The 144,179-nt window shown below is 45.5% G+C and overlaps 2 protein-coding genes across 2 annotated transcripts; one reads left to right on the top strand and one right to left on the bottom strand.

Moving 5' to 3' along the window:
- Nucleotides 1-43,273: 43,273 nt before the first annotated feature.
- Nucleotides 43,274-112,370, bottom strand: mlycd (malonyl-CoA decarboxylase). The gene is made up of 5 exons (XM_072517914.1): nt 111,803-112,370; nt 66,394-66,506; nt 65,277-65,433; nt 56,021-56,173; nt 43,274-44,782 (listed from the first exon to the last, which is right to left on the bottom strand). The coding sequence occupies exons 1-5, from the start codon at nt 112,325-112,327 to the stop codon at nt 44,255-44,257; spliced, it is 1,476 nt and encodes a 491-aa protein (XP_072374015.1). The 5' UTR covers nt 112,328-112,370; the 3' UTR covers nt 43,274-44,254.
- A 2,366-nt stretch (nt 112,371-114,736) lies between these two features.
- On the top strand, nt 114,737-138,633 carry LOC140384792 (uncharacterized). Its single transcript, XM_072466782.1, has 6 exons — nt 114,737-114,907; nt 118,854-118,926; nt 128,331-128,417; nt 129,691-129,779; nt 135,180-135,368; nt 137,823-138,633. Exons 1-6 carry the CDS (start codon nt 114,737-114,739, stop codon nt 138,132-138,134), a joined length of 921 nt encoding a protein of 306 aa, XP_072322883.1. The 3' UTR covers nt 138,135-138,633.
- The last annotated feature ends 5,546 nt before the right edge of the window (nt 138,634-144,179 follow it).

The following is a 144,179-nucleotide window of genomic DNA, read 5'->3' as shown; positions in this document are numbered from 1 at the left end:
TATAGAAACATATAAGATTATGAAGGGAATAGACAGGATAAATGCGGGCAGGTTGTTTCCACTGGCGGGTGAAAGCAGAACTAGGGGGCATAGCCTCAAAATAAGGGGAAGTAGATTTAGGACTGAGTTTAGGAGAAACTTCTTCACCCAAAGGGTTGTGAATCTAGGAATTCCTTGCCCAGTGAAGCAGTAGAGACTCCTTCATTAAATGTTTTTAAGATAAAGATAGATAGTTTTTTGAAGAATAAAGGGATTAAGGGTTATGGTGTTCGGGCCGGAAAGTGGAGCTGAGTCCACAAAAGATCAGCCATGATCTCATTGAATGGTGGAGCAGGCTCGAGGGGCCAGATGGCCTACTCCTGCTCCCAGTTCTTATGTTCTTATACCACCCCTGAGTGTCCTGCCTGCTCATTGGTCATGTCCTGTTCTCTGTGTTCATTAGCTGCCTGTCTGTGCCTGTCTGTATATCATTATCTGTGCCTGTCTGCATATCATGACATCTGGTAGGCAAATATTATTTTCTTTGTATGCCTTATGGGATCTGCACTGGCAGGAATATTTTCCAGTCGTACATGCAGCAACTCTTTGCAGGCCAACCTTGCAAGTTCACTGTAGGTTACATCCTGGTTTCGGGTTGCACTACATGTGGTATTATCAGGTATTACGGTACCTGAGAGGCTGAAGTACCATTGGTTAAACCTAGGTGTTTACCATTGGCTTTAGAGTATAATAGCTCCACCCTGATAGGGGGGTATAAAAACCCGTGCCGTCCCAGCAGCCCTCATTCTGTACCTGTGCTGCTGGGGAATACTTCTAGCTTATTAAAGCCTTCAGTTGTACTATAACCTCGTTTTAGTAGTCATTGATCGTGCATCAATTTAATAAGCTAGATTTAAGTAGAAAGGATGGACCTCCGTATCAAGTCGGAGTGTCTGCAACTTGGCCCCCAGGCGGCGAACTCAGCGGCGATCTTTAAGCACTGGCTGGTGTGCTTTAAACTGTACCTCGAGACGGCTGAAGGCACACCATTGGGGGCGCAGAAACTGCACGTCCTGGGTGAGCCCGGAGATCTACACCCTCATCGAGGAAGCGGAAGACTTTGATGCAGCAATCGAACTTTTAAAAGGACACTATGTTCGCACAGTAAACCAAGTCTACGCTTGTCACCTGCTTGCAACAAGACGGCAACACCCCGGGGAATCGTTGTAGGAATTCTACCACGTGCTACTGGTGCTGGGCAGAAGCTGCGGCTGCCCGCAAGTTTCGGCGAGTGAGCACACGGAACTCCTAGTCCGGGACGCCTTTGTAGCAGGTATGAGTTCTTCGCAAATCCGCCAGCGCCTTTTAGAAAAAGACACCCTGGGTCTTAGAGAGTCATGGGCCCTTGCAGGGTCCCTGGACGTGGCCTCCAGGAACGCACGCGCCTACGTGCCCGACCGCGCGGCAGTCCCCTGGGCAGTGTGGAATCCCGCAGCGGCCGACCCAGAGACCTTCCCCGTTTCCCCGCAGGCCTCGCTGTAAGGCGGCCTGCCAACCCAGAGGGGCCCCGCTCTTACTTTTGCGGGCAGGCAAAGCACCCCAGCCAGCGCTGCCCGGCCTGCACATCCACCTGCAGGGGATGTGGCAAAAAGGGCCATTTTGTGGGGGTCTGCCAGGCCCGAGCGGTGGCCGCGGTCTCCAGCGGCGACTCCGGACCGCCACAGCAAACTTCTCCACGGGCCCCGTGCGGCCAGCGGTAGCCGCCACCCCCATATCCCAGGGCCACGTGCGGACCCGGGCGCCGCCATCTTGTTCCACGGATGCCACGCTGGAAGGATGGGCGCCGCCATTTTGTGCACCCCCGGCCACCATGTGCGACTGATGGGAGACGCCATCTTGGATGGGGCCCCAGGACCCCGACTCGGCCGACCACGCACTGCCTGAACAAAATCCTCAACTACTGCGATTGGCCTCGGTGACTCTGGACCAAACTTGACCTTGAACACTCTCAACAGCGAAGACGACTGTCTTCATCAACGGCCAGGAGTCGTCCTGCCTGATCGACTCTGGGAGCACGGAGAGCTTTATACACCCCGATACGGTAAGGTGCTGTTCCCTCCTTATCCACCCTGCTAATCAAAAAATCTCACTGGCCACCGGTTCTCACTCAGAGGAGATGAAGGGGTTCTGTTTAGCAAACCTCACAGTCCAAGGAAGGGAATTCAAAAATTTCCACCTCTATGTCCTTCCCCACCTCTGCGCGGCTACACTCCTGGGTCTAGACTTCCAGTGTAACCTGCAAAGTCTGACCTTCCAATTTGGCGGCCCTAGACCCCCCCTTACTGTCTGCGGCCTCGCGACCCTTAAGATCGACCCGCCTTCCCTGTTTGCGAACTTCACCCCGGATTCTCCCCACCAGTAGCAGACGCTACAGTGCCCAGGACCGGATCTTTATTAGGTCAGAGGTCCAAAGGCTGCTGAGGGAAGGAGTCATTGAAGCCAGTAACAGCCCCTGGAGAGCTCACGTAGTGGTAGTAAAGACCGGGGAGAAGCGTAGGATGGTCATCGACTACAGTCAGACCATCAACAGGTTTACGCAGCTGGACGCATACCCTCTCCCCCGCATATCCAACCTGGTACACAGGATCGCGCATTACAAGGTCTTCTCCACGGTGGACCTCAAGTCCGCATACCACCAGCTCCCCATCCGCACTAGTGACCGCAAATACACTGCCTTCAAGGCAGACGGTCGGCTCTACCACTTCTTAAGGGTTCCCTTTGGTGTCACTAAGGGGCTCTCAGTCTTTGAGCGAGAGATTGACCGAATGGTTGACCGATACGGTTTACGGGCAACATTCCCGTATCTCGATAATGTCACCACCTGCGGCCACGACCAGCAGGACCACGACACCAACCTCCGAAAATTTCTCCAGACCGCTAAAACCCTTAACCTAACATACAATAAGGATAAATGCGTGTTTAGCACCAACCGCCCAGCCATCCTCGGCTACGTAGTGCAAAATGGAGTTTATAGGCACCGATCCTGAATGCATGCGCCCCCATATGGAGACAAGGCCCGTCCCCTGATTCAATCCACAACTTTTCACCTGTCGATAGAGGCCCGCCAGGCCTTCAGCCGCATCAAAGCAGACATTGCAAAGACCACGATGCACGCCATTGACGAGTCCCTCCCCTTCCAGGTCGAGAACGATGCGTCCGACGTAGCTCTGGCGGCCACCCTCAACCAAGCGGGCAGATCCGTAGCCTTCTTCTCCCGTACCCTCCATGCTTCCGAAATCCGCCACTCCTCAGTCGAGAAGGAGGCCCAAGCCATTGTAGAAGCTGTGCGACATTGGAGGCATTACCTGGCCGGCAGGAGATTCACTCTCCTCACTGACCAACGGTCGGTTGCTTTCATGTTTGATAATGCACAGCAGGGCAAGATAAAAAACGACAAGATCTTGCGGTGGAGGATCGAACTCTCCACCTACAACTACGAGATCTTGTATCGTCCCGGGAAGTTAAACGAGCCTCCTGACGTCTGTCCCGCGGCACATGTGCCACCTCACAAGTGGACCGCCTCCGAGCCCTCCACAAGGGCCTCTGTCACCCAGGGGTCACTTGTTTTTTCCATTTTGGAAACCGCACTTCTACCGGCCAGAGAGGGTGCACCTGATTAAGGCTTCTCGTCCCTTTGAACGCCTCAGCATGGACTTCAAAGGCCCCCTCCCCTACACCGACCACAACACGTATTTCCTGAACATGATTGGTGAGTACTCCCAGTTCCCATTCGCCATCCCCTGCCCAGACATGACCACAACCACCATCATCAAGGCCCTCTTTGCACTGTTCGATTTCCCCGCTTACATACACAGCAATAGGGGGTCCTCCTTTATGAGCGACGAACTGCGTCAACTCTTGCTCAGCAAGGGCATCGTCTCGAGCAGGACGACCAGTTACAACCCCCGGGGTAACGGACAGGTAGAGAGGGAGAACGGAACGGTCTGGAAGACCGTTCCACTGGCCCTGCGGTCCAGGAATCTCCCAGTCTCCCGCTGGCAAGAAGTCCTCCCAGATGTCCTTCATTCCATCCGGTCACTACTTTATACAACCACCAATCAGAAACCTCACGAACGTCTCCTTGTCTTCCCCAGGAAGTCCTCCTCCGGGACCTCGCTCCCGACCTGGCTAGCAACACTCGGACCCATCCTGCTCCGAAACACGTGTGGGCGCACAAGTCGGACCCGTTGGTCGAGAGAGTCCATCTGCTACACGCTAACCCCCAGTACGCCTACGTAGTGTTCCCTGACGGCCGACAAGATATGGTCTCCCTACGGGACCTGGTGGCCGCCGGAACTCCACGTACATCCCAGCCACCAGTCCCACCCCCCCCCTCCACCGCAGCACCTTACAGGAGGATCAGTCCTCCTGCCTAGGCCCCCCCACCCACCGATGCCCCCCACAGGCGCCCACTTCCGAGGTCAGCCGTTTTCCCCACCAGCGCCGTCTAGGGGTGACGAAGCTGCCATGGAGATCGAAGCCATGCTCCCGGAGTCACAGACGCGCGAGCCCCCACCAGAGTCACCACCGAGGCTCCGATGATCATAGAGGATGACCAGGGCACCCGACTGACTGATTGCCTCATTTTAACTGTGATCTGTAAATAATAAAGCACTGAATGTACATATCTACTATACTTGTCAATAATCACTAAGCACTGTAAGGAGGTATTAAGGTACCTCCATAACTGATTATACCATGTTGTTACGTTTGTAGTTGCTGGCCACCACCCCCGCCAAACTTTTTTTTAACAGGGGGTGAATGTGGTATTATCAGGTATTACGGTACCTGAGAGGCTGAAGTACCATTGGTTAAACCTAGGTGTTTCCCATTGGCTATAGAGTATAATAGCTCCGCCCTGATAGGCGGGGTATAAGAACCCGTGCCGTGTCAGCAGCCCTCATTCTGTACCTGTGCTGCTGGGGAATACTTCTAGCTTATTAAAGCCTTCAGTTGTACTACAACCTCGTTTTAGTAGTCATTGATCGTGCATCACTACACAAGAGCATGTTGCACATCTTTGTCTCGTCCTTGACCGGGTCAGGCCATACAGCCAAAGTTTAACCCTATGAAATGCAGATTCAGGATCAACCAAGTTCCTCACGTGGGTCATTTACTCACTGCCAATGGTGTAAAGCCAGGTCCAGATAAGATAATGGGTATATGACAGATGGTGTGAGAAGTTTTCTTTTTAAGTTCATTCCGTGGTATAGTCAAGTCACTGGACCTCTTTGTTAACTCCTCCACCAGGATGTTGAATGGTGCTGGCAGGATTAGCACACAGCGATCTTCAACAGACACACGCAGCCCAACCAGTGCTACAATACTTTGATCCGTCCTTACATCAGCAGATGGCTCTCAGTATGGACTAGGTGCAGCCTGCATCCAGAATAACAGACCAATATTCTTTGTTTTAAGGGCCCTCACTGACACTGAGACTCGTTATGCAAAGGTTAAAAAGGAGCTCTTTACTTTCGCCTTCTCCTGTCTGAAATGTCAAGATTTCATACATGGTCATCCTGTTGAAACAACTCATCAGCCACTAATAACTATCTTTAAAAAGTGTCTTCATACTGCGTCTGCACAATTGCAGCGCACAATGCTAAAGCTGCAACGTTATAATCTCAGTATTATCTACAACCGCGGTAAAGAGCTGTACCTCGCTGATGCCCTCTCCAGAGCCTTCTTATTCACTGCAGGCCAGACAGAATGTAAAGAAGACATAGACAGCTTGACAACACAGGTGCTGTACTCTCATAGAATCCAGGATCTCAAAGATGCCTTAAAGGCAGACATCACATGCAAACAACTGCACAACATCATCATGAGGGGCCGATCAGAGTCCCAAAGGGAGTTTCCCCATGTGTTCTGCACATACTTTGCCATTAAACAACCACACAGGACGGACTGATACTGCTAGTTCTCTTCAGAGGTACTACACCCAACAACTTCACCAGGAGCACCCTGGATTGGAAGCCACCAGATACAGGGCCAAAGAATCATGGAAGCATGGAAAGGGAAGTCTCCAGATGTGCATCGTGCAATGCACTCAAAACTGCGTCAATCAAAAGAAGCACTGTATTTACATGAACTCCCGGACCGCCCATGGTCATTCACAGTAACTGAAATCTTAAAATAGAATGGGAAACAGCATTTAGTCTCAGTTGATTTGTGTTCTGGATGGTTTGAACCCAACTACGGGCCAAACATGACGAGTAACACAGTCGTCATCAAACTCAAGAGACATTTCACCATGCAAGACATCCCTCAGAGGATCATGACAGACAATGATCGCCAATTCGTCTCCACTGAATTTAGAAACTTTTCACATGGAACTTTGAGCATATCACAAACAGCCCCCTATGCCCACAGTCCAATGGCCTGGCGGAACGGGAGCTACGCTCAACTAAGCATCTTCGAGAGAAATGTGCCCGGAATTGTAAAGCTTTCTGTGCTCCTCAGCCTGCAAAGCCTGTGGCGTCAGGATCTCCCCTCGTCAGCACCATGACTCTTTTCCAGGTGCACCAGGACCGCAATTCCTACTGCGTAGGCCCTGCTGCAGCCCAAACAGGAAACCAGTGTCAATGATACCTCTGTGCAATGGCGACTGAAAAACAAATGCACTGTTATCGAAATGCCCACAGAATCGGACCTGGTCAAACGGTCAGGATTCAGATTTTGTCACAATTTTTACATCTCACTGATAGCACAGACAAATAGGAATTTTGTTGATGCCATTTCTTGAACGTGTGCAATTGACTTTACAATAAATTATTCTGTGGCTGTATAGCTTTACCGTTGATGTCCTATTTTTATTTGCTGCCATAAAATTTAGCTACTTTAAGCACATCCAATGTTCTGGAAGCTATATTCAAAATTTTTAAGCCACTTTTGAATCATGATTATAACAATATTGCTTTATTGTACTAAGCAACGATTAAGTTAGATGATATCAGACGTTCTATGGAATGTCTGCCCAGTTTTGGAAAGCTGTTATCAGATGTAATTTAAATATTTTAAATGGACGGGAGTCCACTTGCAATGTCTAGGTCAGTAAACAATAAGGACGGCACGGTAGCACGGTAGTTAGCACTGTTGCTTCACTGCGCCAGGGTCCCAGGTTCGATTTCTGGCTTAAGTCACTGTCTGAGAGGAGTCTGCACGTTCTCCCTGTGTCTGCGTGGGCTTCCTCCGGGAGCTCCAGATGCTCCGGTTTCCTCCCACAAGTCCTGAAAGACGTGCTGTTACGTAATTTGGAAATACTGAATTCTCCCTCCGTGTACCCGAACAGGCGCCGGAATATGGCGACTCGGGGCTTTTCACAGTAACTTCATTGCAGTGTTAATGTAAGCCTACTTGTGACAGTAAAGATTATTATTATTAGATTGCACGTGGCCATAACAAATTGGCGACTATACGCAGCCATGCCTGGTGGCCAAACAATTACGTCATGGCCTCAGGTGGTGCCCACTATGTACGCAGCTGCTGCTGTCACCTCCTCCAGGTTTCGGAACCAGCATCAACAGATGCCACAGCACTCCAGTCATCCAGCCTTCAACACAGGCCCCCTACACCAGTGGGCAGCCTCCTCCAGAAGCCGATCCAGCGAGCCTTGCACCCACTGACACTGATGGCGTGCCCCAGGTTGTACACACTGAGGACACCCAGTCTGAGAAAAACTAAACACAAACAACCAGCATAACCCCATGCTTAGGGCATGTGATCAAACCGAACACAAGGTTCCACAACTCTTGCCACCATCTCGTCTGCAACTGGCCTTCGAATCTCATCTTTACACAACACAAAGTGGGGTGGGGGGGGGGGGGGGCAGGAGTTGCGATGGGCTATGTCTTGTTCGCCTGTTCAATCTGCATGTTATAAAATGGTATCTACACAGTTTCTATTCACGCACACTGTTACATCTCAATACCACTGGCTGACCCAACTTTACCTGGGAAGAAGTAGACCAATTGGTCATGTGATGACGTGGCGATATAATGGTCGGGAGCGAGGGGGTTCTCTGCAGATAGGGTACAAGCATGGTGTAACTGCTTAGCTCGTAAGACTTGCATGTTGTCAGTGTTTGGGAACTCAGCATGTCTACGTAACCAACAACAAAGCTCTGTCCTGATGTGTTGCGTGTGATCTATCATTTGGTTAACTTTCATAGATAATAGAATGCTAACAATCACTTCAAGTCCTTGTGTTGAAAACAGCTAAAATTATTGAGTTTGCTTCATCTATTAACCGGCCGCATCTATTGTTATAATGCATGATGTGTACCTAACATGTACAGGAATGAGAGAATAGTTAAAGTACTGGCCTGTGCCAATGTCTTCAGCAACCTTTTTAAATCATTGTTTTGAAAAAAGTCTGTTGTGCTTTACTTCTCCTTCACTGTAAAATAAAACATTCATTACACACAAGTAGCTGTCTGGCTGGAATAATTGTACAACAATGAAAGGTCTGAGAAGACACTGACAAAATCCGAAACGTTAGGCGCGATTTTCCAGAAACCTTTCTGCCGCCAAGTTTCTCGCCGCTATCCAATGACACTTGGTCACTTTTTTGGGACCCAGGGAGTTTCTCACCAGTTTTTAAAAAAAAAAATTATTCTTAAAGGTTTTCGTAAAATATCAATAACAAAATGAGAAAGAAAAAAGAACCCAACAGGGTTAAGTACAAAACACAATCTAAAAAAAAGCAACCCCCCAAACCTCTCTCCCCCTGTACATAAATAATAAATTAACATTAACACCCCGACTTAACACAACAGGGGTGTATACACCCCCTCAGACCCTCCAGTGTAAATAACATAAACAAAAATAAAGTAAACCCCCCCCCCCGGAGCTGCTGCTGCCATTGACCAATGTCTATCGTTCGGCCAGAAAGTCTAAGAATGGTTGCCACCGCCTAAAGAGCCCTTGTACCGACTCTCTCAAGGCGAATTTCACCCTCTCCAATTAACCCTGCCATATCGCTGATCCAGGATTCCACGCTTGGCTGCCTCGCATCTTTCCACTGAAGGAGAATCCTTCGCCGGGCTACCAGCCCCCACCCCCCTATCTCTACTCCGCTCCAGGAACACCCTTCTCACCCTCGGAGTCCCTCGCGCCCACACAAACCCCATTATACTCCTGTTAACCCGCCTGAAAAAAGCCTTCGGAATAAACACGGGGAGGCACTGGAACAGGAACAAAAACCTTGGGAGCACCGTCATTTTGATTGACTGCACCCTACCCGCCAAGGACAGCGGCAATGCGTCCCACCTCTTGAACTCTTCCTCAATTTGCTCCACCAGCCTTGTAAAGTTAAACCTATGCAGGGCCCCCCAGCTCCTGGCCACCTGGACCCCCAAATATCTGAAGCTCCTCTCCGCCCTTTTGAGTAGGAGCTCGCCAATCCCCCTCTCCTGGTCCCCTAGCTGAACTACGAACAGCTCGCTCTTCCCCATATTGAGCTTGTACCCCGAAAAGTCCCCGAATTCCCTAAGGATCCTCATTATCTCTGGCATTCCTCCCACCGGGTCCGCCACATACAGCAGCAGGTCATCCGCATAAAGCGACACCCTATCCTCCTCCCCACCCCGCACCAACCCCCTCCAGTTCCTCGACTCTCTCAGTGCCATAGCCAGGGGTTCACTCACCAGTGCGAAGAGCAGGGGGGACAGGGGACACCCCTGTCTCGTCCCTCGGTGCAACCGAAAGTACTCGGACCTCCACCTATTTGATAACGTTCAAAACCCTCCGCACATTCGCGTTCAACTGCCTCCCCTTCACAAACCCCGTCTGGTCTTCATGGATGATCTGCGGCACACAATCCTCAATCCTCGTGGCTAAGACCTTCGCCAGCACCTTGGCATCTACATTTAGCAGGGAAATCGGTCTGTAAGACCCACATTGCAGGGGATCCTTGTCCCGCTTCAGGATCAAGGAGATCAGTGCCCGGGACATCGTCGGGGGTAAAGCCCCCCCCTCCCTTGCCTCATTAAAGGTCCTAACTAACAGCGGGCCCAACAGGTACATATATTTTTTATAGAACTCGACCGGGAAACCGTCCGGCCCCGGTGCCTTCCCCGCCTGCGTGCTTCCTATCCCTTTGATCAGCTCCTCCAGCCCAATCGGGGCCCCCAGTCCCGCCACCAGTCCCTCTTACAGCTTTGGAAACCTCAATTGGTCCAGGAAGCGGCCCATCCCTCCCTCCTCCTGTGGGGGCTCGGATCGGTACAGTTCCTCGTAGAAGTCGCTGAAGACCCCATTGATGCCAACCCCACTCCGCACCACACTCCCTCCCCTGTCCTTAACTCCCCCGATCTCCCTAGCTGCGTCCCGCTTCCGAAGCTGATGCGCCAGCATCGGGCTTGCCTTTTCCCCATACTCGTAGACCGCCCCCTGGGCCTTCCTTCACTGCACCTCTACCTTCCTGGTGGTCCCCAGGTCGAATTCGGCCTGGAGGCTGTGCCTCTTCCTCAACAATCCTTCCTCAGGCTCTTCCGCATACCTCCTGTCTACCCTCACCAACTCCCCCACCAGCCTCTCCCTCTACCCCCGCTTCCTCCGCTCCTTGTGGGCCCTAATGGAGATCAGCTCTCCCCTCACCACCACCTTTAGTGCCTCCCATATCATCCCCACTCAGACCTCCCCGTTGTCGTTGGCCTCCAAGTACCTCTCTATACTTCCTCGGACCCGCTCGCTCACCTCCTCGTCTGCCAACAGCCCCACCTCCAAGCGCCACAGCGGGCGCTGGTCCCTCTCCCCCCCCATCTCCAAGTCCACCCAACGCGGGGCGTGGTCCGAAATGGCTATTGCCGAATACTCGGTATTCTCTACTCTCGCTATCAGCGCCCTACTCAAAATGAAAAAGTCGATTCGAGAATAAGCCTTACGGACATGTGAGAAGAATGAAAATTCCCTAGCCCCTGGCCTTGCAAATCTCCAAGGGTCCACCACTCCCATTTGGTCCATAAATCCCCTCAGCACTCTAGCCGCCGCCGGCTTCCTACCCGTCCTAGACCTGGAGCGATCCAGTGCCGGATCCAGCACCGTGTTAAAGTCTCCCCCCCATTATCAGGCCCCCCACTTCCAAGTCTGGGATCCGACCCAACATACGCCGCATAAAACCCGCATCGTCCCAGTTCGGAGCATACACATTGACCAATACCACCCTCTCTCCCTGCAACTTACCACTTACCATTATGTACCTACCGCCATTATCTGCCACAATGCTCGACGCCTCGAATGACACCTTCTTTCCCACCAAGATCGCCACCCCTCGATTTTTGGCATCTAGCCCCGAGTGAAACACCTGACCTACCCACCCTTTCCTCAATCTTACCTGGTCTGCCACCTTCAGGTGTGTCTCCTGGAGCGTAACCACATCCGCCTTGAGCCCCTTCAGGTGCGCAAACACGCGGGCCCGCTTAACCGGGCCATTCAGTCCCCTTACATTCCAGGTTATCAGCCGGATCAGGGGGCTACCAGCCCCCCTCCCCCACCTCGGCCAGCCACATGCCCGCACCCCACACCCGGTCCGTTCCCCACAGCGGCATACCCCAGTCTCGACCCACCCCACTTGCTCCAGCTCCTCCTTGACCTTAGCAGCAGCAACTCGATTTCCACTGCCCCCCCCCCCCCCCGGCCGGCTAGGACCCATCCTAGCTGGTTTACTCCCCCCCCCATTGCACTTCCGCAAGTCAGCTGACTCTTGCTGACCCCGGCCTCTCCTGCCTCTCCTTCGACTCCTCCCATTGTGTGTTTTCTCACCAGTTCAACCCACACTTAGAGGGCACGATCCATGGCGCAGCGTGGCCATTGAAAGCCGGGAGACCACAGTTCCGGGGTCTATAACATCTCGCGACATTCAATGCAATCTCGCCCACAATAGGCGGGATCAGTTATCAGCAAGTCTGCATATTAGAGCGAGGCAGTAAGCCTTACTCTGATGTGCAGATTCCCAAGGTACCTGAGGCTTTGGGATTCAATCCTTTTGCCCTGGGTACCTCGGGCGAGTGTCGCTTGGTACTGGTCCTCACAAAGAGAGACCAGATGGAACGGCACTTGTGGGGGACTCCCAGGGGATCGGAGGCCCGCAGCTGCATTCCGTTTGGCCGGTTGGTAGCCTGGTACTGCTGGAGCCACCTGTGTACACTGACAGTGCCAGCCAGGCACCCTGGCACAGCCAGCCTGGCACCCTGTCAGTGCCACCTGGGTGCTAGCCTAGCCCTGCCAATGTGCCAGGTTGGCCCTGCCAAAGTCCCAAGCTGGCATTTTTTGTGTGTGTGCAATTGGGCCAGGGATGCCCACTGTGGGTATTGGGGAGGGGGGGTGGCTAGAGGATCCACCCATGTTCCGTTCGGGGGGGGAAGTTGGGAATTCTTTTCGGGGATATCAGGATGCCATTTTTAAATCTTGCTACAACGGGGAGTACAGGCGAGTGGAGCTCCCCATTCTAAAAAATGGGATTATGGGCCTTGGCTGCGTGTTCCCGTTAGGCCCCTTGCTCAAAGTGATTCACGTTGAATAGCCATCTGTTCCTCAGCGCTGCATATGCCGGGAAACACTCGGCTAAAGGCATTTGCTCGGGGACTTTGTTCCCTTTTGGGAATATCGCGCCCAGAATTACTTTTAGCACTGGGGAGCTGAACGCAGGGATCCGGCCACCATTTTGAAGGGCCACAATCTCTAAGTGAGCTTCTGGGATACCCCACACACCTCACCCACAGGAATTGTCATCCTCCACACACACACACATGGGCACTACCCCAGACCCCCCAAGTGAGGACATCCCATTATGGGGTCCAAGGGGGTATCCCCGCATCAGGGTACCCCAAGCCTCCTTACAGCACCTCCCTTCCAGCACCCCCACCCACCACCCTCCCAACCTCAGAGGCCCCTACTTACCTGCCCTGCATTCCTCCACCCTTCAACCCTTCCATCCATGACCCTCCCAGCCCCGACCCTTGGCAATGCCACCCTGATACTCGGGCACACTTGTACTGCCACCGTGACATGCAGGCAGTTCTCCTGATGGCTTGGCAGTGCCACCCAGACACCTTGGCAGTGCCACCTGGGCACCTTGGCAGTGTCAGGGTGGCGGTGCCAAGGTGCCAGCTGGTCAGTGCCAAGGTGTCTGCTTTCCAGGGGGAGTGTCGGGGAGCCTCCTTGCACTTAGGGTCTGTGATGGCCCAGGGACATCCCGGGTGCCGTTCCATCTGATCCACATTTGTGTGGACTAGTGCTGAACGCCGCCCATCTGCAGTCTCCCTGGGGAGGTCGGAGAATCGATGGAGGCCAGTGGACCCTGGCAGGTAGGTCATAGAATCATAGAATTCACAGTGCCGAAGGAGGCCATTCGGCCCATCGAGTCTGCACCGGCTCTTGGAAAGAGCACCCTACCCAAGCCCACACCTCCACCCTATCCCCGTAACCCAGTAGCCTCACCCAACACTGAGGGCAATTTTGGACACTAAGGGCAATTTATCATGGCCAATCCACCTAACCTGCACATCTTTGGATTGTGGGAGGAAACTGGAGCACCCGGAGGAAACCCACGCACACACGGGGAGAACGTGCAGACTCCGCACAGACAGTGACCTAAGCCGGGAATCGAACCTGGGACTCTGGAGCTGTGAAGCAATTGTGCTAACCACTGTGCTATCGTGCTGCCCTCGTAAGTAGGCCCTCGCGAGGTCCCTCGTGAGGTCGTAAGTAGGGTTTCAACCTACTTCCACAATCACCGTTTAGTCCCGCCCCTTTTGGGGGGAGTTCCGACTCTGACGTCTCGCGGGACTTGGGTGAATCCCATGAGGCGCGGAGGCTGTTGTGAGGTCCGCTGGAGGCCTCTCCCGGGATTCTCTGGCCACATTGTATCCTCGCTTGAGCGTAATGCGGCAAGAGAATCGCGCCTGTTAACGCTGTTCCTAACTTCACAGATCCTGCAATACCTGCTGAACATTTTCAGCATTTTGTCTTTTATTTCAATTTTCCAGCATCCCCCTAATTTTGCTTTTGCAGCCGTATTACAATGAACTCCAGTCCATATTAAGTCAACGCAGAATAATGGCTTTTACAGAATATCATTTCAGGATTACACATACTCATGCTGGCCAGTTATGCAGTCAGGTCTCATACAAATAAAATTAATTTGAAATATGAAGTGGTTGGAAACCTTTTCTTATTACAGTGATTTGACTTAAACTTCAAGATTGAGCACCACAAAATACAAATTAATCATATACCTGCAATGTACTCACAATAGCAAACAGTGGTTTGCAAACCATGGTAAATCAGCAAAATGTAATTACTTGGTGTGATGGATCTTTAATGATTGCATTCCAAGCCTATTGTTTTACTGAGCGAGTCAGCTGGAGGATGAAGTGAGAATTTTACTTACTGTGACATTTTCCACGAAGATATGTTCAATGGCCAGTTACCCCAATGGCAAATGGAGCCAGTTGTTTTGCAGAGTACATTAAGTTGGATTTATGGTGTTACCTCCCCCACACAGGGCAAAAAGAGTTTGAATTACATCACAATAGTAGTTTAGGTCATTCGGGATCCAACGCTAATACTCCCTCTTTATCTCTTAGACAGCTTCACTCAGCTCTTTACCTATCATATCTGGATGTGGCGGAAACTCTCTCCTGTTAAGAGTAACTTCTTTACACACTCGACAACTTTTTAATTCACAACTAGCCTCACTTCGCCCACCACAAGGCTTTTGCAAGTCCTCAAGGACTATTTTGTAAAGGAGCAAGGCACAAACATTGTCTTCGCTCCATTCAAGGACAAAAATGATTTACATCCAGAACTGCAGAGGAGAACTAGCACAAAAATATCCGTAGTCCACAGAAAGACAAGGAATGAGACTTATTAGAATGATGAGAGCCTGTGGGAGTTCAGCTTGCAAGAGACTGTTCGGATGCAAAGCCCATCATGTGTAATTCTGGCTTCTTTTATTGTCTCAAAGTAGTGCTATTAATCTTATTCTTTATTTCTTCAAGGAGTCTTATCACATTGTGACAGCCAAACAAACATTTTGGTCTGTCACATGGAAGGTGCCGCCTTGGAAGAAGAGGATATTGGGTCAGTAGCCATGATCATGAGGATACAAGAGGGGTAAAGTGTCATTCCTCCATGGAGGAAAGAAGAATAACGGCCCTTGCCAGAGAAGAATAGGAAGCCAGATATCAAGAGTCCAGGTAAAAAGGACAATGTTTTGGGTGCAACAATCTTTTATATGGGAAGGGGAGATTGTTCCATGTGTAAGAACAGCTGTCGTCTTCAGTGGCTGCTTCTGTGGGCGGTTTTGTTGCATAGACCAAAGATGCCTGCCTCCAGAGGCAGCCTCATGGCATAGACACATGAGTAAGGAAAGCCAGAGATGTCAATCAGCCATATCAAAATCCAATCATCCCCATTTTCATCTGAAACAAAAGATACAAAGCATCCTCCTTTTCCTAGTGAACAAATGACACATTTGCATACATGATCCTGTGGGACGGTAAGTTACCCAAGACCGTTTTTGAACTGCCACCTTTTTCGGAGGTGGGTCAAATTTTTTGAAACTGCTGAACTGATAGTTTGATCATAATTAGATTATTTGCAGGTTATTCACAATTTTCCCTTAAAGGTTACTTTTTAATCAATAAAAATGAATCATGTCTATCAATTGCTACCTACCTCCACATTGAAAGAAAAAAACAGACAATACAAAATGGGGAGGTAAATTATTAACATATCAGAAACGTGGCTACTATGTGGCTGATGGTTCGCCAATATATTCTCTTTTACTCAGTGCATATAAATCTAACTTGGAGAAAGAATCTGAAGATCCCACTGATATCTTTTAAGTGTTTCTCAATGTCCACCTTTGTCTATTCCGCAGTAGGAACAAGTAGAAACAGTTACTACCAATCACTAGTCACATAAACTTTTAACAGTTTCAAGGTTGACTTAAACACTTGGTGCACTTTTAATGACAGAGGTTTTGGGTTCATTGGTGATGTCATGCAGAAGCATAATTTTGACATTGATTACCAGATAATGGGGTTTCAAGTGTCACTCGTTTTCTTAAAAACAAAATCAAGATAGGATTTTTCTTTGCAATGTGCCTGCACCGAATGCATGAATTCACCTGTTCTCCTCACAGATATTCTGGAACTTGCTGAGAATTCCCAGCAATCTTTGTTTTTAGTTTGAGATTCAGTCTGCTACCTCAATCCCAACTGTAATAAGTATCTGAAAAAGCATGAAGACCATACTGACTCAGGTTGTGTGAGAGTGCCTATCGCCTTATACGTAGTGGTGTGTCTCAGATGGGGAATTGGCACTCTCTTCTTCTGCAAATTACTTTCCACCATGTAATGATGTTAAAATAAGATTGGAAATATTTCCCCAATGAGGCAATTTTCTTTTAAATAATATGTCAATTTTTCCCAAATGCTTATTAGTTCAAATCCATTTCAATCCAACACAAATTTGGGGGCAATTTTGACTTTCGGCAACAGAATAAGACAAGCGATATCAGTTTGACTGCCCGCTATACGTGTCATTGCTCCTGATTTTTATTTCCGTTGAGGTCAGTGTGTAACAGATGGCTGAATCAATAGCATTGTTTTCCACTTATCAGTCACAGTCAAAAGTGTCCCCATTGTCCCATTCTGCTACGAAAAGGCACCATATTTAGAGAAGTCTTTTGAGTTTAGCAGGGTTTCACTTTCAGCAGATGTGATTAGATTACTGAGTGACTTCCATCAGCCCCTTTCTGCACAATGTTATTTAGTCCATTATATTCCAAATGTGCTCACTGAGCAATTTCTGTAGGCTTGGTTTTCTGCACTGTTATTTATCGCTTCCAACCTCAAAAGCACCTCAGAAATATAGTTTTGCACCTATTTAACATATATTAAAAGCATCCGATATTTTGTTGTTGCATAGCCAGCAAGGCAAGACCTAGGTTTATGCTGGGCAGGTAGCATTCTGTTTAACCTTTCAGCCTCTCATGAGACAATATCTCATTAGACGCACATTCACTTCTCTCCTCACTCCCAGTGCATTTAATGATACATGTTTTACTGCAAGGAACTCCTGTGGCACCAGCAAGCACAGATTACCATCAGAAACCAAGTAGTACCAGAAAGTAAAAGTCTATTTATGTATAAATTTCAGTGATTCACATAGATTTTGAACATAAATTGATGAAAGGATTTGGCCCTTTTTGGGGGGAAAGAGAAGTATTAAACTAAGTGTGGCTTTATTGTTGTCGTTATTTTGCTCGTCTTTTGTTTGAAGGCTTACAAGACAATTGCCAATTGCTAAAATAATTCAAAATTCTATTAGCTTGCAAAAAAAGAAGGCAGCATTTGATTAAAAATTAAAGCAGGCATCAGCATGAATTAATGCAACATCCTCAATAAGGGGCTAAAGTATTCAATAGTGATGTTTATTTGATGTCTGTTCAATTGACCTTCTTGGGTAAAATGCAAATGAGGCAAGTATTCAGTGCTGCATGGCATTCAGAAATGATCCTAAGTAAACACAAAAGTCTCAGGTATTCAAATTTTCATTTTTGTGGCTGACAAAACAAAAAAAATTCAACAGCGCCACAGTTCTAGCTTTTGATTCAAATTTGGATGCTGTGAATGCAGTGAAGAAACAATGGGGTGGATTTTACAGGCAACCAATGAGCAATACAACAGGCGGCTGGCCTGTCAATTAGGGCATTGTGCCATCGTTGTGTCAGTGCTGCCCCTGCCACAATTAATGGTGAATTAAAGTCCTTTTTCCATCCCTGCTCTAACTTAGGCAGCGGGAGAGGCTAGCACCCAATGTATAGCCCGATAGGTTTAACCCTGCTAACTGCTGGTCAATGAAAGGGGGGGGTGGGGGGTGGGAGGGGGGGGGGGGGGAAGGGAGGTTTGGTGGTGCCTGCTTTCTGGGTCCCCTTTGCCAACCAGAGTACCCATCCCTCACATTTCTGCCTTCACATGTCCACCCTGTCATGTTCTTGTGCTATGGCCGTAGGAAAGATACACAATAGAACATCTAATTCATAGAATCATAAATTTAACAGTGCAAGGGGGGCCATTCAGCCCATTGAGTCTGCACCGGCCCTTGGAAAGAGCACCCTACTTAAGCCCACACCTCCACCCTATCCCCGTAACCCAGTAACCTCACCTAACATTTTGGCCACTAAGGGCAATTTAGCATGGCCAATCCATCTAACGTGCACATCTTTGGACTGTGGGAGGAAACCGGAGCACCCGGAGAAAACCCACGCAGACACGGGGAGAACGTGCAGTCTCCTCACAGACAGTGACCCAAGCCGGGAATCGAACCTGGGACCCTGGAGCTGTGAAGCAATTGTGCTAACCACTGTGCTACCATGCTGCCCAATGTACCGTGCTGCCCAAGTAGTCAATGGCTAAAAGGTATTCCTTTCCGTTCAGGTAAAAGAGATCCATGCCAACATTCTGCCACGGAGTTGTGATGATCTCACCCATCTGCATCGGCTCTTTCTTTGTTTGTGTTGAAACGTTTGATAGGTTTCGCTGTTATCGAGCATTACTTCAATATCGTGGTTTATACCTGACCAATAAACTGTATCCCTGGCTCTTCTCTTGCACTTTTCTCTTCCCAAATACCCTTCATGGATTTTGCTAAGTATCATCGACCTTAATGATTGTGGAATTACAATCCTTTGTTGTCGAAGCAAAAACCCATTACATCACTTAAATCAGCCCTTACATAACATTAGCTGGAGCAGGAACCTGTAGGCTAGCCCTCGTGGAGATATGTTTTCGCCTTTTGTAAGACTGTGTCTTTGGCCATTTCTTCCTTTATTAATCTTGATTTGTCATCAGATACCAGAAGAGACTCAGTGACAAGATTCACATGTACTTGAATACCCTCATCCAGCTGGTGTATCTCTTCTGTCTATGCCTGTGGCTCGAGAAAGTGTATCAGCTACAATGAGATGCTTGCCCAGTGTGTAGATCAGCTCGAAATCATATCGTTATAGCTTCATCATCATTCTCTGGATCCTTAGAGACATCTCATTCAGATTTTTTTTTAAACTATTGCGACCAGTGGTTTGTGGTCAGTTTCCACTACAGATGTTGGTAGACCATAAACATAGTCATGGAACTTGGGTAAGACCATTAATTAAACCTAGGCATTCCTTTTCAATTTGCACATACCTGCGTTCCATATCTGACAATGATCTGGATGCGTATGCTATTGGAAGCCAGTTTTTTCCGCAACTTCTTGTATTAAGACCGCTCCCAACTCACCCTTCGACGCATCTGTCAAAATTTTCATCTTTTTCGCTGGATCGACCCAACGAAAAAGTCGGAAATTTCGACAGACGCGTCGAAGGATGGGTTGGGTGCGGTCATTTTATTACAAGACTGGCGCTGTTGTCAATGCTACTTGTAATGCTTGCCATTCCTGTTCATGTCTGGTAGACCATTGGAATATTGCACCTTTCTTGATTGTTTCTCTGAGGTATGATGTTTTAGCTGCAAGAGCGGGAATAAATTTTCCAACAAAATTTATCATTCCTAACATTAATATAACTTTTTTACCATTGGGACGTGGCATCTTCAAGGGTGCCTTTAGTTTTCCTTGATCAGGCTGTCTGCCTTTTGCAGACAGCTTATCACCCAAGAAACTGGTACTGTGAACACCAATTTGACATTTGGTTTTGTTCAACTTTAAGCAATTCTTTTTAATGCTCTTCAGCACCCTGAAAAACTTTTTGTCATGTTCTACTCATGTTGATCCCCAGATGATTGTGTCATCAACATGAACATGGAATCCCTTCAACCATGTGCTCCATGGCACGATGGAAAATTTCTGATGCAGAAATTATGCCAAATGGCATCCTTAAGAACAAATGTCGTCCTAACGGTTGGAAGTACACGGCTTTGTGCTTTCTTTGTCTAATTTCAGCTGCCAGAAACCTTGTGAAGTGTCTAACTTACTGAAACATGTTGCTCCTGCCATCTCGCATGCTATTTCTTCCCTCTTCGGTATCGGATAATGTTCTCTTTTAATGTTGAGGTTCAGATCTTTGGGGTCCATACAGCTTTGTAGGTTGTTATTTCTCTTCTTGACACAAGCCATAGAGTTTACCCAGTCTGCAGGTTCTTCTATGTGTTTGATTATGCCTAAAGCTGTCATCCTTTCTAGCTCAGCCTTCAATTTGTCTTTCAATGGAGCTGGTACACGTCACGGTGCATGTATTACTGGTTTCACTAATCCTTTAACTGTATTTTATACGTGAAAGGTAAAGTGCCAAAGGCATAAAATATATCAGGAAATTCCTTCAGTATGAAATCTACCGATGCATGTTGTCTGGTTGCAGCACTGTCTGCACTGTAAACCTGCTGAACTAACTCAAGTGCCTCACACGCTTCCACTGCTAGGAGAGATTCATGTTCCACTTCTGCAAATGAAAATGGTACTGTGTGAACTCCGTTTTTCACATTTACATCAAGCTTGCATGATCCTAGCCTCGTAATTTCATTTCTGTTGTAGTCTTGGAGTAGTACTGCTTTGTTTAACAATTGCGATTTAATTCTCTGCTCTTTTAAATCTGACAAACTAATAAGGTTGGCCCTCACTCCTGTGTCGAGTTTGTAGTTAATTAATGTGTCATTAATCATTACTGGAACTGTCCATTTGTCCTCTGGAGTATTTGCATTTACTTCACTATTGCTGCAAACTGTGATGAAAGTGTTTGTCATTTTGCATATCATGGCCAGGATTCTCCAATCCCACGGGCAAGTTCTGACGCCGGCGTGAAAAGCGGCGTGAACCTATCCGGCGTCAACGGTACTCAATTGTCTGGTATGCTCCCCTTCCTAGGGGGCTAGGTCGATGCCGGAGTGGTCCCCGCAGCTCCAGCAGGCGCGGCACGGCCGGCGCGATTTCTTGCATGCGCGCTATGGCCGATGTGATTCCACGCATGTGCGTGGGTTCCCATCTCCGCACCGGCCCCCGGGCAATAGGGGGCCCGGCATGGAGGAACATAGGCCCCTCAAGGAAATGGCCCGCTTGCTGATTGGTAGGCCCACTTGCCCGGTGTCAGATCGCGGGTCAGGCCACCATGGAAGCCTCTCCCAGGGTCGGATCACCCCGCCCCATCTCCAGGATGGCCCCCGCAGACGTCATGCCATATGGGACCTCAGTAATCCACGCCGGCGGGACCCGGCCGAACTCAGCGGGCACTCGGCCCGTCGAGGCCCAGAGAATCGCCAGGGGGACCGTGACCGCTGCGGCGGGAATCCTGTGGGAGCCCGAGAATCGACGGGGGAGAATCGGCTAGCCGGCGTCGGAGCGGCGTCACACGATTCTCGCATTCCCCCCACCCCCACTCCCTCCGGTGATTCTCCGACCCAGCGTGGGATCGGAGAATCCCTGCCCTTGACTATTCTTGTCCTCACTAGAAATCAAAGAACGTGTCTCCAAGGCATACTTCATCAACGATGTTTTAAAAAAAATACATTTATCGTACCCAATTCATTTTTCCAATTATGGGGCAATTTAGTGTGGCCAGTCCACCTACTCTGCACATCTTTGGGTTGTGGGAGCCAAACCCACGCAAACACTGGGAGAATGTGCAAACTCCACACGGACAGTGACCCAGAGCCGGGATGGAACTTGGGACCTTGGCGCTGTGTGGCAGCAATGCTAAGCACTGTGCCATCGTGCTGCCCTTTCATCAACCATGTTGATTGATTTTGTTTGTTTCGCTTTTTTACTGGAAAAGCATTGCTCAGCAAAATGATTTTTGTTTTACATTTGGAGAATATCTTTCCAAACTCTGGACATTGACATGGCAAATATCCATTGCCGCAGTGCAGGCATGAATTGGACGATCCGGTCGGCCGCTTAAAATGTCCGCCTGCGCTGGGACCATGCTTTGTACTCAAGTACGTCACTACACTAATGGCGTCGGCTGCCTCTTCTATCTTCATGCCAAAATGTGTGAGATTCAAATCTGCTGTGCAGCTAGTTCGCTGGCAAGACAAAATAGCATCACCAAGCTGAAGCTAATTTTCATTTAACAGCCTCTCGCGTGCCTTGTCGTTACAAATCCCGAACACAATTTGATCGCATATCATCGACGACTGTAGGGCAGCAAAATTACATGGCTGCGTCTTCAATCACAAATCGATGAGAAAACTATCAAACGATTCACCTGCTTTCTGGGCGCGTGTGGGAAATATGTAGCGCTCAAACGTCTCATTTGCTTTTGGAGAGCAATGCCGATCCAATTGCTTTACAACTTCCTCGAAGTTCGTGCTATCCGCCTCGCTATCGAAAACTAATGTGTTCAAGATTTCTATTGCTTGGGGACCTGCTACAGTGAGCAGCAATGTAATACGCCTCTCGTCAGGCTGTGCCTGCAGACCAAGGGCTGCAACATAGAGTTTGAATTGCTGTTTGAATATACACCAATTCTCATCTAAATTACCAGTGACTCGAAGCTGGTGTGATGCCTTCAGATCTTCCATCCTGTACTTTGAAGTCTTACAGTGTGCTGAGTACTAGTTGCCAGTAGTTCACAAGGTGAGTAGAATTTGTTTTTCTTTTTGCACCTTCTTCTTCGGACTTATCTTTAATTGTTCGGATCTTCAAAGAATCTTTTTTTTCTTATTTGATCTTCAGTCCTGGTACCATGTCATGTTCTTGGCTATGGTCAGTAGGAATGATGCACAATAGAACATCTAGCTCTTGACTAGTTGAAGTATTTTATTATAAAACAAATGCGTGGTAAAGATAACTAGAAGAAATATATTACAAACTACTAATACTAATAAATTATCCTAAAGCTACTGCAAGTATGACTATCCACCAACACGACTAATTCCCAGCTCCTCGAGGTACAGAGTTACATGCTAGATTTACACTGCCACCTGTTGATCGGAGGTTGTATACATCATTATATACATGATTGCTTATTCATATCATCACACACCCTCCCACTCTGCCCAATTAAACATGACTTCCACATCCTGAATGCCAGGGCTGACCAACATGTCCCCTGCAACCTCATTTCCGGGGCTGTCCAACATGCCCTCAACAGCCCCATTGCCAAGGCCAGCCAAACCAGCGCCCAGTGAGAATGTGCGCTTACCCGGGTTTGGGGGAACACACATTTCCTCATCCTCCGGGGACTCCTGAGATACCAGCGGTGGCCACCAATTCTGGTGTGGCACAGAGTTGTTGGCCTCAGATTGGCTGGAGACAGTTGGAAGTCCCACCTCACACTTAAGGGCTGTCACCTAAAAATTAAAATGGAAGGAATGGAGTGAGCCAGAAATGCAGAGGTATAAGAGCCCCTGAAGTTTAAACTGGGGTGCTGGAGAGCCCATCATCAGCGTATAATCCAACCAATAGAATGATGGCACAAATTCATTAAGTTAGATCGTATATTAAGATCAACAGTACGTTTTGAGATTGACAAGCTAGAATTTCCATGGCAACAGGTCAGTCTTTCTTGGCCAAATGCTTTCGTAGAATAGGTAGGAATGAGGAGCTTAAGTGGAGTAGGACATTAACCCTTTGAGGACTGTAAATATCATCTCTGACGTTATTCATGAAGGCCCCGCCTTCTCAACCTTGCCCCTTGCCTGAGGTGTGGTGATTCTCAGGTTAAATCACCACCAGTCAGCTCTCCCCCTCAAAGGGGAAAATAGCCTTTTGCCATCTTGGACTATGGCGACTTTACCTTACCTTTAACAACAACTTACAATCATATCACAACCTCAGCAGAGCAAAATGTCCCAAGAGAGTTAACTATTATTATATACATTTCAATTTTTAAAGAATGTGCAACAGAGACAGCATGTTCTATGGAAGTCATTTTAACATCGACCAGGTGGAAAACTGACCAGATAGTTCGGAATGACAGCTTCTTTTTTTTCTCTCTGTTAAATTCAATGGAGAGTAAACATGGGAGGTGCAGACACATCTCTCAATCTGGTCTGGCACGATCCCTTCCTGGCTGGTTAGATTAAAATTGCTCCCTCTGAGTCTCTATGTGTTTACAGCATACAACTGTATGCACTTTAGGGAAAACTGGAGAAGCAGGTGTGAGATTAAAATCAATGACAAGGAGTTAAACAGAAATATGTGAGTGGGATGAGGACATTGTGTTTATTTGAGAGCATAAGATAAAAGATAAGTGCATACAAGACTGGGAGCCTCAGTAGACTGAATAATCCTAAAGCAAGTAGCTCTCAATCACCTCTCCTCCAAATATCCATTTAATTCTCCACATGATCTTCCTCCACTGCTTCATTAGATAACTCATTATACATGTTCATCATCCTCTACAGAAGGTAGTTAGATCTGTGCACCAACCAGATGATGGAAACTTGAACCCAAGTCCACAGGACCTAGAGATTGTGTCGATCTCAAACATTTTGTTCGATTAATCCTCAAGAGATTGAATATCTACATAATTACGTCTTAAACATTCTGATTTCTGCAGGGAATCTTTTAACCCTCAATGCTTATATGTCTTGATCGATTGCCTTTTGGAAACCATTTAATATCCACCCCATTATATTGCCTCTGCTCAGCTGAATCCCCACAAGTTTATCACTTACCAGAAACTGAACAGAACCAGCCATACAAATACTGTGGCTACAAGAGAAAGTCAGAGGCTGGGAATTTTGCGGTGAGCAACTCATCTCCTGACTCCCTGAACAAGGCCCACTATTTATGAGGCACCAGTGTTACGGAATATTTTCCATTTGCCTGGATGAGTGCAGCTCTAACAGTACTCAAGACGCTCGACACCATCCAGGACATGGCAGGCTGCTTTTTTTTTTAAAAGCATTTTATTGGAGGCATTTTCAAATATATGCATAACAAAGAAGAAACAACACAAAAAACAACCGCAGCAACAGCAAACAGCCTAAACATCCTTACACACCTTCTTCCACAGCCATCTTTCCCCACCCCACTCTGCCCCTCCCCCATTTTTAAACTTTTAACCCAACCGAGACTGAAAAAAGAAATCATCCTGGACACCATCATGTGGGCCCTATGTACCACTTTAAACTGGACGAGACTTAGTCTTGCACACGACGAGGACATATTAATCCTCCGCAAAACATCACTCCATTCTCCAGCCCCCAGCGCCCCACACAGCTCCTCTTCCCCATTTACGCCTAACCTCCTCCACCGGGTCGCTCTCTTGAACAGCTCCCCATATATATCTCCTATTTCGTCCTGAGACACAGTTTGTCCTGCAGCACCACGGTGGCAGCGTCGGAAAGAAAGGCACCTCCTTCCTCATAAAGTCCATCGCCTGCAGGTACCTGACCCCATTCCTCTTCGGCAGCTGGTATGTGCCCTCCAGCTCCTCCATCTGCAAACCTCCCCTCAACAAACAGATCGCGAAAGTATCCTGTCCCCACCTGCTGCCACCCCCGGAACCTCGCATCCAAACCCAGCCGGAACAAACATATGATTGTCGCAGATCGGCAGCCACAGGGACATGCCTTCCATTCTAAAATGCTGCTGGCACTGGTTCCACACCCTGAACACTTATACCACCTCCTGGCTCGTAGAGTATCTGACCGGCGAGAATGGAAGGGGCACCAACAATAGTGCCCCCAAACTGGTCCCTTTACACGAGGCTGCCTCCATCCGCCCGCACATTGACTGCTCCTCCACCACCCATTTCCTAACCATCGCAATGTTTGCTGCCCAATAATAGTTTTGCAAGTTTGTCAATGTGTTATGGGCCAGGGTTTAGAGAACCCCAAAGTGTATCATGGAGTTTACCTGACCCACAACTTTTAATAGATTGCGATATGGGGAGCACACGACCCACTCTGCAGGTGTGGTACAGCAGAAATGGAAAAGTATTTTTTAATGCAAAACAATGTTTCTTCTATGAACTCAAGTTAACCTTTTTGAAACATACAGTGAACATCTTAGCAACCATCAATTCACATACAACCCCCAAAGAATACAACACTAAGTAATCCTTAATAACTTCCCAAACAACATTCAAAAGACAGAAGAAACAAAAGCACATCAGGTTTACATTCACTACTGAAAACATTTATAATTCTGAATTCACCAAATGATCAAGAGATTGTCTTTTCATGGCAGAGAGATCAACAGTACACCTGCTCTGTCTGGCTTCAGCTTAAACACTGAAAACGAAACTAAAACACACCCTGCAGCAAACAGCCTAAAACGAAAGTAAAAAGCTGACAGGCAGCCCAGCTCCACCCACACTCTGACATCAGTAATAAACACCCATTTCTTAAAGGTACATTTCTTAAACACCCATTTCTTAAAGGTACTCTCACATGACACCTCCCCCCCAAGAAAAAAAAATATACCATCAACTTCAAGATGATTTCATTTTTTACCTTTTCACCATTCTGTAAGAAATGCACACAGTAAATATACTTTTTCGTTTCAAAAAACAACACACGCAAACAGATATAATAATATAGTCCATTTTTGTTCTTCCTCCAACTGAAATCCTTCTCGGTTGACAGTCTCTTTGATTAAGAAGGTCCTTGCACGATCTGTCCATTTCTCTACGCCTCGGCATTTCTCTTTAAAGTCAGATACTTTCAATCTGTTCACAGAGTCTCTTGTAATTCTCCAACACATGAGCATTGGTTATCACAGCTTTCAGGCAGTCAAATGCCTGTTAAAACTCCGCTGTCCATTGAAATTTTTGACGTTTCTTCATCAAGTCCATCAGTGGAGTAATCACGCTTCAAAACCGCTGTACAAATGTTTGCTCAAATCCACTCATGCCAAAAAAATCGTATTATTTCCCTTCATCTTGAGGGCATTGAAAACTCCTCTATAACTGTTGGTTTCACATCCCGTGTGACCATTCGACCCTGTTCGATTGTATGGCCAAGGAAAGTGACTTGGGCTTTTCCAAATTCACTTTTGGCTAGGTTTATCACCAAACCCGCCTCCTGAAGTTGGTCGAATAACTCCATCAGATGTTTAAATGTTCTTTCCATGTCTGTTTGCAAATTACCAGATCGTAGATGTATACTGCACAATTGGGTAATCCTGAAATGACTTTGTTAGTTAACCGTTGAAATGTAGCTGGGGCGTTTTCCATGCCAAATGGTATAACTTTGAATTGGTATATACCATCTGGAGTCACAAAAGCTTAAATCTCCTTCACCCTTTCGGATAAAGGTACCTGCAAGTAACCTTTAAATAAATCCAGTTTGGGATTTGTGGGCAGCACGGTAGCATTGTGGATAGCACAATTGCTTCACAGCTCCAGGGTCCCAGGTTCGATTCCGGCTTGGGTTACTGTCTGTGCGGAGTCTGCACATCCTCCCTGTGTGTGCGTGGGTTTCCTCCAGGTGCTCCGGTTTCCTCCCAAAGTCCAAAGATGTGCAGGTTAGGTGGATTGGCCATGATAAATTGCCCTTAGTGTCCAAAATTGCCCTTAGTGTTGGGTGGGGTTACTGGGTTATGGGGATAGGGTGGAGGTGTTGACCTTGGGTAGGGTGCTCTTTCCAAGAGCCAGTGCAGACTCGATGGGCCAAATGGCCTCCTTCTGCACTGTAAATTCTATGAATTCTATGAAATAAAAGCTGATTGTCCCACTTTCTCAAAGCAATCCTCCAAATGTGGGATAGGATAAGAATCCGTTCTTGTAACTGCATTAACCTTTCTATAGTCCACACACAACCGTTGGGTGCCATCTGGTTTTGGTACCATCACTATGGGTAAGCTCCATTCGCTGCAACCCATTTCAATTATGCCATTTTTAAGCATACTCTCAATCTCTTTGTTAACCTGTGCCAATTTTAAAGGGTTAAGTCTGTATCGATGTTGTTTGATCGGAACAGCCTTTCCCACATCCATATCATGTATAGCCATTTTAGTACTTCCCAATTTATCTCCACAAACTTGCCCATGTGATATCAATAACTCTTTCAGGTCAGTCTGTTTTTCCTCTGGAAGGTAACTCAACAATTTAACCCAATTTTTAAGAACATCCTTGTTTTCCAATTTAATTTGAGGTATGTCAAATTCACAGTCGTCTGGATTTGGTTCGTCACTTTGAGTTAGAATCATTAAGACCTCCTCCTTTTTCTCTCCTTCCCTTTCAAAGTACCTTTTAAGCATATTCACATGACACACTCTGGGAGTCTTCCTTCTATCTGGTGTTTTTACCACATAATTCACCTCACTTAATTTCCTTTCAATCTGATAAGGTCCACAAAACCTAGCTTTTAAAGGCTCACCTACCACTGGTAACAACATAAACCTTTATCTCCACTGGCAAAACTACAAACTTTGAATTTCTTGTCCGTGACCCATTTCATCCCATTTTGTGCAACTTTTAAATGTTGTCTAGCCAATTCACCTGCTCTATTTAATCGTTTCCTAAAATTTGACACGTAATCCAATAATGTAAGTTCTGATTTCTCACTCACCAATTTTTCCTTAATCAATTTAAGTGGCCCTTTTACCTCATGACCAAAAATTAGTTCAAAAGGACTGAATTTGGCTGACTCATTAGGTGCATTCCTAATTGCAAACAGTACGAATCGAATTCCTTTATCCCAATCCTCTGGATAATCGTGACAATAAGCCCTCAACATTGTCGTTAATGTCTGATGCCACCTTTCTAACACTTCCTGCGATTCTGGATGGTACGCAGTTGATATAAATTGTTTTATTCCTAAGCTATCCATAACTTCTTTCAATAACCTGCAGGTAAAATTTGATCCTTGATCCGATTGTATTTCTGTGGGTAGTCCATATCTGGTAAAGAATTTAAGTAATTAGCTGTAATATTATGTACTGGAATGGCCTCTGGAAACCTAGTAGACACATCCATTATAGTCAAAAGATATTGATTCCCACTTTTTGTTTTAGGAAGTGGTCCTACGCAATCAATTAGGACACTTGTAAAAGGTTCCTGATACACATGAGTAAACTTTACCCACACAAGTAAATTCTTTAAAGAGATCTGGCACCTTCTTATCAATCACCTCTTGGTCAGGCTGTACAATCTTTTGCATCTCCTTCGATTCACTTGGTCTTTCCTTTACCCTTTAACAAATGGGTATTAAGGGTGCTGGTTTTATCACTGCTTGAGATTTCCTTATCACTTGACATGTGTGACATGATTGACAAAATTTAACTACATCTTTATGTAGTTCCCGGCAATACTACTTGAAGAACTTCTGCCCACTTTTCATCCGCCTGCATATGTAAAGGTCTCCATTTTCTCATCAAGACATTACTTTTACAGTAATAACACACTGATATACACTCAGATTTCTCTTCCGTATATGCTTTCTGATACATCCTTTTCATTTCTATATCTTTCTGTTGTAACTCTGCCAATTTTCCTGAACTAAAAATATCCGCCTCATCCTCCACCTGTTCTTGTTCTTTTTCAACCAGCTGATCAAAAATCGTTTCTGATAATTGCACTTCAACTTCATCTTCACTCTTTGATTTCTCCTCTTGTCTTAACCTGTGACTTTGCGACCTTGTTAATAAACAATCCGGAAGAATCCCAGGATATTTGTCCTTCAACACTTCAGTTGTCTGATTTTCCACTTGCTTATCAACCACAGTATGCATCACTTCCATCTGCGATCCAGCAATATCCTTACCCAAGATAAACTATTCCTGGACAAGATAATTTCTCTATTACTCCTACTACCACTTCACCACTCTTTCCAACCTTACCTTATATAATGGAACACTACTCCTCTCACCCTGAATTCCACATATTACCACCTTTTCTGGCAACATTTGTCCCAAACTACATAACTCCTCATCTCTTACCATTAAAGATTGACTAGCTCCCTTATCGCTTAAAATTGTGACTTCTTTACCTGCTCCTCCTGATACACATGAGTAAACTTTAACCACACAAGTAAATTCTTTAAAAAGATCTGGCACCTTCTTATCAATCACCTCTTGATCAGGCTGTACAATCTTTTGCACCTCCTTCGCTTCACTTGGGCTTTCCTTTACCACTTTAACAAACCCCACTGTCTTATCCTGTTTTACCACATCAGTCTTCCCAGTGCTTTTCTTCAACCACCAACACTGTGACTTTACATGGCCTTGTTTATTACAGTGAAAACATTTGAAACTTTTCATTTATTTTCCACCGTCCTGGATTTCTTTTTTAATCTGAGGTACACTCTCCTTATTATCTCCCGTCAGATCACCTTTACTTTTACCACTTGAGTATTTCTCATGTCCCCAGTTTCTATCCCTCACAGGCTGAAACTGATGTCGGAAACCAAGCTTTGTTTTGTGAACTAATTCACAATCATCTGCCATTTCTGCTGCTAACCTCGCAGTTTTAACCCTCTGCTCTTCCACATGAGTTCTCACTACATCAGGAATTGAATTTTTAAACTCCTCCAAAAGTATAATTTCTCTGAGAGCTTCATACGATTGGTCTATTTTCAAAGCCTTTGTCCACCTATCACAATTACTCTGTTTCAGCCTTTCAAACTCCATGTATGTTTGACCAAATTCTTTCCTTAAATTTCTAAGCCTTTGTCTGCGGGCTTCAGAGTTCATATGCGGCTAAGATGGATTTTTTCACCTCCTCATACGTCTCAGATACCTCCTCCGGTAGTGATGCAAACATTTTACTAGCCCTACCTACCAGCTTTGTTTGAATCAGTAATACTCACATGTCCTGTGACCATTTCATTTGTTTAGCTACCTTCTCAAATGAAATGAAAACGGCTTCTACCTCCTTCTCGTCAAACCTTGGCAATGCTTGGACATATTTAATTAGATTCCCACCAAGCCTTCGACTATGATGCTCTTTCTCACTATCCTCATCACTATCCATCAACTGTACGTTTCCCTTTACGTCTGCCAATTTTAACTGACTGTCATGTTTCATGGCCATTTTCTGAAGTTCAAACTCTCTCTCTTTATCTTTTTCCCTGATCTGTATCTCCCTTTCGCTTTCTTTTTGTTCTGCAAGGGCTATTCTTTCTTTTCTCCGTTCTTCTCTCTCCTTTTCTTTTTCCTCTCTATCTCTTTCTCTTTCCGCTCTCTCTCTTTCTTTATCCTCTCTTTCGTATTCAAGCTGCTTTAATTCTTTCTCATGTTCCATTTGTTTAATTTATAACTGAAATTTTGCCATTTCCAATGAATCAAACTGTATCTCAGGAAACTTTGAATGCTTAGCCACTGCCATAATTACGTCATCTTTTCGCATTTTGTCAGGTAATGTTAACTGCAATGTTTTTTTGCCAAATCTAACAGTCTGCTTTTAGTCTCTGTCTGTAAGGTACTGTGGGTGACCCTCTCCACCCCCAAAATCTTCAGAGCCTCTGAAAGAGCCATTGTCCAGAACACACTCCCTACTTAACTGAAATACCACACCTGAAAAGAAACCACAATATGCTCACACCTCACCGTCTTTAAGTTCACAAAGCCAACCCAATAGATAGACTTTTATCCCCCTCGAGCCCCCAATTTGTTATGGACCAGGGTTTAGAGAACCCCAAAGTGTATCATGGAGTTCACCTGACCCACAACTTTTAATAGATTGTGGTATGGGGAGCACATGGCCCACTCTACGCGTATGGTACAACAGAAATGGAAAAGTATTTTTAAAAGCAAAACAATGTTTATTCTATGAACTTAAGTTAACCTTTTTGAAACATACAGTGAACACCTCAGCAACCATCAATTCAAATACAAACCCCAAAGAATACAACACTAAGTAATCCTTAATAACTTCCCAAGCAACATCCAGAAGACAGAAGAAACACCTTTTAACAAAAGCACATCAGATTTACATTCACTACTGAAAACATTTATAATTCTGAATTTACCAAATGATCAAGAGATTGTATTTTCATGGCAGAGAGATCAACAGTACACCTGCTGTCTGGCTTCAGCTCCAACACTGAAAACGAAACTAAAACAAACCCTGTAGCAAACATCCTAAAACAAAAGTAAAAAGCTGACAGACAGCCAGCTCCATCCACACTCTGACATCAGTAATAAACACCCATTTCTTAAAGGTACATTTCTTAAACACCCATTTCTTAAAGATACTCTCACATGACAAATGCTACCCTCCGCCCCTTCAATCCCTTTCCGAGAACATCCTCCTAGCCTACGGAGCCTTACCCGCCCACACAAACCTCAAAATCATCCCATTAACCTTCCCAAAAAAGAACTTGGGCACAAAGATCGGGAGGTTCTGAAACACAAACACAATCTTTGGCAACACCGTCATCTTTACCATCTAGACATGACCCGCCAATGACAATGGCAGCACATTCCACCTCTTAACGTCTGACTTCATTCCCTCCATCAATTGCACCAAATTCAACTTATGCAGCTGAGCTCAACTCCGCGCCACCTGTATCCCAAGGTAACACAAACTCACTCCTAGCAATTGAAGCGGCAGCCCCCCAAAACTCCCTCCTGTCCCCGAGCATTAAGGGGGGAGTCCTTTCGACTCATTAGATATATAGATTAACAGGGGCCCCAGCTTCGACCCAAACTTCTTATAAAACTCAGTTGGGAACCCATCCGGACCCAGGACCCTGCCTGTATGCAAAGAAGCCTGCCTGAATATCACGTCATCCATCAACTTGAACATTCATTCCCTCCATCACCAATGTACAGTGACAGCCGTGTGTGACATGTACAAGATACACTGCAAAAATGCACCAAGTCTCCTTTGACAACACCTTCCAAACCCATGAAGTCCATCACCTCGAAAGTCAAAGGCAGTAGATACATGGGAACACCACCACCTACAAGGCACACACCATCCTAACTTATAACTATACCATTGTTTCTTCATTGTCGCTGAGTCAAAAGTCCTGGAACGCCCTTCCTAACAGCAATGTGGCTGTACCTACACTCTATGGACTGCAGCTGTTCAAAAGAGTGGTTCGCCACGACCTTCTCAAGGACAATTAGGGCTGGGAAACAAATGTTGCCCAAGCCAGTGATGCCCATGTCCCACAAAATAATTTTTAAAAAAAATTGCAGTGTTAATTTCAAGTTCAGAATGTCAGATTTAGCAACAACATTGCTTTGTATAGGATCTTAATAAACTCCTGAGATTTACATGTTATCCAGGGGTTTATACAAAATGAGGTCAGGTCAACTTTGTTTTCTGTTGCGACACACCATACTGTTGGTTTCCATAGAATCCCTACAGAGCAGAAGAAGACCATTCGGCCCATCGAATTGGCACCGTCCCTCTGTAAGAGCACCCTACCTGGGCCACTTCCCCCACCCTATCCCTGTAACCTAAGCTAACCTGCACATCTTTTGGACAATAAGGGGCGATTTTAGCATGGCCAATCCGCCTAACCTGCACATCTGTGGATTGTGGGGGAAACAAGAGTACCGGGAAGAAACCCACGCAGACACAGGGGGAATGTGCACCCAAAGCCGGAATCAAACCTGGTTCCTGGTGCTGTGAGACAGCAGTGCTAACCACTGTGCCATCCACTAATACCTTCAGATGCTTCAGCTATCTATCTGTCCTCTAGTCTAAAATGATTGAGTTTATATTCTCACTGTTTATTTTCCTTTGCTAGTACCTTGGATTTGTTAATATGAAATGCAATCTTCCACTGACCAGTTGACTACCTAACCTGGCTAGAATTGTTTAGATTCGCCTATGTTTGTACTCACAGCCCTCCCCCAAATCCACCTCGCCACTGCTTCTTAGTTTAGTGTAATCTACAGGTTAAGATAGCTTTATTTTGACCTCCAGGTAAAAATCCTCTGTGTATACCATTAGCACAATTAGCTTCAGCACTAATCCGTGTGGTACCCCATTAGCCATCTTGTAGCTCCATTCGCAACTCCCTTACCAACCATTGCTTTATTTATTTTAACAGTTTTCTGTCAGTGTTTTGCCTCATATCCATGTTTTACTACTTAAGACCATTTACTTGTTTGGCACCAAAGCCTTGACAAAAGACCTTAGTATATAACATTCAGCAAATTCTGCATTATTAGCACTCCTCCTCTTTATTTTCAAAGAACTCCAGTAAGTTCCTTAGGCAAGGACTCCAACTCCTTAAGCCATTTAACTGTTTGATTTATCGCTTTGGTCCACTACTTTCTCTGTGCAGGGGTTACACTCACACACCTGGATCATCGTCCCCAATCGCATTTTTAAGATTGGCGTTAATGCAAAACATTTTCCAACATACAGAAAGACCTGACTTTTTTTTTTCTCAGAGATACCAAAGTATCGGGAAAGAATTAAACTAATGTGGCAGGTGGTGGATTGAGTTTAGTTTTGTCACCAGCAGTGAAGAGCATTCATTCAAAATATAGTTGCATGGGCTTTTCATTATCGCTATTGCCATTGCACAGTAACGGAAGGTGGAATGTCGACCATGCATTTTGGGGGTTAGAGGAGTTTCCCTTGTTTTCACTGAAATTGATAAGGCTATTCACTTCAACCTGTATTTTTGCCTTTTGCAGCTGAATGCATGGGCACAAGTGAATGGAAACATGGGTGTCTTGCTGCTTCATGGTTGCTGGAATGGTTTTAATGGATGGCACAATGGTTAGCACCGCTGCCTCTCAGCATCAGGGACCCGAGCCCGATTCCGACCTCGTGTGACTGTCTGTGTGGAGTTTGCATTTTCTCCCCGTGTCTGCGTGGGTTTCCTCCGGGTGCTCCAATTTCCTTCCACAGTCCAAAGATGTGCAGGTTAGGTAGATCGGCCATGATAAATTGCCCATAGGTGGGTTAGGGGATAAGACAGGGGATTGGGCCAAGGTAAGCTGTCTTTTGGAGGGTTGGTGCAGACCTGATGGGCCGAATGGCTTCCTTCTGCACTGTAGGGATTCTATGACCATCTAGTCTTTTTGCATGTTCATATTAAGAAAGCATTTATTGATAGTGGCAGAAGGTTCAGTTAAAACAAATGAAACAATGTTGTCAGAGGAGGAAGCAAGACTCTGAGGTAGTGAGACACAAAACATGTTGTAGAAGGAGCAAAGAGTATCAAAAAATTGGAATCAGGATTGATTGGCATATATATGAACACATACTTTTTCATTTGATTGCAATACCTTTTGGCACAATTGCACCTATATTGGCTTAATAACTACAAAAGATCAGTTTTAAGTTATGTTCAGTAGAATTCTGCAATTTTATACATTAATTTTAAAATCAATCACACTATGAACAGGCCCAGCCCATAAAACTGGCCATACTTGCTGGGATTTTCTGCTAATTGCAGTCCTTTAGGAAATGCCAAAAATTAAGCTGGGTCTTTTGGGCACGGGGATCCTAATATGTTCTGTAAAGTTTAAAACTGCCTCAAACTAGAAAAATTGTTTCTGATTGTTTTTTTTAAGCCATCAATAACATAATGAGAGGTGATGAATTGTCACTGATTTAAAAAGCTTATTTCTTGCGAGAAACCGATTTTCAGTCGTATCACTCAAGCTTTATCAAGTTAGCAATCTCAACTACATCAAGGAATATGTTTGAAGCGATAGGCTTGCAGCTTATAGATTTTGCGCTTGGCCATATCTAAATGAGTTTGAGCAGAAACACTTGGGGGTGAAATCTATTCAAAATGGGTGCAATTTTGGATGTAATACGTCAGAGTTGCTAGATAAATCTAAAATGGAAAAAAGTTGCCGAATTAAGTGTTATTTAGGAAGGGCACGATACAGCACCTGCAATGGACCTTTGGTTTAGATCTGGGCATTGTTTGGAGCCTAATATTCCTGGTTATAACACTTTCAAGAAAGATATGAATGGATCTTAACCTAACAATGAGGGGAGGGATATTTTCCAGGCCGGTTCACCACAGGCACAAAGGCCGATTGGTTGGTGGTGGTGATGTGTACGGTGGGCAGGCACTGAATCCCCGATTCTGGCACCGGTTGGGGGGGCGGAGTGCCTTTCACTTTGAGAATGGGACGCCCTTCAAAAAGGACACCCTGATCCTTGTAGAGCCAGGCTTTCTGGCTTGATGGGGCCCCACCTGCAAAACACATCCCCCTGCTTTTTTTTCAGAAGATCTGGAGAGAAAACCTGGCTGTTCCCCTGGTGACAAACACGCTGGTTTGCAGTCAGAGTCTGGCACTTTACTAATTTTTGAGAAAATTCCTCCCAAGATGTCGACCTGGTGAAGCTGCAAAACAGGACGACTTGCCTGCTAAACGGTGAAAGCAGCATGCAACAGAGCAACGTGATCGCAAAACCAATGGATCAGATCATTGGGCGAAATTCTCCCGAAACGGCGCGATGTCCGCCAACTGGCGCCCAAAACGGCGCCAATCAGACGGGCATCGCGCCGCTCCAAAGGTGCGGAATGCTCCGCATCTTTGGGGGCCGAGCCCCAACATTGAGGGACTAGGCCGACGCCGGAGGAATTTCCGCCCTGCCAGCTGGCGGAAACGGCCTTTGTTACCCCGCCAGCTGGCGCGGAAATGACATCTCGGGGCGGCGCATGCGCGGGAGCGTCAGCGGCCGCTGACAGTTCCCCACGCAAGCGCAGTGGAGGGAGTCTCTTCCGCCTCCACCATGGTGGAGACCGTGGCGGAGGCGGAAGGGAAATAGTGCCCCCACGGCACAGGCCCGCCCGCGGATCGTTGGGCCCCGATCGCGGGCCAGGCCACCGTGGGGGACCCCCCGGGGCCAGATCGCCCCGCGCCCCCCTCCAGGACCCCGGAGCCTGCCCGCGCCGCCTTGTCCCGCCGGTAAGGTAGGTGATTTAATTTACGCCGGCGGGACAGGCAATTTATCGGCGGGACTTCGGCCCATCCGGGCCGGAGAATCAAGCGGGGGGGGGGGGGGGGGGGGGGCGGGGGGCCCGCCAACCGGCGCGCGTGATTCCCGCCCCCGCCGAATATCCGGTGCCGGAGACTTCGGCAACCGGCGGGGGCGGGATTCATGCCAGCCCCCGGCGATTCTCCGACCCGGCGGGGGGTCGGAGAATGTCGCCCACCGGATCAGTCCTATCACACACAATCATGAATGGTGACCATTAAACTAACCAGAGGAGGGGGCTCCACAAATATCCCCATCCTCACTGATGGGGGAGCCCAGCACATCAGTGCAAAGACAAGGTTGCAGCATTCACAACTATCTTCAGCCAGAAGTGTCCTATGGATGATCCACCTCGACCTCCCCCTGAAATCCCTGGCATCACAGATGCCAGTTTTCACACAACTCAATTCACTCCCCCTGATATCGAGAAATGGCTGGCTCTAACCTTTCTGCTCTGCATCACCAGTCCTCGACTCCACAACCAGCAGAATATATTTAAACATTATACAAAATTCTCAATTTATTTGCCCTTTCTTTTGAAGGCAGTGTCTCATTCTGAGATAGTTTCAAAGGTGGCAGTCATCCTCCTGTATCGCACTCAAGTAGGCATTCTTCATGTATGACTCTGCAGATTCAAAATGAGAACATTTGAGCCAAGACAGACCCCGTCTTTACATGCTTTCCCAACATTTACACTTAACAATAATAATAATCTTTATTAGTGTCACAAGCTTACATTAACACTGCAATGAAGTTACAGTCACCACACTCCAGCGCCTGTTCGGGTACACTGAGGGAGAATTCAGAATGTCCAATTTACCTAACAGCACGGCTTTCAGGACTTGTGGGAGGAAACCGGAGCATCCGGAGGAAGCCCATGAGGACACAGGGAGAACGTGCAGACTCCGCACGGACAATGACCCAAGCCGGGATTCGAACTGGGACCCTGGCGCTGTGAAACAACAGTGCTAACCACTGTGCTCCCACTTCCTGGCAGACTCCAGTTGACTATATAGTAGAAACCCTGGAAGGTTAACCCATCCCTTTCCTTAAGGAATTTTCCAGCAGCCACCTCCCACCCAAGGCCCAATTCAAATAATTGAGTACTTGAGCATGGATGAAAAATAGAATCTGGGATCTCCAATTATGAGTCAGTACTACATTGGGGCTGCATTTACCTACACAATCAACGCAGCAACAAATGAAGAAGTTATTTTCTCTTGATTCAATATTAATGCAACTTCAAACAGAATGTGTGTTGGAAATTACAATGGACAAAAGAAAATTCCTTTTTACATTTTTAATTTTGTGGTTACATTACATCATCCAACTTATGCTTTTTCAACAGTTTTAAGTTCAGAAAATTACATCATTTATTTTATGTGATGTGCACATGGTTTGACATAAAACTTCATTTTGTTCCATTCATTAATGATACCATGTCTGTGGATTATGTTTCATTATTTTCTTAATTTCATTGATTTTGCCCTCTTTGAAGTACATGCAATCTACAGTCTTGAAAATTATGGTAAACCAAAAGGAATTTAGTGCTGTTTGGGAATGTAATTGAAGAACGCTCTGATGAAAATCTAATTAAATGTGACTGATGGTGATAAAACTCATCATGTTCCTGAATGCTGGCTATTGAATTGTTCAACGCCTGTCGATTTTGAAAGGAAGGTCATGTGTTATGTCTTCTGGTTCCTATAAGTTCAAAATAATCACACTTCAGACTCAAAAAGGCGGAAGCTTAATCAAGTGTATTTTGTACTGTTCTCCTCGTAGTTGGTTGACTGATAAACTTTTACTCATCAGATAACTGCAATGCAGCAGAGAAAAGTGGCACCTATTCACAGGGCGGCACGGTGGTGCAGTGGTTAGCACTGCTGCCTACAGAGCTGAGGACCCGGGTTCGATCCTGGCCCCGGGTAACTGCCTGTGTGGTGTTTGCAGTCTCCCCGTGTCTGCGTGGGTTTCACTCCCACAACCAAAAGAAGTGTAGGTTAGGTGGATTGGCCACTCTTTTGAGGTCCACCAACAAAACAGCACGGTAGCATAGTGGTTAGCACAATTGCTTCACAGCTCCAGGGTCCCAGGTTCGATTCCCGGCTTGGGTCACTGTCTGTGCGGAGTTTGCATGTTCTCCCCGTGTGTGCGTGGGTTTCCTCCGGGTGCTCCGGTTTCCTCCCACAGTCCAAAGATGTGCAGGTTAGGCGGATTGGCCATGCTAAATTGCCCTTAGTGTCCAAAATTGCCCTTAGTGTTGGGTGGGGTTACTGGGTTATGGGGAGAGGGGGAAGATGTGGACTTGGGTAGGGTGCTCTTTCCAAGAGCCGGTGCAGACTCGATGGGCCAAATGGCCTCCTTCTGCACTGTAAATTCTATGATTCTATAAAACAGAACAAAGGAAACAAACTGAGGAACAAAGCAAAAAAGGGCTGCACCTGTTAAGGGCACTGCCCGAACATAACAAAGATCAATGGAAACTTAAAAACATCAAATACGAGTGCAATTAAAGGTGTCAATAAAGCACTCCAACCCCCCTGCGGTGCGCACCGGGCACGGAAGGCCTCGATGGTAGGTGGATTGGCCACATTACATTGCCCCTTAATTGGAAAGAAAAATTGGGGACTCTAAATTCATTTAAAAAAGGCACCTGTATTCACATTCACACTCGATCCGAGACCTTTATGAATGATACAATGGGTGGGATTCTCCGGTTCCCCAGTCGTGTTTCTCAGCCGCGAGCTGTTCACTGGCGCCGCCTGTCAATGGGATGTCCCATTGAAACCACTCCACAATCGCCGCAAAACCTGCTGGTGGGGATGCATCACCAGCGGGAGACGAGAACCCCAATGACCGGGCAATTCCGGCCAATATAACTGTACTTCAGGTAAATTCATTGCATATCTTCTGGTGAAATTCTCCGCTTCGCAACACCGGAAACACAAACCGCGATCCGGCAGAGAATTGTGCGCTCGGCCAAAATTGAGGTCGGCACCTGGTGCTGATTCGGACGCCATGCTCTGGTCCCTTGATGGTGCCAATAGCTAGGTTTGCGACCCACGCTGACATGCGAAACCGGCATTAACATGCATTTAAATGTGATTAGTGGGTTGGACACAGTATGCTCCACCCTTCTACAGTGCCCCATTCCTCTCAGGCAGAAGTCTCGCGGGTGTGAATTACTACAAGTATTGACAAACGTAGACTGGGTGCCATTTGAAAGGGGGAGCGGGAGGCTAAAAAACACTGAAAAACTGTTGATAACTATCGTGCTTGATGGGGGTTGGCATCCCGGGCTTGGGGCAGTAGCGGGTAGGAACTTGGCGCCAAGTCCGTGGACTTGGGGAGTCCCCCTCGGCATCGGGGTGTCCTGGTTCAGACCACCAATGTTGCAGTCTGTCTTTTAAACGCACCACTTTGGTGCTACTTAGTCTCCTGGCTACTAACACTGCTGAGTGCTACCTGCATTCTTTAAATGCTCAGATGGCATCTGGTCATCTGGAAGCCCACCCAGGCCATCCCTCTGATCGCCCTCATACCCCAATTGTCTCATCAAGGGCTAAGCTCAATCAGGAGTCCACCAGGTGTTGACACTCCTCACATCCCCTGCCCTATTGCAGAGGAAGCATGGGATCTGCAACGCTTACCACAACCAGAGGATCCCTACACCACAGCCTTCGGAACCTCCCCTGGTTGTCTGCCCCGCTCCGGGCAGAGCACCCACCAGTGACCTCCACCCTTGAGGATCACCAGCTGTCTCCTCCTGGTGAGACAGGCAGCACTGACTGCCTCTGCCACCACCTACCAGGCAATCTTCAGGAGGGCAGGTCTTCTCTGAGCCATCTTGGCATGAAGCTGTGGGTCCACCTCGGACTCCTGGCCTCGGGGGGGCAAGTCTTCTCTGAGCCATCTTGGTGGTTGCAGTGAGTGTGTGGTAAGTGGAGCGCTTAAAAACAGCTCCAGCTGCCAGGCTCTTTAGCGTTAACTCAGGCCCCAGTGGTAAGAATGCCTGCTAGGTCGAGAACTGCTCGGAATTGGCTCTAGAAGCGTGCTGACCCATTAGCCTGTCCTGAATCGCTCCCCGAATAGTGCCCCCAAAGGGAACGCGAACCGCACGCAATTCAGTTCCGGCATCAACACTCAAGGCGTGATCGAACAGCCTAGTGGCGCCTGACTTGGTGATGCGACGAGGCCATTAAATCTCACAAGAAGCCTCTGACGAGATCTGCGACGCTCAGGACACCTCACATGATCTAGCTAGATTTCATGAGACGTCGCATTCTGGATCATTTCGTTAGACTCACTTAAATATGTCGCCGCACAATGGTCCTGGGGCCCAGGAACGAACGCCCAGGCCTTAGACATCACCACGGCATTGTTTAGCACTTGTCCACACAATCAGTGGAGGTCTCTGGGGGGGCTCTGGCTGGTTGGGTTCTGGGCAGGGTGGTATTCTGGCACTCCTGCTGCCACCTGAGCACCCTGGCAGGGGCACTCTCAGGGTGCCAGACTGGCTAGGCCAAGGTGCCCAAGCACCAGGTTGCCTAAGTATTCAAGACAAAGATTGACAGAATTAAGGGATATAGGGACAGCGTGCAAAAGTAGAGTTGAGGCAGATCATCTTATCAAGTGTCCTTACTCCTGCTCCTATTTCCTATATTCTGATATACTCAATGGTTACGTCAGCCCAAGTTGTGGGTCTTTGCAACATCCCTTATTTTTTCCAACAGTTCCTAACCATGTATCTGCATCTTGTCATGGGTTTCTGTTAAAGCATGGGGCGCGATTCTCCATTCCCACGCCGGTTGGGAGAATCGCCTGGGCCGCCAAAATTTCCGGGGACGCCGGTCCGACGCCTTCCCGTGATTCTCCCAAGCGGCGGGAACGGCCCGGTCGAGTTTTGCGGGCCGCAGAATTGCCGGAGACACCGAAAATGCCGATTTTCCGGCACCCCCGCTATTCTGAGGCCCGGATGGGCCGAGCGGCCAGGCCAAAACGGCGGGTTCCCCCCGGCGCCGTCCACACCTGGTCGCCGCAGTTGTGAGCGGTACGTGAATGCTCGGGGGGCGGCCTGTGGAGGGGCGAGGGGGGATCCTGCACCGGGCTTTACCTGGAATGTGGGGTGGCCCGCGATCGGTGCCCACCTCTCTGAAGGAGGACCTCCTTCCTTCCGCGGCCCCGCAAGATCCGTCCCCCATCTTCTTGCGGGGCGGACTTAGAGAGGACGGCAACCACGCATGCGCGGGTTGGCGCCGGCCAACCCGCGCATGCGCTGATGACGCCCGTTATGCGGCACCGGCCGCGTCATCTATGCGCCGCCGCTTTTACGCGGGCGACAAGGCCTGGCGCGTGTAGATGATGCGGCCCCGATCCTGGCCCATTGTCAGGGCCTGAATCGGTCGGGGCCGGGGCCGTTCCGCGCCGTCGAGAACCTCGACGGCGCGGCCACTTCGGCGTGGGAGTGGAGAATCGCGCCCATAGTCTTTGTATTTGCAGCTTTCTCTCTTTCTGGGAAGCAAACAGTCTTGTTCCCCTGTTGTTTTCTCAACCATCAGAAAAGATTAAAAAACAATTATGCTACCGAGCAAAATACCTAATTCAAAAAGCTTCCTGCTCATTAATTAGAGGTTTTAAGGGTTAATGGCATTGTTAAGTACTCAATTTCCTAAATAATATATTTGTTGTCTAAATTACACATTCAAAATGGTCTTTCTGGGTGGAAAGGTCCATTTGAAATGGCTCCCATGAGGCTCAGATTCCTTTCAACAGAGTATTGTTTTACCGTTTACTCGCCAAGTGTGTCTGCTGGGAATTGAGGAGGTGGTGTCGAACAAAGTAAGGGATTTTCAAATTTAGGGATGAAACTCCAGCTCGATATTAGTGGTGACAATTCAGTGGTCTCATCTGAAGGTAATAACAGATCATTGTACCTTTTTTCTCGTCTTCATTTTTCACTCGGTACAGGAATTCAGAACATCACAGGCATAATCAACAATAAAAAGAATGATTTGCCTTACATTGCGCCTTTCACAACCTCGGGACTTCTCAAAGCACTTTGTATAATGAATTACTTCTGAAGTGCTGCTTCAATGTAGGAATGAATGAATGCAGCCGTACATAATTATTTGAAACTTGCTTAATTGGAATGTTTGGATAACTTGATTTTTCTGTTACTTAAATTGCTTATTTCAAACTAATGGGTATGTTCAATTTTCTTTCAGTGTAAATTATGATGGGTGACTACACTTGGAGTGTACGAGTACGGGACAAGTTAGCAAATTTGTCCTGATTGCAGTGTCCGTTTGTTGGAATCTGTTCAGTTGCTGTTTCTATCATTTATCTGGGAGACAGTGGCACAAGAGAGAGTTTGGTAAATAATAAAAGTGCTAATTTCAAAATTAAGCAAACAACTGAGAGGTTAACTATTTTAATTTTATTCAATTTCAAAATCTTTGTGGCATTAAAAATTATTTCTTGAAACAAGGAAACAATAGTCGAATCGCATTGTTAAATAACTTCTTTTTACCAAGACAAAACAATAATTGAAATAATTCATATATCTAGCTTGGAGAGTGCCCATAGTAATAAAGGCAGAGATTCGTCATGGAGAAAGTTCTGTTTTCTAATCTATAAAAATAGCCATACAGAATAATATACTTTTGCAAATAACTTTGAAAACTGCTCAGTCAATGGGCTACATAGGGTGAGGGATGAGTCTCAATGTCTACAGATAGTATTTTGTGTTACAGCTCAGATTAAAAAGGGCAGTATGACGCAGTGAGTTGGCAAGTAATTATCTGACTGAAGCATCCGCTGATGATGGCAAACTATCCCCGAGGTGGACTTTTCAGAAGTGGTTTACAAATGCTTTTGATTGCTGTCACCATCCATAGGAGGTTCTCAGTTAAACCGATTATGTTTAAACTAATCAGCTAAGAGTACCAATATACCGAACGATCAGTTGGATCTGAAGGCTTTTTAACTTTGATAGAGGCACACTGACGTCCTGTGGAAAATAACTATTCAGGCTGGCAGGTGTACGATATTTAGAAGTGACTTCATACCAAAATGACTTCATTGGCAGTGGGGCATCCTGTGCCATAAAGTCACCATGTAAAGATATGGCTAATGGCTTACCAACTTCACATGCAGTTAGACATGTCAGACGTTAATAAATTTTACTCATTAAATATTTGGACTGAATTTTTGAATGGGCTTTACATTAAATAACAAACATGATAAATTATCAGTAAAATTAGCAAAGTAAAATTACATGTTCCGTGATGAATTTCTTAAGGTTACATTTCTTGTTGTAATTTTTTTAATTTAATCACTCGTGAGTAATAATAAACTGGTTAAAGTTTCTCTATTTGAGAACAATTGCCCTGAGAAGCTCTAACTAAAGTTTACTGCTTTTCTGACATTGAGCTGCAAGACTCAGAATCTGTTCAGATGCTTCAATGTGTCTTGACCTCAAGTACTGGATACTGTTATGATTGGTATCTTCCAGGAAATATCGATAGTTTGCCATCATTCCAGAGGATGATGAAAGACCACGAGGACTTACGTCAGCCAGCCAGTTTAATCGCCATAACACAGCACCATTCTGAAGGTGAAAGTTAGCTACAGGATTAAGGGCAGCCCCATGATGTTTTTCTCCATACAGGTACCAGGCACAAAGTCGCATGAGTGGCATCTCAAGAGCTCGAACTAATTTATCAGACCTCACCCACTCATTGGTGCTAAGCAGGCGTTTGAGTGTTTCTAGCACAGGTCCTTCAATGGCGTCCTGGATTTCTTTGTATTCAAGTTCTGTAAAGATCTGGTTTGATTTCCCTTCCTTGATTTGGAGGATTTCAAGCAACCACGTTGTGAAGCCAGGAATAGGAGACAGGCTGGAGAACTTTTTCATATGAGGAAACTCACCCTGCAGAATACATAGACAAAAAGCACATTAATGTCAAAATAGCACAGATAGCATCCTACAACTGTTGGCCTGCATCACCAAATCTGTCCTGCTACTCTTTTCAACCTTGATGACATCCTGTTGTATGTAGACACAAGTCACAACACTTAGGTTTTCCAACAAGAGGTTTTTAAATGGGAAAATATAAAATGATCTCTTTGTCCATTTGTTCTTATATATGCTGCAGAATATTGAGGTAGTAAAACTGTTGAATGATCTTGAAACAGACAATACCAACAATAGATACAAATGTTGCAATGCATTTTTTCACTGAACCTATGAACATACAAAGTAGGAGCAGGAATAGGCCATTCTGTCCCTCGAGCCTGCGTCACCATTTAATAAAATCATGGCTGATCTGATAGTAACCTCAAATCTGCATTCCGCCTGCCCCGATATCCTATCACCCTCTTGCTTACCAAGAATCTATCCACCTTTGCCTTAAAAATATTCAAAGATTCTGATTCCACCGCCTTATCAGAAAGGGTTCCAAAGAACCATGACCCTCTAAGAGAAATTATTTTTTGCCTCACTTAGGTTTAAATGGGTGATCCCTCGATTTTAAACAGTGACCTCCTAGTTCCAGGAACTCCCACAATAGGAAACATCCTCTCCACATCCAAACCCGCGAGATCGCTCAGAACTTGATTAAATATTTGCTAAAGTTCCAACATTCATTAGTGAAATTGCATAAGTTTTTATCAATTGCACATTGGCAAGATACTAAAGAGCCACATAAACTCATTGAGCAGGACAATCAGTGACATATACTTCAAAATCACGCTGAGCAATATTGATAACATACACAGACTAATAACTTAAAATAGCAGACAAATGGAGCTTCATATAAACACTAATTAATATTGTACTGTGCAATTTTCAGGTATTAACATCTCAGTTCTTGAATGATCTACACACACTAAGTGCAATGTGTGCATTGCATACACATCATTTATTGCCTAATTGTATCATCTCTGAAAACTACAAATAAAAATGATAATCAATTAGATTTCATAGATTTCATAGAATTTACAGTGCAGAAGGAGGCCATTCGGCCCATCGAGTCTGCATCGGCTCTTGGAAAGAGCACCCTACCCAAGCTCACACTTCCACCCTATCCCCATAACCCAGTAACCCTACCCAACACTAAGGGCAATTTTGGACACTAAGGGCAATTTAGCATGGTCAATCCACCTAACCTGCACATCTTTGGACTGTGGGAGGAAACCGGAGCACCCGGAGGAAACCCACGCACACACGGGGAGAACGTGCAGACTCCGCACAGACAGTGACCCAAGCCAGGAATCGAACCTGGGACCCTGGAGCTGTGAAGCAATTGTGCTAACCACTATGCTACCGTGCTGCCCCAGATGGTAGAAAATAATAGAAGCCTGTTAAAACCTTTTTTTGAGTACATTCTTATCTGCAAATCTTGTTATCCCCAGTTTTCCAACATCTCAGAATCAGTTAAGGATCTATGAAAGCTCTTTTGGCAGAAAACACACGAGCTGTCTTATCTTGCTTATAATCATTACCAGAGCACGTGACAACCTGTCAATTTTCACCTGCTGAGGGCCCTATAAACGTATCTACCTCATAAATAAAAATAGATTAGTGCCCAGATTGGAGTGTATTATAATATATCATTCAAAATAGTCTTGTTTGTAAGAAAGATGATAAGGAACTGTAGATTTAAGCAACAACAGATAAAACAGAATTGAAGCCCTGTGAAATGTAAGACTGCAAGCTGTAGATATTTGCCTGATGGTTCATTTCTTAGCTCTTCAAGTGAAATATTCACCTGTCAAGTGATTCTGCAAATGACAATCCAACAGACTTCTGCCAATGATAAAATGGCCAACAACTTAAGATTCATGAATATTTCCATATGCTGATTGTTTGCGCTCCTTGTGGGAAATTTCTTCCCTCATCACAAATTGCTCAACTCCCAACATTCTCATATAGGACATCTGAGGTGAGGAATGGACAATAATGGATGCATGTTGGCTCTCTATCACTTTATCTCCAATGATTTGATGTCTGAACACACACACTTAAGTCGTTTATCTGCATTATTAGTAAAGTGGCTGTGCAGCTGGATCCATGACTTCCTCACCAACAGACCGCAATCTGCAAAGATAGGTAACAGCACCTCCTCCACAATAGTCCTCAACTCCAGGGCCCCACAAGAATGTGTGCTCAATCCTCTACTGTATTTCCTATACACACACGACTGTGTGGCAAGATTTAACTCCAATTCGATCTATAAATTTGCGGATGACATGACTGTGGTGGGTCGGATCTCAAACAACGACGAATCAGACTACAGAAGGGAGATAGATCACTTGGTTGCATGGTGTACCAAAGAAAGTGGAGATGGTCGATAAATTCCTGGGGGTCACCATCACCTACAGTCTGTCCTAGTATACTCACGTTGATGCAACTGTCAAGGAAGCTCAACAACGTCTCTACTTCCTATGGAAGCTAACAAAATTCAGCATCTCTGCATCCACTCTCACAAACCTCTACAGATGTGCCATAGAGAGCATCCTATCTGGTGGCATCCTATCACAGCTTGGTATGGCAACTGCTCGGCCCAGCGCGGGTTCAATTCCCGTACCGGCCTCCCCAAATAGGCGCAGGAATTTGGCGACTTGGGACTTTTCACAGTAACTTCATTGAAGCCTACTTGTGACAATAAGCGATTATTATTAATTGCACCCACACTCTCAGATATTCATTCAATTCATTGATTATGCAATCTTACAAGAAAATGCTAACAGATTTGTGGTTAGACTGTACCAAGGAAGTAATATAAAACAGAAGGGATGCAAATCTAACGTAAGGCTTGCTCTTTTTTGAAATTTTGGGCTGAATCTTGTAACTCACTAAAGTTCCTCAGACAGCACCTTCCAAACCCATGACCACTATCATCTAGAAGGACAAGAGCAGCAGATACATGGGAACCCCACCACCTAGAGGTTCCCCTCCAAGTCACTCATTTATTGCCCATCCCTAGTTGCTGGCCTAACTAGTGACGCCCACATCCCGTAAATTAATTTTTAAAAAACAGCTGTGGGCCTCCAATCCCCTTGGAGACCCCCACAAATGCCGTTCCGTCTGGTCCTTACTTGTCGGGACCAGTACTCTTACTGCTTCGCTCTAATATTCAGATTTGCTAAAACGTGATCCCACCCATTGTGGGCTTTGCGAGCCAGGTAGATCCTGGGAGCGGGGTCTCCCGGCTTTCAAAGGACAGGTTGTGCTGTGGCAAGCTGTTTTTGCGGTGCAGCGTGTCCGTTGGATCACGCCCTTAGTCACCGACAGAGTGGTAGATGAAGGCACTGGCTTTGCAGCATGCACACTAGTCCTGTAGGGGACTCTACTAAAATGTTGTAATTGTTTAATGGCAGAGACATCTCCATTCGGTTTGTTTTTTCCCCATGTAATGGGGTTCAATTTACAGGCTTTGAGATTGTCTTCAGGAGGATGTCTTTGTATTGGAGTATTGCATGTTCTTTGGTGCGGGTTCCGTACTCAGCTCGCTCTAGATTACAGCCTTTAGTATGCGGAATCCTCCACACAAAACACATCACCCCCACCAAATATGTATACGCACATATGAAATTGCTATTTATATTGGTAGAAGTCTTCCCATCTGCTCCTTGCTAAATCATCAACAACTTACATTTCCATAACAGCTGACAGAATAATATATCAGAGCACTTTACAAGGGAAGGAGACATCAAACAGTCAAAATCTTTAGAGGTGGATTAACTAAAGGAACAGCGAAAAGTGTGGGATTTTAGAGACTGTAGTACAAAGTTTAGAGAAGGTAGTACAAAGTGACTTTGAAATACTAAATGAATTACAGGCTTCTAATGAGAGGCCAATAACCACAAATCCAGAGTCAGAGCCACACGAGAGTGTGGACTGAGTATATTGCAACAGGAAGCACTGCTTGTGAAAATACAAAATGATACATGGGACAGTACAGAAGGACACAAGATGCTGGTTGGAGTTGAGCTTCTACAGATGAATATATTGCAGGAGAAAAAAGATAAAAAGATCTAGAGACAAGCTCAAAATCTGGTTGACACTCTATTGGGTACTAAGGCTGCCTTTAGGATGAGACAAACTGAGGTTCCATCTGCCCCTTGAAGTGGATGCAAATGATTCAGTAGTACTATTTTGAAGAGAAATTGGAGAGTTCTCCCCATGTCTTGGCCAATAGCTATGCTTCAACCAACATCACTTGTTTGTGGGACCTTGCTGTGTATGAATTGGCTGGTGTGTTTCTAACGATGATTAAATTTCAGAAGTATTTCATAGAACATAGAACATAGAACAATACAGCGCAGTACAGGCCCTTCGGCCCACGATGTTGCACCGAAACAAAAGCCATCTAACCTACACTATACCATTATCATCCATATGTTTATCCAATAAACTTTTAAATGCCCTTAATGTTGGCGAGTTCACTACTGTAGCAGGTAGGGCATTCCACGGCCTCACTACTCTTTGCGTAAAGAACCTACCCCTGACCTCTGTCCTATATCTATTACCCCTCAGTTTAAGGCTATGTCCCCTCGTGCTAGCCATTTCCATCCGCGGGAGAAGGCTCTCACTGTCCACCCTATCTATCCCTCTGATCATTTTGTATGCCTCTATTAAGTCTCCTCTTTAACCTTCTTCTCTCTAACGAAAACAACCTCAAGTCCATCAGCCTTTCCTCATAAGATTTTCCCTCCATACCAGGCAACATCCTGGTAAATCTCCTCTGCACCCGCTCCAAAGCCTCCACGTCCTTCCTATAATGCGGTGACCAGAACTGTACGCAATACTCCAAATGCGGCCGTACCAGAGTTCTGTACAGCTGCAACATGACCTTCTGACTCCGGAACTCAATCCCTCTACCAATAAAGGCCAACACTCCATAGGCCTTCTTCACCACCCTATCAACCTGGGTGGCAACTTTCAGGGATCTATGTACATGGACACCTAGATCCCTCTGCTCATCCACACTTTCAAGAACTTTTCCATTAGCCACATATTCCACATTCCTGTTTTTCCTTCCAAAGTGAATCACCTCACACTTCTCTACATTAAACTCCATTTGCCACCTCTCAGCCCAGCACTGCAGCTTATCTATATCCCTCTGTAACCTGCTACTTCCTTCCTCACTATCGACAACACCACCGACTTTAGTATCGTCTGCAAATTTACTCACCCACCCTTCTGCGCCTTCCTCTAGGTCATTGATAAAAATGACAAACAGCAACGGCCCCAGAACAGATCCTTGTGGTACTCCACTTGTGACAGAACTCCATTCTGAACATTTCCCATCAACCACCACCCTCTGTCTTCTTTCAGCTAGCCAATTTCTGATCCACATCTCTAAATCACCCTCAATCCCCAGCCTCCGTATTTTCTGCAATAGCCTACCGTGGGGAACCTTATCAAACGCTTTGCTGAAATCCATATACACCACATCAACTGCTCTACCCTCGTCTACCTGTTCAGTCACCTTCTCAAAGAACTCGATAAGGTTTGTGAGGCATGACCTACCCTTCACAAAGCCATGCTGACTATCCCTGATCATATTATTCCTATCTAGATGATTATAAATCTTGTCTCTTATAATGCCCTCCAAGACTTTACCCACTACAGACGTGAGGCTCACCGGTCTATAGTTGCCGGGGTTGTCTCTGCTCCCCTTTTTGAACAAAGGGACCACATTTGCTATCCTCCAGTCCTCTGGCACTATTCCTGTATCCAATGATGACATAAAAATCAAAGCCAATGGTCCAGCAATCTCTTCCCTGGCCTCCCAGAGAATCCTAGGATAAATCCCATCAGGCCCCGGGGACTTATCTATTTTCAGCCTGTCCAGAATTGCCAACACCTCTTCCCTACTTACCTCAATGCCATCTAATCTATTTACCTGGAGCTCAGCATTCTCCTCCACAACATAATCTTTTTCCTGAGTGAATACTGACGAAAAATATTCATTTAGTATCTCGCCTATCTCTTCAGACTCTACACACAACTTCCCATCCCTGTCCTTGACTGGTCCTACTCTGTCCCTAGTCATTCGCTTATTCCTGACATACCTATAGAAAGCTTTTGGGTTTTCCTTGATCCTTCCTGCCAAATACTTCTCATGTCCCCTCCTTGCTCGTCTTAGCTCTCTCTTTAGATCCTTCCTCGCTACCTTGTAACTATCCATCGCCCCAACTGAAACTTCACACCTCATCTTCACATAGGCCTCCTTCTTCCTCTTAACAAGAGATTCCACTTCTTTGGTAAACCACGGGTCCCTCGCTCGGCACCTTCCTCCCTGCCTGACCGGTACATACTTATCAAGAACACGCAATAGCTGATCCTTGAACAAGCTCCACTTATCCAGTGTGTCCAAAACTTGCAGCCTACTTCTCCACCTTATCCCCCCCAAGTCACGTCTAATGGCATCATAATTTCCCTTCCCCCAGCTATAACTCTTGCCCTGCGGTGTATACTTATCCCTTTCCATCCTTAACGTAAACGTCACCGAATTGTGGTCACTGTCCCCAAAGTGCTCACCTACCTCCAAATCCAACACCTGGCCTGGTTCATTACCCAAAACCAAATCCAATGTGGCCTCACCTCTTGTTGGCCTGTCAACAAACTGTGTCAGGAAACCCTCCTGCACACACTGAACAAAAAACGACCCATCTAATGTACTCGAACTATATCTTTTCCAGTCAATATTTGGAAAGTTAAAGTCTCCCATAATAACTACCCTGTTACTTTCGCTCATATCCAGGATCATCTTCGCCATCCTTTCCTCTACATCCCTAGAACTATTTGGAGGCCTATAGAAAACTCCCAACAGGGTGACCTCTCCTTTCCTGTTTCTAACCTCAGCCCATACTACCTCGGAAGATGAGTCCCCATCTAGCATCCTCTCCGCCACCGTAATACTGCTCTTGACTAGCAGCGCCACACCTCCCCCTCTTTTGCCTCCTTCCCTGAGCTTACTAAAACACCTAAACCCCGGAACCTGCAACATCCATTCCTGTCCCTGCTCTATCCACGTCTCCGAAATGGCCACAACATCGAAGTCCCAGGTACCAACCCATGCTGCCAGTTCCCCTACCTTATTTCGTATACTCCTGGCATTGAAGTAGACACACTTCAAACCACCTACCTGAACACTGGCCCCCTCCTCCGACGTCAAATCTGAGCTCCTGACCTCTATACTCTCATTCTCCCTTACCCTAAAACTACAATCCAGGTTCCCATGCCCCTGCTGCATTAGTTTAAACCCCCCCAAAGAGCACTAACAAATCTCCCCCCCAGGATATTTGTGCCCCGCAGGTTCAGATGTAGACCATCATCATTTCATTGGTTATAACACACTTTGGGACATTAAGGCTGTGAAGGGATTAGGGTTAGGACTGGGGTTATATAAATACAAGTCTTTATTTTATTGCGTTGCAGTTTGCAATAAATTAGTACTGCATTGTGGAGCTAATTTTTTGTCTTCTGCATTCAGCAAGTGGTTGACAGGTAAAGGGATCACTCCACCTGCCTAATGAAACAATCTAGATACAAGAACCCTCTTTGTGGATGGGTTTCAAACAGAATATTACCGAACTGCGTGTGCTGAATGAACACCACTAGGAAGCTAAACAGTTTGCAGTAATGCAGGTGACGATTGGTTTGTCTTTTCAGCACTCAGCTTCATCAATGACGTAATTAAAAATAGCCTGGATGTTAGGACATCTGGCACGGCACAAAAGAAGAATGTGACATTATAGTTGCTGAGCACAGAGCGAACAAGATAGCAAATTAATCTTTGTCAAGGGAATCATTTACAGAATTTGCACATTAGGATGTGTCCAGTTTCTTTCTACACTCCATTCAATGCACTTGCCAAACTGTATCCAGAGTGCCAACTGTGACTGTGTTTTAGAACTGTGCATGCAAGCAATTCAGACAGTACAGGTAGAGTTTACATCAAAGATAACTTGCATTTATATACTGATTTTCGCAGAAAAATCACCCCCCATGTGCTTTGTAAAGCTGTATGGAAAATGAACATTGAGCCAAAGGAGAAGGTACTAAGAGGGGTGACTAAACGTTTGGTCAAACAGGTGGACTTTATGGAGGGATTTCAAGGAGGTCTGGGAAATGGAGAGGTTTAGGAGGGAAATTCCAGAGTGGGATCTAGGCCACTGAAGAAAGGGGTGCCAATAGTTAGTTTAATAAGGACACAGTGAGTAAATAAAGAAACATACGGTGGGTTCTCCGGTCCGCCGGTTGTGTGTTCCTCGGCTGTATGCCCTCACCGGCAGTGGGATTCTCCGTTCTCGCTACCTGCCAATGGGTTTTCCCATTGTGGCCACCCAACGCCGCCGGGAACCGAGGTTGTGGGTGCGCTGCCGACGCAACGGAGAATCCCTCCCATAGTTTTATTTACAACACAATATATACACTGCCCAGTAGATCCCTACCAGGTTCCTCTTCTAGTCAATGCCTTACTAGCCGATCTTCTATATAGACGTTAATAGAGATTCCCCGCGGAAGAGCTCGTACTCTGCAACGGCTCACAGGGAAGATGATCATTCCCACCCCATAGGCCCTGTGGGGGCAGCCTATTACAGTCAGCTTAATAAAAATAGGACAGAGTTGCAAAAAAATGCATCTGAGTGGACGTCAAAACAGTTTAAGCTGCTGTGCTGTGGCTTCTGTAAACAGAAAATGCAGCAGGAGAGACTGACAGATGCTCAATTTGGAAAACTGCTGAATGCTCACTATGTACACTGGAGTTAAAACATTTATTAGATAGGTACGCAAGTATACTGTGAGTAAATAGTGCAGTAATGCAAGCAAAACAATTCATGTCATTGAAATGTCAATCGTCCTGTTAAAGGTGGCGGAAATTAGCATTGAGGTTGCCGTTATATGAAAGTCAATTGACAACATTACAATCTGAATGCCTGTCAACATGACTTGAATGTCAGAATTGAAATTCAGTGTTGATTAGCTTGTAAAGCCCCTATAGAAAGATTAAGATTTCAACACTTATCTCTAAAATTCAAAGCTACTGAGTGAACCTTCACCCTGAATAAATAGGAACATTATACTATTGTCACAACTTGTCTCATTAGCAAAATCATTTCTCGTACCAAATCAACTTTAAAAGTATCTTCTAACTTTGATGAAGCCTGTCAAAAACAATTAAAATAATATTCCAAGCTCCAGGAAGCTTTCATTCATTCAAACAACTTGTCTAATATCCAGGCATCTAATTTTTGTGTTAATTCATTTTGGTCATTTCAATAAAAATAAGCTAAAAAAAAACTTATTGGCTGTCACCTGATCAGAAGATTACTTTATCTGATTGGGAATTAAGCCACAGCACAAAAGTGCCATCAACTTGTGTGCAAACCGTTCGCATCATTCAGAGAGCTGGTTGGTATGAGAAATTGAAATGTCACAATGGTGAAAGAGGGAGGTGTTCTTCAAAAACCTGGAGCTTAACAGTGCATTTAACCTTTCCTACCACAACTCACTGCTGACAGCTGATACAAAGAAAAGTTGTTTACAGTACTGACATTCCACATCTTGATACAACAAATAAAAGTGGATTACTTCAGCAACAGTCAGCACAAAGTAATAGCGGATGAGGCTGGAAACAGTGACAAACTGGCAAATGCTGTGACCACAGGAGTTTACATCGCAGTGTTCAGGGAAGATTAATGGTCCCTGCAATTTAAATGATGAAAGTCACCTATAAGCTCTTTTAATGGCATCTCAGAGATTGAGAGGGTGTCACAGTGATTAGCACTGCTGCCTCACAGCGTCAGGGACCTGGGTTTGATTCCAACATTGGGTGACTGTCTGTGTGGTGTCTGCACGTTCTCCCAGTGTCTGCATGGGTTTTCTCTGGGTGCTCCGGTTTCATCTCACAGTCCAAAGGTGTTCAGGTTAATGGATTGGATATGCTAAATTGCCCCTTTGTGTCCAAAGGTTAGGTGGGGTTTCGGGGATGGGGCGGCGGAAAGTGGACCTTGGTCGGATGCTCTTTCGGATGGGCGGTGCAGACCTGATGGGCCAATGGCCTCCTTCTGTACTGTAGGTATTCTATGATTCTATTATAAATGGGAAAAATTGATACATTTTTATTTAAAACCAAACAAATTAGAGAAAGAGGAAGAATGATCGAGCATTGAAAAAAATATGCACCTTAAATTTTAGGATAATGGGGACTTAAAATTTAAGGCCCATTTGTTTTATGCCACATACCAAGCCCACTGCCATTTCACGCTCTAACAAGCATTGATTGGCAGAAGGTGGAAATTCCGTTCTCACTTTGGCAGAAGTCCTACCTTGGAGAGCTACTCCTCCAGCCCCTCCAGGCACAGTGCTGCAGTGGCCGCAAGAGGCACTGCAGCGAGGTACCTGGAACGAAGTACAGGCAGTGAAGGTAGTTGGCAGGGAGGGGAGGATAGGTTTGGTAAATGTTATGTTTCCCCCAGGGGCTGGTTTAGCACACTGGGCTAAATCGCTGGCTTTTAAAGCAGACCAAGGCAGGCCAGCAGCACGGTTCAATTCCCGTACCAGCCTCCCCGAACAGGCGCCGGAGTGTGGCGACTAGGGGCTTTTCACAGTAACTTCATTGAAGCCTACTTGTGACAATAAGCGATTTTCGTTTCATTTCATTTCAAGGTCTGCCATTCGCCAACCAGTTTAAAAAGGCCCTTTTTGTGACAATTAAGCTTCCCCCCACCCCATCCCAAAACATTACTTCCACTTTGGGGTGGGCAGGATCCCGGAGGAAATCCTGTCCATGCAATTTCACATTGCCCGCCCCGTCTCTCAACTCACTGGGCTGGCCGGAGGGGGTGGTAAAGTTCTGGCTATGGTGTAGATGAAAACCAATGCAAGTTAAGATTTTAAAAATATAACCTGTCCCGTATTTAAGAGATTTTTGCATAGAATGCATGAGGAATGCTTATTTTTACAATAAAGCCGTGCAAGTTTTGAGGACATTTTTCAATACTGAAGATACACCAGATATAGTGTAGTAGTTTCTGTTACACGTTAACGTCATTTGTTAGTACTGGCCTCTGATCACAGAATGTTGTTGATCAGAGACCACATTTGACACTGATCCTCACAGACTTTATACTTGATGTGATCAAGACCTACCTGAAGCTCTTTCACTACTCGCTTGATGAGGTAATTTCCGAGCTCTACCCCTTGTAGTCCTTGCTGTGAAGTGCTGATAGAGTAGAAAATCGCTGTGGTGATCTTGTTAACGTCCTCACTCCTCTCAGGAGATGGACCATATTGGACAATAGCCTACACAAAACATTCAATTTTTTAAAAAGGTATCTATTTTCCTAATCAGCATTTAGAAGGTATAGAGATATTCCATCATATATTATACATTTCTCAGCAGTCAAAGCAGACTCAGTATATTATACTGTGATGACTTATGAAAATAAGTTTATTGAGCCACTTCATTGAATGCAGCGTTTTATTTCTTATTTAAATACAATGCAAGTATTGGTAGTATGGGCAAGTATGGGCAGCACAGTAGCACAAGTGGATAGCACTGTGGCTTCTCAGCGCCAGGGTCCCAGGTTCGATTCCCCGCTGGGTCACTGTCTGTGCGGAGTCTGCACGTTCTCCCCGTGTCTGCGTGGGTTTCCTCCGGGTGCTCCGGTTTCCTCCCACAGTCCAAAGACGTGCAGGCTAGGTGGATAGGCCATGAAAAATTGTCCTTAGTGACCAAAAAGCTTAGATGGGGTTATTGGGTTACGGGGATAGGGTGGAAGTGAGGGCTTAAGTGGGTCGGTGCAGACTCGATGGGCCGAATGGCCTCCTTCTGCACTGTATGTTCTATGTTCTAAGTAGAATATGCGCTAGTTAACAGCATAACAAATAATAGTTTTTCCAAAAAAAAAACTATTAAATGTCAAATATGGGTGGATACTTTTTCTCCATCAAGTCCATTTCCATGCACAATACTGATTGTCACAAAAAGTAGAAGCTCAAAACAAACTCTAACTGAAAGCAATTCTAACAAAGATGATTAAAACATTTTCCTTTATAAAAGCTAACTGGAATTTCTCCTATTCATGTGAAAAAGATTTGGAGGAAACACCATGAAGTGGCGTAAATGCCCATGAATGGTGTTTCTCTTTTCTCTCCGCTGATCTTCCCCCAAGTTTCAACAGGAGATTGGGAAAATAAACTGCATGAAAATTCTATCCCATAGCTGGGAGTGAGGAAAATCAAGATGGAAGATACAGTTAATCTTCAGAATGAAAAAACAATTGCTTCATAATGCTACCTGGTGCCAAAATCTTCACAAAAGCTCTCAGTATATCTCAGTATCATGGAGATTAGAAAATTATATGAGTGACTGATCACAAGGGACTTTCAAATATACAGGAACAGGGCTTCAATTTTAATATTACTAGTGGATGTCCTGTGACAGTGTTTAGGATATTTCTAACAATACAAGTGTTTATTCCAGGCAGGGATTAACATTAAGTTTACTGATTTACAAGTGAATAAATCAAATTTCATTTTATTATAAAGTGTTTATTGGTGCTTTGTGAATTGAATTTCAGAACACTATACATTATTCAGTGAGAACTGTAAATATATGCTTTTTCCCATTTTGAAAAGTGAATACATAAGCAAAATGATATGCTAGGTTAATCGACTAAAGGTTGCAGCTGATATTTAGCTGGAGTGTGGAAGTGGAATGGAGTTTTGATGTGCTGGGAAACAATCCTGTACTTTAAGGGCAATGGATTATTGTTCTGCTCTTTTGCATCAATGGGAAAATATTCTCTCGATATGGCATGATGTGAGATGGCCTGGAGTTTGATTGTTCTGCTATGGGGCTATCAGATGGGTGAACAAAGAACATAGAACAATACAGTACAGGTACAGGCCCTTCGGCCCTCCAGGCCTGTACCGGGTGTCATGATCCCACCCTTGGCCAAAACCCTCAGCAATTCCTTGTGTCATATCCCTCAATACCCATCCTATCCATGTATTTGTTGAGATGTCTTTTGAACGCCGTTAATGTATCTGCTTCCACAACATCCCCAGGCAACGCGTTCCAAGCACTCACCACCCTCTGTGTAAAGAAACCTGCCTCGCACATCTCCTCTAAACTTTGCCTCAAGGACCTTAAACCTATGCCCTATCTATCAAAATCCATTGTTCTGGGCGGCACGGTAGCACAGTGGTTAGCACTGTTGTTTCACAGTGCCAGGGTCCCAGGTTCAATTCCCGCTTGGGTTAGTGTCTGTGCAGAGTCTGCACGTTCTCCCCGTGTCTGCGTGGGATTCCTCCGCGTGCTCCGGTTTCCTCCCACAAGATCTGAAAGACTGCATGTTAGGTAAATTAGACATTCCGAATTCTCCCTGTGTAGCCGAACAGGCGCCGGAATGTGACGACTCGGGGCTTTTCACAGTAACCTCATTCCAGTGTTAATGTAAGCCTACTTGTGACAATAATAAAGATTATTATTATAATGAAATCAGTCCGAGTCTATACTCTCCGCATGCTCATACCCTCCAGACCAGGCAACCTCCTGGTAAACCTCCTCTGCACCCTCTCCAAAGCCTTCACATCCAACTGGTAGTGTGGCGACCAGAATTGTGCACAATATTCCAAGTGTAGCCTTGCCAAGGTTCTACACGACTGTAGCATGACTTGCCAGTTTTTATGCTCGATGCCGGTGGGTAGTCTTTTCTGTAGTATCACTGTAGAGGACCTGAATTTTGGCGGAGAGCTGAAAGATGATCCTGAGGTTTGTAGTTGAACGGATTGTTTGCTCTACTAGTAGTGTCCTTGGACCACATTTTGATCTCCAGGGCAGGAATCATGAGTCAGGTCATTTCATAACACTTTAATCCTGTCTCCTACCTTGCAGTGCCTTCCGACGGGGTGGTGGTGACGGCCTGGAACAGGGATTGCTGCCTCCTGAAACAGGCCCGATATGGAAACGGACAAGCCGGGCAGGTTGGAACGCCTTGGGTGGAAATCTTCCATCCAACCCGCGGTGAGTTTAGTGGCAGCGCGGGAGTGGAGAATTTAGCGGGAGACAAAGAGTCAGAAACCCACTGGCATAAAATCGCTCATCAGTTCTCCCAATGGCAGATCGGTCTTCCTGCTGGCTGGTGGCGTGAACATCAGTTGCATCTCACGAATGCTCATTAAAACAGCTGCCAGCCAGCATCCCATCATGCCTTCCAATCTTGTGCCACGCCAGCATGAAATTATGTTGGTCTCAAACCCAATTGCTAATCAGTGGCATGCACAAGGCGGTCCTCAGTCGCAAGAGACTTCAGGGGGAGTCCAGCTCTACCATAGTGCTGCGCTGCTCCTGATGCGCTGCTCATCACGCTGCCAAGGCAGACCAATACCTGCCCTTATCTACATGCCGAGCTGGTCTTCATGGACAGCACCGTGTTGTTGGATCCATGGAACCTCCTGTATCACCGCCTCGGATCAGTACTGTGTTTGGGGCTGGAGAGTATAGGGGTCTCCTTGACCCTGGTGCTACACATCAGTGTTTATCCAGACAGGACTGAGCTGCCAGTCCCATGCTGCCAATGCAACAAAGGTCTGAAATTCTACCAGCGGTGGAGTGCAAGATGAGGCCGAGGGGAGCTGGGCAGATGGGGGGAGTGCCTGCTGAAGTCAAGGGTGGCAATATGCAAGGGGGGTTATGCAACAAAGTAAGGAAATGAGTGAGGAAGGCAAACAATGGAAGGCAGAGGGGAGGGAAGCTGGAACCCAATAAGGCTGCATGAAAAGCTGACAAACAAGGGTTACTAGAGTTTTAGCATTGGGCAGAGGAATCTTTTCTGGCCTAAGGAAAAAGTTGGCCCAGGTAGACTGAGCACAAATAATTGAGGGTAGGGCAGATGAGGAACAATGTTCAGGAAGATATTGAATACCTCTCAATTAAAGTAGATTCCTGAAAGGAAGAGGAATTGTAAAAGGGAGAAAAATGTTCCATGGCTAAGCAAGGTCAAGAAAGATATAAAGGCAAAAACTAGGGCACATCATACTGCAAACGCTAGTGGTAAGCTGGAGGATTGGAAGATTCAGCAAAATGCTGCTAAAATAAATTAAAAGAACTAAGATGATAAGACTATAAAAGGAAACTAGCAGAAAACATAAAACACTGATACAAAAAGTTTCTATAAGTATATAAAGAGGAAGAGAATAGCTAAGAGGTTGGTCCTTTCGAGGACAATACTGATGAGGTAATAATGGGGAACACAGAGATGGAAGAGGCACTGAACCAATATTTTGCCTTTGTCTTCACGGTAGAAGAAAATAAAAATATTTCAAAAACTGCAGTTAATCCAGAGGAACTTGGTGCAATAATCATCACTGGGACGCACTAATGAACACACTAATGGGATTAAAGGCAGATAAGTCTCCGGGACCTGATGGCTTGCACCCTAGGGTACTAAGGGAGGTGACAGTGGATATAGTGGATGCATTGGTTCTGACATTTCAGAAATCTCTGGATTCTGGAATTCTCCCGGTGGATTGGGAACACGCTAATGTGAAGCCCTTATTCAAAAAGGGAGAGAGGCAAAAAGTAGGAAACTGTAGACCGGTTAGCTTGACCTCTGTGGTGGGGAAGTTGCTGGAATCAGTCATTAAGGAGGAGATGACTGAACATTTGGAAAGACCAAGCTCAATCCACCATTGTCAGCCTGGTTTTATGGAGGGTAAGTCATGCTTGACAAACTTATTGAGTTCTTCGAGGACGTAACCAGCAGGGTGGATAATGGGGAACTTCTGGATGTGGAATATCTAGACTACCAGAAGGCATTTGACAAGGTGTTGCATAAAAGACTGATCCAGAAGGTGAGATCGCAGAGGATTGGGGGTAGAGTACAAGATGGGATTGAGGATTGGCTGACTGACAGAAGGCAGAGAGTCGGGATAAATGGGTCCTTCGCTGGCTGGCAAACTGTAACAGGCGGGGTGCCCCAGGAGGTCAGTCCTCAGACCTCAACTGTTTACAATCTATATAAATGACTGCGATCAGGGACAGCGTGTAACATAGTAAAATTTGTGGATGATACCAAAATAGGTTGGAAAGCAGGCAGTGAAGAGGAGATAAAGATTTTATAGATGGATATAGATAGGCTATGAGAATGGGCCAAAAGATGGAGTTTAATGTGGATAAGTGTGAGGTTATCCATTTTCACTGAAAAAATAGAAAGGCAAATTAAGATCTAAATGTAAAGCATATTCAAAATGTGTCTGGGCAGAGGGATCTGGGTGTCTTTATTCATGAATCGCAGAAAGTCAGTTTGCAAGTACAGCATGTAATTAAAAAGACAAATGGAATATTAGCATTTATAGCAAAAGGACTGGAGTTAAAAGTAGAGGCAAGTTGTATGGGGTGTTGGTGAGACCATATCTGGAGTATAGTGTCTAGTTTTTGTCTACTTATTTAAGGAAGGATGTGGATGTGGTGGTATTGGAGGCAGTTCAGGGGAGGCTCACCAGATTGATTCCGGGGATGAAAGGGTTAATGTATGAGGGCTTATACTCGCTGGAGTTTTAAAGGAAAAGAGGGGATGTGATTGAGGTACATAAAATACTAAATTGTTGAAGTAAATGTAGACCAAATGTTCCCCCTTGTGGGGCAATCTAGAAAGAGAGGTCACAGATATAGGTTGAGAGGTGGTAGTTTTAGAACTGAGATGAGGAGGAACTACTTCTCGTAGAGGGTGGTGAATTTGTGGAACTCACTGCTCCATAGTACGGATGAATCTGAGTCATTAAATAATTTCAAGAATGAGATCGATATATTTCTGGTAAAAACAGGTCAAAGAGATATGGGCAACAGGTATGGAGGTGGATTTGAGAACAGGAAGAGATCAGCCATGAACTGATTTGAGCAGGTTTGAGGGGGTGAATTGACTACTTCTGCTCCTAATTCCCATGTTCCTAAATGTTCCTTGTCAGCCCAAGCCTGAATATTGTCCAGATCGCACTGCATTTGGACATGGACTCCTTCAATATCTGAGGAGTCGCAAATGGTGCTGAATATTGTGTAATTATCAACGAACATCTGACCTTATGTTGGCAGAAAGATCATTGGTGAAGCAGCTGAAGATGGTTGATCAAAGGACACTACCATGAGGAACTCCTACAGTGATGTCCCGGGACTGAGATGACTGACTTCCAATAATTACAACCATCTTCCTTTGTGCCAGGTATGATTCCAACGAGTGGAGAGTTTTCTCCCCGATTCCCATTGACTCCAGTTTAGCTCGGTCTCCTTGATGCCACACTTGATCAAATGCTGCCTTGATGTCAAGGGCAGTCACTCTCACCTCACCTCTGGAGTTCAGCTCTTTTCTCCATGTTTGAATCAAGGATGTAATGAGGTCAGGAGCTGAGTGACGGAACCCAAACTGAGCGTCAGTGAGCAGGTTATTGCTAAGTAAGTGCCGCTTGACAGCACTGTTGATGATCTCTTCCATCACTTTACTGATGATTGAGAGTAGATTGGTAGGGCGGTAATTGGCTGGGTTGAATTTGTCCTCTTTTTCTTTACAGGATATACCTGGGCAATTTTACACATTGCTGGATAGATGCCAGTGTTGTAGCTGTACCAGGAGAGCTTGACTAAGGGCGCGGCAAGTTTTGGAGCACAAGTCTTCAATACTATTGCCGGAATATTGTCAGGGCCTGTAGCCTTCGCAGTATCCAGTGCCTTCAGCCATTTTTTTTTTTTTTTTAATTTTAGCGTACCCAATTCATTTTTTCCAATTAAGGGGCAATTTAGCGTGTTCAATCCACCTACCTTGCACATATCTTTGGGTTGTGGGGGCGAAACCCTTGCAAACATGGGGAGAATGTGCAAACTCCACACGGACAGTAACCCAGAGCCGGGATCGAACCTGGGACCTCGGCGCCGTGAGACTGCAGTGCTACCACTGCGCTGCTCTCCCTTCAGCCGTTTCTTGATATCACGTGGGGTGAATCGATTTGGCTGAAAATTGGCATCGGTGAAGCTGGGGACCTGGAGGAGACCAAGATGGATCATCCACTTGGCACTTCTGGCTGATGATTATTACGAATACTTCAGCCTTGTCTTTTGCACACATGTGGCGGGTCCCTCCATCATTGAGGATGGGGATATTTGTGGAGCCTCCTCTGTAGGCTGAAGGATTGCTTAGTTCTGTCTATCACTTGTTGCTTATGTTGTTTGGCATGTCCTGTGTTGTAGCTTCACCAGCTTGACACCTCATTTCTCGGTATGCCCAGTGCTGCTCCTGGCATGCCCTCTGGCACTCCTCATTGAACCAGGGTTGACCCCCTGGCTTGGTGGTAATGGTAGAGTGGGGGATATGCCGGATCATGAGGTTACAGATTGTGGCTGAGATTCTGCTGCTGATGGCCCACAGCTCTTCATGGATGCCCAATCTTGACTTGCCAGATCTATTCTGAATTTATCCTATTTAGCACAATGGTAGTGCCACATAACACGATGGATGATATCCTCAATGTGAAGAACTGTGCGGTGGTCACTCCTACCAGTACTGCCATGGACAGATGCGGCTATGGCAGGCAGATTTGTGAGGATGAGATCCAATATGTTTTTCCCTCTTGTTGGTTCCCACCACCATCACGTGATCCTCAGACCCAGTCTCACAATTATGTCCTTTAGGACTTGGCCAGCTCGGGTCAGTAGTGGTGCTAACAAGCCATTCCTGGTGCAGCACATTGAAGTCCCCTACCCAGAGTACATTCTGTGCCCTTGCCACCCTTGGTGCTTACTCCAAGTGGTGTTCAACAGGGTACTGATTCGTCAGCTGAGGATGGATGATGGGTGATAAGGAGGTTTCCTTGCCCATGTTTGACTTGAAGTCGCGAGACTTCATTGGGTGCAGAGTCGATGTTGAGGACTCCCAGGGCAACTCGCTCCCGACTGTATACCACTGTGCCCCCACCTATGCTGTGTCTTTCCTGAGTTAGGACAGGACATACCAGGGATGATGATAGTGTGTCGGTAAGGTATAGTTCCGTGAGTATGACAATGTGAGGCTGTGGCTTGACCAATCTATGAGACAGCTCTCCCAATTTTGGCACATTACTGTGGATCTGGAGACACATGTAGGCCAGACCAGGTAAAGATGGCAGATTTCCTTCCCTACAGGATATTAGTGGACCAGCTGGGTTTTTAACGACAAAGGACAATGGTTTTATGATTATCATTAGACTTTTTAATTCCAGGTACTCATTGGATTCAATTTCCACCACCTGTCGTAGCGAGATTCGAACCTGGGTCCCCAGATTTTACCCTGGGTCTCTGGATCACCAGTGACAATACCACTGCCTCCCCTTTCACATATTATATATATCTTGTACATATCTATTTTTTCTCCCTCTTTTCTCTCATAGTTGTAAGAAATTGAAGTATTCAAATTACTCTCAAGAAAACACAGATAGAAATTAGATATTTCAGGTTTTGAATTTCACTTTGTCAGTTGTTACCAATTCCAATGTTTACCTTTTCTAACTGTGAAAGAAATAGAGATAGGTTGGTTCCAAAATTAAACTTTACCTGAACAAAAGCAATTACAATGCGGAAAGGCTCTCTCTCATAGCAGAACACACTTTGAGGTTTAGAGAACATGAAACAAATAGGTCTGTAATCAACAATCTTTCATTTTTTCCCCTCTCCCCTCACACTCTTTTTTTCCTCACAGAACTCCCTGTTCCTTTCCAGACGTGTCATGGGATCTTTAGCATCCTCCTGAGAGGGGAGACAGGGCCTCGGTTTAATATCTTATAGGATCCCTACACTGCAGGAGGCCATTAGGCCCATCGGGTCTGCATCGACCCTTCGAATGAGCACTCTGCCCATTAACGAGTGTCCACCCCACCCTCACCCTGTAATCCCATAACCTAACTTGCACATCCCCGGACATTAAGGGGCAATTTAGCATGGCTATTCCAACCAAACCTGAACATCTTTGGACTGTGGGAGGAAACCGAAGCACCCGGAGAAAACCCACACAGACACAGGGAGAACGTACAAACTCCACACAGACAGTCACCTGAGGCCAGAATTGAACCCGCATTCGTGGTGCTGTGAGGCAGCAGTGCTAACCACTGTGCCACCGTGCCGCCCGTCATTCAAAAGATGCCACCAGCACTCCCTCAGTACTAATCTAGTTCGCCTAGATTTTTGGTTCAAGCCCTGATGTGGGATCAGAGACAGGAGTGTCTTCCCAAGTCACGGATGAAACTAAGCAACAATTTTCTTTGGAAAAATTCTCATGACTGTTTCTTGAGCATTAAAAATTTGGTACACATTCTATTTATCATAAAAGCTGGGCACTAGCTAATTTACACTGGAGACTAACAGTATCTATAATGGGCGTACCTGTATATTTTTGGCGATGTCATCCGTTAGTGCCACATGTAGAACTACCAGAGGTTCCCTCGGCATAGCATTGTGTGTAAAAACATAGCATCTTCTGTAAGGTCCAACTCGGCGTTTAATATCTACCCAATTTCTGACAGGATGCACTGCCTCATACCTGAAGAGAAATAAATGTGCATTCACTGGAACTGAAGTGGACAATATAACAAAAGTGTTGCCTCCCAGCTCAAAGGTACAACAAATAATCAAGTCTCAAGCTAAACTGTAGACCAGCAGGAAACACAATATAAACTGTGCAGGACAGATTCTGAGCACTAATAATTCATTAAAAGTGCATTAAAAGTAATGACATTGATTCTAACTGGTCCAGTGAGCAACGGAGCGAGTTAGAAATTCGCCCAATGCACCAGAAATCAATCCAGGCTTTTTTTCAACTCTAGCGCCTATTTGCAATCTCTCAGGAAGGCTTCCTATTCAATTCACTTTTACAAAGGGAAAGTTGCTTTCTTTGTGAAATTTCTGGCAGGTCAGCACACTGTAGACTACCTTAAAAGTACAATATTTTTACAGGCTTTTTCTGTGTCTATATTCAAAGGTGCGGAAAGTCAAAGTAGAATGTGACACTAATTGACTCTTGCTCTCACCTCCAAACACATTTCATTTGAAAGGACAAGAAAATTGGACTAATTGCTCAGTGGTTTAGGGAGCTGGCAAAGAATAATAATAATCGCTTATTGTCACAAGTAGGCTTCAATGAAGTTACTGTGAAAAGCCCCCAGTTGCCACATTCCGGCGCCTGTTCAGGGAGGCCGTTACGGGAATTGAACCCGCTTTGCTGGCATTGTTCTGCATTACAAGCCAGCTGTTTAGCTCACTGTGCTAAACCAGCCCTTCTGGCACGATGGGCTGAATGGCTTCCATTTATGTTGTATCATGAAATGATTCAATTGGCCAGAAATTAGCGACTGACAGTCAGTTTTGAGTGCAATAAGAACATAATTTTATTTGTACTGAGACAGAATTAAAAATTACTTGTAGGTCTGCTGGCAAAATGGGATTGCTGGCAAAATAGGATTGCTTTAATAACTAGTGCAAAAAGTGATTAATAATCACTTACATGCTAATTTTCTGCAGCAGATCACAAGAGGAATGCCAGGTGATACGCTCCAGGTTCAAAAATCCTACAGAAAACCAATCTGAAAGTAGCATCTTCAATATTCCATTCATTTCCTGAGATTCAACACAAAGTCAGTGAGCAAATGTGACCAACTTCAGAAGCTTTGAGGAATATTTATTTCCGATTAAACAATTCAGTAATACCATTTTCATTACTTGTACAATAGACAGCATCCAAATGTCCTATTAATCAACCATATAGTTCGACTAATGGGCCCCTATCAGATACCATTACAATCTATACAAATCAGCAACTAATGGAGTACTCACTCATAAAAAAATGCATTTTATTTTGAATATGAACAAATAGGTGCTGTTTTCTAAACCAATATTTTTTATCATAGCTGGATGGTTGTATTTAGGAAAATGCCTCGGGGCTATGAGATTTGTATTCAACTCAAATTGTATTCACGAGCATAAAGACAGTGGTACGATTGTGCCATAACTTGGAATATGGTGCAATGTCCAGTGAAGTTGGGATAGAATCACCTTTGTCGTAGCTTCTTGGAAAAGCTGCGCAACAAGGATTTGAAGGCAAACAAATCTCAAAAATAGTCAGTTAAGAGCAAAATACAGCAGAAAAGCATTTAACTGATGTGTTGCTTTATGTACTTTTGTTACATATATATACACACATATGAATAAAAATTGAATAGTTTCAATGAAATATGTTAATTGTCCTATTTTAATCAATGATTTGCAATTGAATAGATGCTTATTTTTACATATAATATTCAGAGGCGATTATAAAAAGACTTGCATTTATATAGTGCTTTCCATGACCACTGGACATCTCAAAGTGCTTTGTCTATGAAGTACTTTTTGTAGAGTAGTCATTATTTTAATGCAAGAAATGCTAATTTTCCCTCAGCAAATTCTCATAAACAGCAATATGATTATGATGAGATATTGTTTTTTGTGATGTTGATCAAGGGATAAATATTAGTCATATAAATATTATGAATACATTCTGACATACTCAAAAGGTAGCAGCTTCTTAACTTTGTCATGAATAATCTGTGAACATAATGTTGACAACAATATGAAGGTAAATTACTGCGGACGCTGGAATCTGAAACAAAAACAGAAAATGCTGGACAATCTCCACAGGCCTGACAGAATCTGTGGAGAGAGAATGGAGTTATTGTTTCGAGTTTGGAAGACACTTTGTCAAAGCTGGAGAGAACTGGAAACAGGATCAGATTTATACTGTTGTGGGTTGGGCGTGGAGCAGTGGGGCTGGTTCGAGGGTCAGAGGTAGGTGAAGATTGACAATGGCAATGGTGAGGGAAAAACAGATCGATGGAAGAAATTAAAATAAATTGATAGAAATAAAAATGGGGCGAAGGTGGGGGAGAGAGTTCAGACGGAAGTTGTTGAACTCAATGTTAATTAAGTCAGGAAGGCTGTAACGAAACTAATTGGAAAATTAGGTGACTGTTCCCTGAGTTTGTGCTGGGTTTGATTGCAGCAGGCCAAGGGTGGACATGTGGACTTGAGAGCAGGATGGTGAGTTGAAATAGCAGCAACAGGAAGAAGAACAAAGAATACAGCACAGGAACAGGCCCTTTGGCCCTCCAATCCTGAGCCGATCACGTGTCCTATCTAGACCAACCGCCTGTATCCTTCTATACCCCATCTGTTCATGTGCCTATCCACATAAGTCTTAAAGGTCGCCAACGTATCCTCACTTGGCAATGCATTCCAGGCCACCACCAACCTCTCTGTAAAAAATTTCCCCCGCACATCTCTGCTGAACCTTCCCCCCACGTTGAACTTGTGCCCCCTTGTAATTGTCATTTCCGCCCTGGGAAAAGCCTCTAACCATTAACCCTCTCTATACCCCTAATAATTTTATAAACTTCTATCAGGTCGCCCCTCAGCCTCTGTCTCTCCAGGGAGAACAATCCCAGTTTATTCAATCTCTCTTCATAGCTAATACCCTCCATACCAGGCAACATCCTGGTAAACCTTTTCTGTGCTCTCTCCAAAGCTTCCACGTCCTTTTGGTAGTGCGGTAACCAGAATTGGACACAGTATTCCAAATGTGGCCTAACCAACGTTCTATATAACTGTAACATAATTTTTGAGCTATCATACGCGATACCCCATCCTATGAAGGCAAGCATGCCAGATGCATTCTTTACCACCATTTCCACCTGTGCTGCCACTTTTACGAATCTGTGGACCTGCAGGCCCGATCTCTGTGTCTCTAGGCTCCTGATGGTTCTTCCGTTTATTTTATAGCTGCCACCTGAATTAGATCGACCAAAATGCATCAACTCGCTTTGTCCAGGTTAAATTCCATCTGCCATTTCTCTGCCCAATTTTGCAGACTATCTATATCCTGTTGTATTTTCTGACAATTTTCATCACTATCCACAACTCCTGCAATCTTACTATCATCCACACACTTGCTAATCAGATCCGCTATGTTTTCTTCCAAGTCATTTATATATAATACAAAGAGCAGAGGTGCCAGTACTGTTCCCTGCGGAACACCACTAGTTACCGATCTCCATTCAGAAAAACACCCTTCTACTGCTACCCTCTGTCTTCTATGGCCAAGCCAGTTCTGAATCCATCCAGCTCGTTCACCCCTGACCCCATATGATTTAATCTTTTGCACCAGCCTTCCATGAGAGACCTTATCAAATGCTTTATTAAAGTCCATGTAGACAACATACACAGTCCTTCCCTCGTCAATCATTTATGTCTCCTCCTCAAAAAACTCAATTAAATTAGTTATACATGACCTCCCACATACAAAACCATGCTGTCTGACGCTAATAAGATCATTCACTTCCAAATGTGAATAGACCCTGGGCGCGATTCTCCACTCCCACGCCGAAGTGGCCGCGCCGTCGTGAACACCGTCGAGGTTCACGACGGCGCGGAACGGCCCCGGTCCCGACCGATTCAGGCCCTGACAATGGGCCAGTATCGGGGGCGTGTCATCTACCCGCGCCAGGCCTTGTCGCCACATAGATGACGCGGCCGGCGCCGCATAACGGACGTCATCCGCGCATGCGCGGGTTGGCCGGCGCCAACCCGCGCATGCGTGGTTGCCGTCCTGTCCAAATCCGCCCCGCAAGAAGATGGGGGACGGATCTTGCGGGGCTGCGGAAGGAACGAGGTCCTCCTTCAGAGAGGACGGCCCGACGATCGGTGGGCACCGATCGCCGGCCACCCCACATTCCAGGTGAAGCCCGGTGCAGGATCCCCCCTCGCCCCCCCCACAGGCCGCCCCCCCAGCGTTCACGCACCACCCACGACTGTAGCGACTGGGGGGAACACGCTGTTTTGGCCTGGCCGCTCGGCCCATCCGGGCCTCAGAATAGCGGGGGTGCCGGAGAATCGCCATTTTGGGTATCTCCGGCGATTCTCCGGCATGCGAAACTCGACCGGGCCTTTCCCGCCGCTTGGGAGAATCGCGGGAGGGCGTCGGACCGGTGTCCCCGGACATTTCGGCGGCCCAGGCGATTCTCCCAACCGGCGTGGGAGTGGAGAATCGCGCCCCCTATCTCTGAGAATCTTTTCCAACAATTGCACTGTCACCGAAGTCAAGCTCACTGGCCTATAATTACCGGGATTATCCTTGCAACCCTTCTTAAATAATGGTACAACATTGGCTATCTTCAGGGCAGCGCGGTGGCGTTAGCCCTGCTGCCTCACGGCGCCGAGGTCCCAGGTTCGATCCTGGCTCTGAGTCACTGTCCATGTGGAGTTTGCACATTCTCCCTGTGTTTGCGAGGGTTCGCCCCCTCAACCCAAAGATGTGCAGGCTAGGTGGATTGGCCATGCTAAATTGCCCCTTAATTGGACAAAATGAATTGGGTACTCTAAATTTATTTAAGAAAACATTGGCTTTCTTCCAATCCTCTGGGATATCACCTGTGGCCAACGAGGGCACAAAGATTTCGGTCAGAGGCCCAGCTATTTCATCTGTCTTCCTCAGTAATCTGGGATAGATACCGTCTGGCCCTGGGCATTTGTCTACCTTAATGCTTTTTAACACGCTAACACTTCCTCCCTCGTAACAACGACCTGTTCTAAAGTGTTTACACCTCCCTCTGAGACACCACCAATCAACGTGTCCCTCTCCTTTGTGAATCCCAATGCAAACTACTCATTAAGGACCTCACCTACTTCCTCTGGTTCTACATAATTTCCCTCCTTTGTCCTTGAGTGGATCAACTCTTTCTCCAGCTACCCTTTTGTTCCTAATATAAGTATAAAATGCCTTGGGATTCTCCTTAATCCTGTGTGCCAAGGACATTTGATGACCCCTTTTTGCCCGCCTAACTCCCTGCTTGAGCTCTTTTCTACTTTCCTTGTATTCCTCAAGTGCTTCATCTGTTTTTAGTTGCCTGTACCTCACGTATGCATCTTTTTTGTTTTTGACAAGATTCTCAATTTTCCTGCTCATCCATGGTTCCCGAATCCTGCCTTTCCTTTTTACCGACACATGCCTGTCCTGCACTCCCATCAACTGCTCCTTAAAAGACTCCCACATGCCAAATGTGGATTTACCCTCAAACAGCCTCTCCCAAACAGCAGGGTCTGGGTCCTGTTTGTGGACAGACCAAAGGTGTTTTGCAAAGCAGCCACCCAGTCTGCGTTTAGTCTGTCCAGAGTAGACCTCATTGGGCAGCGAATACAACAGACCAGATTGAAGAAGGTGCACATGAAGCGCCGCCTCACCTGAAAAGAATGTATAAGGTCCTTGGATGGTAATCAGGGAGGAGGTAAAGGGGCAGCTGTTACACCTTCGGTGATTGCATGGGAAGGTGCTATAGGAACAGGGTGTGAGGTGTTTGGGGTGATGGAGGAGTGGACCAGGGTGTCCCAGAGGGAATGGTCCTTCCCATTGTTAACAACAATGTCTTGTAACCTATGAATGACCCCTTGAAGGGTTATGAAATCATTTACAAGAAAGCAACATTAGCAAAGGAATGCATCTGCCATAGTTGAACTATTTTTTTGAACAGATCTACCTTTTACCCTCCATTTCCTGTGCATGCACATTGCATGCGCTAGGTTATGCTGTACAAAGGCACACAATGCTCGTGCTAATATGCAAAGCACCAGTAAAATTGACTATAATACTGTCACCTACTGTTTGCTGATTTCAGGAATGCTGTGATTAACAAAACTGTGCATGCAAAGTAGAAGTGGAGATAATGTCAAAGTTATCTCATCTACTCAAAATTCCCCATGCCATTAACAAATGGGTTTACAGCTTCAAATTCAGTTTTAAAAGTTAAATACAAAACTCATTTCAGGAGGGGGAGATTGATGAAAAAAATATTCAAAGTTGAAAATGTTCCTAAATTTGTAGAAGTCCAATGGTGAAAAATGTCAGAATTAGCTGGAAATTAACAATTCATATGTCACTGCTCTGAGGAAGTGTTGAGACTATAATATCAGGAAAATGGAATAGTAGGTGTGTGAAATGTTTGTACATATACTGCTGAACTGTTTTTAAGAAATGCATCTTGTAATGCAGTTATTGATTTTAGCTTTCCAAATCTGTATCGTGTCTGATAGGTTTACGGGGAATCTGTGCATAACCTCCTTAGAGTATTGAATGGTACCTAATGGCGAAGACAGTGTGATTGCAGCAGTGCCAGCATTTGCGAGGTCAAATTGTGTTGAATTAAAGCATCAGACCATCAAAGCATACTAATCCAATTGTGATTCTTGTTTCTAAAGCATATCAATAATTATGTCAGACCTGGCAGTAAAATACTGAGAACAGAGTTGAAGGCAGGTCAAATCTATATCCCCAGACCTTGTGGAAACTTCACCACCCAGTAGTTTCAAAATGAAAAATCTCAAACCACAGTATCAATATGGTCTTCTACTGCTCAGGTCGAAAAGGGTAAAGTTGTTCAGGGTCGGAAACAAAATTTTCATGCCTAAAATTATTCTTCAATTGATTTGTTCCTTCAGAACATAATGTTAAAAATAGGTTCTAAAAGGACTCAGAGAGCTGGGACTTGCATTTTCTCAAGATGTTCTAAATCACTTGACAGCCAAAGAAGTAGTTTTAAAGTACAATGACTTCACTTTTATGTATGTAAATGGGGAAGTATTTTGTGTGCAGTAATTTGTGCCCAGTGAAGTCTCACAAACAGAAATGCGATGAATAACTAGTTAAGGTATTTCTCGTGCTGTAGGTTGGGATGACTGTTAGAAAAATTTCCCATGCTCAAGTCTGAGAATGGGATTGAACCAACAACTTTAAGGGTCAAAAGAGAGTCATATCACTGAGTCAAAGCTGACACTGTGGGCTTAATTTCCACCCCCCCCCCCCGCAGGTTTTAGTGGCGGGTGGTAGCAGAGAATTCAATGGAAGCCATAAAGTTAGAAACCCAGCAGCGTAAAATCACCTTGCATTCTCTCAATGATGAGTTAATGGGTGAGGTGGTGTGAATGACGATGAAACGGCTTTCCACCGGCATCTTGTCAGGCCTTCCGACCTTGCATCAAGCCAGTGTGAAATTCCATCGGTTGGAAACCAGTTTGAAAGAGTGGCAAAAACAAGGCAGTCCTCAGTTCTCTAGAGCTGTTGAAGTGAGTGTTATAAAGCCTTCCTGTGCTCCTCCTGATGCATTGTACACCACTCTGCCAGGGTAGACAAGTTCCTGCCCTCCATACCGAGCTCATCTTCATGGACTGCACCGTGCTGCTGGGCCCATGGACCTTCTGTGGCACCGAGTCAGATCAGTGGAGTACCTAGCTGGGGTTGGGGAGTACAGAGGTCTCCCTCCTCCTGGTGCCACACATCAGTGTCTATTTGGACAGGACTGTGCTGTGGGACTCATGCAGTCACTACAACACTGGTCCGAAGTTCGATGTTGGGTGGAGTGCGAGGAGAAGTCGGGGGATGGGGGGCAGGGGGTCTACTGACGAAGACAAGGGGGCAATGTGGAAGGAGGGTTATGCAGGGGGGTGGGGGGAGGTCAAAGACTCTGAAAGACAGGCAGAGGGGTAAGGAGGTGGGGTGAAGAAACGAGCAATGGAAGACAGAGGGAAGATCAAGGGGAAGGAAGCTTGACTCCGAAAAGGATGCCTGTGCACGTAAAGATCACCAACAAGGGGGTCAAAGCAATACCATGCCATTTAATGGCAGGGGCAAGTGGGGCATGGGCGCCTCGCAAGTGATGGGCTCGGGAGGAGGGTGGTTGAATCAAGGAACAGACTTCTTGAACCTGCTCACATCTTTACTCGAGATTGCTGATATCCTGCAAAGTCTGGTAAAGCCAGGTGGGCTGGAGGGAGTGATAGGAATCTGCTGAATTGGCATTTAAATATGGCGGCTGGACCTTTGAATCCACCAGCTGATGGCATGTAAATCAGCTGCTAGCCCAGCAGGTGACTCGAAGGGGGACTCAGCTGTGCATAATGAATGAGGTTGCATGCACAGAATCTGGTATGGGATCCTGCCATTCTGGCCAATGGGAAAGGCACCATCGGCGCCACCCACCACCGCATTTAGATTTAAGAACATGTAATTCCGTCCTGAATGTCATGTATGCCTGGGAAATCAATAAGCAAACACCCAGCACAAACACACTTGGGTCTTTTGAAGGTGTCAATTGTGAATCAGTCCTTCAACTCAAAGAAAACTCCAAATTGAGCTGTTGGCAAGAGACATGCATAATTTAAGATAAACAAGACTGCAGAGACTGCAAATTTGAAAAAAAAAAAAAATGCTGGAAGTACTTAGATCAGGTAGAATCTTTAGAGTGAAACAAAGTTAGCATTTCAGATCTGTGATTTTTAATTAGATATAAACTTTGACTATAAAGGATATAACCATTGTCAAAGTATTTCTTACTTGTAGCACTGTTGGGAAAGTTGATGCCGTATTTTGAATACATTTGTATGCTTTACAAATTAAGCAGAACCACTGTTTAGTTTATAAGTATACAGTATGTATACGCCTGCTGTGCAGAGAGCATTACTGTGAGCGAATAGAGTTGGGTAGTGGTTAAATGTGCATTTTCCTGCCTCTTAGTTGCTACTTCTGATGGTCAGTAGATATATCAGATGGAGATGAAAATAGGTACAATTCTGAAATTTGCAGCATTCAGTGAGTTAATAAACAATGGAAGTAACTTCTTCTAGTAACGAAAAACTTTGGATTAATAAAGACACACATTTATGAAGTCTGTATTTTTGAATGTTTGTTCTAGAAAACAAATCTTGGCAATACTGGTTCTGAAAGTTGTGCACTGAATCAGAAGTATCCAGATGTGCTTCAAGCTTAGAAAGTGGCAACAACTTAGTGTCAGGTTCTGATCGGCACTCAAGTACCCTAAAGCCGAGTGATGCGAGAATCCGCTTCAGGTTCACACCAGTTACAGTACAACTGCAGCCTGGTACAAGCTTCATCTAAAAGAAAAATGTTATTGAGCCTTTAGGAACTTTCAAAACTTTATATGGAACATTTTTAAATGTGAGGACAAACTCTTGCTTCGCTAACCATAAAAATAAACTCCTGGGGAGAAGTTCTTCATTTCAATCTCTCGAATATGGTCTTTCAGTGATTCATGGAGGATGAATTATTTAGGTTCACAGTTAATAGTGCTTTGATGATACACATTGTTAATGTACCTCTGTGCTTGTGGGATTGAAGCCAGACTGCAACGTAACAAGCCTCTACTGAGTGCACATCGCAGCTGGCAAATACACTTCAGATTGGTAACTGCAGTATAACTGCAGCCGGAGTAACAGTGTGACTGAAAAAGATTGTAACATCCTGTATCATCAACAGTTTCCATCTCTGCGTGGCATCCGAGACAGAAACTAATGGAACAATAAATCAGTTTGAGAAAAGAAAACAGATAACTATACTGAATCATTATTGACCAATAAAACTGATTAGCCAATTTAAGTGTAGTCAATAACATTTTAATTTGTTTCAAAAATTCAAACTATCTACCAGAAAGAAAGTATGAACAAAAACTCAAAATAAATCAAAATTTTTAAAAAAAATTGCTGATCTTCACTATCATTTCAATAGGCACTGTTGAATTATGTGTGATAGGCACCGTGGGCAGAATTTACCCATATTTTTTCAAAGTGTCAGTTCCAGTGAGAAAACCAGAGAGAATCTTTCTGGTATTGAGGGCCAGAAAACTCACCGTTTGTCCAGCTTCTTTCACAATTTTTTTTTCCTCCCACGTGATTCACGCCACGCTCGTGGCAGCTTGCCTGATACGCAAGTCCCTCGCCCCAGGAAAACGTAATCTTTGTAATTAAATTTAAATGTCTCCCAATCCAGTCGGGATTTGGCTGCCAGGAAGCCATCACCAGGTTTTACGGAGGCAGATCTCACCAAACATCTGGATGATGTTGAGCAGAGGCATGACATCCTCTCCAATTGGCCAGATGTCCAGCAAACAAGGTCATCAACGCCGCCTAGGAGACTGTGACCACAATGGTGAGTTCCAGCTCGCTCCATAAGAGGACAGAGCTACAAAGATGAAAAACAAAGAATTACCTTCTTCGTGCAGCCAGGTTAAGTCTGCCTCATGTCTCTGGCTACATCCCTTCACCTACCCATTACACTTCCACGGTGATCTCTCTCCCAACCACCTCACGGGTTCGCAACACCTATCACATAACAGGGGATAAGAGAAGCAGCGTCCGGCGAATCGATTCCGCGCACTGCCTGTAAATGTATTCACTATCACGATGATCTCGCTCAGGTGCTACAATAGTGAGAAGATGTGAGAGCCCGAGTGGGAGATATCTTCAGATCCTAATTCCTGGTCGTTACCAAACCGAGAGGCTCGGAGAGCATCCTTAGCTCTGCGCAAATGCTGGCCTTGGCCATTGGCCGAGGTCCTTCCACCTTCTCCTCACTGTGCTGCCCTTCATCCAATCACCTGCTCGACCACCATACACATTGACGCATGAACCTCTTTGTAGCGAGTTGCAGCGAGTGTTTATGACCGCCACACTGGCGTCATCAGCCACCTCCTGAGTGGGTACCCTTTGTCCCCAAGGAGCACCACCCCCCGACACTGCTCTCCCTCAAACATGGTGGAGATCCGTGAGCGTCCAACGATGTAGTTATCATGGAATGCAACCCAGGAAATGTGCACATACCTGCATAATGCACATCGCGTGATCATAGATGATCTGGACATTGAGGGAGTGGAATCGTTTGTGGTTCAACAAATAGCTCCCCATGCCACCATGGGGAGCACAAAATCACATGGGTGCAGTGAATGACACCCTGTACCTGGTACATGTCTGCTAAGCGGACGAAACCCATGACCCCGGTGTCCTGGTCCCAGTCCAAATTGATGTACATGTGGGCTATCGCAAATAGTGCATATGTGACCTCCCTTATGAATTTGTGCTCGGCCGACTTGGAAATGCCACACAGGTCACTTCTGCTGCCCTAAAACAAGCTTCAGGCATACAAGTCAGTGTGGCAGTGGCATTTGGGGCCACAGGCGATGGGTGAACTCCCAGTCATGTGGTGCCAACGCTTGCATCATTTGGCACGGGTGGTCCACCGTCTTCTGGGATAGACAAGATCTTCTCTGGCATTGAACCTCTGACATCTGGAGGTAGGAGGTTCTATGGCAAAATACCCGTGGCCGCCTCCTCAGATGCTCCGCCATTTGTGGCCCTGGCCTCGGAAGATCAATGAGGATGACTCCCTGTCCTCTGCAGCGCAGGTCCTTGCCACGTGCAGTGGCATGTCAACATTGCTGCTGTTGCCCCTCCTCCATCGCAATCAAAAGAATTACCAGCTCGACTGGCTCCTTCATTGTCCCAAATCAAAAACTGAAAAGAAGAGAACATAAGGAATGATGAGAGTCTGGACAATGCCCTGACCCACAACTCTCTCAGTATCTCGGACATCCACCCATGCGAATCCCTCTATGTGAGCGCCTTTCCAATCAGCCTCACTCCCTTCCCTGACACACAATAGTCACTTCATCACAGTTGTCCCTCTCAACCCGACCTCAATGAAGTGCTTTGACCCTTGAGAGCCTCCGTGGGCCGTGTGACTCCCCCACAGGTAAGGGGTGAGGGCAGTTGAGTGCATTCAATGGACCTGTGTTCTGACCTCACAGGGGAATGAGACACTGCCACCCGTCATCTCCTGAATGGCATGACTGATGAGCGGCATCTTGCATTGGGGGTCATATCTGTGTCACTTTGATGTTATGTGGACGTGAGTATGCGCCTTGGAGTTCAATGCTTACAGGCTCGGCTAACACCTACTTTGATGCACACAAATAACCAAGTAAACTAAAAATCTAATAAGCTGAGAGACAAATTAAAGGGACAATCCCCTTAAAGAGAAACTGCCTTAAACAAAAAGCAAATCACAAATCAGACTTAAAACTTGAAACTAAATTGTGATTAAAGGCACCCCAGCCCATGCAGAACCCTACGGTCACAGAAGGTGCCAGTGGACACCGCATGCCCCCTCTCCAGAGACACCGGTCATGAATGTAGCAGCAGTAGAGAGGCAGACAATCGGGTCAGATAACCCCCTCAATCACTCCCTAGTTGCCTAGACCTGCTGATAGCAAGTTTGGCCAGGCTCAGGAGCAGGTTCATGAGGAGGTTCTCCTCCTTCCCCACGCACTGGGTGATCATAGATCAGGAGCTTGGGGCTAAAGTGCAAACAAAGCTGCAACAAAAGGTTCTTAAATACGTGCAGTCTAAAACAATTTACATACGAATGGTCCACGGGCTCCACAAGGCCACAAAATGGGGAGGCATCTTGCGAGTCCATGCATTCCACGGTTGTATGGGACTGCTGGGTGCAACACCCTCCACACTAGGTCCCCGATGTTAAAGGGGACGTATCCACTGTACAGGGACCTCCTCTGGGGATCTCCGCCACTATACAGCAGCAAGGCCACTGCGTGTCTGGGTGATGGGCGAGGGCAAAGAAGTGAAGGGTGTGAAGCAGCAGCCCATACGGGAATCCCCTCCGCAGTGCGTTTACTGAGGGCATTTCCGCAAGGTGGTTCAGGCTGTGGGGTTCCGGCTCCTGAGGTGGGGTTCGGGACCAACGTGAGATTCTGTTTGAGCAGGGGTATGCTCATATGGGAGTCCAACGCACATCCGCGCCATTTGGGACCATGAGCGTCATCGTATCTGAGCACAACAAAATGGTTAACAATCAGTGGCACACTCATGCATTGCAATGCTGACTAAATTTCCACAATTGACTCATCAAGGAAGGGTCAGAGAACTGATTAGGCAACTGGCTTCACTTTGTGGCAGGCGAGGCACACCTGATGCATGTGGGGAGATCACAATGTGCAGTCAACTTCACCCTTGGAGGGCACCCTCATTCCCCAGCGCACATAGGATGCGGATTAAAGGTGTTTTCCAATTTGAACAGCCAGCCACCCATACTCTATCACTGACATCCTGAACTCCATAACCAGTGTCCTTAATTTCCATGCATCTCATGAAGTGTAGCCTCAGTGTGGGGATCATTCTGACTGCACCCATTCCCCCTATATGAGAGTCTTCAGCGCTCATGAAGCTAGGAACCACCTCTTAAGACCCCACTCTGCCAATGCTGCCTGGCTTGTCACGGGGCCCAATCCAGGGACCTCACAGTTGTCTCTTGTGCTGATCCAGTGGATTCACCTGCTCCCACCCACTTTCCACTGCCACTCTGAAAGGGTGATCCTCCAGTAGTGATATCGCCATAAGCCAAGCAAGGATGACACAGGAAGCAGTGCCTGCAAACCAGCCGCCAGATCCCTTTAAACCTGGAGGCTCACAACCATGAAAGGCTGCTAAGGCTCCAAGTATTTGTGTTTGCTTTATTGTCACATGTACCAAGAGAGAGTGAAAAGTATTGTTCTGCGTGCAGTCCAGACAGATCATTCCGTACATGGACAAAAAAAACATAGGTCATACATAAATACACAATGTAAATACATAGACACAGGCATCGGGTGAAGCACACAAGAGTGCAGTACTACTCAGTAGGAAGATGTGTGAGAGATCAGATCAGTCCATAAGGGAGTCATTCAGGAGTCTGGTAACAGCGGGGAAGAAGAAATTGTTAGTACATGTTCTCAGACCTTCGTATCTTCTGCCCGATGGAAGAAGTTGAAAGAGTGAATAACCCGGGTGGGAGGGGTCTTTGATTATGCTGCCCACTGTCTCAAGGCAGCGGGAGGTGTAGACAGAGTCAATGGATAGGAGGCGCGTTCACGTGATGCACTGGGCACTTATTTGTTGCACTTCTCTGGGTCCCCTGTATTCTCTCTGGTTCCCCTCGCTGCAATTGGTACCCTGGAGGATGATGGCAATCTCAGCGCTCACCTCCGATATCCTTTGGAGGCGAGTTCTACTGGTTCTCATTTTTATAGAGCTGTAGGTTGTACCAGCATGACATCATGCCGATGGCCATGACCGGGGATGTCCTAGCGGGAAGGTCGCTAATAAGATGCTAATATATTTAAATGAGGTTGCCACCCTTTCGTGGCCGGATACCCGTACGCCACTGGCAAGGGGCCTGGAAAATAGGAAAACGTGATCTCACCGGCAAGAATTACGTTTCCCGAATCTCGCCGTATTTTGCGCCCACATCATCATTCTCATTCATGCTGAAAATTGTCCCCAGTATCTGGGACACGATTCTCCGACACCCCACCGGGTCGGAGAGTCGCAAGGGGCCGGCGTGAATCTCGCCCCGCCGTGTCCCTAATTCTCCGCCACTGGCGATTCGGCGGGGGCGGGAATTGCGGCGGTCGGCGGAAATCCCCCGGCGATTTTCCGGTTCGCGATGGGCCAAAGTCCCGCCGCTGTCAACCCACGCCAGCCGGCGTGGATTGAACCACCTTTCAAATGGCGGGGTCCTGGGGGGGCGCAGGGCGATCTGGCCCCGGGGGGTGCCCCCACGGTGGGCTGGCCCGCGATCGGGGCCCACCGATCCACGGGCAGGCCTGTGCCGTGGGGGCAGTCTTTTCCTTCCGCCTTCGCCATGGTCTTCACTATGGCGGAGGCGGAAGAGACCCCCTCTGCTGTGCATGCGCGGGGATGCCGTGAGCGGCCGCTGACGCTCCCGCGCATGCGCCGCACGACAAAGTCATTTCCGCGCCAGCTGGCGGGGCACCAAAGGCCTTTCCCGCCAGCTGGCGGGGTGGAAATCAGTCCGGCGCGGGCGAAGCCCCTCAAGGTGAGGGCTCGGCCCCTCAAGGTGCGGAGAATTCCGCACCTTTGGGGCGGCGCGATGACGGACTGATTCGCGCCGTTTTTGGCGCCGGTTGGTGGACATCCCGCCGATTGCGGAGAATTCCGCCCCTGATGTTTGTACTTGAAGTAGGGGCTGTACTATATGTACCCAAATGCTAACATGTCCATATTTTTCAATGTACCCAGACCTCTTAAAAAAAAGTCATACCTAAACCACAAAGACTTAAAGGTCCATATATTTTCATAATATGTCACTGAATCTGTACATCCATCATTTTATTTTTTCTTATCTCTTCAAAGCAAAGATCATTTTGCAATGGACAGGCATGAGAGGGAACAGAAAACCCTGCACACTTCCCTTAATATCCATAATCAGTGTGTCTTTGAAAAGGAAAATTGGGGTATTTCTTAACCCAAGTGTACAGTCACATTGAATAACCAGCAGCATGCTTTTCATGGTTTAAATTGAGGATGTTTTATTCACAAATTCAATTTGAAAACCTAAAGCTATGTCACTCACCACACACACACACGCACAAACACGCACATACACACACGGAAAATACAGTTAAGAAGAGTTTGGGCAGCACGGTAGCACAAGTGGATAGCACTGTGGCTTCACAGCGCAAGGGTCCCAGGTTCGATTCCCTGCTGGGTCACTGTCTGTGCGGAGTCTGCGCATTTTGCCGATATCTGCGTGGGTTTCCTCCGGGTGCTCCCACAGTCCAAAGACTTGCAGGTTAGGTGGATTGGCCATGATAAATTGCCCTTAGTGACCAAAAGGTTTAGGAGGGGTTATTGGGTTACGGGGATAGGGTGGAAGTGAGGGCTTAAGTGGGTCGGTGCAGACTCGATGGGCTGAATGGCCTCCTTCTGCACTGTATGTTCTATGTTCTAAAAGAGTACAATCAAAAGTTACAATCAAAGGAATAGTTCACAATAGAAACTTGCTATAGAGGGAGTCCAATGAAGGTTCACCAAAAAAATTCCTGTTGTATGGGGAAAGATTAAATAGACTGGGGTTTTATTTGCTGCAGTTTAGAAGAAGAAGAGGTAATCGCATTCAAACATGCAAAATTCTTACAAGGCTGAACAGGATGTTTCCCCTGTCTGGGAGTCTAGGGCCAAGGGACACGGTCTCAGAATAAGGGTCAGATCATTCAGGACTGAGTTGAGGAGGAATTTCATCACTCAGATGGTGAATATTTGGAATTATTTTCCCCAGGGTATTGTGCAGGCTGAGTCATTGAGCATAGTTAAGACTGAGATTGATAGATTTCTACAGATGAAAAACATCAAGGCATATGGGGATAGTGCAGGAAAATGGTGTTGACAAGGAAGACCAGCTATTATCTCATTGAATGGTGGAGGAAGCTCAAAGGGCTGAATGTCCTACTCCTGCTCCCATTTCTTGTTTTCTTAAAATCTCACACTTGGCTCATCTTGATGCAGGCCTCTCGAATAAAGGGTTCTTTCCACTCTTGAAAATGTAGTTAGATGAATTCAATAACCAAAATTGTATGTCAAAGTCATTGTGGGGTAGATTTTTCAGCAGGTCACAGAGCTAATTGCTTGCAGTTTTATCAGATGGTTTTCTGTAATAGTGGATTTGAAAAGGAACAGACTTGGAGACTTTAGAATGTTGCAGTCTCCAGTTTTAAGGCATAAATGTTGCTGCTTTTGCTAATGCTGAGCTTTTGGTGCGTTATTGAAGACTGATTGGTTTCCCCCTGGGGGGGATATCTGAAGATAGTTTTGATCAGGTGACATGATTAATAATTCTATTGTCCATGCAGAACGATTTGGCGTTAGAAGCTGTGGCGACACAATGGGGGGATGGACAGTTGCCATTCACAGCTGTTTTGACTGGTTCCTCTACAATCTCTTCATTACGTTTTGAGGTTGGAGAAAGTGAGCAGAATTTTCCCAATCCTCTGCCGGCGTCTTTAATAACAGGCAAAGTGGGTGAATATGGCGGGAGGCCTAGAAATAGGTTTAACGCTGGTGTTGATTCACAGTAGGATCTTCCATTGGTGCCCAGCATTGCGGGTACAAAAAACCTGCCAGAGGCTGGTGGGAACCTCATTTTCATGCTGCTAAAGGGATGTAGATGATGGTCTGACCACCCCTCTTGCGCAACCCCAGGTTCTCTGTGCTGCCACTGTGAAACCACACTCATGAAAGACGTCCGGAACAATATGGCATGCAGATGTCAGGACTAATCTTAAAAATGCTAGGGTTTGTCTGCGGAGTTCACGAGATAGAGGTACCCCACAACCCTGGAACACCACAGCAGTGGGTCGGGAGAGCATCTGCAGGTGTACATTCCAGTTTAGGTGCCCTGGAGGGGGTCCATCTTCCAGCCTCACAATGTTCCAGAAGATCCATCTTCATTCTCAGGATGTTCACTTTCCAGTCTCCCAAGTGCTCCCGGATATCTATCTTCATTTTCAGGTGGTCCATCTTCTTTATTCAATGGTGGGTCAGTGCCATGAAGCATGCTGATGGTATCTGCAAGGATATCTCAACTTGGGAACACCGGTCCGTGGGGGTGTATTGTTTTAGTTTGTAATGGTGTGAGGGACAAGTGAAACACCAGTGAGAATAAATAGCCCAGTCATCATGCAACAATTATTAAAGACCATTTATTAAAGTAAAGAAAAGACAAATACACACAAATAGGACTACTTTCATGCAATTAAGATGTATAAGTTACGAAACACACACACAGTTTATATAGAACGTACCCAGTGTTCCAAAATATATCTACGATACCTGAACTCCGTAAGACTCCCCTGTTTCTCCAAACAACATCCAAATTAAATAGCCAGCTTATAGTTACCACACAATACAGGGATGATACTCAAGTCTGGAAAATGTCCTTTCCTGGTCGAGGGAAGATATTTTAAACTACCAATACAAAGGTTTCTGCAATGCCTTGGCTCTAAGACGTAGAGGCTTGTTTCATATAAACTTGACCTCTATGCTGCTATACCGTTGCTCCTTTTTGATTATGCTTTCTGTGTATTTGGCTGTCCGCCTCTATCATCATCCTTAACTATATGTATACCTCATGGATGTTCCCAATCGTCTTTCAGCTGTTTCTCATCATGAGTTATGCAAACTTAATTATTATCTAAGCGGCCTTCTAATCTTATTATTGGGCGAGATGCATATCAATGGGGCCTTTTAAACACTGTCGACTGCTGTCTCTAGGTAGATTTCTACCTATTGCTGGACATCTTGCATCCTATTAGGTTTTGTTCAATTTGTTATTGCAGGGCAGATTCATGACAGTCAGCGATGTTGGATATCTTTTCAATAAGGCAGGCAGCCACGACGGCAGACAATTCAGCATCTCAGTCTTTCTCGCTCGTGAATATGGCGTTAAACACCTGGGTGAATAATTAATTAGATTGGTGCCGGAAGATTTGGCATGGTTAATACCAGCCGTTTTAGTAGGAAACACTCCACGTTTCCACCCCCACCATAGCTTTGAGTCTCAAAATGGGAGAATCCACCCAGCAACTCTCGGAGACCCATAGAATCATAGAAGTTTACAGCATGGAAACAGGCCCTTCGGCCCAACCAGTCCATGCCATCCAGTTTTTACCATTAAGCTAGTCCCAGTTGCCCGCACTTGGCCCATAACCCTCTATACCCATCTTACCCATGTAACTATCTAAATGCTTTTTAAAAGACACAATTGTACCCGCCTCTACTACTACCTCTGGCAGCACATTCCAGACACTCACTACCCTCTGAGTGAAGAAATTGCCCCTCTGGGCCCTTCTGAATCTCTCCCCTCTCACCTTAAACCTATGCCCTCTAGTTTTAGACTCCCCTACCTTTGGGAAAAGATGTTGACTATCTATGCCCCTCATTATTTTATAGACCTCTATAAGATCACCCCTAAGCCTCCTACGCTCCAGGGAAAAAAGTCCCAGTCTATCCAGCCTCTCCTTATAACTCAAACCATCAAGTCCCGGTAACATCCTAGTAAATCTTTTCTGCACTCTTTCTAGTTTAATAATATCCTTTCTATAATAGGGCGACCAGAATTGCACACAGTATTCCAAGTGCGGCCGTACCAATGTCCTGTACAACTTCAACAAGACGTCCCAACTCCTGTATTCAATGTTCTGACCAATGAAACCAAGCATGCCGAATGCCTTCTTCACCACCCTGTCCACCTGCGACTCCACCTTCAAGGAGCTATGAACCTGTACTCCTAGATCTCTTTGTTCTATAACTCTCCCCAACGCCATACCATTAACTGAGTAGGTCCTGGCCTGATTCGATCTGCCAAAATGCATCACCTCACATTTATCTCAATTAAACTCCATCTGCCATTCGTCGGCCCACTGGCCTAATTGATCAAGATCCCGTTGCAATCCTAGATAACCTTCTTCACTATCCACTGTGCCACCAATCTTGGTGTCATCTGCAAACTTACTAACCATGCCTCCTAAATTCTCAACCAAATCATTAATATAAATCACAAATAACAGTGGACCCAGCATCGATCCCTGAGGCACACCACTGGTCACAGGCCTCCAGTTTGAAAAACAACCCTCTACAACCACCCTCTGTCTTCTGTCGTCCAGCCAATTTTGAATCCAATTGGCAACCTCACCCTGGATCCCGTGAGCTTTAACCTTCTGCAACAACCTACCATGCGGTACCTTGTCAAAGGCTTTGCTAAAGTCCATGTAGACAACGTCTACTGCACTGCCCTCATCTACCTTCTTGGTCACCCCCTCAAAAAACTCAATCAAATTTGTGAGACATGATTTTCCACGCACAAAGCCATGCCGACTGCCCCGAATCAGTCCTTGCCTCTCGAAATGCTTGTAGATCCTGTCTCTCAGAATACCTTCTAGCAACTTACCTACTACAGACGTTAGGCTCACCGGTCTGTAGTTCCCAGGCTTTTCCCTGCTGCCCTTCTTAAACAAGGGCACAACATTCGCTACTCTCCAATCTTCAGGCACCTCACCTGTGGCTGCCGATGATTCAAATATCTCTGTTAGGGGACCCGCAATTTCCTCCCTAGCCTCCCACAACATCCTGGGATACATTTCATCAGGTCCCGGGGGACTAGATTTTGAGATTTGGGTATGTTCACAAACAATAGGCGATATGAATTCCGCAAGTACTTTTGTCTTGGTACTCCACTTAAGGGAGGCACTCAGCCATGGTCATTTGATTAGGCTTAAGATATTTCTAAGTCTGTGCAAAAAATGTGAAAGTCACCTGATCCTTGGCAGCCATTGGAGCAGCCTTTTAACATCCATTTATAAAAAAAGGGCAATTTCTGAAATTTCAGACTGTTCACACCTGTGGGATCTTCCAGTCCCTCTGACAGCTCACCCTACTGTGGATTTCCCGGAGGTATGAAGTGGATTCAATAGGAAATCCTATTGACAGTACTGGGACCAAAAGATCCCACCGCCGACCAATGGCGGGCCACCGAGAAACCTGCCACAGGGGGGCCAGACAATCCTGCCATTCAATTGACCTATATGTTTTCCGCAGAGTGGTAAAGCTTCATTGACAATATGTGAGACTGCATTAATTAATGTAGGGTGAACAATTTATGTTTAGTTAACAATGCTTTGATATTCTTCTTGTAAAGTACATAGATGCGTTAACAGAGGTATTAATTTCTTAGACTCGTAAATAAAGTCTCACTGATAGAAGAAACATGGTGTAATTGTATGCCCAACCACATTATTAATTGTGTCAATCAATCGGCATTGTTGATGTAGAACAAAAGATGAATACATTTAAAGCAGCACTGTGCTTAGTAGATGACAAAAGATTTATAAGTTTATGGCAAAACTACAACATAGCAACGGCAACCTTTTTCAATTACCTTACTTAAATTACCTTTTTAGAATAAAAGATTTGGAGAAGGAGCAGGTAATGACTAGAACAATACTAGGAATGACAGATTTCAGTTACATGAAGAGACTTCAGAAGTTGAGATTGTTCTTTTTAATGCAGAGGAGGTCAAGGAGAGATTTAATAGAGGTTCTTAAAATCTAGGGGGTTTTGAAGGAATAAATGAGGAGAAACCATTCTCACTGGTAGCTAGGTCAATAACCAGAAGACATAGATTTAAGATTATTGGCAAAAGAAACAATGGAGATGAGAAGAAAAGTGTGGGTGGCACGGTAGCACACTGGTTAGCTCTGTGCTTCACAGCTCCGGGGTTCCAGGTTCGATTCCCGGCTTGGGTCACTGTCTGTGCGGAATCTGCACGTTCTCCAAGTGTCTGCGTGGGTTTCCTCTGGGTGCTCCGGTTTCCTCCCACAGTCCAAAGATGTGCAGGTTAGGTGGATTGGCTAAGCTAAATTGCCCTTAGTGTACAAAAAAGGTTAGATGGGGTTACTGGGTTTCGGAGATAAGATGGAGGTGTGGGCTTAAGTGGGGTGCTCTTTCCAAGGGCCGATGCAGACCCGATGGGCCTACTAGCTTCCTTCTGCACTGTAAATTCTATGATTCTATGATTCTTGCATAGCAAGTTATGAGAAGGAAATCACTACCTATAAAGGCAGTGGAAGAAAAGTTAATTGGAACCTTTAATAGGGAATTGGATAAATGTCTGGAAAGCAAAGAAAGAATGAAGGGTGTGCAGAGGAGTGGGACTACTTGGAAAGCTCCTTTAAAGAGCACGTAGGGTTGCTTTCCTTTTTCTGTGCACACCGCTTGAGCTAATATTTGAATCACAAGGGAATACATGTATTTCTGTCCTTCGGCCTCAATTGCCTCAGGCTTTAGTTACCCAGCAGTCACCCAACTGAAAATATGCCAGCAGTATGACTGACAACACGAGTGCTTAAGGAGCCATGTCTAGCAAACTTGATCCTGCTGACCATACAAAGTTCTACTCCAACTATCGCACAGGTAAGGTAAAAATAAAATCATATTCTTCAGCAAGCCAATCAGAGGTGAAATGTCCCAAAAGCCGTGCTGTTAGGTAACTTGGACATTCTGAATTCTCCCTCTGTGTACCGAAACAGGTGCCGGAGTGTGGCGACTAGGGGCTTTTCACAGTAACTTCATTGCAGTGATAATGTAAGCCTACTTGTGACAATAAAAAAAATTTTTTTTTTATTTTTTTTTAAAAATTGCATTTAAAATTAGCAAAATGGCACACTCAAGGCTCAGAAAACAAAATCTCCAACGTTTTCCTATATTGCATCAGGGTTAATTCTACAGGATAAAATGTCCCCTGCAATGCACCTTTCGAATCAAGACAAACGCTTTCTGTGGAAAAGCTGTATGTTGCTTCTAGTGCCATAAGATGACTAAATTGTGCACAAGCTTGCATTAAGCTATTAGGAACCTACTTTCAAAGTGATCTCAAACAACATCACCAAATGTGCGCAATGCTTAATACAGCAAATGGAAGACTTCACAGGCTATATCTTAAACATCACGGGCGGGATTCACCGTCCCCCGAAACCGATTTCATAATCGGTGATCGGGCAGAAAATCCCTTCCGACACCAAAATCGGAGCGGCGTCGGTTTGATGCCGGCTTTGTATCCTCCGCCCCCTCCGAAATGGCGTCATCACATCGTGCGCCGTACGTTGGAATGGTGTTGGCACGTCACCTGAAGGCCCTCGCCCGATGCTCCGTCCCTGATGGTTTGAGATCCTGACCGCGCAGGACACGTGGTCTCAGTGGTTGGGAACCCGGCGCAGTGGCTGCGAACTGTGTCCAGCGCTGCCCCAGGTGGGCGGGAGCCGTGCTGCAGTCCGGGGGAGGCTTTCGCGAGGGCTGGGGGACTGTTGGTCGGGCAGCCAAGAGAGCACTGTTTGGCAGGTAAGGACTGCGCATGACCGGCACCATGTTTTACGGCTCAAACGCTGCAGGTCGTCGCCGTGCGCATGCGCGGCCACGGACCCGGCCATTCTCCAGGCATTTATATCGTGGGAGCCGGGGGATTTGCTTGGCAAGGTCGCGAGATTGGTGAAGGTTCGGCGCCAATTTTACCGACGTAAAACGCCATAGTTCCCGCGTCGGCACTTGGCCTCCAAAATGGTGAATCCAGCCCCATGTATCTCAAACTGGCCTATTTACTAATTATGCAAGATTTATTGTTGAATATGCAATGCTTGTTTGGAAAGATGAACATACCACATCAAGGAAAGATTGGAGAAGTTGGGCTCGTTCTCCTTGGAGCAGAGAAGATGAAGAGGCGAGCTTATTGCGGTGTTCAACATTCTGAACAATTTTGACACGGTAACGAAGGATATTCTGTTTCCAATAGTTGCTTTGTCAGTGACTAGGGTCACAATTTCTAGATGGTCAGCAAGAGAGGTAGGAGGGAGTTGAGGAATAAGTTCTTTACTCAGAGAGTTGTTGGGGCTTGGAAAGCGCTGCCAGGGATTGTGGTGGAAATGGATTTCATAGGTTTCCTATGAAATACAAGATATAGCGTGGTTTCCCGTCGGCAGGACACATGCCACATCCCCGCCACAGGACTTAGTCCCAGGTGTGAGAATTCCACTGATAACGTTTCTCGACTTTAGAAAGATGTTTTTTTTTTTAAATCACCATTTTGCAAGCAACATCAATATAATTTATTTTCTATTTCCAAATGTTATTCATTTTTGCTCTTACTTTTTAGTATCCTGTGCAGCTTTTGCTGGGCCCATTGGCAATGCTCTTAACTTGTATCTTTTAAAATTAGATTTCCTTCTGTGAAACTTCAAGTAATATTTTTGATGTCAGAAAATTTTGTCCAGATGAGGTTTTTTAAAAAAGAATTCTGGCTCTCTGAGGCATGAGGAATATTTATCTCTGTGAAAGCACTGAACACTATAACAAATTCCCACACAATTACAGCGACCTTTGAAATCATCAGAATTGAAAGGTCATAACTCTGTTTTGCTCTCCAGAGATGCTGCATGGCCTGCTGAGTATTTCCAGCATTTTCTGTCTTTTTTTATTTCAGCATTCCAGCATCCACAGTATTTTGTTTTTGTATTACATTGACTTTTACTTGTTTGGTCTGGCATTAACAAGTTCAAAATGGGGTCCAGCCTTACCAACCCGTTTGTCCAAATGATGTGTCTGGTACCATTTTGAAAGATGTCAGGGGTTAGTGTACTGTTCTGTTTCAGAATTGGCTCCCTGGGAGCACTAGGACCCCACTGAGTGGCATTTTAAGCTCAAACTTATTGGAGTATGCCCAGTTCTACAGGGTATGACGTCGAAATGATGACGCAAAGGCAATCTGGCCTAATGCCACCCCAGAATCCTCCCTCACTGGCCACACTTCAATTTCCTTACTGCTGGCCTTAACAGAACAATATTAACAATTAAATTGGATGAGCCATGTTGAAATTGGTGTTTTGCACTCCACAGATTGCTAGCCCAACGTAAATGAGGCCAGGGTCTAAAAATGGGTGTACAGCAATAAAGGTAATCTGGAGAGAGGGTGGAGGAGGGAATCATAATTTAAAGCAACTTGTTTTACAGTAGCATCAGTGGAGGCCACGAACTGTCCAGTCAAACAGGCAGAGTATGGCATTAGCCAATTTTAAATTTACAGGGAAGCCTTCTCTCTCCCTTACCAAGCAGAGACGATCCTTGAAAACAAAGTCATGTAAATGTGTAGAACTCTAATTAATTATAAATAACTTCAAGTTATAATAGCTTATATTTATATGGCACTTCTAGTGTATTAAAATGTCCCAAAACTATTCACAGGATCAACACCTTGGGCGTCATTCTCCGACCCGGCCGTTGGCCGCCGTGAATCCCGCCCCCGCCCCCGCCGAAGTCTCCGGTACCGGAGATTGGGCGGGGGCGGGAATCGGGCCGCGCCAGTTGGCGGGACCCCCCGCTCAATTCTCCGGCCCGGATGGGCCGAAGTCCCGCCCAGAAATTGCCTGTCCCGCCGGCGTAAATTAAACCTGGTATTTACCGGCGGGACCAGGCGGCGTGGGCGGGCTCCGGGGTCCTGGGGGGGGCGCGGGGCGATCTGACCCTGGGGGGTGCCCCCACGGTGGCATGGCCCGCGATCGGGGCCCACCGATCCGCGGGCGGGCCTGTGCCGTGGGGGCACTCTTTCCCTTCCGCCTCTGCCACGGCCTCCACCATGGCGGAGGCGGAAGTGACTCTCCCCACTGCGCATGCACGGGAAACTATCAGCGGCCGCTGACGCTCCCGCGCATACGCCGCATTTCCGCGCCAGCTGTCGGGACAACAAACGCCATTTCCGCCAGCTGGCGGGGCGGAAATCCCTCCGGTGTCGGCCTAGCCCCTCAATGTTGGGGCTTGGCCCCCAAAGATGCGGAGCATTCCGCACCTTTGGGCCAGCGCGATGCCCGTCTGATTGGTGCCGTTTTTGGCGCCAGTCGGCGGACATCGCGCCGTTGGGGGTGAATTTTGCCCCTTAAACTGAGCCACATAAAGACACATACGGCAGATGAGCAAAAGCTTGGTCAAAGAAGAGAGTTTTAAGGAGCATGTTATTAAAGAAGAAAGTAGGGAGGCAGTAAAGTAGAGGAACAGAGTAGAGCAGTTTAAAGAAGAAACGTGGTTAATAGGGAAGTTGCTGGAGTCCATTATCAAGGATTTCATAGCACACCATTTGGAAAACAGTGGTATAATCAGACAAAGTCAGCATGGATTTACGAAAGGAAAATCATGCTTGCAAATCCACGAGAATTTTTTGAAGATGTAACTCGTAGAGTTGACCAGGGAGAACCGGTGGATTTGGTTTATTTAGACTTTCAGAAGGCTTTTGACAAAGTCTCACATTGCAGAATAATATGTAAAGTTAAAGCTATATCGCTAGCAAGGAGCGATATAGAATCAGAAGGCATAGAATCTCTGTGGGTAGAGTTGAGGAACCGCAAAGGTAAAAAGACCCTGATGGGAGTTATGTACAGGCCCCCCTAGTCAGGATGGGGCAGAAAGTAAATCAGGATGTAGAAAAAGCATGTAAAAAAAAGACAATGGGCGAAATTCTCCGGTATCGGCGCGATGTCCGCCGACCGGCGCCAAAAAAGGCGCAAATCAGTCGGGCATCGTGCCGCCCCAAAGGTGCGGAATCTTCCGCATCTTGGGGGGCCCAGCCCTAACCTTGCGGGGCTAGGCCCGCGCCGGACTGATTTCCGCCCCGCCAGCTGGCGGAAAAGGCCTTTGGTGCCCCGCCAGCTGGCGCGGAAATGACATTGCCGGGCGTGCATGCGCGGGAGCGTCAGCGGCCACTCACGGCATCCCCGCGCATGCGCAGTGGAGGGAGACTCTTCCGCCTCCGCCATGGTGGAGACCGTGGCGAAGGCGGAAGGATAGGAGTGCCCCCACGGCACAGGCCCGCCCGCGGATCGGTGGGCCCCGATTGCGGGCCAGGCCACCATAGGGGCACCCCCCCCCAGGGTCGACCCGCGCCCCCCCCCAGGACCCTGGAGCCCGCCCGCGCCGCCTTGTCCCGCCGGTAAGATAGGTGGTTTAATCCATGCCGGCGGGACAGGCATTCTAGCAGCGGGACTTCGGCCCATCCGGGCTGGAGAATCGCGGGGGGGGGGGGGGGTAACCGGCGCGGCGCGATTCCCGCCCCCGCCGAATCTCCGGTGCCGGAGAATTCGGCAACCGGCGGGGGCGGGATTCACGCCAGCCCCCGGCGATTCTCTGTCCCGGCGGGGGGTCGGAGAATCTCGCCCAATATTACAATAATCATGGGGGACTTCAATATGCAGGTGGACTGGGAAAATCAGGTTGGTAATAAATCCCAAGAAATTGAATTTGTGGAATGTCTAAGAGATGGGTTTTTTTGGAGCAGCTTGTGACAGAGCCTACTAGGGAACAGGCAATTCTGGATTTGGTGGTGTGTAATGAGGCAGACTTGATTAGGGAACTTAAGGTGAAGGAACCCTTAGGGAGCAGTGACCACAATATGATAGAATTTACCCTGCAGTTTGAGAGAGAGAAGCTGCAATCAGATGTAATAGTATTACAATTAAACAAGGATAACTACAAAGACATGAGGGAGGAGCTGGCCAGAGTTGATTGGAGAAGGAGCCTAGCAGGGAAGACAGTGGAACAGCAATGGCAGGCGGTTTTGGGGGTTATTTGGGAGGCACAACAGAAATTCATCCCAAGGAGGAGGAAACATGCTAAGGAATTTCAAGGACAGCATAAAGGCTAAAGAAAAAGCATACAAAGTGGCGAGAAGTAGTGGGAAACCAGAGGATTGGGAAGCCTTTAAAAGCGAGCAGAGGACAACTAAAAAAGCAATAAGGGTGGGGGGAGAAGTTGAAGTACAAGTGCAAGCTAGCTAGTAATATAAAGGAAAATAGGAAGAGATTTTTTCATTATATAAAAGGTAAGAGAGAGGCAAAAATAGACATTGGACCACTAGAAAATGTGGCTGGAGAAGTAATAATAGGAAACAAAGAAGTGGCAGACGAACTGAATAGTTACTTTGCATCAGTCTTCATGGTGGAAGACACCAGTGGGATGCCAGAGCTCCAGGAGAACCAGGGGGCAGAGGTGAGTGCAGTGGCCATTACGAAGGAGAAAATTCTGGGGAAACTGAAAGGTCTGAAGGTGGATAAGTCACTTGGACCGGATGGACTACACCTCAGGGTCCTAAAAGAGATAGCTGAGGAAATTGTGGAGGCTTAGTGATGATCTTTCAGGAATCACTGGAGGCAGGAAGGGTCCCAGAGGACTGGAAGGTGGCGAATGTAACACCACTGTTTAAGAAGGGAGGGAGGCAGAAGACGGGAAATTATAGGCCAGTTAGCCTGACTTCGGTCACTGGTAAGATTTTAGAGTCTGTTATTAAAGATGAGATCGCGAAGCACTTGGAAGTGCATGGTAAATTAGGACTGAGTCAGCACGGCTTTGTCAAAGGGAGGTCGTGTCTGTTAGAGTTCTTTGAGGAGGTAACAAGCAAGTTAGACAAAGGAGAACCAGTGGATGTGATTTATTTGGAGTTCCAGAAGGCCTTTGACAAGGTGCCACACTGGAGACTGTTAAATAAGTTGAGCTCATGGTGTTCAGGGTAAGATCCTGGCATGGATAGAGGATTGGCTGACTGGCAGAAGGCAAAGAGTGGGGATAAAGGGGTCTTTTTCAGGATGGTAGCTGGTGACTAGTGGTGTGCCTCAGGGGTCTGTGCTGGGACCACAACTTTTTATAATATACATTAATGATCTGGAAGAAGGTACTGAAGGTACTGTTACTAAGTTTGCAGATGATACAAAGATCTGTAGAGGGACAGGTAGTATTGAGGAAGCAAGGGGGCTGCAGAAGGACTTGGACAAGCTAGGACAGTGGGCAATGCAGTGGCAAATGGAATACAATGTGGAAAAGTGTGAGGTTATGCACTTTGGAAGGAGGAATTTCGGCATATACTATTTTCTAAATGGGGAAATGCTTCGGAAAGCAGAAGCACAAAGGGACTTGGGAGTCCTTGTTCACGATTCTCTTAAGGTTAATGTGCAGGTTCAGTCGGCAGTTAAGAAAGCAAATGCAATGTTAGCATTCATGTCAAGACGGCTAGAATACAAGACCAGGGATGTACTTCTGAGGCTGTATAAGGCTCAGGTCAGACCCCATTTGGAATATTGTGAGCAGCTTTGGGCCCCATATCTAAGGAGGAATATGCTGGCCTTGGAAAGAATCCAGAGGAGGTTCACAAGAATGATCCCTGGAATGAAGAACTTGTCGTATGAGGAATGTTTGAGGACTCTGGGTCTGTATTCGTTGGAGTTTAGAAGGATGAGAGGGGATCTTATTGAAACGTACAAGATACTGTGAGGCCTGGATAGAGTGGACATGGACAGGATGTTTCCACTTGTGGGAAAAACTAGAACCAGAGGACACCATCTCAGATTAAAGGGACGACCCTTTAAAACAGACATGAGGAGGAATTTCTTCAGGCAGAGGGTGGTGAATCTGTGGAACTCTTTGCCGCAGAAGGCTGTGGTGGCCAATTCAGTGAGTGTCTTTAAGATAGGGATAGATAGGTTTTTGACTAATACGGGGATCAGGGGTTATGGGGAGAAGGCAGGAGAATGGGGATGAGAAAATATCAGCCATGATTGAATGACGGAGCAGACTTGATGGGCCAAGTGGCCTAATTCTGCTCCTATGTCTTATGGTCTTAAAGCACATGTGATTACGGGTAGTGGCTTGAGATGGATAGAAAGCTGGTTAGCAGACAGGAAGCAAAAAGTTGGAATAAATGGGTCTTTTTCTGATTGGCAGGCAGTGACTAGTCAGGTACCACAGGGATCTGTGCTAGGACCCCAACTGTTCACATTATATATTAATAATTTGGACGAGGGAACTAAATATATTGGGCGCGATTCTCCACCCCCAACGCCGAAGTGGCCGCGCCGTCGAGGTTCACGACGGTGCGGAACGGCCCCGGTCCCGACCGATTCAGGCCCTGACAATGGACCAGTATCGGGGCCGCGTCATCTACCCGCGCGAGGCCTTGTCGCCCGCGTAAAAGCGGCGCCGAATAGATGACGCGGCCGGTGCCGCATAACGGACGTCATCCGCGCATGCGCAGGTTGGCCGGCGCCAACCCGCGCATGCGTGGTTGCCGTCCTGTCCAAATCCGCCCCGCAAGAAGATGGGGGACGGATCTTGCGGGGCCGCGGAAGGAAGGAGGTCCTCCTTCAGAGAGGACGGCCCGACGATCGGTGGGCACCGATCGCGGGCCACCCCACATTCAAGGTACCCCCCGGTGCAGGATCCCCCCTCGCCCCCCCACAGGCCGCCCCCCCAGCGTTCACGCACCGCCCACGACTGTAGCGACCAGGTGTGGACGGCGCCGGGGGGAACCCACCATCTTGGCCAGGCCACTCGGCCCATCCGGGCCTCAGAATCGCGGGGGTGCCGGAGAATCGCCATTTTGGGTATCTCCGGAGATTCTCCGGCCTGCGGCCCGCGAAACACGACCGGCCTGTTCCCGCCGCTTGGGAGAATCGCGGGAGGGCGTCGGACCGGCGTCCCCGGAAATTTCGGCGGCCCAGGCGATTCTCCCAACTGGCGTGGGAGTGGAGAATCGCACCCATTATCTCCAAATTTGCAGGTGATACAAAATTGAGTGGGAGGGTGAGCCGTCCGGAGGATGCAGAGTTCTTCAGCAAGATTTGGACCAGCTGAGTGAGTGGGCATATGCATGGCAGATGCAGTATAATGTGGATAAATGTGAGGTTATCCACTTCAGCAGCAAAATAGGAAGGCAGATTATTATTTGAATGGATGTAAATTGAGAGAGGTGGATACTCAGTGACATTGGTGCCCTCGTGCATCAGTCCTTGAAACTAAGTGCGTGGGTACAGCAGGCAGTAAAGTGAGCAGATGGTTCTTGCTATGGAGAGAGTGCAGCAAAGGTTTATCAGGCTGATTCCTAGGATGGAGGGACTGTCATACAAGGAGAGACTAAATTGGTTAGGATTATATTCATTGGAGTTTAGAAGAGTGAGAGGAAATCTCACAGAAACCTACAAAATTCTAACAGGATAAATTCAGAAAGGATGTTCCCAATGGTGGGTGGGGGGGGGGGGGGGGGGGGGGGGGGGTCCAGAACTAGGGGTCATAGTATGAGGATAAGGGGTAAACCTTTTAGGGCTAAGGCAAGGAGACATTTCTTCACCCAGAGAGTGGTGAATCTGTGGAATTCGCTACCTCAGTAAGTAGTTGAGGCCAAAATGTTGTGTAATTTCAAGAAGGAATTAGATATAGCTCTTGGGACCTAAGGGATCAAGGGATATGTTGGGAAGGTGGGATCAGGGTATCGAACTTGATGATCAGCCGTGATCATAATGAATGATGGAGCAGGCTCCAAGGGCCGAATGGCCTCCTCCGGCTTCTATTTTCTATGTTTCTGTGAAAATTCCCCAGCTTTCGAGCATTGTCAGCTTAAGGGTTCGGATTAGTGATTAAAATAGGAGATGGTCAGAAATGGAGGAGCGCAGATATCTGACGGTTATGGGGCGAGAGGTTTACAAAGAGGGGGAGGGGCAAACGAGTCCATGGAGCAATTCAAAACCAATGCTGTGAATTTTAAAAATTCAGCAAGTTAACTTAACCAAGAGTTAATGCAGGTTAGCAAGCACAATGGTGATAATTAACTTAACCAAGAATTAATGTAGGTTAGCAAGCACAATGGTGATAATTAACTTAACCAAGAGTTAATGGTAACTCACTGGGCTAAATCGCTGGCTTTTAAAGCAGACCAAGGCAGGCCAGCAGCACAGTTCAATTCCCGTACCAGCCTCCCCGAACAGGCGCCGGAATGTGGCGACTAGGGGCTTTTCACAGTAACTTCATTGAAGCCTACTCGTGACAATAAGCAATTTATTATTTATTATTATTATTATTAATGTAGGTTAGCAAGCACAATGGTGATAAGTGAACAGGTTTAGTGTGAGTTAGAACACGGGAGTTTGGGCTGGCCTCAAAATTACAGATCATAAAACAAGGGACTCTGGCTAGGAATGTGTTGCATGGAAATAAAGCTGGAAAATGGCTTCCTGTTCACAATGCCTTCTGTCTTATCAATAGTCACATTCTGTGTGTAGCTGCTGACTGCTGCATATGTTAGAAAGCTGAACAGATAGTTATTAAAATTGTACTTCAAATTGGGTGACATGTTGATTGAAGAGTAGGTTATACAGGCAATGTACCATCTCACACCTCAACATCTGTAGCAACAGCAGTGTTTGAACAAATTCATCAAAATGTACAGAAATCTGAATTTAACAAACAGAAACCATCATAGAATTAAAAACACACAAAGGTTCAGGCTGTAAAATTAGAGGAAGATAAATTAGAACAGGACTGAAATTCATCTATCTTGGTATGGCAAAAGACATGATGGCAATAACTCTGCCTGCAAAGCAATAAAACTAATGAGGCATGCTCTACAAAGTTTTTAAGCCTCTGTAAGGCTTGGAAAAACAAACATTTCCATGTCAAGTCAGGTATCTTTTTTATAAGGCATGTGCAATTCTTGTCCTGCTTTGAGGATAAGATACACCTATGAGCAAACAAAATGAGTCAATTTGAGATGCATTCCACATGATTTGCCTTAGGAAAATCCATAACATCAGACGATAGAGAGAGAAAGATGAAGAATGCAAAAGCTAAAGGAAAACTGCTCTGTAACCCATCAGACAGAAAGTCACAACTCAGAGTGAATATATCTCCAGCAAGCCAAACTAAATCATGACCTGTAAAACTGCAGAGAGTTGAGTTTGTTCAAAATTTAGATGGGTAGTTTTAATCAGTGAAGATGCTGAATCCACTGTCGATAATCTTTTTGCCAACACCTCCCAATTAGAAAAATTCAAGGCCAACGCTTCGGTCTTGGAAGCAAATGAGAAAAAATTAAAACAAATGCATTCTGGAGAATCAAAATGGAGTTTCCCCCAAATGGAATACTCAGCAACCAATTAAGCCCATCATATTTGTCCCATAACCACCATGGCCAATTTAGGCTTTAATTTCACAAGCCATCATCGAAGAATTTCCTAATATAAAATCCGCTAAAGCAGCATGTATTGACTAGAATGGTAGACAACAAAGATTATATTTATTTACGACATTACACTCTCCACTCCCCGAAGCGTCTCCCTCCCCGACGTGCTCAGGTCGGGGTTTATATACTAGAAGTTTGTTTCCCTCAGTTAAGGGGAAACCACACCCTCTCGTAACCGGGGGGAGCACAGACTCAGACGTCACCTGCAATCTAATTGTCCTGACACCGTGACCCACATGGACCAGACAACGCCTCTCTCGACACTTCAGGTTCTTGAAATCACCTCCGTTCCCAAAAAACATAATCACCAGTAGAAATTCTGAGCCATCTGGATATCAAACAGCCAATCAAAAATAGACATCTTGCAAGTAAACCTACAAAACTCTTGCCAGCAAATTAAAGTTCTCCTTCAAAGAGTCACCATTGGGATTTGAATATCGAGGCTACAATATAAGCTCTGAGGACTGAAACATTTACTGAGCCAATGCTCTGGAAACACAAAAACATTTTAGAAACATTTTCCTTGACTTTCTTCCCACTCTCACAGTAAAGGATAATCAGCATTCCAGACACTTAAATCATCCAGATATCATAACTCCCAGCATGAAAATGAAAACTGGCATCAAGGGACCTATAGTACCAAAGAATAAACTGTGGCTTCTACTGCCTAAAAGTACAAGACTGTCACAGACTAATTCTCCATCAGAGCAGCTACTCAGTTATGGAGTAAGAAAGCTGGTAAACGTCCATTCTACACTGCAGCAACTGGGCCACAACCTGTCCATTAATAACCCTCACCTGGGGAGCTGTGCAAGTCTGAAAATACAATTTTCACATTCATGTGGAATAACCATGGTACCAATGTGTTCAGTTATCATGACGGTAACTATTGTGGTGGTTTTAAATCTTGGTTGGACAAGGAGCTGTACAAACATCCACAAATGAACTATTAAGCCATTAAGCTATATGGCTGGGATTCTCCGACCCCCCCCCCCCCCCCCCCCCCCCGCCGGGTCGGAGAATATCCGGGGGGAGGCACGAATCCTGCCGACCCGCCGGCTGCCCTATTCTCCGGGGGCTTCGGGATTCTTGCCACGCCAGTTGGGGGCCGTTGACGGCGGCCCCCCAGCAATTCTCTGGGCCCCGATGGGTCAAGTGGCCGCAAAGTTTTGGCCATTCCTGCCGGCGTGAGTTACTCACCTCACACACGGTGGGACCTGGCAGTAAGTGTGCGGGGGCGGTCCTGGGGGGGGGGGTGCGGGGGGGGATTCGATCCCAGGGGAGATCCCCACGGTGGCCTGGCCCACGATTGGGGCCTACCGGTCCTGTGGGCGGGCTGGTTCTGTGGGGGCCTACTTTCCTCTGCACTGGGCCTCTGTAGGGCTCACCATATTGCCCGGGGGCCGGCGCGGAGAAGGGAACCCCCACGCATGCACAGAAATCCGCCGGCCAGTCTGCGAATGCGCGAAAATACGTCAGCCATTCCGCGCAGGCGCGAAGTCACGCCAGCCCTTCGCCACTGGCTGGAGCAGTGCCAACCACTCCGGCATCAAACTAGCCCCCGAAAAATTGGAGAATTCCTCACTTTCGGGGACTGTTGACGTCGGAGTGGTTGCCGCCGGTTTTCCTGCCGGCGTGGGGACATAGCCCCATTTTTGGAGAATCCCACCCTATAAATTTGAGGAAGCAAAAAATGGTAACACCGATGTACTTCAGAAATGTGGAACGCTAAATTTCACAATGTCGGCTGTAAAGAGAAATAGCTAGGATGCAGAGCTGGGCTGAGAAGTGGCAGATGGAGTTTAACCCTGAAAAGTCTGAGGTTGTCCATTTTGAAAGGACAAATATGAATGCGGAATACAGGGTAGGGTTCTTGGCAATGTGGAGGAGCAGAGATCTTGGAGTTTATTTTCATAGATCTTTGAAAGTTGCCACTTAAGTGGAATAGAGCTGTGAAGAAGGCATATGGTGTGTTCGCATTCATTAGCAGAGGGATTGAATTTAAGAGCCGTGAGGTGATGATGCAGCTGTACAAAATCTTGGTAAGGCCACATTTGGAGTACTGTGTGCAATTCTGGTCGCCTCATTTTAGGAAGGATGTGGAAGCTTTGGAAAAGGTGCAAAGGAGATTTACCAGGATGTTGCCTCGAATGGAGAGTAGGTCTTACGAGGAAAGGTTGAGGGTGCTAGGCCTTTTCTGATTAGAAAGGAGATGGATGAGGGGAGACTTGATAGAGGTTTATAAAATGATCAGGGGAATAGACAGAGTAGACAGTCAGAGACTTTTTCCAGGTTCTTTACTCAAAGAGTAGTGGGGGCATGGAATGCACTGCCTGTGGAAGTAGTTGAGTCGGAAACATTAGGGACTTTCAAGCGTCTATTGGTTTGGTACATGGATTACAGTAGAATGATGGGGTGTAGATTAATTTATTCCTAATCTAGGACAAAAGTTCGGCACAACATCGTGGGCCGAATTCTCTGCTGTATTCTCTATGTTCTATGTTCAATCTACTTCTGATTTTGAGGAGTTATTTGAAAATGACAGGAGTTAAGAGCGCTCCCATTCTGCATTGTACAACAAGGCCAATTTGTACCTGATGTAGGTTAGAGAGTAGATTCAGTCGTACAATGCCAATCGGAATATAATCTTCCCGATTCTGGGTTTGGGTATGAGCCATGGTAGCGAACTGAAGCAGTTCAAATCAAACAGTGCAAAACTACTTCCACTAAATTCAGTGGGAAACAACATCCATCACTGACATCTCTGACAATTAAAAGCTCAAAGAAACTGAAGAAAGAGAGATCTCTGTGGTGCACATCTTACAGCTGAAATGGCTGATGAAAATTGATTCCAGTGACTTATAGCATAGCATTACCACAACCTATGAAACATTGCTCCCTTGCAATCAACTTACCTTTTAACATGCATAGTTATTATTCCATATAACATACATAGTTATTATTCCATATATATCACTCAAATATATTTTCCTGTATTTATAGCAGCTTAGTTAAAAACAATTTGTGTACATGCAAAGTAATTTCACTTTTACAATAACTCATTCTGGGTAATGGTGTAAAATAACATATTGAGTTCAGTCAAGCATCAAAGATAATTTTTGAGGAGGTAATGTCATGCAACTTTGGTTTCAAGAGAATATTCCTATATTGCAGCAGTGTTGGGTTCAAAAGCATTAAACAATATTAGTTACAAATCCTTTCATGTGAAATTCTTTGTTCACTGTTTTACAAGGCATCAACCCATGCAAACTAATGAATAATCTTGCACCTATAAAAGTATCTCTCACAACACAAAGCTATTCAGTCAGTGAATTACTTTGACACGCAGTCATTGTTGTCATTACACAGGTAAACATGCAAATTTATGTACTGGTGCCACAATGATATTTTACATGGAGGAGGTGGCCATCAGCTGAAAATTAAGGGGTGAGCCTTCCTCCACCGACCTTGAAAGCTATGGCTGAATTTTACATTGTTCAGGTAAATAGTTCTCCGACATAGTGGATTCCACTCCTGTGATATAGGATGTTCTGCCTCCAAGAGCTGCTGTGCAAGTGGAGATACGGCAGTTCTTCAACATCCAGCATCAGCGCCACTGAAAGCACGGGCCACTGCTGGGATGCAGCAGGTCCTGGACCAGCGACCATCAAGGAGGCCTGGAGTAAAGTTAAGCAGCGTCAGGAAGGCCTCAGTGAGAGGTTTGGAGGATTGGTCAATTGGGAGAGAATAGGGGGGAGGATCATCCAGTGAATGCAGTCCTCCATAGGTAACAGGGTGCTTTCCAGGAGGGGCTCAAGCCCTTTACAGAGGCCACGTTCCTAGGTGCAGAAGGTAGGTGGCAGGCACAGCAAACCCACTGTTCCACCGATTGTAAATCCCCCTTCCTCCCAGCCTCCTCTTGAGGATCTAGGAGCGGGCTGGGGGGGGGGACCAAGTATTCAGTTTTGGCATTGTTTGCCGAGGAAAAACTGTTGGTCACAACACCAGGAAAACTTCCTTGTTCTCCATAGTGCAATGGAACCCTATACAGCTATCTGAACCAGAGCTGCTTTCCCCCAATGGGCATGGTACTTTGAAAGGGAAAGCTAGAGGTCTGAGGAGACAGTAGTATCAAGCATGTGGATACTAGTCATTCTCAATCCACTGAGTCCTCGACCTCTGGCCCCAGGTATCAACATAATGGCTGGTCTAAAAGCAACTATCAGGTTCTGAAAGCCCCAAGACATGATATGGAAATTACAATCTCAGAGGCATTTCATTCCATCCCCATTTGCTTCCAGAACCGCAGCTGCAATCTCTAATTCAGATAGGGATCTCCTGCAGATTCCATCAAATTTGCCACTCATGTCATCAATGCTTGTAAAGAGGACCATGTTCCGCATGTTAGCACAAAGCACAGCAGTGTAGGTTCAACTTTCTCACCCAGAGTTGCATATCCTCAGAGACCAACCTCAGAGCCTGCACATGAGTATGATGAAATGTAATGCAGCAAAAGTGTGAAGTAATATATTTTGGGAGGAAGAATGAGATTCTAGCATCTGCAGTATTTTGCTTACTTACGTTATGATGAACCTTTGTAAAACACCAATTCCGCCTTAACTGGGTTCCTGTTTTCAATTATGGGCAGCATACTTTAGGATATGAAGGCATTGGAGAGGGTGCAGCAAATGAATTATGAGAATGGTTCCGGGGATCAGGGACTTCAGTTATGAGGGGGGAACTGGAGAAGCTGAGGCTGTTCCCCTTAAAGTACAGAAGGTTGATAGCATACTTTATAGAGCTGTTCAAAATCATGAGGGATCTGGGCAGAATATACTAGATGGGGAGAAAGTGTTAGGGTCAAGAGCCAGAAGACGCTGATTCAAAGTGACTAGGAATAAACCAGAGGCAGTATGTGGAAAATATTTAGGAACTGGAATGCATTCATTGAGAGTGTGGTGGAGGTAGATTCGATCTTGGTTTTCAAAAGGGAATTGCCTAATTATCTGAAGGGTAAGAGCAGCAATGCTACAGAAAAAGGCAGGGGATTGGGACTAGTTTAGTTGCTCTCACAGAGATCTAGCATGACACAATGGGCTGAGTGACTCCTTCTCTGTTGCAACCATTCTATTATTCCCTGTTCCTCAAATACCCATTAATTCTCGGTTCCACAGCTCTGGATACCTACATCACCCATTTTGACAGAAGCATTAACCCATTAAAATTTAGTTAAAATTCTAAAATAACTTCCCATGAATGTGGTAACAAACATTACTAATATAACACGCTAATATTTGCACTGATTTTCACTGCGGTAGGGACTTTATAGTGCGAGCTAATTAATGGACAAGAATTTGCTTGAGCAGGGCATCTTTCAGCATGTCTCTCGAGTTTGATTTCTGTTTTCTTACCCTTCAATTCGAAAAATGATTGCACCACAAATTGCTGGAAATGCGAATTGATAACAGCAGTGAGCACAATGGGCCATCTGGGAACTTTGTGAATAATGGGACAAACAATCTGTTGCCTTAGACAATGGGATTTAAGGATAGAGAAATAGAAGAATGATGGAGAGGAAAATAGGATGAATTAGAATTTGATACCAAAACATAAATAAAGTTAGGGGAAGAAATATGGAATTGAGAGAGGGAAAACTGAGATAGGGAAAGTAAGAAAAGTATTAAGTTTAAAATCTAAGAACGATTTAATCTGTCTGTAGGAATGAGACTACAGGGTCTCAACTGTTCCTTTATTGGGCCAGAGACTGGGAGGAATTTAACACCATCCCCATGGCAAGTTTGATGGAGGGGAGCGCATTTAATCAGGTAGGTAGGTGGGCCTGGCACCTTCCTGTCACTGCCCTGATTATGTCCATGGCGGGAAGACTTGTGGACGGCCTTCCTGCCCCACTGCCAATTGAGGCCATTAAATGGGCAATTAAAGCTATGTGCCTTACTCATCACCACTGATATACACCCAGTGATGGGCAGGGGACTTACCATATGGGAAGTGCCGAAAAGAAAACCCTTTACTGCACTCAGTCAATTATTGTGGGACAACACAAGTCATCTTGTTCCAATTCCAGTACAAATCCACTCACTGTTGCTACCTCTTAACTAATCATATAACCAGATCAATAATCTACCATCAATTTCATGACTCTTCTGGAAGTCCACATAAATCACATCCATTGGTATTTCTCGATTATTGTAGGAACTTCCTCAATATCCAATTCATTAGACATGACCTACCCTTTGCAAATCCATGATTGGGTCTGTAATCAGCTCAAATTTCTTCAAGTATTTCAATTCTTAATCATATGTGCTACTAACCTGCTCACATCAGGGGCGCGATTTTCCGCTCCCGCAACTAAGTGCCCACGCCATCGTGAACGCCGTCGAGGCTCACGACGGCACGAACCCGCCCCGATCTCGAACAATTCAGGGCCCAAAAATGGGTTAGGATCGGGGCCGCGAGAAACTCGGGGGGGGCGAGTCGCTAAAGCAGCGTCGTCAGCGCGCACCGGGCATTGGCGCCGCATAAAAGCGGTGCCGTGTCATCCGCCGCCTAACTGCCGTCACCCGCGCATGCGTGGTTGCCACCCCGCAAGAAGATGTCGGATGGATCTTGCGGGGCGCGGAGGAAAGGAGGTCCTCCTTCAGAGAGACCGGCCCGCTGATCGGTGGGCACCGATCGCGGGCCAGACCCCTTTTGAGTGCAACCCCAGTGAAAGAACCCCTTCGCCCCCCCACAGGCCGCCCCCCCCACAGCGCTCCCGCGCTTTTCCCGCTGACAGCGACCAGGTGTGGATGGCGCTGGCGGGAAGCCGTCTTTTTGGGCAGGCCGCTCGGCCCATCCGGGCAGGAGAATAGCGGGTGTAGCGGAGAATCGCCATTTTGGGTGTCCCAGGCGATTCCCCGGCCTGCGCCGCGCAGAACTCGACGGGGCCGTTCCCGCCACTTGGGTGCATCGGACCGGCGTCGCGGGGAAAAATGGCGCGCCAGGCGATTCTCCAAACCGGCGAGGGAGCGGAGAATCGCGCCCCAGATGTTAGGACAGACTTATAACTTGCTGGTTTCTGTCTTATCTTCCTTAAATAATGGTGATATATTTGCAAGTTTCCAATCTAATGGGACCAGTGCTTAATTGTGTATGCTCTGGGAGGTCATTAATAAAGCATCAGCTAATTTCTAATAATCTTGTTTAGAAAAAACTTTAGGAAGTTGCAGTCCTTGATTCATTATTCGTTAGCATGCTCGGTCAGGGAGATTATTCCCTTACTCTACTGTGGAGACTGACACAAAGTAATTGTTCGAAAAGCATGCCCTTCCCATATACCTTCACTTTCAATATTACATAAATTTGCGTTGACATTACTCTTAACTACTACTTTCAAATATAATTGCAAATAATTTATATTAATCTTGATATCCCTCAAGTTTCTTTTCATATTTTATTCTTGTAACACTTACTCTCTCTCTTTTTTGCCCTCCTTTGCTGATTTTTATATCTGTCCTAGTCCCTTCAATAAAGCCTCATTATACATGTTAGGTGGAGAGCCCAGGCCCATAAATATATCATGTGAGTGGAGGTTGTTTACGCATTTGGACAGAACTGATGACTTTGCTTGATTGGCATCTTTGTGCAAATTGTTCTGTTATCTCTTGTCAATGTCCCAATGTGTATTTGCATGGATTAAGAGGTGTGAATTGCATAAAGCTTCTGTTATTAATACTTTAATGATCTGTTTGATTTACATTTTAATTGGTTTGCTGAGACACCCGTTTTTTCAAAGAGTGGGTGTTTCACACTTCATTGTTACTGCAGTTTGTTGGCTACACAAGGGTAGACTGGTGAATTGGCATGGTGGTGATATTAGTTGGCATTTGAGCTGGAAGGAGCCATGAGGAGTGGGTGGAGGGCACGAGATGGCCCTGAGTTGACATGTGATCTTGGAGTTGTCATGGGGAGGGGTTGGGAGGGTGATGAGATGTGAGGGGCAAGGGCTAGAAGGGCTTAAAACGCAATCAAAAAACTGAAACAAAACCCCAGAGAACCACTGTTCCAACCAGCCTGCCTCGCCACTTGGTCGTTCTTTGGCCACCTCTGATCTGCTTTGGTGGGTTTTGGAGGCAACTGGTGAGGAGATACTGATGTTCCAGACATATATAGATAGGCTAGGAGATTGGGCCAAAATTTGGAAGGTGGAGTTTAATGTGGATAAGTGCGAGGTTATCCATTTTGGCCGAAAACATAGTCAGGGAAATTATTATCATAGAATTTAGTGCTGAAGGAGGCCATTCGGCCCATCGAGTCTGCACCGGCTCTCTGAAAGAGCATCCTACCCAACTGCACACCTCCACCCTATCCCCATAACCCAGTAACCCCGCCCAACACTAAGGGCAATTTTGGACACGAAGGGCAATTTAGCATGGCCAACCCACCTAACCTGCACATCTTTGGACTGTGGGAGGAAACTGGAGCACCCGAAGGAAACCCACGCACACACGGGGAGAACGTGCAGACTCCGCACAGAAGTGACCCAAGCGGGAATCGAACTTGGGACCCTGGAGCTGTGAAGCAATTGTGCTAACCACCATGCTACCGTGCTGCCCACTTTTTTTTACAGTGCAGAAGGAGGCCATTTGGCCCATCGAGTCTGCACCGAACGACTTAAGCTCTCACTTCCACCTTATCCCCGTAACACAATAACCCTTCCTCACCTTTTGGACACTAAGGGCAATTTAGCATGGCCAATCCACCTAACCTGCACGTCTTTGGACTGTGGGAGTAAACCGGAGCACCCGGAGGAAACCCACGCAGACACAGGGAGAACGTGCAGACTCCGCACAGACAGTGACCCAGCGGGGAATCAAACCTGGGACCCTGGCGCTGTGAAGCCACAGTGCTAGTCACTTGTGCTACCGTGCTGCTCTCTAATACCAATTATCTAAATGGAAAGATTCAAAATGCGTCTGGGCGAGGGATCTGGGTGCCTTCGTTCATGAATCGCAGAAAGTCTGTATGCAGGTACAAATGTAATAAGATAGGCAAATGGAATGTTAGCGTTTATTGCAAAAGGACTGGAGTATAAAAGTAGAGACTTTTGGGTGTTGGTGAGACCACATTTGGAGTATTGTGTCCAGTTTTGACCATAAGACAGAGGAGCAGAATTAGGCCACTTGGCCCATCGGGTCTGCTCCGCCATTCAATCATGGCTGATATTTTCTCATCCCCATTCTCCGGCCTTTTCCCCATAACCCCTGATCCCCTTATTAATCAAGAACCTATCTATCTCTGTCTTAAAGACACTCAGTGAATTGGCCTCCACAGCCTTCTGTGGCAAAGAGTTCCACAGATTCACCACCCTCTGGCTGAAGAAATTCCTCCTCATCTCTGTTTTAAAGGATCGTCCCTTTAGTCAGAGATGGTGTCGTCTGGTTCTTGATTTTCCTATAAGTGGAAACATCCTCTCCACGTCCACTCTATCCAGGCCTCGCAGTATCTTGTAAGTTTCAATAAGATCCCCTCTCACCCTTCTAAACTCCAACGAGTACAGATTTAGAGTCCTCAAACGTTCCTCATACGACAATTTCTTCATTCCAGGGATCATTCTTGTGAACCTCCTCTGGACCCTTTACAAGGCCAGCACATCCTTCCTTAGATATGGGGCTCAAAACTGCTCACAATACTCCAAATGGGGTCTGACCAGAGTATTTTACAGCCTCAGAAGTACATCCCTGGTCTTACTTGAGGAAGGATGTAGTAGTATTGGAAGCAGTTCAGAGGAGGTTCACCAGATTGATTCCAGGGATGAAGGTGTTGACAGGGATGAAGGGGTTGACAAATGAGGAGAGATAAACAGTTTGGGCTTATACACACTGGAGTTTAGAAGGATGAGAGGATATCTGATCGAGGTATATAAAATACTAAAAAGGATTGATAAAGTAAATGGAGACCAAATGTTCCCCCTTGTGGGGCAACCGAGAACAAGAGGTCACAGACTTAGCACAGTGGTGAGCACTGAGGCTTCACAGCGCCAGGGACCCGGGTTCAATTCCCTGCTTGGGTCACTGTCTGTGCGGAGTTCTCCCCGCGTCTGCACGGGTTTCCTCCGGGTGCTCCGGTTTCCTCCCACTAACCCCAAAAGACGTGCTTGTTAGGTGAATTGGACATTCTGAATTCTCCCTCCATGTCACTGAGCAGGGCCCGGAATGTGGCAACTAGGGGCTTTTCACAGTAATTTCATTGCAGTGTTAATGTAAGCCAACTTGTGACACTAAAAATTATTATTATATAGAGGCAATAGATTTAAAACTGAGATGAGGAGGAACGACTTCTCACAGAGTGTGGTGAATCTGTGGAACTCGCTGCCCAATAGTGCAGTGGAGTCCGAATCATTAAATGGTTTCATGAGAGAGACAGATAAATTTCAGATTTAAGAAAAATGGGTGAAAGGGATATGGGGAACAGGTGGGGAGGTGGATTTGAGACCGGGAAGAGATCAGCCATGATCTGATTAAATGGCGGAGCAGGCTCGAAGGGCTGAATTGCCTACTTCTGCTCCTAATTCCTATGTTACCGTGTTCCTAAGGGGACGATAACAAGTTGTCCTTTTACCTGATTACAGATTTAACCAGTTTGTTGTCCTCTACCTAGAACATAGAACATACAGTGCAGAAGGAGGGCATTCGGCCCATCGAGTCTGCACCGACCCACTTAAGCCCTCACTTCCTCCCTATCCCCGTAACCCAATAACCCCTCCTAACCTTTTTGGTCACTAAGGGCAATTTATCATGGCCAATCCACCTAACCTGCACGTCTTTGGACTGTGGGAGGAAACCGGAGCACCTCGGGAAACCCATGCAGACACAGGGAGAACGTGCAAACTCCGCAGTGACCCAGTGGGGAATTGAACCTGGGGCCCTGGCGCTGTGAAGCCCCAGTGCTATCCACTTGTGCTACCGTGCTGCCCCTATATCTATATCCCATCCTGTTGTTAGCTTTGACAAGATCAAGAATCTCAGCAATTGTGTTAAGTTTCTGCTTTTCAAACCTGACATTGAATTCCATGTCATGATAATTGTGCTGCAAAGATTAACTAAACTGGCTCATTATTGAATATAGTCTAACCCCCCTTATTGATTCTGGAATATATTTCCTAGGATAAAAGGGTCCTCACAATGAAATGCCAGCCCAATGCCTCTGCAGTGAAATTATATTTGTTTTAGAAGTGCTAATTTTACAGCATTTGAATTCATGGGGTAGATTGACAAGCTCTGGCTTTTGTGAAGTTAATGACAGAGTGACAAATTTTCCAGCAACTTGTGGTGATTTCCTACTCATGGCATACCCCCTGATTTTCATTTCATTTAATTTCATTTCTTGCCACAAATTGCTGTTTGTTTTTGTACAAAAATAAATGATGTGCACCTTAAACTCACTTATTCTCACAGCTAGTTATGGCTGATTAAGATCTTTGGTAACTCGCCATTCCTCCACCCATATTCCTCGCATATCAGTGTCTTGTTTCTGGAACGACTGGGGTGCATGCACTCCACATTTCTCAGTGACAATGGTGGCTCCGTGAATAGCTTATTTGCTACTGAGTCAAAAGATTCAACTTTCAAATTCCAGTCCAGGGCTTGAGCACACAGGGATACAAATCTAAGGTGGAATTTTCCCATAATTAGTCAGCGTCAGATCATAACTGAAAACCAGTGTGTAACTCTCCAGATACATTGCAAAGTTTTCAGACCACATCTTGAGCCACTCTCACAGAAGAAAATCAGGGGGCTTGGCTTACACAGTTAGTCTGGTGGGCAGGGCCTGACACAGCCAGCAAGCCTGCTCCAGAGACTGGGACAGGGGGCGTCACCTTTAAAGGGTGCCCCAATCAGCACTGTGGTGGAACGCCTGACTGCCCCCTCACCCCCGCCGCACAATTATCAGGGGCTCCCAATACCCCTCCACTGCACAAGCATTGCGGCAGTATCGCTATCATTTCCCCCCTGACTGCCAGGTCCCCCCTCCTGCATTGCCGTCCCCCTATCACTGCCTGCTCCCCCTATCACTACCAAGTCCTCCTCTTCAAAGCCCTTAGCACTTTCCCACTCCCGATTAGCTCCCTAGAGGCCCCACCCATGGCACTGTCCCCTGGCACAGGCTGGCACTGCAACAACGAGGTTTGAATATTCAGTGGGGGGTGAAATCATATGGCACTTTAATAATATGTAAATTCATAGAACCTCTTTACGTCACCAGCGAGGGACAAGGAAAATCAGAAACGAGATCTCGCTGACGAGAATCTAGTTTCCCGACTCTTGCAAGATTTTGCACCCGTGTTACCATTTACACTCGTGGTGAATGTGGATGCATAATTGCCCCCCCCAAGATTGTGACACTCCAGTGCAATCCGGAGGGAATGCCATGGGTGCTGTCTTTTAGATGAAATGTTAAATTGAGTCCGCATCCGCTTGCTTGAGTGGATGCAAAAGATCCTTTGGCATTATTTTGGAAGAAGCGCAGGGGAGTTATCTCTAAGTCAAATCTCTCCTAGTTGCCACCTATGTCAGACCTTCTACTCTCCTCCACCCCCAATGAAACAGTATAGCATCCATTACTTTTCTCCCTCACTTCAGCTCTGGAGAAGAGACTTGAAATATTAACTCTGTTTCTCTCTTCACTGATGCTGCATGACCTGCAGCGTTTTTCCAGCATTTTATTTTATTTCATTTCATTTCAGATTTCCAGTTTCCACAGTAATTTGCTTCTACTTTTATTATCCCCTGTATCCTGGCTAATATTTAATCCCGCAACCAAAATGAGTTGCTCCTTACAGCAAGCACAATTTAGCTACTGTATTTCACACAACAGTGATTACACTTCACCCGGCATCCTTCCTTAGAGCAGAGAAGACTGGTTTGACAAAGGGTCATCTGGACTCAAAACGTTAGCTCTTTTCTCTCCCTACAGACGCTGCCAGACCTGCTGAGATTTTCCAGCATTTTCTCTTTGTTTCACCCAGAGGGTGGTGGGAATCAAACTCGCTGCCTGAAAGGGTGGTGGAGGCGGGAAACCTCTGAACAGTTAAGAAGCATTTGGATGTGCACCTGAAACACCATAGCATACAAGGCTATGGACCTGGTGCTGGACAATGAGATTAGGATGCATAATAATAATCTTTATTAGTGTCACAAGTAGGCTTATATTCACACTGCAATGAGGTTACTGGGAAAAGCCCCAAGTTGACACATTCCGGCTCCTGTTCAGGTACACGGAGGGAGAATTCAGAATGTCCAATTCTTCTAACAAGCACGTCTTTCGGGACTTGTGGGAGGAAACCCTCGCAGACCCAGGGAGAACCTACAGACTCCGCACAGTGACCCAAGCCGGGAATCGAGGCTGGGTCCCTGGCGCGGTGAAGCAACTGCGCAAACCATACCTTGCTGCCATGCTTGATGACTGCCACAGACAGGGTGGGCCGAAGGGCCTCTTTCTGTGCTGTGAAGCTCTAAGACTACATGTACTTCATTTGAACTTTGAGACGTTCAGTGTCCATGAAAGGCGCCACATGAATGCAAGTATTGTTTTTCTCTTCCCTTACCCTCAACTGCGGGCTGTCTGCAGATTGAGATTGCAGGAGCTGCAAGATATCCGCCCGCAGGTCGACAAGGAACTTCACCCCGCCCTCCAGGCGGCAGATGTGGCCGATGAGCAGTTTATACCGAGGAGTCAGCGAGTACCGCAGCCTGGCCTCGGCCTGCAGCAAGGCGTCCACGTCCCGGCCCTCGGTCACCTGGCCGCACAGCTGGGACACCAGGCCGTGGTCGGCACCGTAGTCGGCCGCCAGCTTGGTGAGGAGGGCCGCCCTCCCGTCGGTTTCCAATGCCCGGTAAAAGTCCACGAACTCCTGGCTCGGGCCCTCCCGCAGCGCCGGCGAGATGCCGCGGCTCTCGTAGGGCGGCAGGGCGGCCACGGTGCGGCGGAGCAGCTCGTCCATGTCGGGGCCCCGGGAGCCCGAGGAGGAGGAGGAGCAGCCGCGGCCGGGGGCCAGGCTGCCCCGGTAGCGGCTCAGCAGAGCCGCCGCCGCCTCCCCGCGCCTCGCCCACAGCAGCGGCCAGCGCACCATGACCCTGCGCCCGGCCTCGGTAGGCCCCGTTACCCAGGCAACGGCGGCTAACTGCCCGGCACAGAGGGCAGGCAGCCCGTCCTGCTCTTCACACAGACCGCACCTCTCCTCCCGGCAAGGCAGACGGAATGGCAGGTAGAAGAAGAAAGAGGGTCTTTCATTTTTTGATTTAGTTATAAATTAAAAACCAAGAACGAGGGGGTGAACTCGGCAGGACTGATGGGGGGGGGGGGGGGGAGCTGCCAGACCTGCTGAGTTCATCCAGCATTTTCTCTCCTCACTTCCCGCATCATTTTTGCCTTTAAGTGGCTTTTTAAATTATTATTTTGTCCGTCGTTCAATTACTTGCCCACTTCAACCCAATTTCCAGCAGAGACCCTAAGGCCCTTAAAATGTACAGAGGGGGGCAAAAACTAGTCAGGATTTAGAAAATTCATTCAGTCCTGTGTTTTTTCTTTTTAATGAAACCCCATAATTACATAGTACTGAGGCTAAACAACACCTTGTTTAAAATAAATTATCATCATTGCTTTTGAATCCTTCCATAACTTTGCTCCTTCCCTATCTTTGTAATCTGGTGTAAAGAAACAAAGGCTTCGGTCCAGAGTAGGTATTAATGGCAAAATTAAGATCAGCTCCATAGACCGACACTCGCCAGGGGACAGACTTCATAGTCAAAAGTTGTCCTTCGCCTGCTGCAACATTCCCGTTAAGCTCAACGCAAACTTGAGAAACAGCATCTCCTCTTCTGATTAGGCACTTGCAGTCACCTCTACTCAACATTCAGTGTAATAACACACTGGGCGCAATTCTCCCATCGGGAGACTTAAGTCCCGACGCAGGAGTGAAAAACCGGAGTGTTTCGGAGCCCGCTCCCAGCCCCCTATTCTCCTGCCCCCAGGCGGCTAGGAACGGCGTCACGTCATTTACGCATGCTGGGCCTTGGTGCTGCGTAAAAGCAGCACCGTGTAAATGACGCGGCCGGCGCCGCGTAAATGACGTCCCCCACGCATGCGTGAGTTGGCCGACACCAACCCGTGCATGCGCGGGCACCATCCTCCCCGAGGCCGTCCCGCAAGAAGCTGTCACATGGATCTTGCGGGGCGGCGGAGGAAAGGAGGTCCTCCTTCAGAGAGGCCGATCGGTGGGCACCGATTGTGGGCCAGACCCCTTTTGAGGCCCCCCCAGCGCAGGATCCCCCCTCTCCCCACCGCCCCACCCCCAGCGTTCCCGTGCTGTTCCCGCCGGCAGCGACCAGGTGTGGATGGCGCCGGCGGGAACCCGTCGTGTTGGGCAGGCCGCTCGGCCCATCTGGGCCGGAGAATCGCCGCTCGCCCGTTGCAACCGGCGTGCGGCGATTCTCCCAGCGGGCAGCCGTGATTCACGTCGCGCCGGCTGGGGGGGAGAATTGCGTGCAGGTGCTGGGGTGGTGTGATGGGACTCGCGCGGCCCCCTGCCGATTCTCCCATAGATATCTTTTTCTCATTCTCCATAGATATCTTTTGGGTCCAATCAACGTAATAGAATATCAGACACAAACTCGGGGATAAATTAAAAGGGGCCACTCCTGGTAGGGGCACTGCCCAAAAATAACAAAAAGCAACAGAAACTTGTCAAAAATCAAATCAAAATGTGGTAAGAGGGGTCGATAAAACAGTGTTCTCCATAGATGCTGTTAGACCTGCTGAATTTTTCTAGTAGTTTCTGTTAATTCAGATTTTCAACATCTGCAGTATTTTGCTTTAATTGAATATCTAGTTATGTGGACCATCATCCAGTTGTTAATAAAATGCCCCCACAGATGTTTACTCACACCCCGTCAATTAGAGTTACTGCCCATTATCCCTCATCTCTGTCTCTAAGGCTTTAGCCCTGATGAGGGTCTACTGGAAGTTCATATAATTAACATCCATAGACATTCACCTGCCATCAGTCACCTTTACAAAATTTGCAATCAGTTTAGTCAGACATGACTAGTGCTTTACAGATCCCCTTTGATCAGTCAGTGTGCTCAGCCACTTAATTATATACTCAGTTGTAGATTCTAGTAACTGGTAACTAGATTCTTACAACAAATGTTAGGCTAACTGGTCTATAATTCCTTGATTTCCCTCTCTCATCTTTCTTCAATAATGGAGTGAAATGCACAATTTTGCTACCAAGTGGAAAGAACTTTTACTTTTAAATTTAGTCATGATACTATTGGATCCTGACAGAGTGACCGCAAGGAAGCGATGATGGAGCAAAACAAAAGGTTTAATTACACAATACTACTGTCCACAACTCCATTCCCCAAAGGTTCTCCCGTGCAGACTCACACCTGGGACAGGGTTTTTATGCCCGCAGGGCTCCCCTTGGTAAGGAGAAGCCCCGCCCTCTTAACGGGGCAGCTCGTATTCGTCTGAGGTCATGGGCTTGTTAGACACGGAAAATGTTCATGTTCAAGTTCAACCGGTCGGTATTCAGCCACCCCCTCACTATTACCTAAAAGGAAAGAAAGTGTGTGTGAAGATAATGACAAATAAACTCTTTGGTGTCATTATTATCTTCGTTACTGTTATTTCATGTACATTCATTTTGGTGAGTCTCTGTCCCAGGTCCAGTATTAGTTTCCTTGGAATGTCTGACATACTGACATCTTGCTCTGTTGTTAATACTCAATGATGTGGAGATGCCGGCGTTGGACTGGGGTGAGCACAGTAAAAAGTCTTACAACAACAGGTTAAAGTCCAACAGGTTTGCTTCAAATTGATTCACCTGAGGAAGGAACAGTGCTCCGAAAGCTAGTGATTCGAAACAAACCTGTTGGACTTTAACCTGGTGTTGTACAACTTCTTACTGTAAATACTCGATGCAGAGTAATTATTCAACATGTCCACTCTTTCCTTATTTTCATTGACAACATGATCGTTATCAGTTTTCAAGGAGCCCAATTCTCCTGACCACACTCTTTTCCCCCATATGATTTTCAATAAAATGTGTTGACTTCATATATTTCTTGCAAGTTATTTTCATATTCCTTTTTGACGCTCTTACCACCTGTTTTGTTCCCCACTCTTGTTCTTTATACTCTCATTCGGTAGGATTTGTTTTTTGCTTTTTGTGTGCTGTTTTAAATTTCATACTGTATCTTACCTCTTTAGTTATCTATTTTTGGGGGCGGAAGTAGATCTTGTCCCTTCGGGACAAATTTGAGTCATAAAGTCATTATGGTACAACATGAGGCCATACCAGCTCTTTGTAGAGCAATCTAGAGAGTACTGCTCTCCTGTTCCATCCCCATAGCCCTATAAGTCTATTTCCCTCAAGTAGCTATCCAACTTCCGTCTGAAGTCATTGATTTCTCAGCTCCCACTACCCACGGAAGAAGCAAGTTCCACGTCATAAACACATGAAAAAGTTTTTCCTCACAATCCTGCTGCACTGCTGCCCCAAACCTTAAACCTGGCTCCCCTAGTTCTGAGACAATCAGCTAATGGGAGCAACTCTTTGTCTATCTTATTTAAACCAGTCATTGTCTTGTCCATCTCTATCAAATCTCCCCTCAATCTATCTACTTTGCTCTATGGAGAACAACCACAGCTTCTCCAACTTAACCTTGTAGCTAAAATTTCACATCCGTGGAATCTTTCTGCTAATTCTCTTTTGCATCTTCTCAAGAACCTTCACCTCTTTCCTAAAATGCGGTGACCAGAACTGGATGCATTCCTCTAGTTGTGGCCTAACCAGAGTTGTAATAAAGGTTCAGCATAACGTCTCTGTATTTGTACTCAGTACCTCAATGCAACACTGTCTACCATCTTTCAGTATGAACATTACTGTCTACCATCCATCATTCTGAAACCTCCTCCAATTGTTAAGGTTCGAACATTAATTAAAAATGTTAAACTAAATTTCAGTTTGAGATAGACTCAGGCACTGCAGATAATTCCACTCTTACAGTTTTTACATCCTGTTCACAGTACATTTTAATGAGTGCTCTGTGCAATCACACTTATGCTGCAAGATAGTTTGCTGCATTGGCACAATGATGACTACAGCAGAGTTTCTCTCGTGTAGTTCAGGCACAAAAAGCATGGTTTCAACACACTAACTGTTTGCTTGATCACATCTTGTGTGGTGGCATGGATTTCATTGTACGTCTGCTGTGCACAGTTATGTGTGTGGGTTGCACACCAGATGCATGTCATCAGTGGATAGCCCTCGTCATCCAGTCGCCACTCTGGATTGCCACGGTGGCTGTGTTTTTTGATGATGTCACTGAGTTGTCACTGCATGTAGTTGAGAAATAGAAAGTGGCCACAACACCAGAGAGTGGGGATAAAAAAACATTGCAGGTGATTCTCAAGCCACGACTATAGATACACATCGAACTAGGCAAATACCATCCAGCTGGTTGAGAGTGTATTAGGTGGTATTGCAGAAGAATGGTGTGGTTAACCATGGCAAAGGCTGCAGAAAGGTTAAGGATAGGTTACCTTTGTCATAGTCTCATAGATGCCATTTATGATTTTGAAAAGAGCGACTTCAGTACCTTGGCGGGGGTGGAAATCTGATTGTAGGTATTCAAACCTGGAGTTGCAGGAAAGATGAGCCCAAGTTTGGGAGGCAACAGCACATTCAATAAGTTTGGAGAGGAAAGGGAGGCTAAAGAAAGGGTGAAGGTTTGCAAGGATGAAGAAGGCAAGGTTTTTTTTAGAACAAAGTGATGACGGCAGATTTAGGAAAGAGAGGGACTACCTGAAGAGAGAGAATCGCCAACAATATTAGCAAACAAGCCAGGGAAGGGAGATTGGTGGTCAGTTTAATAGGAATAGAATTGAGAGAGTAGGAGGTGAGTCTCATGGACGAGATGAGCTCAGTGAGAGCATGGGGAGAAATTTGAGCAAAACTAGCAAAAGTTGTGTTTTAGAGTTCGAGCAGGACGAAACAGGAAATTTGGCCTGGGGAGTAGGGAAAACAATGGAAGCAACAGAGATAGCTGATTAAATGGTCTCAATCGAGAGTACTATATCTTAAATATTCCTACATGTAGCTTCGTCACAAGGCAGTTAATTAACTAATCAGTTTCAATTTGGACATATCTATCATATCACAGTATGACATGTCCTCTATAGGATTTGCTCAAAGTAATCTTTTGCTGGCATACAGACAAAGCAACGTCTTGGGATCTTTAAAGTCAAACCCATAAAATATTGGAAAATGTGTAGCTATGCAGACATGTCCATTATAGAATCATATGCTAATGCAAGATTGCCTTGAAAAAGTACTCAATCAATCATTTCTCACCCAATAGTCCACAGACTGCAATCAGCAGGGATAATATCCTGCAATGCATGCTGAAGAGGTTTCTAGACTCCTCATGAATGATTGAATGTTTAAGGAACAGCATTCAATACTTTGAGGAAGGACAGATCTGAATTGAAATAACAACAAAGAAAAGTTAAAACTCTGCCGAATTGTGACAGGGACATATCGATGTTGTCAATTTTTTTCTTTTCAGGACAGTTAATTGCAGAAAAAAGGCATTCCTCTGCAGTCCAAAAATCGAAACATTTGATTTACCTAAGTCTTTGCATAAGTATCATAAGGCAGTCAGATAGATGGAAAGTGATATGAGCGTCAGCCTTAAGTTAGAGAAATGGATTTAAAATGTTCTTGATTTCATCTTTAATATTTTTTCTATCTATCCCTTTTAATTTAATAATAATAATCATTTATTGTCACAAGTAGGCTTCAATAAAGTTATTGTGAAAAGCCCCTAGTCGCCACATTCCGGCGCCTGTTCGGGGAGGCCAGTACAGGAATTAAACCCGTGCTCCTGGTCTTGTTCTGCATTACAAGCCAGCTGTTTAACCCACTGTGCTAAACCGAATCCCTTTCAGTGCTGCTTGGAAACATTTTCAACAAAGACCATGGATTGAACCTTGATGTTCGTTGATCTGCCATGCTTAGTTTCCAAATGGAGCAGTAACTTTGCAAACAAATTTATTGAGGGAATCCTATCTGTACATGAAGAAAGGCAAAAAAAGTACATTTGCAAAAGATTTGTTGGTTTCACCGTGATGAATAATGTGTGATAGTGGCCTCCCTGAATAAAAACACAAGATCAGAAACTGGACGCAATGGGGGATTTTAATATGGAGGAGGCATGGTTTCAGGTGGGGACGGTGGTTAAAGCTGGCCAAACTGTGGGCGCATCGAGAAGTTTGGTTGTACGCAACCCCCGAGATGGATTGACAACTTGCATATTAAACGCTCAGTCAAAGCGTGATTTCAACACACTTTTAATTTTAGCGTCATATCCATGGGATTCCTGGGAGTCCTGAAACTGACAGTTGAAAGCAAGGTGAGAATTGAGGGGGTTGAATAAAATTCAAGGTAACACTGCAACAAATACTCAGTACTCACAGTTGCTTTCTTGTCTATCAGTGCGATAGGGCTTGGGTTTACTCTCTACACTATGGAGGTTTACTGAATCACATCAGCATGGATGGCGCTTTGGCTTCCTTAGATTGACCAATAGCAGCAGCATCCTGTGGAAAACCTGCAGCTGAACGACAATGACGAGGGCAATGGAGAGGTACAGCTTGCAGGAGGTACTACCCACGGCACATTGTGTACAGGCCAGAGGATGAGCTTCTTTGACATGCATGAACAGCAGGCTCAGGTTGTCGCGTCAGTTGGTAGTAATCCCTGCAGACCCCTATCAGGAGACCTTCTCCCTGCTGAACCTGGCCACCACGCGTTATCAGTGCCTTTCAAAATGGAAAACACCCATAACCTTTTTCACCTTCACGTCCTTCCAGGGCTCTACTATCTAGAATCTCCCAATCAGTGGTGTAGAACTGCATAAAGCAGGTGGTTGATCACTTGTTTGCCAGGCTCGACTTCCAGTTGGATAGGAAGTTTAGGGAAAGTCATGGAACAAAGTAGGATTGGTGGGGGCATTGGACTACCTGGGGGCATTCCAGGATGAGGGGTGCAAATCCTGGGGTTCTGGGATGAGGGTGAGCCAACTCCAGGGTCCTGGGGTACTGGACAAGGGTACGGCCTTTAGGTCTCGCTATGTGAGGTGACGGCGGGGGTGGGGAGGTGGGGGGGGGTTGGTGCAGTGGTCAATGGGTGACTCTTAAGCCTGAGGAAAGGTTCATAATGCTGGGTGGGATGTTATCGGAGGCCTGGGGTGAAGAGTCTGAGGCCTCAGGAATCGGATGGAGGCCTGCGGGGGAACGCTAGAGAAGTTGATAAGGTTTCAGTTGGAGTGGGAGTATGATCATGATCACGGGGTGGGGTGTTGTCCAGGCTGGCATACTGGATCTGACAGTCCTCATCTGGGTGTAGCTGCTGGGTGTCTCAATGCTCAGGAACTCCAGCCATCCCCAGACACATTCAAAAAGCTGTACATCACTAAGGCTCACAGCCAACTCGCCAGCTCAGAATGGGTAGGCTATCTGCTTTCCCACACTGCCTCTATTATAACTGGAAGTGGACTGATTGATGGTGTGATTCTGCCCTTTAATACTTTAACCCCTCAACCACACCCTGATCTAAATCCACCCATTTCTTGTGGTTTAAATTCTCCCATGAATGTCTGGAACTATGCCGTGCCTGGTGCAATTCATTATGTTTCAACAGCAGTGTTCTGGGATTAGCTCTGTTAAAGTAATGTTGTGTTTTGTTTATCATTTCAATACTGGCACAAAAACAAATGGGCAAACCTCTGGATTCATCAATCATAGCAACTTAATATTATTAACAAATACAAATTAGCATGCAAGTCACATTAATGAAACGTTTCCAAAACATTGGTGTGCTTTTCAATTTGACTAAACTGTATATTTGGTTGGAAAGAGATAACTGAACACATTAATATAATGCAATTATTTAACTGTATATATAGTTATCTTTCTTTCCACAAACACACAATACAGCTAAAAGCTGTTTTGGCTAGAATTGGTTACAAGTAGTGATGATGTTGTTTCAGTTCTGATACAAGCAGAATCTTAATCGACTGTTCACCTGCTTCATTCATGTTTTGTTAGTCTTTAAACTTTTATAAAGGAACTTATTATTGCACAATTTTAGTGAATAAAATTGGTAAACATATATTTTTTTTAATGGTCCTCATTCAGATCCTTAGTTGTTATTTTATTAATTTCTGTTTTAAACGTCAGACCCTTCTGGATATTATTTCTGCAATCAAATTAATTTATTCCTTTCTCCCATGTTGTATATGCTAACTTCTATTTCCTGCCTGAGAATTGTGGTTTGGTAAGTCAGCTGCAGTCTGCCAGAATTGTTCTGTAATTGTTTATTAGGAGACGTACAACTTGATGCTTAGTTTTAACTTGATTTTATTTTCTGTTCTTCCATATTCAGTTATATGTTTCCTGATTAGCAGAATGATCTCATTCAGCTTATCAGAATCATAGAATCCTTACAGTGCAGAAGGAGGCCATTCGGCCCATCGGGTCTACACTGATCCATTCCGCCCTATACCCAAAATCTAACCTGCACATCCCTGGATACTAAGGGGCAATTTAACATGGGCAATCCACCCACACAGACACGGGGAGAACATACAAACTGCACACAGATAATGACCCAAGGCCGGAATTGAACCCGGATCGCTGGCACTATGAGGCAGCAGTGCTAACCACTGTGCCACCATGCCAATTATAAATTGGTTACAAGGATAAAGAAACCTTGCTTTAATTCTATGGGGTTTTGGTGATACCAAACGTGGAATACTGTGTGCAGTGCCTCCATATTTTAGGAAGAATACATTTGCATTGAGCGAGATTTTACTAGATTGGTCCTTGGGATGAGAAGATTGTCCTGTGATGAGATGCGAGTATATTAGGTCTATATTCTTTGGAATTTAGAAGACTGAGAGACGATCTCATTCAAACATTCAAGGTTGTGAAAGGACTTGACAGGTTAGATACTGAAATATTGCTTCTGCTAGCTGGTGAACCTCAACAAAAAGGGCAGAGTTTCAAAATGAGATGCTGAGGATCATTTTCTTCACTCAAAATCATAGAATTTACAGTGCAGAAGGAGGCCATTTGGCCCATCGAGTCTGCACCGGCTCTTGGAAAGAGCACCCTACCCAAGGTCAACACCTCCACCCTATTCCCATAACCCAGGAACCCCACCCAACACTAAGGGCAATTTGGACACTAAGGGCAATTTATCATGGCCAATCCACCTAACCTGCACATCTTTGGACTGTGGGAGGAAACCGGAGCACCCGGAGGAAACCCACGCATACACAGGGAGGACAGACAGTGACCCAAGCCGGAATCGAACCTGGGACCCTGGAGCTGTGAAGCAATTATGCTATCCACAATGCTACCGTGCTGCCCCCAAAAGATTGTGAATCTTTGGAATTATGGACCCCATCGGGGTTGGGTTGCACTAACATTGAATATAGACATGATTATACTACCTCAGAAAGTTAAAATCTCTTCGAGTAGATCCCACAATCATGGGACTCTTTTATACGGCGGTAGTTGAGAGTGCTATCCTTTTTGGATGTCTCTTGGTACTGTTGTATTCGTAAAGTTGAATTTTTAAGGGTATAGAGATTATTGCATCAGATAGGAAGTGTATTTTATGAGCAGATACATCTTGATGAAATCTGTTCTCAAAGAGTTTTGAAAGTGAAGTGTGTCCTGAATTATGAGAATCACGCCTCGAAGAATTGCTGTTGGATGGGTTCAGGTAAAAGACTACAATCCCTCAGATGCAGTACAAATTGGTTCTTGAACTTGTCTGTGTCCTTCTCCATTCTCCAAAGAACTTTAACAGGAGGTTAATGAATGGATCAGGACGTGCACTCATGATGGGAATCACTGACTGATTATTTTAATGTACTGTAATAGTTTTTAAATATATTTTAATCAATGTTAGACTCCTGTGATAAGGTAATTTTCTGTAGTGTTATTATTCATTTGTATGTAATTTTTTTCAGTGAACAAGCAACATACCCAAAATGAATTTCTGTATGGACAATAAATTGACAATTGAGGGGGAAAATCATATGTATTTAAGACTGAGATAGCCAGATTTTTGGTCTCTTGGGAATCAAGGGATGTGGGGAGTAGAAAAAACTCCCTACATCCGAGGGAGAGCAAGCCAAGATCAGCTTTGATCAGATTGAATGATGAAGCAAGCTTGGTGGGACATTTGGACTTCTGCTTCTGTTCCTTATGTTCTTATGTCGCCCTGGGCACAATCCTGTAACTTATCATCATGTCATACAAGGCTTTGATATATCAAGATGGAATGTCACAGAATCTAATTTGACCATTCACTTGTCACTTCATAGTAGAATTTTTGCCCTGGTCAATATTTATTCCTCAATCAACATCACAATAAAATAGATGATATGGTCATTATCACATTACTGTTTGTGGGGGTTGCTGTGCCCACATTGCCCTTCAACAGCGACTACACTTCAAAAGTATCATAGTTTTGGCATATAATTAGACCTTGAAGCCATCAAACATCCTTCCAGAACAAGGGTTGACTTAAACGCTGTGTATAAAATGTGAAGAGCAGATGTGGTTGTGGGTGGTAGCCATTTTATAATGTAAAAGAAAAACTCAACACTGGAGTTATAGCCCTGGGGTTGCCGCATGGAGGTGTACCACATTCTGGATTCTTACAAACACAATGAGAGGTTTTATTAGGGATGATGTTCATACAATCCAAGGTAGGGAACTGAAGCCCGTGCAAACATTCTGCTGACATCACTACAAATCATGTGACACTTCACCAGCAGGGATGTTTTCTCTGATACATAACACCCCTCCCCCTTTACGTCTTTAGTGCAATAACTTAACATTTATACAACAGACTTATGCATTATCTCTATACACATATACAACTTAATAAGACAATCTCTCAGGTGGACTTTGATTCCTTTTGGATTGTCTTCGGCGTTCTGGAACCTGGATACTCCTGACCTTGGAAGTGTCTTCTGTTCCATCAGTAGGTGGCACTTCCTGGGAGGTTACTCCAGTGTCCATCTCTATAGGTATTGCAGGATGGTACAGAGCTGACTAGACGTGCTATATACCATCTCATCTTAAGTTGGCCTCGAACACCATTGAAGTGAACCAAATCTTGTGACTATTTCATCTAGTTTCTCAATGGTTTGTTCTGTCGCCCTAGATTTGATGATCATGACCTTTGGCCATTTAGAGTGTGCACCCACAATTACTAAGAATAGGTAACCCTCTAGTGTACCAGCATAGTCTGTGTATTCTTTTCCACGGCTGTATCGACAATTCCCACGGATACAAGTGATGAAGTGTTTATTACTTTTGCACAGTATTGATATTGCTCCACTTTCTTTGGTTTGAGCATCTAATCCTGGCCAAGAAAACAACTACATGCCAGTTCTGTCATCCTCACCACACCAGAATGTCCTTCATGCAGGAGGGGCTCACCCTCAAGGACTTTACGCAGTACAGTAGCATCGTGGTTAGCACAATTGCTTCACAGCTCCAGGGCCCCAGGTTCCATTCCCGGCTTGGGTCACTGTCTGTGCGGATTCTGCACGTTCCCCCCGTGTGTGCGTGGGTTTCCTCCAGGTGCTCCGGTTTCCTCCCACAAGTCCCGAAAGATGTGTTGTTAGGTAATTTGGACAGTCAGGTGTGTCACATGCGCGGCCTCTGCAACCCAGATTCAACCCTTCACCAGCAAGCAAGTTTTCTTTGCTCACAGTTGCGCCTGATTTTTGTTCTTAACACTGATGTGTTGGGTGTTCTGGATCACATACAGGTCACCAACACTTGAAGTATTGCAACACTATTTTATTAAAAGGTTAACTATTTAAACATACTTGAACTGTGGGTAAATACAATACCAGCTTTAACTAAAGACCTTTGCCTTGTCCTAACCTGTTGATGCACTCAGCACATGGTGAATGTCTGTGTTGCAGGTTGTGAGCTCTGTGCTCCGAGCTAGCTGCTACTCGAATGAGCGGGAACTCTGATGTCCCCTGTCTTTGTAGTGCGTGTGCTCTCACTGGTGATTGGCTGCGGTGTTGTGTATGTTGATTGGTCCCACTGTGTGTCCATCAGTGTGTATCTGCACCATGATATACTGATGTATATTATGACAAACACCTTCAGCATTGGCGGCCTGATTTGCCCAACGTGTGAGAGAGTCCAGTCCCGAGAATTTTTCTCCTCTTTCAACGCCATCTCCACCAATTTTGTCGTTCAGCAATTCCGTTTTCTTGCCTTAATCCTCGTTGCCATGTTTTTTCCCCTTTTGTTATATCATTGAGTTTGTCGCAAGAGAAAATAAATGGATACCTACAAACACGATGGGAGTGTTTTTTTAAAGATATTTTATTCCAAACGTACACAACATTAACAGAATATACTGTCCATCAAAACATTGTCAATAGTTTGTACAGTTTTTCCCTTTTTAATCCCTCCCCCTCCCTCCTTCCGTGACAAACAGCTCCTCAAATAAGGCCATGAACTGCCTGCACTCCACCTCAAAACCCACTTATGACCCCCTCAACTCGAACTTGATCTTTTTCAGCCAGAGAAAGTCATTCAAGTCCCCCAGCCAAGCCTCCACCCCCAGCGGCTTCTCCAACCCTCAATTCAAAAGGATCCTTAGCTGGACAATCGGAGACATGAAGGCCACGACATCAGCCTTCTTCCCCTCCAGCAGCACCAGTTCTTCCGAAACCCCATAGATTGCCGGCCTGACCTCAGCCCCCACTATCCTGGATATTGTCCTGAACACTGCTTCCCAAAAGCTCTCCAGCTTCTCGCAGCCCCAGAACATGTATATGTGATTCACCAGCCCCCACCCACATTTCTCACATGCATCGGTCACCCTCTGCAAGAACCCACTTATCCTCATCCCAGTCATGTGCACACTGCACCACCTTGAACTGAATCAAGTTCATCCTCACGCAGGAGGAGGTTGAGTTCACTCCCAGCATTGCCTCTCACCAGAGTCCCCATCCTATCTCTCTCCTCCTCCCACTTACGCTTTATCCTCACCACCTGTGTCACGTCCTGCTCCCCCAACCTTCCATATATGTCCCCAAACCTGCCTTCCCCCAAATCATCAAGCAGCGGCAGTTCCTCCAATAACGTGGCACCTGCATATACCTAAACTCACTGCCCCTCAGCAGCTCAAACCTCTCCCGCAGCTCGTTCAGCCCCACAAACCTCCCCTTGGAGAACATATCCCTAATCCACTCCAGCCCCTCCTCCCTCCACTTTGCAGACATCCCATCCATCTCGCCTGGCTTAAACCTGTGGTTCCCACACAGTGGTGTCAATACCGCCATTTAATGCAACTTGAAATGCCTCCTCAATCTATTCCATACCCTGACCGTCGACTTCACCACCGGACATCCCAAATACTTCTCGGGACTAAGGTAATGGGGTCGTCACTAGGGTACTTCGTCTGTACCCCCTGATGGACTCCTCCTCCAACTTGATCTACTCTGCCCCCTCCCCCACACCACCAATGCCTCATCATCTCCATGTTCACAGTCCAGTAATAATACATCAGGTTTGGGAGCGCTAACCCCCCTTTCTGTCTCTGCCTCTGCAACAGAGCCCACTTCACCCTCGGTACCTTCCCCACCCATATTAACTCCAAGATCAATGCCTACCCCTCTGCCATTTTCACAATTGGTGCTGCGCCACAGATCTCCTCCAATTCCTTAGCCAGGTCCCTCACTGTCTTTTGCCAGGTCTGATAGCCAATAGACATGCCAATTCAGGGGAGAACTTCGTTTCTTGCCGTTTACTCTCCAGTTTTCTGCCGAAACTACCCAGATAGTGGGTGAAAAGCGCCAAAACCAACGCCTTCGAGCCGAAGCTGCCCAGCGTGCGACCACTCACTCCATGACCATCGGCAGAAGTCGATGAAAGGTATTTTTAGGAATGTAACTTATACAATCCAAGATGGAGAACTGAAGACCACACAAATACTGTGTCCCTGCGTCTTTGACACCCGACCAATTGACAGAATCTCTTGGCATCAACCCTATCAAGCCCCTTCAGAATTTTGTAGCGTTCAATAAGACCAACTCATCCTTCTGAACTCCAGGGAATATTAGTCTCTCATCATGGGACAACTCCCTGATTCCAGGAACCAATTTACTGAGCCTTTGCTGTACCTTCTCCAATGCAAGCATGGCCTTTCTTAAACGTGGAGACAAAAACTGCACAAGGTGCTCCAAATTAAGTCCCAACGAAACACTGCACAATTGTTGTAAGACTTTTTTGTTCTTGTAATCCAATCCCCTTGCAATAATGGCCAATATGCCATTTGCTATCTTAATTGCTTGCTGCACCTGTAAGCTAACTTTCTGCGTTCCTTATACCACCCCGGATATAACTGAAATTTGGGTGTTATTTCTTCATAGGCACCTTTTTATTTCATCAATTATATAGAATCTGAACATGTGTGAAACAAATAAGCTGCATTCTTTATGTAGGCCACCAGGATGCCTATTCCACACAATACCAGGATTAGCACTGTAACACATTATTAAACCACCACTTCATTCCATCCTCATCATTCCAATGGTTGTCATGGACATGCATACAAACGGTTGCAGGGAATTTGTTGTTTGGCATGGTGTTACATTTGAAAATGATCATAGGCTTTAATTTTGTTCCTTTGGCCATGTAATCTGTGAGTCTTGTTTTCTCATGTCCTGTTGTTTTCACTCAAACTGTTTTTGAAACTTTCCACTCCACAGTTTGGCTGCTGGGCCCATCAATATTCATGCATGTTACATCCATGTTGCCACTGTGACTTAATGGGTGCTCATGCTGTTGCCACTGCCTGATGATAAATCACTAGAAACCGGTAATTTTGGAATGAAGGTCTTTTGGCATCTCTGAGCAATCTTGGTCTACTGCTGCAATGTTAGACAGACTGCTTTGTTCCATTAAGCAGCTACAGGGCAGCTGTTGCAATGAAATCTTTACTGGATTCAGGATTTGATTTAATGCACAAGTGCGCATGTATGCGTTGCATTTCTGGTGATCGTGTAACCATTTTGACGATTTTGAAGGACCCATTCCGATACATACTTCTCAACATCAGGCCAGTGGTTGGTCCTGTTTCTGATGGCACACTTGGTCTTGGGCACCTCGTTCAGGTCGGATTCCTTCTTCCATTCTCCAACCTGATTTTCACCATCCGAGTTAAAGTACAGTTCTTGGGAGAGTTGGCACTCGTTGTAACCTTTAGCTTGTAAACAGCTTTCTACTTCATTTATTTTGCTGGAGGACCTACTTCTGTTTGTTACTCGCCAGGCTATGATTGGTTTGCTTAGTGTGTCTGTCTTAAACTCCTGTGCACCTTCTTCACAACACAGCCCAAATCGCCTGCTTGACCCCACGACTTCTTCACAACACAGCCCAAACCGCCTGTTTGTCCCGCGCCTTCTTCACAACACAGCCCAAACCGCCTGCTTGATCCCATGCACCAACATAGAGTATAAGGTAAGTAAAACATGCATTTCTGGGGTGAAATCTTAAGGCCAACAACTAATGTGACTGTAGAATTTTATAGTTGAAAAGGTGGAGGTGGAGGGGGGGGGGCTGAGTATATTCAAAAGCATGATTTCCATTTCTTTCTCTTTTGTTCTTCCTTTCACACTCTCTCCCCCCCTCTCATTGGAATGAAAACAAATTTTGTGGGTCTTCAGATATACAGCATACGGTAACTATTTTATTCCTAAGGGCTGCTGAACCAAATATAACATTCTATTCTGTGGTGTTGTGGAGCTGGCGTAGAATCTTCAATCAGAAAACCAAATAATGGAAGTAAGAACCTATCTAAAGTTTATATTAGAATGAAGTATTGTGCAGACTTGTGGCATTAGTCTTTCATATGGCATATTTATATCACATGACAGATCATATTTGTGGAATTCAAATTTTATCTTTTCCCTTTTTCAATATGTTTGTGGTACTGTTTTCATTGTAAGTTACTTCATGGCGTATCATTCCAAACCTGATAAGGGAAACAAAGGCCTGCTCCCAGACTTCTATCAAAGTACTTCAGCAACTCTACTGTGAGTTTTTAATCTTTTGATTAAAACATACATTTTTAATCTTTTGATCTTCATAGTAAATCATAGCGGCTGTCTGTTTTAGTGGTAAAATGCATGTTGTTGTAAGCCTAATTTAACACCTTGATAACTGCGCATCCACAGCCATCTGGCATAGAGAATTTCAAAGATTCACAACCCTTTGAGTGAGGACATTTCTCCTCATCTCAGTCTTGAATGGTCGACCACTTATCCTGAGACCGCGACCCCTTCTTCTACATTCTCCAACGAGGAAGCACCTAAGCCCTTCCAGAATCTTATATGTTTCAACGAGATCACCACCCATTGTACTAAACTCCAGAGACTATAGACCCATTCTACTCAATCCCTCATAATGCAATAGCTCTTTCATCACAGGAATCACTAGTAAAGATTCATTGCACTCTACGTATATCCTTCATTAGTTACATAAACTGTACATAATATTCCAGATATGGCCTCACCAAAGCCCTGTACAATCACTGAAATTACTCCTTACTCATGTACTCCAACCCCTCGAAATAAAACCAATATACCAAATGTCTTCCTAGCTGTTTGTTGTACCGGCATGTTATCTTTCTGTGCTTTGTGTCAGAATAGCTTTCAAAGACAGTCCACACAGATTTGTCAACAGCAGGTCCCTTCCTTTTTGTGGTACATATACGAAAGGGGATAGCCTCACATTTCCCAAATTCAACTCCATTTGCCATCTCCATGCCCATTCAGTTGACATGTAGCCACTTTGTAAACCCTGTGCTGACCTCACAGCTTACTTTCCACGCAGATTTGTATAGTCATCAAACTTGGATACATTACATTGCTTTCTTCATCCAATCCATCAATGTTAGATTATAAGTAGCTGAGGTGCTAATATTGATTCCTTACATTCCACAGTAGTAGAAATGTGTCAACTCGAAAATTACCTGTTTATTCCTACTGTTCTCTGTCCCTTACTTCCAACTCCAATAGCCGTCATTTTGTATTGAATGCCTTTTGGAAATCCAAATGTCCCACATCAGCTAGTTACATCCTCGCTTACACTTTTATCAACTTTGAAGAGAAGTAATTTAAACAAATTGCTTTTCAAATAGAGAAATTAATTATCGCAAATTGAATTTTCCGAATGCAGAAATCAGAGAAGTTCATATTTTTACCCATTCTTAATTATTACTTAATATGAGGAAGCTTTAAGAACAGAAAAATATTTCTTTCTTCTTGGAATGTATTTTACTGAAATGTATTATTTGTATGATTGCAGGGATAAAGGATTTGACTCATGAAGAGAGATTGAGCAGTTTAGGTAAATACTCGCTTGAGTTCAGAAGACTGAGAGGAGACCTAATTGAGGTATATAAGATGCAAAAGGGGATTAACAGGGTCGACATCTAGATCAAGAGGTCATAGTTTTAGGCTAAAAGGTGTTCAAATTCAAAGCAGAAATTAGGAGGAATTATTTCACTCAAGGGGCTGAATTTAAACAAATTTAAGAAGGAGATAGCAAGGATAATAGTATGATGAAGGGTTATGGCAAGAGGGAAGGAAGATGGAGATGAGGCCGAGATGAAATCAGCCCTGATTATATCCAATGGTGGATCAGGCTCCAGGGGCTGAATTACTTACTCCTCCTCCTAGTTCTTATGTTATCTTCTTATGTATAACCTGTATAAAACTCATTGAGAATATGACTTGGTAGTTAACAAGGCTACATTTTCCACAGCTTCAGTTCCCTTCACCTGTATATCCTCAAAATGTCAGTGCCCAAATTTCAGCTTACCTTCAGAGCTCCATTATCCTGTTTCTCGCAAATAATTGATAAGGGTAAGGATTTAAATCTATTATTACTAGTTGATCCTCATTATTACTCTTTATGATGCTGCAATATCTAGGACTTGAATTTGGTTTCCATAGCCACTGGAGATGGAAAAGTGAAAGCTAAGTACCCTTTTAGAATTCCTACAGTATAGAAAGGTCTGTCTAGTCTGCACCAACCCTCCAAAAAGAGCACCCTATCTAGGCCCCCCATCCCCCCTGAACTCCACCCAGCCTTTGGAGACTGAGGGAAAATTTAGCATGGCCAATCCACCTAACCTGCACATCTTTTGGATTGTGGGGAAAACCAGAGCACCCGGAGGAAATCCCCCCAGACACGGGCAGAACGTATAAACTCCACTCAGTCACCTGAGATTGGAATTAAACCCATTCCCTGGCACTGTGAAACAGCAGTGCTAACCATCATGCTACCGTGCCGTCCAGGTGATTTGCTGGTTTGCGCTCTGCCATCAGTCTTTCTACTCAACCCACGCAGTTGAGAACACATCCGAGAAGGATGCTCAAATGGGTGTCCCCTACATGCACTAAAAGCAACTGATACAGCATTACCCTGATATCACAGGTGACGTGGCACCCATCTACAAAATTGGACCATGTAGATCTATGAGACAAATCTGCACATCACTCCACAACTGCAAGATGGCCTTTGCACCTACAGTATTTCAATCATTTCCAGCCTTGCAAATTCCAGTGCACCTTCCCTTTAAGAGGGATACACTGACTTTAGAAGCTGAAGATTAGCTGAAACACATGCTAGACTCACATGCATTTAGACCCCCTATTCTGTGTGTGGTCAGCCAGCAGTATGGACCATGCTGGACTGCATTCCACAGTCATGGTAGTAAGAGGGCAGCATGGGGTTTGTGTGCTGCCTACCTCCAGTGGAGCTGGCATAGGCAGGTTGCAAATCGTGTCTCTCACATCCAATTGATGCTGCAGACAAAGCTTTAGCCCTTACACATATCCTTCATTTAATTAGTTTGCCATGTCATCTTTTATTGATACAGTTTCTTTGTTCCGATGTCTAGTGTAATCTGGTGCTTCTTAATTTCTCATAGCCTTCAATCAATGACTTTCCTTTTGTATTCATACATATTACCAGCTTTACATTGAAAGCAGTTTGTTCAATTTGACTAGGTTTCGTTTACCGTAGAGAATCCATCACATCTTTCTTTCCGGACACTGCACGGTATCTGTTTCATCCTCTAGCAGCTGGAGCTATCTCTGGCTGTCTAAATCTAACTGTCCTAGGACTTATCATCATCATCTGCCCCATTTCATTCCTTTACTTTTTCATCGTATTCTTCCAAATCTGCAAATCCTGTCGCACAAGCTCGTGCTATTCTCTACTTTCTCATTGTGTTGACATCAGATGAAGACACACTCTCTGGTATTCTAATTCATTTTATTCCAATACCTCAAAATTGTGGAAGTCGTTCAACAAAATTTAAAAATAGCTGCAGAGGCAGATTCTGACTGACAGTCTCCCACCATGATCCTGACTGCAGGTCATTTCATTCCAGAGGTCCAGGGGGTGGTTGGTTGGATACCTGAAACCAGTAGATAGTGTCAGGAGGCAGTGGTAGTTTTAAGTGATCTGTGGGTGTATTAGAAATAAGGTATACATTTAAGTGAATTTGACTTGGTGTTTTTGTGTAAGAAAGGGTAAAACTCTAGTTAGACTCATGTTAAATAAAGGTGTTTGCATGCATGTGGGCTTTTGGTTTCAGTCCAACCTGTGTCTGTATTGTGCTGAGAGAGTGTACAACGTGAAAAGTAAACATGAGCTTGGAGAAACAATGAGCTGTTGCTTAGCAACCAGGGGCCACTTTTGGAAAGACCGACCCTGTGATTGTGTTCAACTGAATTCATAGCAGACGGAGCTAGGAGTCTAGAGAGAGAACAGCTCTCTCAGCTCTGGCAGAAGCAGAAGCAGGATAAGGGAGCTGCAAAAAGCAGACTTTCCAAAAAGACACCAGAAACTAAAGAAGAATTTTCCAGCCCCCCCCCCCCCCCGCCCCCTCCACCCCCTCCACCCCACCTTTAAGGCCAAATACAGGCAAAGGATGGAGTCAACCTCCCAGAAGCAGTACTATGAAGGCAGGACTCCATCCACCTCAGAACCCCCGCACCCCACCCCCGAGTACGATCCTGGAGCAGATCATAACAGTGGCTAGGATACTGAACAGAAACCCCAATATTTTATTTGTAAGACTGTGAGAAATGGATACCTCGCTCCATGAGTGATTTCACGCAAAATCGGGATATGATGTATTAAAACAAACATTATTACTAACACGGTATTAAATTATCTTTAACATCGCACAAGAAAAATAGCTTACAGTTACCTCTTAAACAATGCTAATCAATACAGTGACACAATAACCCTTAACTGTTATCTTTACTCCCACTCAAACAACAAAATCATTTCAGCTCTCAATCCACTTTCAATATAATTAGCAGACCAGACATATTTGCTTTACAAAGATGTTCTTTGAGACTGCTTTAAAGAAAAGACCTGAATCCTGTCAGAACAATGCAGAAACTCTGGCAATATTTGTTTCAGCTTGTTTCAGCTCACGTTCCAGCCATACAATTCTGCTGCTTAGAAAGAAACTGCTAATCCGCTTACAGACATATCTTTAACTGAACAGCAGTGAGAGCAGATGCTTAACTTCTGCTCACATCCCAATCTAAAACTCAACCAAACTGCTTTTCTGAAAAATGTCTGGTACCTTAGCTCCTCCCATTAATTACATAATCTTACCAAGCTGAAACACAATGTATCTAAATAACTCTGCAGGGAACCCCCTTAATTCAAACTAAACTCCATTAGCCCAAGCTTTTATGATGCTTTAATTGCACCTTTTACTCCCAAAACCTTTCAACCCAGGATTCTTTTAAAACACTACTGCATCAGTCATGCACACACTAACGTAGACTTTAACCCTTACTGCACCAAATACTTATAATACAATATATCTGAAATTCCTACATTCATCCCAGCCCCCCACCCCACATCTTCCATAACCAGTGGACTGCATCTACGGCAGTGACTGTCCAGTGAAGAGGTACTCTTCCTGGCAGCTGTGGCCTCTTTTATTGATCAACATTTTTAAAATCTCTTCCAGGGCCCCTCCATCCTAAGGTACCCCTGAATTCTCCAATCTACATTGGCAGTTTCCATCTCTGAGAGCGGGGCTGTTGATAGTTATTGCTGGAAGGCATTGGGAGAACCACATACCAGCTTTAATTGGACAGAAAGCATGCACTTTGGTCACCAATTAGCCCAAAATCGCTACGGCATTGGACATCGACGTGACACAGAAGTGGGATCCAGATATTCACTGAACGTCGGGGTTCCAATTCCAGAACAAAAATTCAGCCCATTAACTCTCCCTTTCATCCTATAATTAGGATTAAAATCAAAACCCAGTATCACTTAATCACTGCTCTCAATTTGCTTGACCTAGTGCCCTGCTATCTTCAATTTTGCTGGTATACTGCACCATAAGCCTTGCCCCTTTATCTTTAGTTCTTAACCGATATGGTAGCTTTGCAAGGAAACCAAGGAGACAAACTGGAAGGAACGAACACTCATGGTTTTCGCTGATCAAAGTAGAATTTAATTGGGCTGTCATTGCCCACTGCAACTTTCCACAGCCAAAGTTCAATCAGTAAGCATGTCATTTTTACTTAAGATTTATATCTGAGCCCATCCAGTTTTAATGCAGGTGAAGCATAGTTCCAAAACATAGCAAAATAATGTTTTCTGCTTTATCATTGCAGAGCTCAAGGTCTCACATTATTTTGTATTTAATCTTTTATATCACATCTCAGCTACTGCAAGACAGTTTCATTGGTAATTCTTTTCAATGGGTACTGCAATTATACCAGCCAATATCAGCTTGCACACCATTTTACAAATTTTCTAATTGATGCTGTTTAGCACAGGGCTAAATCGCTGGCTTTGAAAGCAGACCAAAGTAGGCCAGCAGCACGGTTCAATTCCCGTATCAGCCTTCCCGAACAGGCACCGGAATGTGGCGACTAGGGGCTTTTCACAGTAACTTCATTTGAAGCCTACTTGTGACAATAAGCGATTTTCATTTCATTTTCATTTCATTTCTCCCCCTTTTAATTACATTTTCAATGCTTGCTGGGCTATAGCTGCACAGGTGCCTATCACCCATCTATACCCAGTGGCTAACAAGCTTTGGCAGGCTTGATGATTATAGAGAACACCGCAGCGAAGCCTCATTCCCCAATACCTTGAATACATAATTTCTAGCAGGGATTAGGTGCATAGTCCTTGACTGATTTTCCTGCTTAACCTGGGTAAAATGACCAATTGTGACTACTGTTATTACCACAACAGCTAAGATCTGATAATCTATCAAAGCTCAGAAACCAGTCGAGGATATTCTGATCAACATGCAACGTATGTGTTGCCTTTAACAATTAAGCAATTGGTCTGTCATTGTTTACAAACTCAAATAATTTAACTTCTATCCCCGATATTTTTTTAATGCCCTTTGCAAATGAATAATAATCTTTATTAGTGTCACAAGTAGGCTTACATTAACACTGCAATGAGTTACTGTGAAAATTCCCCAATCTCGGCGCCTGTTCAGGTATACTGGGGGAGAATTCAAAATGTCCAATTCACCTAACAAACACATCTTTCGGGACTTGAGAGAGGAAACTGGAGCACCCGGAGGAAACCCACCCAGACACGGGGAAAATGTGCAGACTCCACACAGACAGTGACCCAAGGCAGGAATGGAACTCGGTCCCTGGCGCTGTGAAGCAACAATTCTAATCACTGTGCAACCATGCCACTCTAACATAATGTGAATCTTCAATGTGATCTTCAAAATGCAAAGCTCTATTAATTGATTCTACTTTGTCTTTTAGGTATTACACATCAAATTGAAAAGCAAGACAACAATGTGGGGGTCAATTCCCCAACCTCTGATGCTCTCTCCCTCAACACATCAATTTCCCCCGAGTGTTACAGCCAGGAGGGGGCACAATTTAAACAACCCTGGTTTCTCCTCTCACTACGTATCCATAAACAGAAGAGCGTTTTTGATTTGCACCTTTGTAAGTGGTGATGTATTTTCCCAAATCCTTAAATATGGAGTGTTCCAATCCTCTATGCGCATAGCAAACTCAAGATAGGTTAAAATAGGGCTAGTTTACTTCAGACACACAAAACATGGGAAAGGGGTTTCCCAATGTTCACCCCTTTTTGCACTCATCCAATAAAAGAGGGATAAGGGAAAGAATGAGGTACAGGACCAGATCACAATATCAGTACAGGTTATGGTTTTATATGAGTTCAAAATCCAGAATCAAAAGTCTAGTGGAATGTTTCTTCAGAGGGTTGACTGTGGCAGGGTGCTCCATTTTTCCAGAAGTGAGGATTTCCACAAGGAAAAAGAGCTCATAGAGTTGAATTAATTTTTAAGGCATCAGTTCCAATGTTCCAATAGTTCACAGTGTAATTGTACCTGCACAGAGCTTTTTCTGTTGCCACCTGTTCAATGTTAAGATGATAGTCAGCAATAGGCTATTTGTCTGGAGTTCCTGTGCTTTTCGAAGGTCAAACAGAAAGCTAAAGATAAAATCTAAAGATAATTAATTAAAGGATTTCAGACAGCTCAATTCTCAATCATGTGACAATGTGGTCTTGGGTTGACTGACAAGGCCCCTGGTTGAAATCTGTGGTAAACCACTGTTAGTACATTATATGTATTGTGGTAAACTGTTACTGTATTACATGTATTGTGGTAAACCACTGCCTGATGGCTCCGCCTCCCCTCGGGCTCGGTATAAAGGTGGCCGACCTCTGGCCTTGCCCCAGTTCGAGATCAGAGGCCAGGAGGCTTTCTGTTTAGCTTATTAAAGCCTCGGTTTCGTTCACTACTCGGCTTGTGTTGATTGAGGGCACATCAAAACCCATTGTGTTTTGGAGCAGATAATGTTTGGCCACTAACCCCACATTAGATATTAGGAGTCACAAACAGCTGGCTGTGTCCTTGGAGACATGTTTCTGGTGGTCGGAATTCTTCTTTAGAAATGCAAAGAAGCTTTGCAGTTCCAGGAAGGGGCTTTAGCACCATAATTTAGAGAGCGCGAGACCCAGCTGAAGGTTAAAAATTTATCTGGTATGAATCATAGCTATTCAGGATAAAGCCTTGTACATTTAAAAAACTAAAAATTATAATCGCCCGGCCGAAATAGATATGTATTTGTATTTTCTTTCCCATCTCAACTGGACACTAGCCTCCAAACAATCATGGTCCACCTCCCGCCCCACCCCTCCCAATTCCTGGAGCCTTCTAAGTCTCAGTCCCTGATCTCTGATTATATCCATCAACTTCTGATCGTCCTTCCCATCAACTTCTGATCGTCCTTCCTATCAGCCTCCAAAGCCTTGGACTCTCCCTCCCTCGCCTAGAAATCCACCCAACTGTATCTTCTAATCTTTGATGCTCACTCCCCTCACCCCTCCCCAAACCTATAACTCCCGAGTCCTGGCTACCTTAACTGAGGGTTGTTACTAGCATCATAAACATCTGATATTAGCTCTCTCTTTATAAGTTGGTTGTTCATGTTACACCAGAACTACTGAAGTGAAGTCTCAAGACCAATATCAGGGCTGTGTTGGCCCTTGCCACTCGAATGAAAGGAAGCCACTCTTGTACCCCAAATTTCAACATTATGGGTGGGATTCTCCGTCCCGAGTCCGGCTCACTACCGCTGCCAGTGAGGATGGAAACGTTGGCATCAGCCAAATCTCTATTCACTGCAGTGGGACTGGAGAATCCTGCTGAAGTGAAGGAACGGAGAATCAAAGTTCATAAGTTCATAAGATGGATTGCAATCTTCTCTCATCCCTGACTTTCCTTAGTTCTTACGTCATCCAGTACATGTTGCATGACCGGCAGATATATTAGACTTTCTCTTTCACAAATAACCTATGGTTAAATCTGTACAGATCCTGAATTAAAATTTTGTGGAATAGCTATGAAGAGTGAATTAAGTTTACTGGAAATTCAACTAATATGGTAGTGTGCAAAGATTGAATGGAGTGCAATGTAGTAGTACGCAGTTCAGAAAATTCAAGTTATGCTTAAAGATAAATTTTGCCAAGCTCATTTCACCCAGAATGAATTGTCCTATCACTGTCTGTTGGGATTACCTCTGGGTAGTGTTGCTGAAAGAACAAAGATCAGTACAGCACAGGAACAGCCCCTTTGGCCATCCAAGCCTGCGCCAACTATGATGCCTGTCGAAACTAAAACCTTCTGCACTTCCTACCTTAAAGCAAGCAAACATCTAAACAGAAGGAATGTTAGGAGTGGGTGTAATTTTACTTGTATTCTCCTTGCATCAGACTCGTACTTAAGTTATACTTTTTCCAGTTGTGGTATCAATGCTGAAGCAAATTACAATTTAGACCACTTTGTTCAGCTTTATTAACTTGCTACAAAATGTGATTGTAGCAATTAAATCACTGAGGTATGATCAATCAATGTTTAATTTGTACAGAACTACAATTACGAAGGAAGAAGAATCTTGAGTGTTCTTGTTGGATGTCTGCTGATACTCAAATCGCTACATTTGCAGTTTGTCCATTTGATTTTTGTCGTTTTTAATGGATTCAAAATAGTGCATTCTGCTCTGCCACAAGGTGGTGATGGGGCTGTAATACAAAAAAAGTGCAAGTTATGCTTCACCACACCCTTGCTCTTATGTAGCACTGCTGCAAGCCTCGCAGACACATGTCATAGCTTGCACCCACTGCTGGCTTTTCCACTATGTCAGGCGCATCACCCAAACAATTTACACTGCACTCAGTGACACACGTCCCTCTCTCCTGGAGGAAAAGGTGGCACATATTCAGAGTCAGCAGGAGCTAACCATTGGGAGACAGGCATTCTGTATATCCTTACCACAATGATGGTTGCCATCTTATTCCTATTGTACAAGGCAGATCTAATAAACTCACTTTTTGACTCTGGTAAACACTCAATTTTAATGGGCTGTTTGACACTTATGTTGTATTTCCCAGAATGCTGAAAGAGGGAATTAAAATGACACCATTTAATTAAAGCCTATAAATAGTCTTGCAAATGCACGCACTGTCCAACTTCCACTTGTGAATGCTTTTATGTCAACATTTATTGTTTAAACACACTGTAATTATTTATGATGGGAACATCCAGCATAAAAAAACTTTCTGTTGTGGCATGATGCAGGCTTTCTTCTCCTTGGGACACTATGGCATTTTTTCATTCTCATTCCCCAGGCCATGGTCTTTGACTTCCTTACTATCCATTTGGCATCTTCACCTGCTCTTTGCAGCCAAGCTCCCACTTTTCCTGCCTCCCCAGGTTGCACTTCAAACATTTGGCCCTAACTAGGAAATGGTTTTGAAGTGAAGGGCTGGAGGCCAAGTGGGGGGATCCTAGAGAGAATCACTTCCAATCCTAGAGAGAATCACTTCCAATCTTTCTTCCAAGGCCAAAATGAGATCCAAAAAAAACACCGGATGGCCTTCAGCAATCCCCGGATCCCTCCCTTGACTTTTACCTCCTTGTTCTTGCCCCTTTCTTTTACCATTTCTCATTCTGCGCATTAACCTCTTCATATTCTTTGTGTTATGATCCTGATAGAGACTAGTAACATTTTTTTTAAAAACCAGAAATCCAAAATCCTGGCTGTTGACAAAAAGAATGAAGCCACGTGATCCACGATTTAAATCAGAAAAATAAATACTATCCAAGAGTCAAACAAATCAAACTCGAAATACTACCTTAGGTACTCTAAAACTTAATTCAACATAAGTTAAACATGAATTAATGGGCACATTGCAGTTGAATATCAACTATAAATCATACATTACATGGCAGATACAATTAAAATAGATCTTGCAAATTGGGCAGCATACAGGCCATCAAACCAAATCTCAGAACCCTTCAAAGTTCTGTATTACGATCATGATTTGCAGCTCCTCTCTTTCTAGAAGTTAGCCTGATTACCAGAGCACAGCAGCGCAGAACCAACCTGAGTTCCAGGGACATGGTTTTCAACAGAAATGGCATACGCCTACAAAATACTTCTCAGCCCAGCCTGGAGCGCATAGATCCACCAAAGTTTTCTTTAGTATAACAGAAACAGCTGCAGCAACTATATATTTGCTTATTCTCGGCTTTTGATCGAGCTGCTGTCGTCTTCAACTTGCATGCACTGCACCACTGGAATTATCAGCCACTACTACAACTGGGTCTGTGTCCTTTTATATGTTTTACCCAGTTTCAGTCTTTCTAGAAGTTTAGGTTTCTAATTACAATTTTAATTTCCTTAGGGGGACCTTAGGGGCAGGGGGATGGGAACCGATGCAGGAAGTTGGAAGGTAGTAAAACAGGGACAGAAATAAAAGGCAGTAAGGGGGAAAGTGTAAGGCAGAGAAGCCATAGTCAAAAATCAAAAAGGGCGACAGTACAAGGTACAGTGACTGAGGGGAGCTCAGTGAATAGGACCTGGAATACTAAAAGAAATAAAACAGGAAGTGAAAACATTAATGGTAAGCGACGCGGCAGGTTGTTACATGAAGATATGAGTTCAACAACAAGGAAAAGTAGGAGAAAGGTTAAGAGGAAATATAACTTAGGAGAGGTTACTGATCGAGGTGTTAAGAGTCAGAACAGAGGGAAAAAAGCCAACATAAGTGTACTTTACCTGAATGCTCGTAGTATTCGGAATAAGGTAAATGAGTTGATGGCGCAAATCATCGTGAATGACTATGATTTAGTGGCCATTACTGAAACATAGTTAAAGGATGGTCACGACTGGGAGTTAAATATCTGAGGGTATCAAACTTTTCGTAAGGACAGAGTGGATGGTAAGGGAGGTGATGTAGCTCTGTTATTTAAGGATGACATCCGGGCAACAGTAAGGGATGACATCGGTGCTATGGAGGATAAGGTTGAATCCATTTGGGTGGAAATCAGGAATCGTAAGGCGAAAAAGTCACTGATAGGAGTAATCTATAGGCCACCAAATAGTAACATTATGGTGGGGCAGGCAATAAACAAAAAATAACAGATGCATGTAGAAATGGTACAGCAGTTATCATGGGGGATTTTAATCTACATGTTGATTGGTTTAACCAGGTCGGTCAAGGCAGCCTTGAGGAGGAGTTTATAGAATGTATCCGCGATAGTTTCCTAGAACAGTATGTAATGGAACCTACAAGGTCCTAGATCTGGTCCTGGGTAATGAGACAGGATTGATTCAGGATCTCATAGTTAGGGATCCTCTCGGAAGGAGCGATCACAATATGGTGGAATTTAAAATACAGATGGAGGGTGAGAAGGTAAAATCAAGAACTAGTGTTTTGTGCTTAAACAAAGGAGATTACAATGGGATAAGAGAAGAACTAGCTAAGGTAGACTGGGAGCAAATACTTTATAGTGAAACAGTTGAGGAACAGTCGAGAACCTTCCAAGCGATTTTTCACAGTGCTCAGCAAAGGTTATATGAACAAAAAGGAAGGACGGTAAAAAGAGGGAAAATTGACCGTGGATATCTAAGGAAATAAGGGAGAGTATCAAATTGAAGGAAAAAACATACAAAGTAGCAAAGATTAGTGGGACTGGGACATCTTTAGGGGGCAACAGAAAGCTACTAAAAAAGCTATAAAGAAGAGTAAGATAGATTATGAGAGTAAACTTGCTCAGAATATAAAAACAGATAGTAAAAGTTTCTACAAATACATAAAACAAAAAAGAGTGGCTAAGGTAAATATTGGTCCTTTTGAGGATGAGAAGGGAGATTTAATAATGGGCGATGAGGAAATGGCTGAGGAACTGAACAGGTTTTTTGGGTCGGTCCTCACAGTGGAAGACACAAATAACATGCCAGTGACTGATGGAAATGAGGCTATGACAGGTGAGGACCTTGAGAGGATTGTTATCACCAAGGAGGTAGTGATGGGCAAGCTAATGGGGCTAAAGGTAGACAAGTCTCCTGGACCTGATGGAATGCATCCCAGAGTGCTAAAAGAGATGGCTAGGGAAATTGCAAATGCACTAGTGATAATTTACCAAAATTCACTAGACTCTGGGTGGTCCCGGCGGATTGGAAATGAGCAAACGTGACACCACTGTTTAAAAAGGAGGTAGGCAGAAAGCGGGTAATTATAGGCCAGTGAGCTTAACTTCGGTAGTGGGGAAGATGCTGGAATCTATCATCAAGGAAGAAATAGCGAGGCATCTGGATGGAAATTGTCCCATTGGGCAGACGCAGCATGGGTTCATAAAGGGCAGGTCATGCCTAACTAATTTAGTGGAATTTTTTGAGGACATTAGCAGTACGGTAGATAACGGGGAGCCAATGGATGTGGTATATCTGGATTTCCAGAAAGCCTTTGACAAAGTGCCACACAAAAGGTTGCTGCATAAGATAAAGATGCATGACATTAAGGGGAAAGTAGTAGCATGGATAGAGGATTGGTTAATTAATAGAAAGCAAAGAGTGGGGATTAATGTGTGTTTCTCTGGTTGGCAATCAGTAGCTAGTGGTGTCCCTCAGGGATCAGTGTTGGGCCCACAACTGTTCACAATTTACATAGATGATTTGGAGTTGGGGACCAAGGGCAATGTGTCCAAGTTTGCAGACGACACTAAGATAAGTGGTAAAGCGAAAAGTGCAGAGGATACTGGAAGTCTGCAGAGGGATTTGGATAGGCTAAGTGAATGGACCAGGGTCTGGCAGATGGAATACAATGTTGACAAATGTGAGGTTATCCATTTTGGTAGGAATAACAGCTAAAGGGATTATTATTTAAATGATAAAATATTAAAACATGCTGCTGTGCAGAGAGACCTGGGTGTGCTAGTGCATGAGTTGCAAAAAGTTGGTTTACAGGTGCAACAGGTGATTAAGAAGGCAAATGGAATTTTGTCCTTCATTGCTAGAGGGAGGGTGTTTAAGACTAGGGAGGTTATGCTGCAATTGTATAAGGTGTTAGTGAGGCGACACCTGGAGTATTGTGTTCAGTTTTGGTCTCCTTACTTGAGAAAGGACGTACTGGCACTGGAGGGTGTGCAGAGGAGATTCACTAGGTTAATCCCAGAGCTGAAGGGGTTGGATTACGAGGAGAGGTTGAGTAGACTGGGACTGTACTCATTGGAATTTAGAAGGATGAGGGGGGATCTTATAGAAGCATATAAGATTATGAAGGGAATAGATAGGATAGATGCGGGCAGGTTGTTTCCACTGGCGGGTGAAAGCAGAACTAGGGGGCATAGCCTCAAAATAAGGGGAAGTAGATTTAGGACTAAGTTTAGGAGGAACTTCTTCACCCAAAGGGTTGTGAATCTATGGAATTCCTTGCCCAGTGAAGCAGTAGAGGCTCCTTCATTAAATGTTTTTAAGATAAAGATAGATAGTTTTTTGAAGAATTAAGGGTTATGGTGTTCGGGCCGGAAAGTGGAGCTGAGTCCACAAAAGATCAGCCATGATCTCATTGAATGGTGGAGCAGGCTCGAGGGGCCAGATGGCCTGCTCCTAGTTCTTATGTTCTTAGAAACTGGGATAGTCAGTTTCCTTTATCTGTTTTCTTTGTCAGTCTCCTTTTTCAGTTAGGATCTGCCTGAAAAAGATACAGGGCACGATTCAACGGGACAAAAAAACAGAGAGCCATTTCGGATGTGTTTAGCAGGGTGTTTTACGACACCAGCAGCGCTGAGAAAGACCCTCCTATTCAACGGCACTCTGCTGGGTTTTTATGGCCTCCATGGAGAACGCCCCGTGGAGGCCGCACTTACATAATTTCTATGAAGACGATGCGCAGAGTCAGGGCTCCATTTTAAAAGACTGCCCCAATCTTTCACCCTGCCACCTTAGGGATCCCACCGCGGCCTCCGGACCCCACACTGCACCCAACTTACCTCTTCTGAGGTCCTAAAGCCCCTCTTCACCCCACCTCTTATGGGCAAGGTACCCTGGCATGGGCAACCTGGCACCGTGGCACCTTAACACTGCCATCCTGGCCATGCGCCAGGAAGCCTGGCACTACCAGCAGGGTGCCCGGTGGCAGTGCAAATGTGCCAGGCTGGAAGTGCCCAGGCACCAGGTGGAGTGCCAGAGTACCACCCTTCCCAGAGCCCAACCCCCCAGGGCTCTCTTGGCCTGGAACCCCCCCACCTCCCCCCCCCCCCAACTCTAACTTACTAGACCAGGTGTTGTTACGCCTGGTCTGTGTTTTTGTGAACCAGTGCTAAACGATGCCATGGCAAGGTCTTCCAGGCATGGCTATTTGGTCTCTGGCGCCGGAAGAATCTGATGCAGACATAATTAAATGAGCCTAATGGCTTGCAAGACTTTTTGATCATCTCAATCCTCAGGAGAGGCCTCTCGTGAGATTCCACGCTCTCTTTGCATCACCAAGTTGGGCTTAATGAGGCTGGTAAATCGTGAGTGAGATGCTGTGTAAAGTTTAACTTGTATATATGTAAATAAATTCACCTACGTTTTTGAAACTTATGCGTTATTACAGTAGGGCAAAGAGAAAAGTAGAAGAGGGAAAGAGAGAACGCTGCACTAGAGATTAATAAGAGAATCTATCTTCTCCATGAGCAGCATTGCTGCAGAGCCATACATTTAAATAGTATCACTTTTGTACTGTTTCTGATGAGGAGTCAAGACAACATGTAGTACTGGGTGAAGCAGCTAGGGGTGTATATAATTGGACCAGATGTGTAAATATATTTCATGGACCACCTGCAAGGGACGAAACAGATGGATGAACTCATAAATTATGGCGCTGTGTTATTAGTGATATACCTGCTGCCAGTCCGCCTACTCCTGTGCCTGCCGTGAATTTTCAGGCAGCAGGGA

The sequence above is a fragment of the Scyliorhinus torazame genome, chromosome 10, assembly GCF_047496885.1.
Source record: "Scyliorhinus torazame isolate Kashiwa2021f chromosome 10, sScyTor2.1, whole genome shotgun sequence".
NCBI lineage: Eukaryota > Metazoa > Chordata > Chondrichthyes > Carcharhiniformes > Scyliorhinidae > Scyliorhinus > Scyliorhinus torazame.
The sequence above is the reverse complement of the archived record's forward strand: the minus strand, read 5'-3'. Positions and strand labels throughout refer to the sequence as shown.

Excerpts from the sequence above, each read along its gene's own strand:
- LOC140384792 (XM_072466782.1), top strand. The coding sequence starts at position 114,737 with ATGGGCTTGTTAGACACGGAAAATGTTCATGTTCAAGTTCAACCGGTC. Across the intron at positions 114,908-118,853 it reads TTTCATGTACATTCATTTTG|CAGCAGCATCCTGTGGAAAA; the intron begins GTGAGTCTCTGT and ends ATTGACCAATAG. Across the intron at positions 135,369-137,822 it reads CGTTTTTGATTTGCACCTTT|AACTACAATTACGAAGGAAG; the intron begins GTAAGTGGTGAT and ends TAATTTGTACAG.
- mlycd (XM_072517914.1), bottom strand. The coding sequence starts at position 112,327 with ATGGTGCGCTGGCCGCTGCTGTGGGCGAGGCGCGGGGAGGCGGCGGCG. Across the intron at positions 66,507-111,802 it reads CAGACAGCCCGCAGTTGAGG|GAAATGAATGGAATATTGAA; the intron begins GTAAGGGAAGAG and ends GTTGAATCTCAG. Across the intron at positions 65,434-66,393 it reads CTGCTGCAGAAAATTAGCAT|GTATGAGGCAGTGCATCCTG; the intron begins GTAAGTGATTAT and ends ATTTCTCTTCAG.